Below are 115,178 nucleotides of genomic sequence, written 5' to 3'. Positions count from 1 at the left end.
CATTGCAAGAACTATTTCACCTGGCTTTTAATAAACAGTTATGTGGGGGGTGATATGTGGAGTGGTATGGGCATGTGAGTGCAGTGCCCACAGGGGCCAGAAGAGGGCATTAGAGCCCCCTGGAAGATGAAGTTACAGGTAGTTGTGAGCTACCATGTAGGTGCTGGGAACTGAACCCAGTCTCTTGGGAAAGCAGCAAGAGCTCTCAACCCCCTAAACTGTTCTCTAGCCCCTGCATGGCAAATTCAGATGGGTTTTGAGGATCAAACTCTGGTCATCATGCTTGTAGGTCAAGAACATCATCTGTGCCGAGCTGCCCTCCCCCAATTAACCTGGCACATTGTTATACATTGTTATTAAGTCTCCATACCTTACAAGAGTGTCTGTTTCCTAAGCCTAACGTATCCTCCAAACCATGTTTGAACTTGTAACCGTAGGAAGTATGCGGATCTCTTTTGTCTTGCCAAACTCCTGAACCTCTGCTATATGACTACCCTTTTGCCTAAAGAAAATGTGTCTTCCCTGATACCTTCACAACTCCCCTAACACATGATGGATTCTTACACTTATCTACCCCACAGGCAACCTTGAGCCCTGAGTCCCAACTCTTCTGTCCAGGTGCTAACAGCCAATTATCTCAATAATGTTTTCTATCAACCCTAACCCCTCCCCAAACAGGAACGATAGAAACCAGTGAGGGACTGCTTTTCCCAAAAAATGCCAGTTTTGGGAGAAGCAGTCGGCTGGCCAGTTCTACATACAGCTTGCTTTAATCAGACAGTAGTGGAACTGGGTGGTGTCCCCCCCCCCCCCCCCCCCCCGGTTCTAATAGCGCCTTTATCTTAGCTGTTAATCCAGTTTCTGATTTTGGAGCATTTTGGATTTCAGGTCTTCATATAAAGGATGTGCTGTGGACGTGCTTGAGTATTTCACTCAAATTGGTTTAATAAAACATTGACTGGCCAGTCCAAGAAGGAAGTACAGGCAGGGCAACCAAACTAAGGATGCTGGGAGGAAAAACGGTAGAGTGGAGAAAAATGCCAGTCAGCCACCAAGGAAGCAGGATGTGTAAGAAATGAGAAAACAAGCCATGAGCCACATGGCATAGCATAAATAAGAAATATGGGTTAATTTAAATATAAGAGTTAGGTAGTAATAGCCTGAGCTATTTGAACATTTGTAATTTATATTAAGTCTTTAAGTCCGTTTTTGGAAAGCAGTTCCCAGTTATTTGGGAGCAGGAGGTCGGGACAGGAAAATCCCACCTACAAATAGCACCCATTGTCAGAGTAGATTCACATAAGACCTAAAGGAAGCTTAAATAAAAACAGTTGTTATCATTTAAAGAGGATTGGTTACAAATTGTTATTGGTCATAGTCAGGAAAAAAGCTAAACAAAGGAGTTAAATCAAAAACTTCCTTCTAAAAGAAAAAAAGGGGATATGATATAGAAGTGATAGAATAAAAGTTTAGATTATTGAAACTACTTTAATCCAAACAACTATTAATCTAAAATATTTTACAGTGGTATAGATTTTGATTTGTTGATACAAATTTAAAGTTAATTTTATTATAATGTATGCATATTTCCTTTCTTTCTTCTTTCTTTCTTTCTTTCTTTCTTTCTTTCTTTCTTTCTTTCTTTCTTCTTTTTCTTTCGTTTTTTGAGACAGTGTTTCTCTCTTGCATTGGGGCCTGTCCTGGAACTAGCTTTTGTAGACCAGGCTGGCCTCAAACTCAGAGATCCACTTGCCTCCCGAGTGCTGGAATTAAAGGCATACACCACCACCACCTGGTATACTGTATGCATATTTCTACTCTTGTTTAAGGTATTGTGTTTATGCAGCTCACTTAAAAATGTAGTATATAATTTAAAAAAAACCAGATTACTAGTTAGCTATAATAGTCAAACTTACAGTCATGTTAGGTATGTTTTCAAGGTCATATATAGATATATTTAGATAGTTGGTCTTCAAACACTTTAAAGACCTACAAAATATGGATTTAATATGTTTAATATTAAGGCTTTTCATGACAGTGAGACATGTCTGCTCCTGGCAGTACCAATCTACTTCAGAGAAGATGATGGGTACTGAAGAAACTCTGTAGGGAGTTTGCTTTCTTTATTGTAAAAACTAGCCACTTGTGCAAGAAACTGCCCTTGCCTCAGTTACTGACATGTATTATCCAAACGACCAACAGGACGCAAAACAAAATGACTGCCAAACTTTGCTGAGACAAGGTGTGACAGTCCTTCAAAATTCCCTGCCTTTCAGGGAAGTCTGCCAGTTATTCTAGGCCTGCAGGCCAAAAATGGATGCCCCAGTGTTGCAGAGGAACCTTGGGTGACCGTCCAGATGTTTCTGTCATTTCTTATATTTTTTGAAGTTGCTTGCTTTGTGCTTTCTATTTACTCAAGCAATATTATTTCCTTCTCAGGTCTTTGATAGAGTTGAAGACTAGATAGTTATAGTTTTCTTTAGTTATGATAAAAGGTAAATTAGGTACAAAACTTTGGACTCACAAAGATAGATAATAGAGTATTTCTTTAATTTTGCCAAATACAAATGGACTAGATATTGTAGCTATAATTCTTACTTAGTAACTGTTTTTGTTGTATATAATTTTACTATGTTAAAATTAAAACCTTCTTTAGTTAGACAAAAGGGGGAAATGCTGTGGAATACACTGTAAAGAATTTGTTACTCAAATTGGTTTAATAAAACATTGATTGGCTGGTAGCCAGGCAGGAAGTATAGGTGGGACAACTAAACTAAGGATGCTGGGAGAAAGAAGGGAGGAGTCAAGAGAGATGCCAGTCAGCCTCTGGGAAAGCAGGATGTGCAGAAAATGAAGTAACAAGGCATGAGCCATGAGGCAAAACACAGATAAGAAATATGGGGTAATTTAAATGTAAGAGGTAGTAATAAGCCTGAGCTATTGACCGAGCATTTATAATTTATATTAAACCTCCAAGCCAGTCATTTGGGAAGCAGTTCCCAGTTATTTGGGAGCAGGAGGACAGAACAGGAAAATTTCACCTACAAGAATGTTCCCTGGATTAGCAGAGGTAAAAACTGCTGAGAGGAAGTTCACAGATTGGGTTTGCTCCAGAGTACATAGACTTCCCAGCCAGATCTTGGGCAGGTGGGGACTATGGGTCTGCTCTAACTGGTTTCATAGATGTGTCAGAATAAAGGATCAGCTCATCACCATGTTTCTGCTGCCTTTTTTGATGGCCTTTGTCCACCTCGCTCCCTCCATGTGTCTGAGTCAATTGGCTTGTGTTTGAATCCTGGCTACACCTGTACTACCTGTGTGCCTCTAAGCAAGTTAACCTTTCAGAGTTCTGGTCCCTCCTCTGTAATGTGTAGAGAGAGTCCTTTCCTGAAGGCTGCTAGGAGGATTTCACCTGTTCTTACAAAGTGCTCAGAGCTGTACTTGACATATAGGCTGTGTGAATGGTGGTGGCCCTCATTTCTACCTCCGTCCCTCCCCCCACCTCCCTAAGATAGTGAGCTCACTGACACCCTGAGGGACAGCTTCTCTCTGCCCATAGATCTGAAAGTTTTCCCACCTCATGGACCTGGGCCCTATGCTCTGAACCCCAGAGCCAGTGAGCTTACCTTGCCCCAGGTCCTCGAAACTTAGGAGCAACAGCCAGACCTTCAGGTTATCCACCTGGCACCTTCCTTCACCAATGCCCAAGATTCCTTGGCTACATAGACTAAGGCATGTCCCACCACACAATTTCCAGTGCCACCACCCCCTTGGGACCGTAAATCCTGCTAGACTCATTCATGGCACAGGTCCTTTGCACTTCCCCCCTACACACACACACAGGGACACTTCCTCCAGGTCTTAACTGGACTGGTTTCTGTCCTACAATTCTTATTGCGACTATACCTCCTTCAGAGGAGCCCTTCCTGGGTTGCAGATCTCGTTACCCTGTTCCAATAGGTAGTATTTTCTCCACTGTTCTTTATGCCTTCTACAAAGACTCTTTATGGCCAGTTCACTGTCTTCACTGTGATGTACAGCCAGCTGACTTTTTCTTTTAAGGATTTTTATTTATTGTGTGTGTATATGTGCATGTGAGTGCAGTGTTCATGTGAGGCCAGAAGAGGGCTTCAGTTGCCTGGAGCTGGAGTTAAAGGTGGTTGAGAGTTGTCTAATATGAATGCTGGGAACTGAACCCAGGTCTTCTGGAAGAGCAGTAAATGTTCTTAGCCACTAGATCATCATTTTATGTGTATGAATATTTTGCCTATGTGTATGTATGTACACCACATGTGTGCCTGAGGCCTGCAGAGGTCAGAAGAAGGTGTCAGATCCCCTGGAAGTGGAGTTACAAATGGTTGTAAGCTACCACGTAGGCTCTGGGGACCCAGGTCCTCTGCAAGAGAACTAAGAGCTCTTAACCACTTAGCCATCTCTTCGGGTCCATGGACCACTTTATGAATGAATGAAAAGAAGTTGAGGGGCTGCAAGATTCACACAGAAGCTGAACCTTACCAGCCTGTTATTTTTATAAAGTAAACATCCTACTGTGTGCATTTAATCAATTTTATTAAAAATTCATCCCAATATCACTCCCCCCCCCCAGTCACTGATACCTGGTGGGACAAAGATTTAGCCATAGGCCCCAGACAGATCAGACAGACCAGCCTGTGCAATGGAGCCATGGGTGTGCTGGGTGCTTCCTGGGAGCCCTAAGAAAACCCATATAGAAAAATACTTTACAAGGAATATGTTCTAATATTAGCCAGAGAAAAATACAGCTCTGGGGGTGGGGCAGGGGTGTCACAGGGGAGGTACCCAAAATGCATAGGCAGGCAGGTTGCTCACTGGGGAGGAAGCTAGGGATGTTGTGTGGGCAAACACCCCTGTGAGAAGCCGGGGGGGGGGGGGGGGTATTGCATATGAGAAGGCCTCAGGCCATGGCCAGGAGGTCCACCCACTTGGCCTAGTTGCATACGTCTGGGAAGATGGGAGAGCCTCAGCCCGAGGGGAGGTCAGGGGTCGAGTAGTTGTATTTTCAGAGCCTGGAGTCTTTGAGTGGAACACAGATTTCCCAAGCCAAGAGGCCCTTACAGTACAGTCAAGTTATGTCACATACCAGAAACCTGGAGAGACTGAGCCATCTGCCCAAAATCACACAGTATCGGGTGCTGGTGGCCAGGAGTCACCTCTCTGCTGTGTCATTCACCTGCCCTCGAATCTGAAGATCTAGACTTGTTTGTTGCCCATGGTAAGTGGGTGGTATCTTTGTACCCTGGGGCAGTGAGAGCAGCGGTGCTGGGTTACCTGGATCCAGGCCTGAGGGACCCGGGGAAGCAGTCACAAAGGGCAAGGTAGTGGGGAAGCCGTGGAAAAGCAGAGAGCCAACGGGTGTCAGTGAGTAGGTGGAGATGACCCAGCGTCTGCTCAGGTTCACCCAAGGTCACACAGCCACGAAGGGAACCAGGAGCAAAGAATGGCTTCTTGGGCCCCCATCTGTCCTCTTGAACAGGGAGTCTCTCTGGCAATGAGTTTCAAGGGCAGAGAAGGGGAGGTGGGGTAGGGTTGGAGGTCCCTGGATCCTTGAGATCTTGAACTGGGTAAACACAGAGCCAATCCCCAGACCAGCCCACACCACGGGGAGGTGGCTTATGTCCTGCTTGAAGCTGAAAGGGTTCTGCTTGGCAGAGATGGAGGAAGCCCGAGTTAAGGGAGATGCTGGTACGCCCAGCTGTGAAGTGGGGACCTCCTTGGATAGCCTCTTTGGACATTGCTCCCTCTTGCTACTCTCTTGTGCTTCAGTTGGTTTCCCTTCATCTCAGCTTCTCTTTCCTTTTCCTCCTTCTCCCCTCCGCTGGTAGGGCTGGTAGCAGAGATACAACTCAGCCTTGTTTCTATAACTGTTGGAATAGCAGGTGAGTGGACGCTCCTGGACTTTTCCACCCCGAGCAGTGACTTGCGCTAAGGTTTTGTGGAGCAGGAGGGGTTTACGGCCACAGCTCTACTCTGGGGTCCAGAGTCATCCACGAAGCTGAACAATTGAGCCACCAACCTGAAGGAAGGGGCTAGCATTCTCTGGCACCCCAGATGTTCCTAACTGGGGTTTCCCAGTGTGGTCATTAGACGCTGGAGGCTCTCGGAACACCAAGATTTGGGAGAAGGGAGAACACTATCCTTGTGCCACATCCTTCCTGGTGGCAGGGTCCCTGTGTGACCGGGTACCACCTGTACAGCTGGATCACGGAACATTTCCTGCCACAGTTCAGGACTGTCCTCCTGCTTCTTCCTCTCTCAGGATGGGAAACACTGGACACATGGAGCAGGGCTGTCCCCTCTCCTGACACTGCTCTGAGGTGACCGTGCAGGGGTCTGGAGGAATTCCAACTTTCTCTTGGCTGAGCAGCAGGGCTGACCACTTTTAGGTGGGGTTCACTGAACATCTTGAAGATCCGACTTGATGATTCCACTCTGCCGGGTGTGGACCCACAAGTGGATGAGTGGGGGCCACTCCTCCAGCTGAGCTACGTGATGACCTCAGAGCATCTGGGGACTGCTGGGGCCTGGTGCTCGTGGTGTCCGGCGACTCTGTGCCAGTGGGTTACGACTGACAACCAGCTCTAGGATGTCTCCAGCCTCCGCCAGGAGTGGAACCGCCAGGCAGCAGTCGAAGTCCCGAGTGCGAACGTGGTTGACCTGCACAGTGCACAGCCAAGGGACAGAGTCCCCGTAAACGAAAGTTCTAGAAAGAAGCTGCACCTGTAAGACTGACTAGAGCTGAAGAGAGGGTAGAACGTGGCAGGACCAAAGCTCAGAATTTATCTTAGTTCCCACTGAATAGCCATTCCTGTCCACCTGTGTCTGATCTAGCGTCCTTTTAACAATCAAGTGACCGGTAGTTTCCACCAACCCCCAAACTAAGAATAGCATCAGAGATCTAAAGCCTGGCTTTCTCATGAGCTGTAACCAGCCTACCTGATAGATCCACTAATGCTTTTACAAATCGTATTGATTTCAGTCATTCATGGCCCAGGGTAAAACCCCCTTTGAGGCAAGAACCGTGGTTTTTATCAAAATGGTGTGATTTTCCTGAAGTTCTGCCCCCACCCAGATTTAGGAGAACACATAAGTACATTTAGCGGAAATACAAGAAAATCAACAAGGGAACAAAAATAGCTGGAGCAAGGGAAGGGCAGTCTGGGAGGCTAAGTTAGGAACAGCTAACTTTGTTTCCCAGGCTCCCTTTCTGTTAGACCATGTGACTGGTTCTGGCCAGTAGACTAAAAAGGGACCTGTCATATAATGGTTTGGAGTGAAGGCAGGACAAAAAAGTGGAAGTGATTTCCTACACCATGAAGTCTAAGGGGGTCAGGTGTCCCAGGGAACGTTTCTAGACAGGCAGGCCCTCTGTCAGCCAGGTAGTCAACAGCGAGTGGAAACTCAGCTCTTGTGTGAGCAACCTCATCCGACTCAGCCCCCTGGCCTTCCCATGCGCTTTCACAGTGAGAATCGAGCTCTGTCCCTGGGGCCTCCCCGAGTTACCTGCAGGAGCCTGTCAAAGGGCTGTAGGCCTCCGTGCTGGGCTGGCCCATCAACACGCACAGTGTGGACATAGACACCCTTCTCCAAGAGGCCATCTGAGACGCTGAAGCCAAAGTCGTTCCGCACCGGGTCCTTGTGCAGGGTCACCTGGGAGGAAGAGGAGGTGGCCTTTGCTCCAGTCCCCATTACGTCTCTGGGATACAGGTCCAGCCTATTGACTGGCCCTACTCCAGGCTGCCCTCAGCAGCCTATTGAGCCTGTGTCCTATGATATTGGCCTCGCTATGTACAGCCCACATGTCCCAGTGCTCAGGAGTCCCTTAGAAAGGACAGTAGGAGATCATAGCATTTTCATCACCCTGGGAAAACCCCTGGATTTGGCATGTGCTCTGATGTCTTGGTTCTTACATAGATACCCACAGGTGCAAGAGATGCAGCTGGTGGCAGGAAGGTGATGTCAGTCATCTGCCTACGGTGGCATGCAAAGTGGTCTCTTGGGACCTGCAGGGTACCAGCTCCTGGACTCTGTGAGGATTCCCAAATCTGCAGATGCTCAATGATGTTGGATCTGCAGAGAACTTGTGCCTGCCTGCCCACATGTTCAAGTCTTCTCCAGAGGATTTCTAAGACCTCCTAGCTCATGGTTGGTGCTACGTAGATGATTTACCTGCACTGCTCCAGGAATGAGGTCCAAAGTCAGCCTATGCACAGTACAGATTTTTTTCTGTTATTATTATTATAGATAGGGTCTTGTTATGTAGTTCTGGCTAGCCTGGAACTTGCTTTGTAGACCAGGCTGGCCTTGAACTCTCAGAGGTCTGAGGGCCTCTGTCTCCAAAGTGCTAGGATTAAAGACCTATACCATCATGCCCAGCTTTTCCCTGAATACTTTTGATCCATGGTTGGTGGTCTGAATTCAGAGCCTGTAGGTAGGGAGGACTAACTGTATATACACACATATATACCTATATGTAATGTAACCTTATTGTGTATATACATGTATGTATATAGCATACATATTTGTATATGTGTATGTGCATACAGGGATAACGATTGCTGAAAAATGGATCACAAAAGTGTATCACAGGTGTGTCTATACGTAGGTGTGGGGTGTAGCTCTCCAGATAGTGAGAGTTATAGAAAGCCTAATAAAAAACCCCTGGGTGTTTTTGTTGTTGTTGTTTGGTTGGTTTGGGTTCTTAAAGTTTTTATTATTTTATGTATTTGATGTTTTGCCTGCATGAATGTCTGCATACCCCTTGTGTGCCTGGTGCCCTTGGAGGCCAGAAGAGGGTATCAGATTCCACAAAACTAGAGTTACCGATGCTTTCTAACTGCGGTGTGTGTTGGGAATCAAACCTGGGTCCCCCAAAGAGCAGCCAGTGCTCTTAGCTGCTAAGTCCCCTTTCCAGTCCCTAAGTCCCTATTTTTCAGTGGGGGAGAAAAAGCTCAACAAGGGGGGGGGCTCAGTATCCCAAGCACGTAAACTCCTCCTGCTACCAGCCCCCCTCCCCGGCCACACTCTGTGCCTACTTGCATCTTCCAACCCCAGTGCCCACCCTGTGCATCTCCAGGGGCGTTGGTAACAGCAGCTCCTGCAGGTCTTCAGAGGATGTTCGGATCTCCCGGCTCCGGCGCCAGGGTCGATGGCCAGGCCTGCCATCCACGGCCACAGTCTGCACAGTGCCTGTCATGATGGAAGCCTGTAGGAACACGACCGTCATTCAGATACCATAGACTTACTCCAACCGACTCTGTCAGGCAGGTGTGCTTGGTCACAGGGGGACCACAGTGCAGGCGGGTCATCAGCCAATCACAGGATCAGAACAAGAGCCTCTGGGGATTAACAGCAGACTAACATCTGCTCTGTGCCAGGCTCAGTTTTCAGCAATTACAAGTTTGACTCATGTCACGTTCTTTGGTACCGAGCTGTTTTCCCTGTTTTACAGACAAGCAGGTTTAGAGAGAGAATCTGAATTCAGAATCTGACTCCACAGTTAGGGTTCTGAGCCTCAGCTCTTATCATCAAGGCACAGGGGAGGGGAGAGGTAGGACAGAGGGAGGGATCAGCAATGCCGCGATCAGCAATGCCGCCAGAGTTAATATCTCAAACAGGAAGGAGAGAGAAGAGCGCCCCTGGCAGAGGCGACACAGCAGAGCTGGGGTGTAGGAAAGCCTGGAGAGGAAGGGTCTTCCAGAACCCTGCAGCCTACAGTAAGTCCCATGGTGACAACAGGGTGACTCGGGAGCAAGTAACTGGTGAAGAATGTAACATGAAGAGATGTGTGTCTTCAGGAGGGGATGGTGGCCAGAAAGGACATGGTGGGTCCATGGCAAGGAGCACAGGCTACTCTTGCAGAGACCCTGGATTCAGTTCCCAGCCCCTACCTGGCACTCACAGCCTATGGAACCAGTGGCAGGAGTTTTGATGCCCTTTTCTAGCCTCAGTGGGAGCTGCACACATGTAGGGCACATATACATGCAGGCAAAACCCGGTTTGGGACTAGTGAAGCTCAAGGACTTGAGACCTCAGAGATACTCCACACCACAGAGTGTACGGGCAACTGCAGCTGAAGCAGCCGCAACAATGAAGTTGAAAAGCCTACCTGATCACAGACACAACAGATGGTGAACCTACACTCTGACCACAGACGCAACAGATAGGTGAACCTACACTCTGACCACAGACGCAACAGATAGTCAAACTAGAACCATGACCATATGAGACACAACAGACAGGCAAACCTGAACCCTGGTGGTTGGAACTAATAGAAAATACAAGAGAAAATGTAAGTCTATATAAAACATACAGAAAAATAAGAAGCTAAAAAGTAAAAGATGTTAAGAAAGAAAATCTCAAGACATGAAAAGCAGAGATGTTAGCTGGGTGGTGGTGGTGCATGCCCTTAATCCCAGCACTTGGGAGACAGAGGCAAGTGGATCTCTGTGAGTTTGAGTCCAGCCTGGTCTACAGGAGCTAGTTCCAGGACAGGCTCCAAAGCTACAGAGAAACCCTGTCTCAAAAAACCAAGAAACAAACAAACAAAGAAAGAAAAAAAGAAAAGTAGAGGTGTTAGGGAAATTAAAAATGCAGAAATTGAAACAATTTCTAGGAATTGGGTTAAATATTTTGATAAATACAATCAAGGAGAGGCTTGGTGAGTTGGGAGGGAGATTAAAGAAGGCACTTAGCAGTTAGAACCCCTGTGGTGGCTACTTTTATGTCAACCTGACACAAGCTAGAGTCGTGTGGGAAGATGGACCCTCAGTTGAGAAAATGTTTCCATCAGATTGGCCGGTAGGCAGGCCATTTTCCTGTTTGAAGACTGATGGGGGAGAGCCCAGTTCACTGTGGAAGGTGCCACCCCTGGGAGATGGTGCTGGGCTGTGTAAGAAAGCAAGCTGAGCAAGTCATGAGGAGCAAGTCAGTAAACAGCCCCCCTCCACAGCCTCTGCATCTATTGTTGCCCCCAGGATAGAAACCTTGAGTTCCTATCCTGACTCCCCTGGATGATGTACTATGGTGTGGAAGAAACCCTTTTCTCCTCAAGTTGCTTTTGGTCCTAGTGTTTATCCCATCAATAGAAACTCTGACTAAGACAACATGCATTTCTGTAGATTTCAAGGGTTTCACGTGACAGTGGAAACCATTAAAATATTTGATACAGAGTAGACAATGAGAGTCCACAAACAAAGCCTGTAGGGTCACAGCAACTCGGTGCCTACAGGTCAGCTCATAGCTTTGCAAATATATTGTATGAAGAAAGAAGAGTGGAGATTAAATAGCTAAGAAACCAGGACACACACACACACATCTAAGAAAACGAATATCAAAATGAGCAAGACAGAAAACAAACAAGAAAAACTGAAAAACCAAAACAGGGTTGTTGTTGTTTTTAATTTGGTAATTGGCAAGGCTGATGAATAGGGAGTGCCCCCAGTCAACAATACTAGAATAAAATGGGGGTGATGGCGGCAGCAGATGAAACAGAGATTTCAATTGCTCCGCAAACTGAGCTCAGAATGGCTTTGTCACTCTGAATGTGAGTGGCTCCGACCCAGGGGCTGGAGCTCTGGAATGAATAAAAGGGACAACAGAGCCAAGCACAGCATTCAAGCCTCTGCTGCCTCACTGCAGACACAGTGACCAGCACCCCCAGGCTCCTGTTGCCAAGGCTTCCTGTACTGCCATGACGGACTGTGTCCTGGAAGTGTGGACCAGAACAAATCCTTTCCCCCTTCCCATTCCTCACATGTGTAGATGTGATATGAATATGTGGGTAATCATATTTGCATAGGTATACTTGCACATGTGTGGGAGTGCACAGGCATGTGTGTCTGAGTGCATGTGGAGGTCAGAAGTTGATGTCCAGAATCACCACCCCCCACCAGAATTGCTCTTTTATTTTATTCATTGCAGCAGGGTCTCTTAATCAAACCCAGAGCTCATCAATAATAGCTGAGCTTGCTAACTAGCTTGGCTTGGGGGATCCCCTGGCTTCTCCTTCTAGAGGCTGGGATTTGCAGGCAGGCTGCCGTGCCCACTCTGCATTTACATGGGTTTTGGGGGATCTGAATAAGGGCCTTAACTACTGAGCCACTTCCAGCCCAACCTTTCCTTTTTAAAGTGGCTTTTGTCACAGCCACAAGACATATAGGTATTACACATTCCCAGGTGACACAGAAACCTGACTCCATTGATGTGCAGCCTCCCCCAGCCCTACAGTGGATCCAGACATGGTGCCCCACAGGCCTCTGGTCAGGTGACAGTACCTCCAGCTCCCTTAGCAGTTCCGACTGACCACAGGACTCCAGGTCTTCAAGGGCCTCTCCAAACACTCTCCAGAAGCCCTCCTCTCGGGCGGGGCCAGGGGTTGGGCTGCAACAGGAACCACAGCGTCAACTCCTGGCAGGCAGGAGGGTGGGCGGGCTGGGCCTGAGGAGTCTTCGTGGCCCAGGGCCCAGTGTTGGGCTCCCGGGGCCATAGGGCGGGCAGGCAGGCAGGCGGGTGTCCTCGGTGGCAGTGCTGGGGCCCCAGGGCAGTGGTTGGTGACACAGAATGTGGGGGGAATCGCAGTTAGGGGCGACCAAGACTGTTGGTGGCCAATTATAACAGGGGCAGATGAGACGGGGTGGAGAGCGATGACACAGGACGCCTGGGAAGAAAGACAGACGGACAGACAGAAGACAGAGACAGACAGAAAGATCCATGGGATAGCCCCAGAAGACAGTCCGATCCCACCCAGACACATGGCACCACGGGACAGTGACAGGACAGAGCCAGAACTAGCCAGGACACAGATGAATGGAGAAAATGGGTTATTTGGGCCGGGGAAGGGGTGGGAGGCCCCCATCCTGCCCAGCCCACATTGGGTGGCCCATTTGCAGCTAACACCTAGCTTGCAGGACCCCTGACAGCTCTCAGAGCCCTTTGCCATTCACCACACAGAAATTCGCAAAGTCCTCATTTCTTAAAGGCCTGGCTTTGCTTTTAAGGAGGACAATGCAGAAGAGATAGAGAGATGAGTCCAGGTAGAGGAGGAGGCATGGGTGTTTCCTGTGGGGACCCACTCTGTGGGAGCTGGCTGCTGTAGGAGCCCAGTCATACACCTGTACCACGCACGGCCCAGGCAGCTGTGAACTGAGAGGCATGCCTCTTGCAACCTTATCTGAGGAGGAGTCTGGGTTCAAATTCTGAGTCTGTGTTGCAATTTCGAGCACAGACTCAGGAGGAACGAGTCGAGCTGCTGTCTCAACAGGACGTGTCTGCTGCCATCTTCCCACAGATACCCTCTCCACCCCAGGTCTGCTCCTTAGGATCTTCTTCTGTCTTCCTAGCTGCCCCGTCCTGGCATTGCCACCCTCTGGCAACCCCCCTCTTAGCGTCCCCACCACAGACCTCATGGGCGGCTCCCAGTCCCCCTCCTCCTCCTCTGGGAAGCTCTCATCAGCGGGGCCAGGTGTGTAGCTTGTCTTCCGGGGCTCAAGGGGTGGGGGGCTGCTCTTCAGTCTGCTGGGATGCCACTCCTGGGGAGTCACACTCCGGACTGCCGCCTGTGGAGTGTAGGAGCCTGGCGGGTGGAGAGAGGGGTGTGGGCCTTCTCTCTCTCCTTGCCGTGCCCCCGCCCCTTGTTCCCAGAAATTGGATACCAGTGGGCAGATATGTGCCCTTCTTGGGCCCAAGTGACCACTGAGAGACCCAGGAGTCCTTGTCTCTCCAGCAAGCGCCTGAACATCCATCCATCCAGCAGTTAACACTGAAGTTCCAGCACCACGGTCAGCTCCACGGGCATGGCCTGTACAAGGGCCTCCTTGAAATGGATTTTCAGATCCGACCACACCCAGACAGACCTACAGGAACCCTGAGGATGAGCTCCCTGGAGCATGGGATGGGGGCACTCAGGGAGAGCCAAAGGCCCTACCTGAAGCCAAGAACCTGGAGATGTTTCTCTGCTAATTGTCTTAACCACATAGGCCAGAGGGCTTGAGCCATATGGGCAAGGAGGACATTGTCTGCCTTCTCATCTTCAACTGGACACAATGAACAGGAATTGACACCTACTGTGTGTTAGGCATGGGGATAAGGAGAGAGAGATAGGAATAAAAGCTGCTCTGTCCCTAGCTCATGGCAAGGAAAGACAGGACTGCGGATCCCTCTCAGGGGCGGGTGAAGGGCAGAGTTAATCAGGTTACCCTTGGGAGCTCCCTCTGAAGGAAAAGGCCAGCTGGGATAGAAGGTGCCAAGAAGACCAGGCAGTGGGATCACCTTCACAGAAACCTGTTCAAGGTCCCGGGCTCATTACCTGAGCCCCCAAAGCCACCCTCCGTGGCAGAGCTGGCCCAGGACTCCACAGCACTGTCCACACTGGGTACGGCAGGTGAGAAGCGGGCTGTCAGCAAGCCTCCCTTGAGGGCCTCGGGGGGGTCCTCGTCCACATCACTGGCCTCACTGAGGCTGCCTGACTGGCGGGGAAGGAGGGGACCTGGGAAGAGACGGAGCATCATCAGTGACCTCAGAAAAAGGTGTTCTGTGAGTCTTGGTTTCCCTACTTCTGGGAATTCTCAGACACTTGACACCCTGGCTGCTGCTGCTGAGGGGGGGCATACTAGTAAGTAAACCCATCACACAGATGGGAAAACAGAGGTGTGTGAGGTTGAACAATAGGTCAAAGGTCGTATGATGAACAACGATGGAGGCCAGATTAATAGAAGACCCCATGATTCAGGTAAACTGTGGCATACATAGCACATAGAAACATAGGATAGGAACATGTAGGAACCTGAAGAGATAGGAAGCAACAAGGAACATGGTTTAGACCAAGAATTTACCCCACCATGGCACAGGGCCTCTCTCTCTTAGCCTCCTCATCAGCTGGTCCGGTGACTCCCACCCCCTCTCCAGATTGGTGACATATAGCCTGACCCAGGACCGCCCTTCCTGTGTAGGCCAGGAAGTCCCCAGGAAGGGGCAAGGCTCACGGTCCAGCTGCTTCTTGATCTTCAGTGTGACAGTCTCCCCTGCCACCTGCAGAAGGTGGATGGCCTCGCTCAGGGGCCGGCCCTTGAGGCTCACGCTGTTGATGGCCAAGATGCGGTCCCCCACGTGGATGGCGCCAGTCCTGAGGAGGGAACACAGAGCGCAAATGAGGCCCAGATGCTAGAGTCTCAGAGTGTGTCGGTCTCCAGATACCCTGCAGAGGCCCCAAGGTACAGGCCTGACCGACCCCAGCGGTGCAGGAGGAAGGCCAGTCAGGCAAAGCAGCACACTCTGGTAGTTTCAGTGTTCCAGAGGCAGAGTGGGATCCTGGGGCCCTGTCTCAGAGATGTGGGAAGTAAGAGAATGAGGGAGGGGTGAAGGAGAAAGAGAGGGGTGAGGGATCCAAGTCATCCTCAGAACTTCGGCTGAACAACTCTCCCCCGGATTCCAGGCTTTCCACCTCTATTGGTTCAACTTAAAGTCAAAGTCACCTTCTTCTTCTCTTTTGTTCTGAGACAGGTCTTGCTATGTAGCACAGGCTGGCCTATGTAGCACAGGCTGGCCTGGAGCTCTCTAGGGAAGGCAATGTTGAGGCTTCTCAAAAAACTGAGAGTAGCTGCCTGACATAGTCGCGCACGCCTTTAACCCCAGGACGTGGGAGACGACGGCGCATCTCTATGAGTTCAAGGTAACGCTGCTTGAAGAGGAAAAACAATGAGCAAAATCAGTCAGACTCAGAGAGACAAGTGATATGTCTTCTCCCATATGTGGAAGCCAGAGTTAAAATTATAGATGAGGAGGGGTTATAAAGATTGTAAGAGGACCGTGATGGGAGCAGGGATACAGGGAAATACAGAGGCTAATGGGCGGACACTTGGGACCTGAACAGGAGGGGAGCTATGTAAGAGAGGGAAGGGGATCAGGAAGAGGGGGGCAGAGGGATAGATGTTTGGCAGTGGGGGAGGGGAGGAATAAGAACAAAGTGTAACGATGGCATATTCATATGAAAATGTCATGATGAAACCCGTGACTTTGCACGGTAGCTTTAAAAAATGCATATTGGTTACATGTCAAAGTGCATATTTATTTAAGATTAATTCTTCCCGCTTAGCTTTTTGAATGTGACAGCTAGGAAGCCGGTTTGGAGAGCAAGTCGGGTTGTACTGCAGCTTCTCTGGGCTATGCTGCCCTGGGTAGAAGGCTGTGAACCACCCTCCGGAGTCAGCGTGGTCCACTAGGCCCCTGCAGTCTCTCTAGAGTCCAGTAGAGGGCGCTCCAGGAGCAGTCCAGCCTGAGTCTGGACCCTGGCTAGGCAGCTGGGCTGGGTGCTTGGACCCTATGAAGTTCGCCCTCCAAGCCCTGCTGTGCAGGAGAGCTCACACTTCCTGGTGCCCCTGACTCACCCCTTGCAAAGCTGAGGTAGAAAGCTGGGACTCACTCACCTGGGGCCCACTTCATCTCCGCCCACCCCACTGAGGGGCAGTCAGGACACCTTCCTCTCAAGGCTCCTTCCCTGGCACAGCCCGAGACACACAGAGTAGCAGGCAGACCAGCAACCTCAGGGACTCAGGATAAACCTCATGTGGGGCTCTATCAACGGGGCCCTACTCCAGATATTCAGACACACAAAGACCCCAGAGTGCTGGCTGTTAAGGGGATACACTCTGGGAGGCAGCTGAAGGTGAGCCCAGCCCTGCCCTGACTGGACCCTTCAGCTCTGGTCCCCTCGGTCCTTCTGTCCTCATTTCCTCTGTCCTGGCCGCTAGGTTGGACCAAAATTCTTGTGCAGGATTGGGAGTACGTGTTCAGAGAGGAAGTGATTGCCCTTGAGTTTGACGCTGAACCGGAAGTAAAAATCAGATTGGCTGGTTCCAAAGCCCACCTTCTGCTCCCTGAGGGTCCCCAGGTCCTCCATGTCACCCCAGAGTTTACCTTTCAGCCAGGCCACGCTTTGTGAGGCCAGAGATGATGATGGGATCAAAAGGTTCTTCGGTGCCGGAGATGGTGATGCCCAGGGGTCCACCATAGCGCTTCAGCTCCACTGTGTAGCTGACCGCGCCTGTGCTCTCCTGCTCATCTAAGAGTGGACAGGCTCCTGAGGGTGAGGCCCAGGAGGGGGCAGGGCTGGGACCCACCCTGGGACCCACCCCTCCCCAGTCTTAGCACTCTCCAACCGCCTAGGACTTCATCAACCCCTCACACACCTGCTCAGGCACCTCAGGCCCCCAGCCTGCTGCCCAGAAGCCATGAAGGGAAGGAAAAAAAAAACCTACAGGAACATGGAACCAAGATTTGAAAACAGATTCACATGCCACCCAGAGCAGCTCAAGATTTATAGCAAGGAGAAGTGAGAGAAAAGGGAGGGAAAGAGGGAGGAAGGAGGAAATAAGGAAGAAGGAGGGAAGGGTAAAGAAGGGAGGAAGAGGAGGGAAGGAGGAAGGAAGGGTGAAGACAGAGGAAAGAGAGGAAAGAGGGAAGAAATGAAAGGAGGGGCCGAAGAGATGATTCAGGGGTTAAGAACACTTGCTGCTCTTCCAGAGGACTGGGGTCAACGCCCAATACCCACATATCTGCTCACAACCACCTGTAATTCCAGTGGTGCACTGACATTACATGCAGACAAGACACCCATACACATAGAAACAAGATGAACAAAAACAATAAATAAAAAGACAAAATAATTTTTTTTTTAAAAGCAGGAAGGAATAAGGACAGGAGACAAGGAGGAAGGAAAACAAAACTGACCACCAGTGGCTTCTCCGGGGTGAGGGTCCCACACTGCCTCTCGGACACCCCATTTACAGCACTCCTCATCACCCACTTCCGCCTCTCCCTCTTTCCTCTCCCTTCCCACCAGTTCAGGCTGCCTCTGCTACACTAAAGTCAACCCTGTAATCGGCAAGCCGCTCAGATATCAGCCCTACACATCTCCCAATCTGGAGAGCCGCACGGTGGCTCCTGAGGGCCCTGGAGCAGGGAAAAGGATGCCTACAGAAGTCCTCCCAGCGCCCCTCCCGCCCCAGCAGCTGGCCATCAGCCATGGCTCCTAGGCACATACCTGAGTTGTCCTCATCTTTCCGGATCTTCAGCTTTACCACGTCCTCACACTGGCGCAGGATCTGCACGGCATCTTCCATGGGACAGTGGTCCAGGCGGATATTGTCAATGGCCAGCAGCTTGTCGCCTGGCTCGAGGGTGCCAGTCCTGCATGAGTGGGGTGGGGATGGGAGGAGCCTGGTGCAGATGGGCGGTGCCCCACCCCCGCGGTCACACCCCTGCCCGTGTGGCGCCCCACCTGTGCGCCACGCTGCCCTTCTTGATGTCAGAGATGATCAGGGGTTCCCCTCGCTTTCTGCTGGCTGCTGTGGAGCAGGGGAGACAGGCTGTGAATTTAATCTCGAAGGGCCCCTGTTTAAGGTGGGGTCGGGAGAGGACACTGTTGGCTCCTGGTCCCATTACTTCCTGGCTGGGTGGCTGTGAGCAAATCAGCTCACCTCTACGTGACTCAGTTTCCTTTCTATAGAACGGGGCTGCAGCCCATTGTGGCGATGTCGTGAGATAAACCAGGTAAGGTGGCAAGAGGACTCACAGCTGATGGTAATGCCCAGCTCCACGCCACGCCTCTTGGGTAACTTCACGTGGAAGGTCCCACTGCTTGGGATGACAGATTCTGTGAACCAACAGCCATGGGTGACGCGAGACTCCCGGAGAACTCAGAGACCTGCGTCTTGCACCCACTCTGGATTCTCATGGGTCGGGAGGGGGTGATCTCAGAGAGTGACCGTTCCAACTCCACCCTGCTGCTTCCACCTGATGTAGGAGGAAGCTGAGGCCTACAGAGCTTGGTTCCAAACAGCTGGGTGCTGTCTTCCGAACAGAGACAGGGTGGAGGCCAGAGATGGGGCCTGCTGGCCAGTGTGGAACCCAACCTCGCCCACTTGGACCCAGGCATTTTCACAACCCACACCTCTGTCTTCTGCTGTTTGACAGAAGGGGAAACAGAGATCAGAGGGAGGCAGTGTCCTGTCCACATAGTGTAGAAATCCCAGGACCAGAGGCCTGACTTGCGTTGCCTGGAGTCCTTCATCCCCACTCTACGTCCCTGCTGCATGCAATCCACTCTAGGTCCTCCCGGCTCCTGACTCCATGTGGCACGCCCTCCTCCCTTGGCAGGGCTTAGGCATGCACTGTGCGTGGTCCCAGGGAGTATAAAAGGGGGAGGGGCAGGGACCCAGAGTGAGTGTGTGCAGCTGGGTGACCTACTCACCTGCCACATCAAACTCGATCTCCAAAACAACTTTGCGGGCCAGTGCAGCATCCCGCAACAGTTGGTTGGCTTCTTCCATGGTCCCATCCTCAGTGGCAATGCCATTGATGGCCAGGACACGGTCCCCCACCTGCAGCAGACCACACCTAACCCCCAGAGCCCAGTGGAAAGAAGAAGCCAGTGACTAGAACCCCAGATGTGGTGCAAAGTGGGGGCCCACTCTTAGCTCCCGGTCTCAGTGACTCAGCCCTGTCCCCAGCTAAGGGCTTGAGCTTGCTGGGCCTCAGTTTCTCTGTCTGTCCACTGGGAATGATACCATTGCCCTTACAATATACACAGAGTCCCAGAGGCAGACAGGTAGGCAGGGCTTACATACTGTGTGACTCTAGACAAGTGCACCAACCTCTCTGAGCCTCAGTTTCCTTAGCTGTAAAATGAGGCTGCTCATGGGGCCAGTACAGTGATTAAGAAAAGTATATTTGTGAAGCTTGGGCCCATAGTTGTGGCTCAGTTTCCCCAATGAACTAGAGCTCCCCAAATTGCAGGCCCACAGAGGCAATAGACTCACCTCTCAGCGGGGCTGTCAGGTTCAATAAAGCGCACCAGTGGTGGAGAGGACAGGGTCTCGGTGGCAAAGATGCCTCCCTGGAGCTGGAGGCCAAAGCCACTGAGGGGATCTCCACAGAGCACAACTTCTGTGGTCTCTGTATGAACGATCTGCCCGCCTGGCCCTACCGTGCTGGAGGCCAGTGACACTGTGGGACGGGGGCAGGAGGGAGGTTTAGATGAACACTGGTGAGCCCTCCTGGAGCTGCCCACTGAGAGTCCTCAAGAGATCTGGGAGCCAGAGTGGCAGGTAAGCAGGAGTCCTGGGGCCACCTGGAATGGGCCTGGGTTTCTTTGCCTGTGCAGGGACATTATGGCATCTACCCTGCATGACCAGTGGCTAAGAGACAGCATTAGGGACTATGATTTTGTAAGACAGAGGTTCTAGATGCCTGTATTATTTATTATATTACAGAACCCTCTTTATCCATAGGATATGTGTTCCAAGACCCCAGGAAATGCCTGAAACCATGGGTAGTACCAAAATCTACAGACACCCTGGACACACTCCACTATTATGAAGATTTACTTACAAACAAGTCTCAGGAAGAGACAGATTAACTATAGATAATAATAAAATATAATTATTATACCAGTATGTTCTCAAAAAATTACCAGAATCACTACTATAGCGCCTTTTGTTTTATTCTGAAAGAGTCTCAGCGCTCAGACTGGTGGTGATCTTTCTGTGTAGCATGACCTTGAACTTCTGACCTTCCCACCTCCCCATCCTGGATGCTGGGATTGCAGGCATGTACCACTGTGTCCATTTATTCAGTACTGAGGGTAAAATTGAGGACTTCATACGTGCTAGGAAGGCAGTCCACTGTCTGAGCTACACCCGAGTCCCATGATCATTGCTCTCTGGGTATTATCCAGTACAGTAAGAGTCACCTGAGAAGTGGACACCAGCCCATCTGACCACAGAGATGAGAAAGGGTGGCTGACAGTTGAGTAGTGTATCCATGAGAGATGTGCCGGGCAGCTCACATCTCAGGATGGACCAAGCGGTGCGGACGTAAGCTTTTCCTTTCTGTGTTACTCAGAACAGTGTACGATTTAAAACATACGGTCTTTTTCCAGATTTGCCTATTTAATATTTTTAGATTGTGGTTGACTGTGAGTAACTAAGACTTGGAGAGAAAAACCGGATTCGGGGCGGTGCTGTATTTTGTGCTCTATATTCTACATGCCTCTTTGCTTTTATTTATGCATCTGTGTGTGAGTGAGTGAGTGAGTGAGTGAAGGTGTCTGTAGATGCCAGAAGAGGGTGTAAACTCCCCCTGGAAGAAGAGTTACATGTGGTTGTGAGCTGCCTGTCATGGGTGCTAGAAACTGAACAAGAGCAGGAAATATTCTTAACCACCGAGACATCTCTCCAGCTCATGGCAACAGTTTTATTGATACACGATCCCCACACAAAAGCTGTCACGCATTCAGTGTATAATTTGATGGCTTAAAGCATTGTCATCTCCTCCTGAGAGACACCCCCTAGCCAGGTCTAGTGGTGCATGGCTGAAACCCAGCACTTGGGAGGTTGAGGCAGGAAGACTGTGCATTCTAGCCCAGATTGGGCCACGGAGTGAGACTTTGTCTCAAACCAGGAAAAGAAAGGAGTCACCATCTCCTCACCCATTGCCCCAGGACCTGCATCTTGCCCCAAGCAATCTATCCTCAATCTATTTCTGTCCCTCTGAATTTCCCTGGACATATCACAGAAATGATCTTATGTGACCCTTGGTGACAGGCATCAGACACCGAACACAGTGCTTCAGAGGCTCCTTTCTGTCATAAGTGGGACTCTCCAATGGGTGGCATCATTTTTGTTTAACTCCGTCCCTCACTGTACTTGGCTCGCTACCCCGAGTCTCACTCCCAGCCCCATCCTCAGCCACACTGGTGCCCTATGGGGACGGCCTCCAGCTTACAAGAGCTCCTGTGTTCTTTCCTTCGCTGCCTCCTCCGCCCGGCTGTGGTCCTGGGGCTCATGGGTCCTCGGGGCAGGGTGCTGGCGTTGGCACAGGGAAAGGCAGGGTTCACGGTTGGTGAGGAGAAGGGAGTTGAGGACAAGGCTGGGAAGACCAGAACACAGCCCTGTGAGCTCCAGCAGGACCCTATTCCCTTGCACAGGGGTGGGGTTGGAGAACCACACAGCCACATGGACAGAGACAGGCATCCTGTCTCCCCTTCGCCAAAGCCCCGTACTGTGTGGCCTTGGACAGTTCTCTTTCCTACTCTGGTTCTCCCTGACTAGGATTTCCACGGGCCTCTGGGGACAGGCTGAATGACGCGGGCAGCCCCTGCTCCAGTGTCTGTTCCCTCCCTGTGCATCAGACACCGCCCACTGGAAAGGGGTACCAGGACGGCAGCATTGCTGCAGCAGCGGGTACGTTACATCGGCTCTGGTTCTGGCCTCCAGGTGCCCAGGTGGGGGCCCTGCAGTGGCTTGGCCTCGGGCTGTGGCAAGAGGGGCTGCAGGAATCCCAGCGGTGCAGCTGCTCGCTCCTCTGTACTCTCACTGCAGCAGAGGGGAGAGGGAAGGATCGCGGATGTCTGGAGCCGTCTGGCAAACTAGTCCCCGCACACCAACGGTGAGATCCAAAACCTGTTTACTGCCCAAGCCAGCGTGGCACAGAACAGCCTGCTCACATGCATTGCCACCCACCATGCGCTGAGCACGGCACCCAGGCATCAGCCGCAGCAACAGGCAAGAAGGCCAGGCCATGGGCTCAGAGATTCCCCGCTGAGTGCTACCCACAGAAGCCTCTTCGGGGAGACTGAAGAGGCACAGCAGGCTGGTGATGTTCACAAGGCCCCTTAAACTTTTGCAACAGCGTAGAACCCCATGGGGTGCCAGAGATTGGCTGCCCCTTTTCCCTGATCCGGGTTCCTCTCTCGGCTATGTATAATGAGACGTGGAGAGTGGCTGCCTCCTCAGAAAGAGTCTCCAGGGCTCCCAGCCAGGCCCTTTGCAGACTTTAAGTTAACAAAGTTCGTCATGGGCCCCCACATAGTCCTTCCCACAGCCGAGTTTCCCTGCCAAGTGTGGCAGGCAGTTAGTGTACTAGCGTCACACAGTCCTCCTGTCAGCTCGAGGTTTCCATCCTGGAACTCTGGTGCCTCAGTTTTTTCTCCCTGCCCCATGCCAGGTTTAGGTCCCCAGACTTGTTGAGTTGCCTACCTGCCTCTGGGGGCTTGAGGGGCCGACGACTCTGGGGTGCAGGCAAGATCTCCAGCCGTACTTTCTCGGTCACACTGGCCAGGAGCTTGGTGGCCTCCACCAGTGAGCAGTGTTCCGTGCTAGTGCCATCGATGGCTAGGATATGGTCTCCAGCATGCAGGGCACCACTCCTGCAGGACAGGGGCCCAGAGGGGCTGGTCCAGCGGACAGAGCCACAGGTTGCCTCTGCCCTGCACACCCCTGCCTCACCTCACCTGTCCACCACGCTGGCTGGCTTGATTCGGTCAATGGTGATAGCTGGCTTGTTCCGGTGGGAGCCGGTGGTGAGAGAGATCCCCAGGGCAGAACCTGGGGTCTTGGCTATTTCTACCACCAGTGGGCCTGAAGCATTGGCCACCGTGTCTGGAATGATGGGAAGGGGGAAAAAAGAGAAAGAAGAGCTGTAGAAAGTAAATGTGTTCAGTGTCCCACCTGAACTAGCTCGGCCGTCCTTAACCCTCACTGCCGAGGAAGGGGAAGTTACATACAGCCACTAGCAAATCGGGTCAGGCCTCCATGGTAGTTCAGAAACACCCCCTATCTGCGGCACCCCAAGCATCCTGGTCTCATCAGCTCTCACTGACAGCTAGTCACTTTCTGGAGCCCTGTGGCTTCTACCTCCGCTTCTGTCCTGGTCTCTCCCCACTCCGCCATCTGTTGCAGGGAGGCTGGCCCCTCACTCTCAGGCCAAATATTCTCCCCCATCACCTCTGCACCTCCAGTTCATCCTGCCTGGAGCATGCGCAAAGGGTCACTCCTTCACTTCAAACCCTAGTTAGGGCCTATGCCCCAGGCTGCTTGTCTGTGTGCGTGTGTGTGTGTGTGGGGGGGGGGATTGTGTGTGTGTGCTCGTGCGCATGCGTGTGCGTACTCGTGTGCATGTGTGTGTGCATATACATGCACTGGCACTTCCCCTCTCTCTCTTTGCTCTTTTCTCTGCCATCTAACACACATTAACTTACTTAGTATGCTAACAGACATCCCTTCCCCAGAAGACCACAGAGTTCACCTGTATTGTTCCTGCATGATCCCCAGTGAGATCAGGAAATGCCTGGCACAGTCAAGAGGCTCAGAGAAGCTAAGATACTGGCCTAAGATCACACAGTACGAAGTAGTACTGAGCCTCTGGGACCTCTTCCTGCCCCGGCCCTTATGCTCAGACTCCAGCGCACCTGGGGTGGCCACGTCGTACTCCACCTGGAAAAGGGCCTCATGACTGCACTGCTGCAGGGTGGCGATGGCAGTGGCATGGCTGGCCCCATGCAGTGGGATCCCATCTATGCTGAGCAGTCTGTCACCCACCTTCAAGGAGCCTTCCCTGCGGGGGAGGTGAAAGCCCAGTCAGCTGAAGGGCACAGGGATGGGGCAGTGTGGGGAGGGAAGCCTGAAGGAGTCGGGGCTGAACAGACAGAAAGGGCACCTAAAATGTGCCAAGCTAGCTTTGATGCCCTCTACTACACAGCATGTCTGAGCTGCGGGTGTTCTTCAAGGCTACTCACTCACCTCCTGTACGACAGCCCAGAGAGGGTGCTGGGGACACACAGCATTAGAGAAGGGGTGGGTGGCATATAAATACCACGTTGCCCACTGTAGAGTCCCCTCCCATTGTCCCCACCCCTATTTTCTAGTAATGACTCCAGCCTAGTGACACATGAGCTTGGGAAAGAACTCAGCAGGGCTCCAGTCTGGGCCTAATCCCTGCCCTGGAATGTCACCCCTGACAGGTGCCAAAGCTATTCCAGGAGGTTCTATGAATAGCGACTCATGCAGGGCCTCAGACCAAGGACAAATTTAGATCTACAACAAGCCGGGTCCAGTCTTCTCTTAAAATGGTCAGGAGTCTCCTGCTCAGAGATGAAGGGTGAGAGGTCAGGGAACAGAGGCCGGGACATATTCCTATCCCACACCCTGTCCTCCCGGCCCTGATGGTCTGAGCTGGGCAGTCCTGGGTCATAAGAGGTTATACAGACGGTCCCAGCAACTGCCAGTCACAGGGGCCAGAGCACTTTGTCATAGGCTGAGTCAGGAGGACCCTGGGAAGAGGCAAGCTGGGGTCTCCCCTAGCCACCTCCACTGAATCTCTGAGTGACTCTGGGTAGGCTGTCCCCTCCTGGGAAGTGATGTGAAAATCAGGGCCTCAGATGACCAGTGTCCACATGGCTCACCTGTCTGCTGGGCCACCAGGTCGCACGTAAGTCAGGACCAATGGGCGGGACTTGTGCCGGTCCTCGTGGGCACCTCCTGGACAGAATTCAACAGGAAGCAGGAATCGCTTACCCACTGTTCCCCTGGTAAACAAAGTCCTTGACACCAGCCTGGGCTGCCTCCCTCTCCACAAGTGGGATGAGGGATAAGAAACACAATCCAAATCCTCTCAAATAGTGTGTGTCTCCTGTGAGCTCATCCACTCTTCCTTTTTCCTCGGTTCCTTGGTAACTCCAAACTCTGTTATGAGTCTGGCTCAGCTTTCCCCATCTCTGTTGTTGGGCTCTCATCAGTCATGCATACTTCGTTGCTTCTTATGATTTTCCACTTAATGTTTGACTCAGTGGTCCAGGGTCCTTTAAAGTCCTAAGCAAGGGCTACTGAGATACAGTTCAGGTAAGATCCTTGCTGCCAGGCCTCATGACCCGAGTTTGATACACTGGACCCATACATGCTGTGAAATGAGAGAACCAACTCCTACAAGTTGTCCTCTGACCTTTACATGTGTCATGCTGCGCACGCACACACACACACACACACACACACAGATATAAAGTTAAACAAACGGGTAATCTTTAAGCAAAATGTATGTCACATTAATGTGACAGAGAGCATGCACGGCTTCTCAATGACCTTGTTCTTGTCGTCTCAGCTCCAAGAAAGACTGTCACACTGACCTCTGAGAACAAAGCCAAAGCTATTGCCTTCCTTGTAGAGGGAGACATCCACTGTCTTAGAGATGATCCTCGGATTGTTTTCTGGAGCTATGGAGAAATCGAGGCCTCCTTTGAGTTTCTCTGCCACATCTCTATGCTGGTAGAAGTGCCCAAGGCTCGCTCCAGGAGAACCAAGCGACCAGTCATAGAGTCACAGCAACAGCTGACCTCTCTCTACTTTACAGGCCGAGGAGGGGGAGGCGCTAGGAGGTCCTCGTCTCTACCCACACCTGGTCCACCACGGACAGTGGAGAGGACTTGCCCATGCTCTTCAGGGCCATAGCAGAGCACAGGATGCAGTCAGACTGGGGGCCGGGCCAGGCTTGCGTCCAGTTACTCCAGTTAACATTTTAGGCCAACTTTGAAAATTCAGAACTGGGAGAAGTCCTAGGCCGCTGTGCTCAGTGCAGGTCAGTGGGATCGGGAGCCATGGGGCGGGGAGCAGGTCATTCAGTCCATGTCACCAGACCTTCCCTTCTACCCAACTATGCAAAATGACAAGTTTTGAGCAGGGTTCCACCACTAGGTGACAACCTACTTTATGCATGCCCTAGCCTGTGTGGCCAGCCTCCAGACATCACCCACCCTGTCTAGGTGATCCCCCAACCCCACCTAGGCCTGGACAGGGAGGCAGCTGTGTCCCCCTACGCCTGAGGCAGTGGACAGAGTTCCCCGTCCAAGGGCACCCACCGGGCGGGGGCAGCTCATACTCCACCTCCAGCACCACGCGCTCGCCCACGTTCTTCAGCAGGGTGATGATCTCGTCGTGCCGGAGCCGGGTCAGATGGATCCCATTCACTGAGCGGATGTAGTCGCCCACGTTCAGTAGGTCACTCCTAAAGCAGGAAAGCCAGAGTCCACGTTGGACCAATGCTAGCCTCTGGGTACCAACATTCACCCCACCCTCCCCTGGATCCTCAGAGTGGTCCTTCCTTTGCCCAAGGCCCACACAGCAAGGGGGTGGGACAGCACCTGTATAACCAAGGCCGGGTGTGACACCCAGAACTCCCCAGTCTGTCCCACTGTGCTGGCCTGGTGACAGCATCGTGGTGACATCTCTGACCATTCTGCATAAACCCAAAGAACAGCTATAGCGTCCCATCCACCACTCTTCTCTCATTTTCTTCCCGTGGACCTCTGCAGCCCTCTGATTGGTTCATCTGGACACTGGGGCCAACTTCCAGCCCTTGTTGTCTAAGGGAACATCCAGGACCGTGTTTACAGGGTGCTACCTTAGTTGGAAGCCTGGAGGGCTTCCTGGAAGCAGTGACTTCTGTGTTGCATATGGAGGGATGAATGGGAGCCAGGAGCATACTTTGTGGGGAAGGTCTTGCCTTGGTGGGGTGCTGTGGCCACAGGGACAGTGAAGGAAAGAGGCTGGGTCTTGAATCAGCCTCTTAAAGGCACCTTGTGGCAGACATCAAGCTCCTCACTTATCTGCCCCCCCCATACCCTGTCTACTGCCCCACACCTCTCACCTGGCTGCCAGGCCCCCAGGTCTCAGATTGGAGACTCTGGGCTTCCCATCCTTGTCAGTGCCTCCCGAGATAGTCAGGCCCAGAGTGCTGCCCTCACGCTTGATCAGCTCCACCATGGTGATGCCCCGGAACTCCTCTGTAGACAGACAGGAGGATGAGCAAGGAGTGCCTGCTCTGGGACCAAGGCTGGGGAGGTTAGGGCAGGGAGGTAAGCATTCAGCCACTTTATTCTGAGTGACATCTCCCTCCTCCACCAGGGAGGACCAGGCAGGGTGAGCGACCATACTGGGGGGGGAGCACAGTGCCAGCTCGTGTCAGTGCCCACACTTCATGAGTCACTGGAGTCCCCAGGGCAGAGCTCAAGGCAGAGTATAATCCACGGTACCTGGGATGCTCTGGCGGCGGCACACCAGGGCCCCGTCAGCCCCTGTTCCATCCTTCCCCGCTTTTGAGTAAGGCCCATCATCTGTGGGAGAAAGGAGGAAATGGGAATCAGAGACTGGCCCAGGCCCCATGTTCATCTTCTTTCCACTTGGGGAACTCTCGTACCTCATGTCGTTCCCCCGTTATACCTGGTATCCTGTAAAGGAGTGCTGGGGTTTTCTTCGGGGTCAGGAATGCTTGGATAAGGATCACACATCGGGAGCTTCTGGGCCCATCTAAGGCTGAGCATCTGACATGCCCATGTCACAGTGCATATTGTTATCATGGCTCATATTACCCAACTATCCAGAAAGGCAGCTAAGGCTCAGAGAGGGAGACTGTGTTCAGGATCACAAAGCTGAGCTTTATAATGTAGTTTAGAACCCAGGCCTGTTGGCCCTGTCCCAGGATCTAGATGCACACCTGGTGGGGCAGGCAGTTACCATAGTCTTTGTGAGCAGACCTGGCCAGTGCTTCTGTGTGCGTGTGTGTTCATATGTGCTTACATGCATGTATGTATATATATTAACGTTTTACAGATTATAAACCCCACTTATATGTAAGCCCACCAACCTCAGTTTTACTGGATGAAAAAAATCTCTCCCATTGCATCATCAAGTGTTGTTTCTCAGCCTCTCTCTCAGAATGCTTAGAAGACTGGGGCCTGCCACTCTCCCCAGATCCTTACCAGCCCTCTCATTTCCTGTCTCCTTATCTTCCTGGGACATGTCTCATCTGCACTGACAGTCATCTTTGGGAATTTTTTTTTTTAAAAGAGAGTTATTAGAGCATAGTGTGGTGGCCCAGGCTGTCACCCTACACCCCAGAGGTAGGAGCTCAAGGTCACCTTCAACTATATAGTGACTCCAAGGCCAGGCTATGCTACGAGGCTCTCACCAAAACAAAACAAAAACACCACGTCCTGATATTTCAGATATAAAGAAAATACAGTCAGCCCTCTGTCCTCACACCTGCAGATGCGACTATGAAAAAATGCTCAGAAAAAAAAAATGCTCCTATGCTGAACATGCCCAGGCTTTTTCTTCTTCTTCCATGAATTCCTAAGTAATGCAGGGCAGCAGCTAAAACCAGCGTGGACATTGTGCTGGGCATTTTAGGAAATCTAAAAATGAGGTAGCTTAGTTGTCCCTCAGCATCCGCAGGGATCAGGTCGATTCCCCAGTCCATTCGTAAAACAGTATGTTATCTAGACAGCAAGTACCTTCCGACCCAGATGACTGGGTAACACAATATGTAAGACAGTGGTGAAAAGAAACGGAATATGTTCAGGACAAATTTCTCCTGATAAATTTAAGTGCGGTTGGTTGGCCCACGGGCAGAGGGACAGTCACTGACTGCCCTTGGAATGCACACAGGTGGCACATTAAAAATAGCATTGTTTTAGGACGTGACCTAAGCCGTGTGACTTTTGCTATTCACAGGCTTTAGAAGCATCTCATGGTTTAGACTAAAGAAGGTGAAGGTTTCCATAGGTCTCAGTTGAGCTGTGGCCCTGGCCCATTTACTCTGCTGAGTGGCCAGGCTCCCTTTGCTTCCCCAAAAGCTGGCAAATAACCAGTTAAACAGCAGTTAAAGTAGTAACATTGTTAGGGCTCCTGGAGTGGGGTCCCCAGCTCTCTGTGTTCACCCTCCTCCCCTTGTTCACAGACGCCGCTGATGCAAGAGACACACCATTTGGTATTATGCCTCCCCATTACTGCTCCCTTGTACGTCCTTCATTATCTCCAACAAGACGTTTCTGAGCTAATAAAATTAGAAAGGCTGGGTCCCATCAGCGACGTGGCGTGCAGATGTCTCTAGTATTTCACCAGGACGATTCTGAAATTGAAATGCCTTATTCCAGGCAAATCAGATCCAGCCTCATAGGCTCCCTTCCCTCCTGAGCCGTGCAGGGGAGATGAGAGATAAGAGTCAAGGTTTATGTGTCTGTGGGGAAGGGTATGGCGGAAGGGTATGGTGTTTCAAGGAAGCTGAGGACCAAGTTTATCCAAACCAGAGCAGTAACTCCTTTGAAATGCATCTCTGAATATCTGTCGGTTAAAGGTAGAGATTTGAACCCTGAAGATAAAATAGAAGGAACTGAGAACTGAAGACCAGGCATCCCCAAGGCTGCTCTCAGCAGTCAGGGTTGTGCAAGCTAGCTGCTGAAGGAGGGGACTCTGTTCCTAGAGTGTCCCCGTGGTGTCCTCACAATCCATCTTTAAAGATAACTTCCCCTGCTTTCTTCATCCCAATATTCAGATCTTGTTCAGTGCTGAACTTGGTCATGGTAACTTCCATGGGGCAGCTAAATCACGTGGGTCCTCTAGTTCTAACAGTGAGAGGCCCCGACTTTATCCTTCATCCTGCTAGCCTTGGGCTCTGGCTGCCAGCTGAGAAGCTCCAGGTTTTGATGGGATGAGGTTACAAAACAGACAAATAGTATTGTGCACAGAGTCAGTAAACAGGGACGGGGAGACGGGTGGTTTAGAGGATCAAATGCTTGCCACGCAAGCATGAGAACCCGAGTTCAGGTCTCCCAGAATGCACATAAAAAGTCAGGGATGTGAGTGCGTGCGTGCGTGTGTGTGTGTGTGTGTGTGTCTGTGTGGAGAGAGAAAGAGAGAGAGAGAGAGCAGTTAGCAGAGGTCAGAGCAAGGCCATGCATTTCAGGTTGAGCCAGGGGCCTCCATTGGAGGTCAAGAGGTCACACTGGCTAGGAGATAGAGGCTTTTGAATCTAAGACCCTCCACCTTCAGCCATATTCAGAGTAACCCATAGGAATGGATATTATCTACTGATGTATTTTGGGGGGAACATCATGCCTCTTCCCATCCAGGACAACCTTGGGATGGGAGAGACTGAGGCAGAATTCAAACCAAGAATCAAAGCAGGGTCAGAACTGCCAACTGGCTGCATGCCTGATGCATTATTCTCTGTAGTGGGGGAGGTGTCTCCCTCACCGAGAACAGTAAGAAATTAAGGGACCACTTTATTTATAAATGGCTCCATGGGGTTTGGCCCCAAGCATCCTCCTTCATGGAATATGTTCACATTCTCCTGTCCTCTTGAATTTTTGAGACGGAGGAGGGGGAACTCCTGGACCTGGTAATTACATGCTTAGAGATGAAGGCTTTTCAAAAAACATCTTTCCCACCAATTTCGGCTGGAAACATGCATAAGAAACAGGGATATTTTTATCTGCATTTTTCTAGTCTCCTCCTTCCAGCAATGGGCAATTATAAGCACTACTTCAGTCAATCGGTGCTGCAGAAATTGCTTCAAAGGGAAATTCACTTCCGGGGCTCATGGGGAGCCAGGGCACAGGCCTGGACACCTGGTACTGGTTGCGGCAGTGAGGGGGGTGGAAGTGGAGTGGGGGGAGTCCTTTTTCTTTTTTCTCAGGCAAATTTTGCTGATCCTGCCTTACATCTCCCTCCCTCTGCAGCCCCGGGGAGCTACTGAACTCTGACAAAGGGAAAAGGAAGTCTGTCCCTTGCCAGGCTGCTGTGCCAGGGTGCCGCCTAAGTGGAGTGCCAGAAAGGGGGCACGAGGCCGGGGGTGCTATAAACTTAGCTGAGGCCTGGCATGTGCATCAGAGGCAGCTGAGCAAGCTGAAGTGAAGACCCCTTAGTGGGGCCCATGTGTTCCCATGACAGCTAGATCAAGGTTCCCCACTCCCAACTCTTAGATCATACTTTCCCAATGGTTCGTGAAGACTGAGCGAACAATTCCTGGAGAGTGGTTGCTTGGCATCACATCCCTGTCCAACCTTGAGTTGACTGCCAGGATGTGGAAGGCATCGTTGGTATACAGAGGGAAGGGTGAACTTTCGAGTCAGGCAAGCTTGGCATACTGATACACAGGGGGAGAAACTGAGGCAAAGAGAGAGTGAATACTGCCTCAAGGCAAAAGATGGGACAAGCTTTGTCCCAGGCCTGATTCTAAAAACTTCAAAGTCATTGCCGCTCTGTCTTGAAGATAAGGCTGAGTCCGAAGTGCCACCATCACTGTCATGTGAAAGACGGAGAATCCGAGGCACACAGAAGTTAATAAGGACACCTCAGCTCCTAGCTGCATTCAGGCCCAGGTCACATGGCTTCCCAGGGCATCTGGTCCTGCCTGCTGTCTCCCCTTCCTCTGGCCTCTCTGTTCCAAGAGACATAGTCCCACAGTGACACCCCTATCCCTGAAGGACTGCATCAACAGACGGTTGAGATGTGGGCTTTGGTCTCCACAGCCAATAGACCTCCAGGAAGCCAGCTTTCCACAGGCAGAGGCATGGGATGACAGATGAGACAGCCACGGTACATTTCAGTGGCACCAGCCCAGTAGCCACACATCAAACAGGAAGCCTCATTGTGCAATGCCAAGGTGACCAGAGAGAACGAGGATTGACAACCCTGCTGAGCTCTTCCTCGGCCAGCCCGCTGCAAGCATCCACACAAGCTTCTCAGTGAACTGAGAAGCAAGGGGGCGGTCTCACTGGGGGTTGTGTAGTGGGGAGACTGAAGCCACAGTTGGGGTGCTGCAGAACACCCTGGAACCAGGTGTCCCTGACCCAAGGGGAGTTCATCCTTCTCTCCTAGCTCTAGTCCCTAGCAAGAGCACCAAAGACCTCAAGTGAGGATCCAGGAAGTGCTGGCTAGGTAGGGCAAGGCTCCTTGGAGCCATGACTAGAATCACTCCTCCCTGTGCCTAAAAGACTTCCCAGACATCCCCAAACCGCTTCTTCCCTCCTGCAGTAACCTGATGAAATGTCCTCCGTTCAGGGAGGTCATGCTCGTGAGTCTGCAGTACAGACTCATCCCAACACTTCATGATGTCCCTACCAGCTCTTGCCATGGTTTCCTCAGCACTCGACATTATCAGAAAGGCCTCACTGTGCTTCAAGTAGGGGTGGCGGTGGGAGTGGGGGTAGGGCTTTCTAGCATTCTGCAAGCACCTAGCTTTGGAACTCAACCCCCATTTGTGAGTGAGGAGAACGGCCATCAAAGACGCATAATGCGTGGCCAGAGGCCAGGAATAGGAAGGGGTTCAGCCTGGGTGGAACCCACCTCTCCCTGGCTCCAGGCTCCTGGCTGTCCCCCAAGTGGGTGGCCTCTAAGGTTCCCCCATGGCTATAGCCAGATCTAGAAGTGGTTCCGATGAAGCCCCCGAGGAGGAGGGTGCCAGCAGGGATTGTGCGTACACTCTGCCTGGCAGCCCCTGGTGACAAAGACATCTTTGTGGTCAGGAGTCAGAGGACCGTGCCTGTCCTTCAGGCAGGAGTTCGAAGGCAGTGTGTATGTGCTGGGATGGGCGGGAGGTGGGGCTCTCAGCCAGTTTAGTATATGTTATCATCCATTCTTTAGATACCCTGGAGGCTCCCAGGAGAGAGCCTGGACAGTCCCAGGATAGACAGAGGAAAGATCCACTCGGGTAGAGTCCATCCAGTCCAGTCCACAAACCCCAATCCCAATCCCACTCTCACAGAGGCCTCAGCCCCAACCACCCCACATCTGCAGTGTGGACATCTAGGCAGTGACCACCTGTGGGCTGCCTTCCCTTGCTTAGAAGAGGCTTGGTCAGCGAGAGGCCCTGCGGTTGGTTTAGCGATGGGAATGGAACCCATGTCGGGCCCTGAGACTTTTGAGGCAACTATTGGAAATAGGCTCTCTGACATGAAGCCCAGTGATTAAGAAGAAGGAACAGGAAAAAAGGCTGACCTATAGAGGAACAGGGAGGGGATAGGGAAACAGAGAACACCTAGATTCTGCTGTTCCCCCATGTCAACTAATACTGATGCACGTGTGATTGTGAGGTCCTATGACCTACGGAGGAGATTCTCAGGGGCTGCAGTGGGAAGCAGAAGCATCAGAGTTGAAACTAGAGAGCCTAGGAGGGGTCCTGAGAACTCAGGAGCTAAAAGCAGACTTCAGGCTTAGCCGCTCCCTCCTGGGAACTCAGTGTTTGAGGCAAATCAGGAGAACGCCAGAACAGAGCCCCTATTAGAGGTGGAGGCCCAGAAGCCAGAAGACCAGGGCACGGGCTCTGCCAGGGGTGGAAGCCTAAAAGAAGAGAGTGGGGTGAAAACCCAGCAGGCTTGGCTTTAAACCAAGCACAGAAGTTCCCCCGTCCCCAAAGCCAACTGTTATAACTGAGATGTCCCTTGAAGGAGACCTGTGGTGCCCAGTGGCACAGGCCCTTGAGGGGTGTGTAGACTGTGGAAGGAGCTGGGAGCACTGGAGGGTGCTGACCCTAAGGCACAGAGAGCAGGGTGGCGCACACTATGGGGGGGGGGGTCAGGCAGGCTCAACAGGCTAAAGTTAGGAAACAGACAGCTGGACAGAGACAGGGATCACTGTACTCACCCCACATCTCCTCCCCACTCCACCACCACCACCATCACCACTGAGGAATGTGGCTGCTGGGCCCCACCCCTCTTCTGAGCTCCAGAGCCCAGGGCCCCCAGAAATCTTGACAAACCCTTGCCTTGGGAAAGGCTCAGTCCAGTGGACAGCCCCATACTCCCAACAGCTGGCAGCACTACTCGTTCCCCTGAGGAAAGAGGGGCAGCCTCCCTGGGTTTCCGGCTGAACACCCTGTAACCTGTGCCCCAGGGACAGCCCTGGGAGGCAGCGTTCCAGTGACAGGACAGCTCCAGAGCAGACAGCCCTCAGCACCTGCCTGGCTAGGGATCCCATGCCCTCTTTCCCACCCAACTTCCCAAGTCCCTATCCCCTAGAGTGATAGTCCCATTCCCACCATCCAGACTCCCCTCTGCAGTGCTCAGCTGGCGTGGTGTCTGCATGCTCCACCTACCTGCCTCGGCAGGGCTGTCCCGGTTGAGCCCACACAGCATGTCTGCAGTCTCTGCACTGCCCACAGCTCCTAGCCACACACCAGGTCCCTCCCTCACCCTCCCAAGGAGGGGCCCAGGAGCTCCCTCCCACTGGCTGGGCATAGTCCACCCACTGCAGCCCGCTCTCTACTTAAAGGGGACAAGGCTTTCAAGACGGTGGCTCCAAGATGAGTCTCCGAGGTCCCTTTAGCCCCGGGGCATATGGCAGCACCCAGGCTCTCAGAAGAGCGTGACCCTGGGTCCTCCCACAGTATACGGGACAGAGGGTTCTACTCCTAAAATGTCCCAGAGCTTTGGTCAATGATTGTCCTCGCAGAGGCTCAGGTTTTACATCTGGAAAAAAGGACAGGACTTTCTAAACTTTATCCTTGTGAGGAACAGATTTCATCAGGACTGGCATGGAATTCCAGTCATAAGTCGTAAAGTACAGCCTCTCTGGCCATGTCACCCCTGGGCACCTCTGCAGGTGTTCATAGTCCTCAGGACCCTGGCACTGATGCCCTCACTTTTCTCTCTGGCATGTGGGATTTAGGGACCATGAACTTAACAGCCTACTATACACAGTGTCCACAAGCTTTACTTGAAGACTGAGCATGCCAGGCCGAGGATCTTCCACCTCTGAGCTTGATGGACAGAGGCAGCTGGACATGAGCTGCAGTTGCAGCTGGCTGGCTTCCCCTTGCCTATCCCAGCTGGGCCCCAGTCCTGCACACTGATATGTCTCCTTCATTCAGGGATTGGGATCAAGCAGGAAGATCCTAATGTAGCCTCAGGAACCCCCCCTCAGGTGTGGCAGCGGTACCTACTCATTGTTCCTGCCTCATTCCACTCTCCCAGGGCTACGCATGGGTACTGAGAAGTTCAGAGTATTCGTGACACAAGGCACCAAACGGGCTATCTACAACCTGTTCAGCTGCACAGTACATCCAGCTGAATGCAGCGGAGATTTAGATACAGGGTCCTTGCTCCCAGGGAACTCTTAGCTGCTCAGTTACTATGGAAGTCACAGGTTACCCCAGACCAACTCTGGTGGCACTTTCAGATGAATCCACATTCGCTACCTACAGGCCCAAGTCTACCCTGTTCTCACTTCCAAGAAGGCCTTCCTCATCAGGTAAACTTGAGTAGAGAGGAGGATGGAGGGTCTCATGGGGAGGGGGAATGGGAGGGCACGGGCACTGAGAAAGTTCCCTGGACCAGCTCTGAGGCCAAGGTCAAAGATCTAGGAGCATTGGGAGAGTTGGTAAGAATGGAAAAGATGGGCCTGAATCCCATGTAAGTGAGTCGTACCAAGCAGAGAGCGCTCAGGCTCCATGTGGCCTCTGCCTGGAAATGACAAGGAGGGACTGGCCATGAAGACATGAGCCTTCACCAGGACACAGAGGACTGCCTGGGCATCTGAACTCCACGCTAGTGTGAAGGAAGCAACCATAGGTCCTCTAGCAGAGCCCCCCCCATTTGCAGCCCCACGAGGATAGAATGGCAAAAGATACACAGGCGTCTGGCATGCCGTCTGCCCTTTCTTTAAGAAAACATTTATTTTCTTGACAGATGCATTTCAAGAGTGATTCTGATTGGCAGTGGAAGCTCAGCTGGAGCTCTTCGGCTCTTTGCTGCTCCTTTGGAATTTACCTTTGTGGCTGAGAAGCCCTTGGAAAGGTCACCCCATGGATTAACAGGAGACTGTTGTGCTGGGCACCGGGGGGAGGGGGGGCAGACAAAACTAGACAGGAAGGGAAACAGGTTGGGCCTCTGCCCTGCCCCCCTGGACCCACCATATATTTTTATTTCCTTTTATCTGTGCCTATGTGAGGAAGTGACGGTGGGTCAAAGGGGGTCCAAATGTGAACTCGGACACAGAAAGGCTAAGCAACTTTCTCGAGGTCACCCAGACGATCTGGGCGGAGCTGAGTCTCCACCCTAAGAGTCTGAGGTCTGGGACTGCTCAGGATTTCAAGGGCTGGTAAAGAGGTTTGGGGATGTAGATTGTGAGCATGTAGCTATCTGAAGCAACTCTGAGGAGGTATTTGAGCCTGAATTAGAAGTAGATGTGGAAATGAGAAAGCAGCTACCTTGTGAACCTGTGAACAAAGTCCTCCTGAAAGATGAGGGAGAAACAGCAGATGGAGCCAGAGGAGGTCACATCCTTCCAAGTAAGGTCTGAGGATGTCATTCACACCACCACTGGGGACTTGCTAGAAAGAGTGGCCTCTCTGGCCAAACCTATTTGTTAACAAATGCCTCTGAAGTCTCAGTTTGCTTTCTTCCTGCAGGCAATGGGGGAGTCACAGATGGTTGCAGGGAAAGAGGGCGAAGAGCCTTTTCCAGGAGCTCAGGCATCTTGGAATGCTGCTGAACCATCCCACCTGGGAGCCAAGTGCAGACCAAACTGCTTCTGGGACCTGCTCCAGCGACCACCCCTCTAGCCCAATTCTGCCAGCCCCAGGGAGGCAGAGGAGAAGGGGACAGATTGTAGGGTGGATACAGTGGCCAGGAGCCAGGCCTCCTGCAGTTCCCAGAGATAGCATCTGACACACGGGGACAGCACGTATGGGTAACCCTGGAGGGTGGCTCAACCACTGAGCGGGCAGGAGACTCAGCGTCTCCAAACCCAGAGGCTGTGTGTGATGATCAAGGGATGGTTTGCTTACTCAACTTCTCTAGTCTCAGCTTCCCAAGCTGTAGAATGGTAGCATAAGCACTTATCCCAGAGTCTGGGAATACCACTGAGACAGGAGCAGGGCTCCTCACAGGCACCCTGGCCCTGCAGGTGGGATGATCCCTGGTGTCCTCATGCTGATGGACTCCCAGAGTGCCCAGAGACCCAGGGCATGACCACAGTCACCAACAGTGTATGGGTTCTGGGACAGAAGTCCAGGGACTTCTCCACTCTTAAGACTGCACTGTTACCCCACCAGATGCTGCCCTACCTTGGACTCTGGGGTCCAGCACAGTGAGGCCAAAGCAGGCTCCTTCTTTTGCACAAACCCCCAACTCAGGCATTTCATTCCATTGCTGACAACTGAGATACCTGTACTAAGGGCCAGGGAAAGCATCCATCCATCACCCACCGAGCACCTCACAGCAAGGCTGTGACATGGACTAGCTGCTCTGCCTCTGGATGGTCAAGCTTCATCACTCATGAGCTGCAAGTGGCCCCAGATGTCACACCTGCAAGGGAGGAAGGTGGGGACCCTGGTTGAGCTGTTCAGACTATGATAGTTCTGCTGTGACTGGCTCTCCCCGTGGGGCTGGTCCCAGACCCTCCCTCCTCACAGGCCTCCTGTGCCTGCAGGTGGAATGTTCCCTGGTGTCCTCAACTGATTGACTCGCAGGGTCCCCGGAGATCCAGGTGTTGTGACCACAACAGCCAGCAGACTTTACAATGGGAACCTGAGACCCAGAGGGGCCTTAGAGGCCCCTCAGCACCGAGCTATGCCTGGCCCTTTACCCTTTCTCTCACAGTCCAGGGCTGAGCCCACTGTGACACAAGCAAGCTATGTCCCCAAAGCCATCCAGCCCCTCAAGTGACAGGCGGAAATTAAGTCTGGCAGGGAGGAAGGCTGAGATGGCAATAGAGGACAGTGAGATAAACCCTTTATTGCTGTGGGCTTGAGTGGCTTCCTTCCCCCCCCCCCGCCCTCAAAACGGGGGCAGCAGTCCCTTGTCTGGAGCCTTTGCATCACTCCTGCTAAACAGTTCCAGAAAGCGGGGCTCTGGGGAAAGCAAAGGCCTGCCTGCCATTCTGCCGGCCACAGGGCAAGGGAATTGGATGCAATCTGGCTATGTCACACCTATTCAAGGTGTCCACGTCCTGCCAATCTCTGTGGTCCCCCAAGGTCAGTGTTACTTATAGACTCACCTGCTACTTGTGCTACAGGCAGCAGAACATGAAGGATCTCATGGGCTCAGGGTCTCATGAGGGCAAAAAGCAAGACATAATAGCCAGTGAAGAAGGACCAGGAAGAAGAAGGTTCCAGAAGATTCAGAAGAGCCACAGCTGACCCAGGCAGAATGGGAGCCACCCATACCAACCCCATCCAGTGCCTTCTGTGGAAGTCCCATGTGGGGACAGGAGACCAAGGTCACAGTGAATCCTACATCTCCCCTTCCCCAGGACTAAGGGGTGAGCCGAGGCTGGAAGCCAGACCATCTCTCAGCAGCACTAACCTGCCCAGAGTGCCTGGAAGCACACAGAGGTGTTCCCATTGGTTCATGTTCTGTGTACTCAGTACTGTGAACAGAAGGATCTCATGTTCAAACGGCTGGCACCCTCGCTGCACCTAAGGAGTCTCTGGAGACCAGGAAGGGTCAGAGCACCGTAAGCCGGAGCCTGGCTATGGTAGAGGCAACTTCCACAGGTTCCCTCTCCCATAGGCTCCCTGCCTCCCTTGAAGTCAGTAATTATCTCCCTCCTGGAGGGAGAAGGAAGGCAAGAGGGTCTGAAGACCCTCAAGTAAGAGCTTCTCTAAACCCCAGACCCCTCCTTTAAAATGTGGATGATGAGGTGTGTGCTCCTGTGGGGTTTGGTTGAGGGGTTCGAGTGTGTGGTATATAAAGATGGCTGGCATAGGTTTGCACATCCGCAGTCCTACCCCCACTGCAGTTTGGTCGTCCACTCAGGACTTCACTAAGCACATTGCACCCCACTCATCATATTCACTAAACACATTGCACCCCACTCACTCATCACATTCACTAAACACCTCGTATTTCATTCGGAGGACATTTACATTTAGTACCTGTCAGAAACTAAGCTGGATTTGCTGTTTCTGTAGTGAGTGAAGCAGGCATACTTCCAAAGCTCCCCAATGAAGAGAGACCAGAGAGGAATCAAGAAAAAAGCACTTTTGATGTTGTAACAGACACAGGAATGATGCTGAGCGGGGAACTCAGGGCAAGTGGTCGAGAAGAGCCCCTTGGAGCGGGTGATCTTTAGGCTGAGACACAGATGAGAAGAAGGTTCTGGGCAGGCAGGAGGATCATGCTTCTGGTGGCTCAGGGCAAACGAGATCTAGGACCTCAGGGGAGCTGGACTGTGCCTTAGTTTGAAGGGAGCCATAAGGGGGTATGCATATTTCCAATGACAGCCACATATGGTACAAGAGATTGGATGGCTTGGGGATTGGGTGGTGGACCAGAGGGGAAAATGAGTCAGATGCCTCAGAGGCCAGGGACTTGGAATCCAGGCCCCTTCTTGCTCCATGCCTCATTCTTCTCTTTGGGTACATTAAAGTCTTTCTCATGAATGCCAGTAACATAGATTTGGAGACCTGCCAGACAGGAGAGGTTAGAAAGTGGGACCAGATGTAGGGGGGCATACATTTATAATCCCCGCCCTTAGGAGACTGGAGAGGGATTGCCATGAATGCAAAGGCAGCCTGGGCTAGACAGCAAGACCTGGTCTCCGATGAAAAGAAAGGAGGGGCTGGGGGAGACTGGGAGTGTTGCAAAGAAGGAAGAAAGAGGAAGACAGGGCAGAGACAAAGGCTCCGTCCACTGGAAGATAGAACCCGAGCTCCTGCTTGACTCTCCTGCACAGCAAAGGTTATGATGGTGGGGGATGGGAGGAAAGCAGGAGCCCTAATGGGTGTTTACAGGAATCACCTGTCACCCTGTGTTCCAGCGCCTGGACAGACCCCTGGATTGTACAACATCTACATCCTCCTCAAACCTGGCCCTGGGAGTCTCCACTGATGAGGACGCAGAGTGAGGTTCTGCCTTCCCTGAAGGGACCCAACAAGGCCACAGAGCCTGGCAGCCTGCAGCTCCCTGTACAGACACAGAGCACCTGTGTTCTGAATGGAGGGACCTTGTGCCCTCAGAACCTGGGGAGTAAGAAATAAATAGCCTTCTCCAGTGGCATGTTAAGAACTTTCCTCTGTGGACACTGGGCAGCCATAGAAAAGTGTAGAGGGAAAGAGGTCAGCTAAGGGTCTTAGATAATAACTAGATGGAGAGAGTCCTGGGAGCAGGTGAAGACATTAGCTGACCTTAGTCAATGATCCCCATCCCCGCCCATTCTCCGGTCCTTGGGGACCACTTTGTCCGTGTAGAGGAACTTGGGACCATCAGCCTCCCTCCATACCTGCCCTTTTACTACCCTTCAAAAAACATCAAAACTCGGATCATGTCAACATGGAAAAGATATTAGGCCAGGAGTCGAGAGATCTAGGTTGGAGGTCCAGCCAAAGCTCACCAATGGCCTACTGTGTGCTAAAAGTGGAACACACACTACAGCATCAGCATCTTTCTCGTGAATCACATTCAGGGGTGCACAGAGGACATAAGCCCACAGAGGGGAGGTGGGAAGGGCATTCTGAGTGGAGGGGATGGCCAGTATAGAATGTGGGAGGTGACCAGAATGTCTAAGGGAAGCCCTCACCAGCATGACTGGGTCTGAGGTCAGGAGCAGGCAGGTGTGCTGGGAAGATGGGTGTAGGGTAAAGGGCACTGAGAGTGTCATCTCTGGCACCATGATTACTATGTAGGTAGCATAGGGGAGCCAGACTCCAGAGACCACTTCACTGCACTCGGAAGGACAGGAGCAGCTGCTTTGCGGGGGAGCACTTGGACATCTGCATTTCACATCTGGCTGCTGGGGGCAGAGAGCAAAGCCTGAGAACAAGATGCTTGTGGAGGAAGCATGCACATCTGGATCAGCCAGGGTCCTGCCTCTCACCCCTGCATCTGTCCAAGAGTAAATGCCCAGAATTGGGACCAGAGGTCAACATTTATTGAGCACCTACTGGATATGCCATACTACATGTATGGTGCCTCATGGATTCTTTTAAGAGCCTCATGAGGTGGGTACTGCTGCTTCTATTTTATTAAAGAGGAGAAACTGGGTCCCAGAGAGGGGAAAGGTGGGACGCAGCATGAACAGCTTGGGTGTTTGAGGATCAGAATCAGATGCTTCCTTCTTGGGTCCTCTATGAAGATACATTCCTCTGCCTAAAATGTTCTCATTCCCATCCTCACTCCAGCGTCCACCTGTTCCTCTCAATAGCCAGCCCACCGCACTAGCAGGTTCTCCCTGCCTTCTTCCAGTCTTCCTTCCCTTCACTGGCCCTGCTTTGTCCTCTTAGTGGGAGATCCTTCACTTCTTCGCGCCCAGAGGCTCCACCTGCAGAAGTGCCAGACCAGCGTGGTTGAGTGACTAAGACATAAATAATTAAGATGCAGAATCTCAGAACCACTGTCATTCTAGAATTTCCATCCTATGAGGGACACCTCCACAGACAGCTCACTTCCTTCTGGATGGCCGGCCTTGCACTGGAGCATCTAGTGAGTGAGAAACACTTTATTCCTCACTGGAGATAAAGCAGCCTCTGGCCTGGCAGTAAGAGCCACAGTTTTCAGTTGGATGTGGATTCACTAGCCCCTCTGTATGGCTGGACCAGGTGGTAACCATTCACCTGCCAGTCTGAGACCTCCTCAAGGGAGATTCCTCACCATCAGGGAGGAAGAAGCAAGCAGAAGCATTGGCCATGCCAGACAGACATCTATGCCCTGTGGCTAGTGGTAGAAACAAGGGGAAACCGAGGCTGTGAAGGAATGAAAACACAAGCTTGCTCACCAGCTACACCAGCTGGCTTTTCCCAGCCCCTCCATATTCCAGACTGTACCTCGCCTTCTGTGGCATTACCTCTCCCTCCATGAGGTTGGGATAACAGCTCCATTTGACAGGTGAGAAAATGGGCCTGGGAAGACCATGAACTAAGTCACACTTTGATGTACACGTGAGCCTCAAAGGGCTTCGCTGGGCTGGCATGGCCCCACCTGGTTTTGTGGACTTTGGGTGGATTTGAACATGGAAAGAGAGCTCTGTAGTTGATGATAGCTTATGGCTGCCGTGTGAGGATGTGGGGCCCTCGCACCTATGTGAAGGAGTATCTAAACCTGGAGAGGTTAGAAGGTCTTGTAGGAACCATTGTCTGAGGCAGGGGCTGGAGTCTGGGATTTCTGGATCATTCCTGATGCCGATAGGTGAGGGTCTCATACTCCAGTTATGGCTCTCCAGGAGTGTTCTGAGTGGAGGGGTTCGAACTTGGGCAAGCCCCCCCACCCCGCACTCTCTCTCTCTCTTCTGGCACAAACATTTTGAGAGAGTCCAGCTCCCAGCCGGAGCAGCATAGTCTCCCAGGCATGCCTGTCCCTCATACTCTCTGCCCTCTGGGTTTTTCCACACCTCTGCTGTCCTGTCCCCCAGGAAGCTTACCTACTCCCCAAGGTCTTCCTGGTGACTGGATGCCCACCTTCCTTCTGGCCTAACTAACTCCAAAAGAGCTTGGGGTCAAGGCAAATGGCAAGGAGTAAAGAGCATTGTGGGGCCGTCCAGGAACTCTGAATTCAACCTGGACACCCTTGCCTCTGACTGGTTGGATGTCTTTGAGTAGACATGTGTAAAATGGGGTTCACATGTGGAGGACCCGTGGTCTGCGACACAGCCTCAGCTCCTTTCAGCCCCATCCCCAAATTATAATCCCCAAGTGACCTGCAGCTGCCTCCCTGCCTCTGAAAAGGGCCCCTCCTAGGTTTTGTGAAGGACAAGGACCTTGTTCAAGGTCATCCCTTAGGGACTCCAGCTGCCCCAGTTGTGCAGCAATCGAAGCTGGCTCTGCGCTGCCATGTCCGCCCACCTGCCCACATCTGCTCTGAGTCACTGATATCTCGGCCAAAACAGGAATGCGGGGGCTGCAGAGACAAGGTTAGCCCAAGGACAGTATGTGGGTAAATGGGGGTTGTGGCGAGGAGCTTTTATTTCTAAGAGGGCAGGACCAGGACACAGAAGGGAAACTGAGGCCAGAGAGAGCGGGATTGCCCAAGGACCTGCAGGGTTTGGGGGCTGGGTCTGTCCAGGCCTCCTGACTGATAGATGTTCTTTCCGCCCCGTCAGACCAGCAGTGAAAGAGGCAGGGCCAGCAGCCTTCACAATTATCTGGGCAATTAAAGTAGGCAGATGGTCCTGCTGGACTGAGCATTCAAGCTGACAAACGGAGACAGCACGGGGCATTAGCTGATGAGATCAGCACAGGTTCCGGTGGCAGCAATGTGAGCAAGGTGGGGAGGCTGGAGCACACTTCACCCAGTGTGTGAGAGCTATGGCTGACTCTGCCCCCTCTATGCCTCTCATGCACTGCAGGCCCTGAGGTCCAGCTAAGTCTGTACTCCGCAACAGTGGCCAGGCATGGGCAATACTAGTTAGCTGAAGCACCCCGAAGTTTTAGGGCTCATCAAGGATGCCAAGGTCCCTTAGGCAGAGAACCTCAGTGACGCTGGAAAAGCCAGGTCAGCAGCTCATACGAGGACACGAGTGGTGACATCAAAGAAAGGACACCACTCCCAGCAGATGCATGAGCTAACTGACCACTGAGAAACAAGATGCCCTAGCAAGATGCTTGGGCTACATAGTTATCCTGCCTGAGGGGACTCAGATTCCATCATTTCCCACACATCTGGCTATTGGAAATCAATTCTTCCTTGAGCCTCAGTTTCCCTGGGTGCAATCAGGCAATTTAGATCCCCAAGCCCTCGAGGAGTACAAGGAAGCCCCTGTCAAGTCCCCAGTGCGATAGCTAACGAACAGCAAAGAACACAGAAGAAGGCAGAGCTTCACAGCAGCCTGCCAGCACCCTGCGATTCTGGAACCATCCCAGGACGAATTTATCCCTGGCACAATCTCTAAGACACCTGGTGTCCCAGACCGGGAGGAGGGCAGAAGCCCAGGAAAGAGGGACCGGTGGATGAGCATTGGAAGGAAGGAACATGCTTGAGTTGGGGGCCAGAGCTGAGCCTCATGCTTCTGTGGGGAGTGAGAGGGGCTGTATCAGAAATCCAGGAGCCAGCTGTGGTGACCAGGGTCGATCCTGGGAGCCTCCTTCCCCGAGGGGGTGAGGGGTGCAGGAAGGAGGAAGAAGTCACCACAATGTGTGGACACATCCATAGATGAGGATGTCTATCCTGCCCCGTGTCCCCTTAAGATTTAGGGCAGTTCTTGGTATACAAATGGTGCTCAGCTAATGTTGCAGGAGGCAGGGGCAGTATGCCCTATGTCAGCATCTGTTGATTCTGTACTCTACGGCCTTGTTTATAAAAGCCATCTTCTCCGTTACTTACCTAGGAAATCTCTACTCTGAGAGTCCTCCCTAGCCACTCTCTTAAAACTATCATTTCCTTTTCCGGACACTAACTGGACCCTTGGATTTCAGCTGAGGAATATTGTTGTGGGATATTCGTACACTATGAAGATGTATTGCTGCAATCGAGGTAATAGAAAGCTGAATGGCCAAGAGTTAGGCAGCAGGTGTAGGCAGGATTTCCAAGGAGCTAAAGGAAGAGGAGGAAGAATCTAGGCATGCAGAAGATGCCAGGAGACAGAGAGAGGAAACAGGAGGCACAAGACGGAAGAGAGGTAATACCATATAATAGAAAATAGATGAATATAAATGGGTTAATTTAAGTTATAAGGACTAGTTAGGAACAAATCTAAGCTATAGGCCCAGTTTTCATAATTAATAAGAAATCTCCGTGTCATTGTTTGGGAGCTGGTTGGCAGGACGTAGGAAGACTCAAGTTACAAAACATGCTATGCGTCTGCCATGGCCATGTAGCCCGTGACTCCCACCTTCAAGCACTCAGAGGAGAGGCCCTTGGAGGTCTCACTCGGAAAAGGTGAGAAACAGGATGACCACTGAAAACGTGGTTGGAGTGCCAGTGGGATGGCTCAGAGGGTAAACAGCCTCGCCAGTGACCCTGGCTAGAGTCAGATTCCTAAGACGCACGTGGTGAAAAGAGACAACCAGGTCCTGACGACTGAAAACAGCCTCCACATATGCACCATGGCATATATGAGCACACACACCAAAGAAAAGGTGAACAGATAACAGTAAAGCAATAAGATCATGGGCTGAAGGTAAGGAAACATGCCCCAGACATTAAAATAAAACCTTGAAAGACTGGAGAGATGGATCCGTGGTTAAGAGGAGCCAGGTTTGGGTCCCAGAACCCACTCCAGGTGGCTTACAATCACCTGTAATTCCAGTTCAGGGGATCCGACCTCCTCTTCTGTCCTCTCTGGGCACCTGCATGCACATGGTGCACATGCATGAACAAAATAAATAAATCTTAAAAATATAAAACCTTGAATAGGAAGCCAGGGCAACCTCTTGCTTCCCACCAAGGCCTCAGGAGTCCTCCCTCAAGTAATAGTCATGCAATAGTGTGCAGTTGTGTCTCCCAGAGAGCTCCTGTAATTGCAGAAGTCAGGCCATGCCTTCACACAGTAGATCCTCAGCCAACCAGGAAACCAGGCCATGCCCTCACACAGAAGGTCCTCAGCCAGCCAGGAAGCCAGGCCATGCCCTCACACAGAAAGTCCTCAGCCAGCCAGGAAGCCAGGCCGTGCCCTCACACAGTAGGTCCTCAGTCAGCCAGGAAGCCAGGCCATGCCCTCACACAGTAGGTCCTCAGCCAACCAGGAAACCAGGCCATGCCCTCACACAGAAGGTCCTCAGCCAGCCAGGAAGCCAGGCCGTGTCCTCACATAGTAGGTCCTCAGCCAGCCAGGAAGCCAGGCCATGCCCTCACACAGAAGGTCCTCAGCCAGCCAGGAAGCCAGGCCATGCCCTCACACAGTAGGTCCTCAGTCAGCCAGGAAGCCAGGCCATGCCCTCACACAGTAGGTCCTCAGTCAGCCAGGAAGCCAGGCCATGCCCTCACACAGTAGGTCCTCAGCCAACCAGGAAACCAGGCCATGCCCTCACACAGTAGGTCCTCAGTCAGCCAGGAAGCCAGGCCATGCCCTCACACAGTAGGTCCTCAACCAGTCAGGATGCATGGTTTTTGTTTTGTTTTGTTTGTTTGTTTTATATTCTTTGCCTTTTTCCCCATGAGGAGCTTAACATTCAAGGGCATGACCACTGTGGGGTGGAGGTGTAATGTGGAAGTGGTGGGAGGGTAAATTGCACTTTTCAAGAGACTACTATGTGCTAGGCCCTGCTCCAAGTACATAATCTGAAAAGGGTGACCTTTCTCGGTCCCCTCTTACAGATGATGAAACTGAGGTCTGACAGCTGTCCATAGCCACCCAGAGAGAGATTTAAACCCAGGTCAGATACAAGCACTTCTTTGATGTCCGAAAAGTACAAGCAATCCTCCCTCCAGATCTCAGGGTCTTCCACAGACAGCAGCCCTGAGATGTGGTCACCTGTCACATCTACAGGCTCCTCAGGACCCATGGGCCTGAGCAACAGCCTTGAAGAGAGGGGCTTCTGGGTGCCCAGCAGAGAGTTCCTGGGTAACCCTGTTCCTGATGCTTCTGTCTCTGCAGGGAACTCTAGAGGACTCCAGCTGCCCACAGGTCAGAACAGGTCCTGGAACCCATCTGCTACCCCATGAACCCACTACCCCTTGGACACTTCCAGGGAAGCAACCCCAGTTCACATTGGTCCTTCAACTGCTAGTAAAACGTTCACCCACAGTGCATCTGTGGGCCAGCTCTGTGACCTCAGGGCAAGGTCCTGTCTGAACCTCAGCTTTCTGCTATACAACCAAGGTAGGAGTGGACTGGCATTGAGAAGGGTGGTGGGGACTAAATGAGGAAAGGCCTTTGACACACAGTGGCGTTGATAAGGTCTGAACTTGTTTTTAATAGTCCTGGTCATTCTTAGTTCTCAGCCTGATGCACAGAACCATGAATTCCTACCATCCTCATCCCCTGTGTTATAGGTAGAAAACGGAAGGGCAGTCACAAGCGATGTCAAGACACAGACTCTGGGACTTCACACCCAGCTCCATACTGTCTTCCCCAGCCCGCTGCAATCTTGTCCTCACCTGAGGTCCCTCTTCTTCTCCAAGGGGTTATACCTGTGTCAGAGATGGGACCAGTGGAAGCCAGGGCTCAGTGTTGACTTAGCTTGGACCAGAGCCAGGCCCAGGCTTTGCCTTCAGCCCTCAGCCGCAGCCTGCAGCAGAGGTGTGAATGCACATGTGTATACACACACACACACACACACACACACACACTACACTACAGCACAGTCCCCTAGTATGACCAGGGAGGAAAGAAAAGCTCTGTACTGTAATATGACATCCCACGAGGGGTGGGGACGAGAAGCTCAGAAAAGTGAAGACACAGAAAGACACTTTAAAAGGGACTCTTGAACAAAGACGGTGAGGGTAGCAGAGAGCAGGTGTGGGCAAACAGGACAGAGATAATGGGAGAGACACGAGGACAGCCATCAGGGCAGGGAGGAGGACCAGGAAGAGGAAGAGACCCCCAGGGGACCAGACAAAGGGAGCTGGGGTGGAGAGAGAGGAAGGTATCCAGAAAGCAGGGCTATGGAGCTCCAGGGAAGGATGCAAAGAAATGCACTGACAAGTGCCTAGGGAAGAGACCCAGATTCTAGGACCCAGGGGGGGATGCCACGGAGACACCCCAAGCAACCAGACAAAAGCAAGCTAGGAGCCGGGCACCAAGGGTAGAGAGGAAACCTCCCTCAGTGGCTCCCTCAGCTCCCCACAGCAGCCTCCCTTCGGTACCTTTGGGCTTCCGCCTCACCACGCCCAGCCGCCACTTGAGTGACACCGCCAGCATCACTACTGCCCGCTGGTACGTCCCAGGCCCGGAGACCCGCGGCCACCCGCAGTCTCGGAGCCCAGAGCCCGCGCCTCTGCCTCTGCGTTGCGCCCCAGCCGCCTGACTGGTGGAGGCTGGGCGCTCCCGGGCCTCCTCCCTTCCCGAGTTGCTAAAATAGATAATCCTCCCCAGAGCCGGCAACAAGGCCCTTCCTCCACAGCAAGCAGGGCGCCAGAGCAAGATCTATCTTCCCAAGTTCTGGCATGGAGAATCTATATTCAGCAACCCCCATCCTCTACTTCCTCTTCCCGCCAAAAGTGCTGCCTCGCCCACTCCAGCTTCTGCTCAGCTCCACCAGCCTCCTCCCCTCTTCCTCTACCAGCTGTTGGATGGGTCCCTCCATCTAGGACTACACTGTGGAAGTTCTCTGCAGGAGATTACTTGCTTGGCCCTCAGCTACCCATCCTAACTAACTAGCTTCTGGAAGAGCTGGCCAGCTGTGCCATGGCACAGATCACTGGCAACGAGGGTGCCTTTCCATTGGCTGGGTAGGCAACAGTACCTACCCTTGGGGAGACTGAGGCAGAGGAGCAGCTTCCTTGCTTAGGATCAGAGCAGGCATGTGGAAGAAAGGGGTTCCTATCCGCTCCCCTAAGTTGGCTGTTTAGGCTCCCTCCCCAATTTTTAAACCTCGAAGCCCCCTAGGGTGGGTCAGAGCCCAGACCATACTCTCAGGAGGAGCCCAGAGGACTTGTTCTGGGGTCAGGGCTGCAGAAGAAATCTGCATTAGAGTCAGTATCAGAGCGGCCTTGGTCCAGGCAGCATGAGGTCTGCCCCATCGCTCTGCAAGAGTCTTCCCACCAGACCTGGATACCCAGTATGCCCAAGTGCTGCTGCATCCCTGCCAGCAGCCGACAGAGCAGATGGAGCGGAGGGCAATGTGGGGTAAACAGAGTGGGCGATGAGTGAAAAGCCCAGGGAGGAAGGGTCCTAGGGGTCTTCCAGATTCCTAGTGGGCTGCCTCGGTTCTTCCTGGCTGTCAAGACTGCCTGTGGCCATCTTTAATACTAGGTTTCAACTGGAAGCAGGCTCTGAGCTGATTCTTTCTGGGAGAGGATCCCTGTGGGTACAGGAAAGAGAATCACTGGCAAAGGGGCAGGACTGGGAGGCCTGAGGTCCCGGGTTCCTTATCTAACTCCATCTTTGGTTCTTCCAAAGATGTTCTTCCATCTTTGGGTTGTGCATGGCGGAGCCCTAGGCGGGGACAAGCCCAGGAAGTTAAAGGTTGGCACTTGGGCGAGACTGCTTGGCTCTTCCTGCCACTGCCCCTCTTATATGCCTCTGCCCACAGAAGAGAGAGGCCTTGACGCTTCCTAGACAACAAAGCTCCGATTTAGCCATCCAAACAGCAAGGGAGGACCCAAGCCTTCGGGGAGGAGCAGATCTGAGCGTGAATGAGCAGATCAGAGAGTATCCCTATCCCTCTGAGCCTGTGTTTCCATCTGACTGACAGGGCTACGACTGCCCCTGAAGTGGGCTGCAGGAACAGTGTGTGCAGTTGAGTCTGACATGCAGGAGCTCAATAGCCAATAAGTGGCAGCCAGTAGCCTGATTATTCTACATGGAACCCATCCCTATGTACAAACCACAGGGAAGTCACGGCAGGAAAATCAGTAGCCTGTTGCCTCCCATAACCTATCTCATTTAATCTTCACAGTGCACCAGGATGGTCTGAGTCGCATTCCCCTTTTACAAATGAGAAAACTGAGGCTCAGAGAGGTGCAGGACGTTACCAGGGTCACACAGCATGCAAGTGGTAGAACAAGGTCTCAGACCTTAGCTCTAAAGACTAGGTCAACTGCCACAACTGTGCCTTTGTAAAAAATCCTATTGTGGGGCTCAGAGGTTAAGAGCACTGACTGCTTTTCCAGAGGTCCTGAGTTCAGTTCCCAGCAACCACATCGTGGCTCACAGCCATCTGTAATAGGATCTGATGCCCTCTTCTGGCATGCACGTATACATGTAGAGAATACATATATATATATATATATATATATATATATATATATATATATATATATCATATAAAAAATTTAAAGCCCTGTTGTGTGCCATGTGTCCTGCCTGTTCAGTACAGGTACAAGAGGCTGCTTCACACTGGGATTATACAAACTATCAGGTAAAGGGCTGGGACCTGGCTAGGACCAAAGAAGTCTGGCCAAAGACCAGGCTACACCTACCCCGGCTGACTGTGTGCCGGCTGACAGTGACAATTAGAAACCACAGTGAACCATTAGGACTCAGAGAATACTGAGGGCTGAATTTGAACACAGGACTAACTGACGACCCTTAGCATACAACCGTTAACAGATCTCAAAAGACAGGTAGGAAGAAGGGAAAGATCATGGAAGGATCCAGGGCAGCCTCTGCCAGCCATTCTCCTTTCTCCAGCCCTGCTTCATCTTCACAAAGCCCCCAAGGCCCAGACCCCCCCACCCGCCACCCCCACCTGCTTCCAGAAACAAATTAGCATCTCATCAGAGATGCCTTTAATATTCTTGGCCTTTCCTTCCCCACGGGCCCAGTGGTGACATTTCTGCCTCTTAAGCTCTGCTGATATAAATAAGACCCAAGGCTGGGTCTGTGGAGGCAGCAAGGGGTGGGGTCCCTCTGTACAACTCCCGCAGGCTGGAGGAAGGTGAGCATGCAGGTCATCCATCAGTCCCATCCGCTTTCTCATTGAACAAATATTTATTAGGCATCATCTGTGTGCTGTCTCCGAGGCCCAGCAGTGAACAAAATCAAGGTTTCCTGGTGTTGAAGCTTTAGTGGGGAGAAAAAGTAACAACAATGTAATAAATAAGAAAATGATGTAACAAAAGGTAAAATAAATAGGGCAAAGAGAAGGGCATCCCCATACAGTTTGTGCCGTCTCCCTGAAACCAGACCGTGGATTCTCAATAGCTTTTTCAGGCTGAAAGGGCCCCCAGGGCTGACCTAAAGCTGAACTAGGGAGGACAAGCTGAATATGTCTCCTTGGTTCCAGCGATTAAGGAAGTGCACAAAGTTTGAGCGGGGAAGGTCAGAAGAACTCCAAAGCTTGGCACCAGGAATCCACTGGCCAAGTCTGGGACAGCTCAAACAACAAAGAAGAAGAAAGACTGGAACATTGTAAGATACCATGTATGCTTACTGATGTTCTAAGGAAGGGGAAAGAGAAATACACCTTCCCTGGTTGCTTGGGACAAAAGCTGGTATAGAATGAGATCGTAACCTTGACTTCTGTTCACAGCAAGATGTGTTTTAGGAGATGACACAGGGAAGAACCAGGGCAAGCAGGCGTGGCAAAGACTGATGGGGAGGATGGGAAGGCAGAGGAAATCTTGGGGATTGAGATGGGAACAAGAATCTCTTCACTCTGGATCTGGTTGAAGCCTCTGACAGCAGCAGAGCAAACATTCCAGCATAGCTAACAACTGCTTAAGGCTTTTCTCCTTTCTCGGCCATGAACCTGCAATTTTCTAAGAATCCCAGCAATTTACAGGGAAAAGACCAGTTCTGAACCCCTTGTGAGGCCCTAGTGGCTTGTGATTTTGTCATATTATAACTCTGTCCAAGGCATCTCCAGAGCCATCTCACCTTCGGAAATGTAACTTAAGAGGCACCAAAATGGTATGAATGGCTGATGCTGAGACGATTAATTGTTTTCAATCCCTTGAGGCATCCCTACACACCGGGTAAATCTTACTTCCCTCTCCTCCCCCTTGGGAAGCACATACTCCCACTTGAGTATATCTTCATTTCTTTTGAGTGCCTCTCTTATGAAGCCTTGCGCTTAAGTCTATATTAAAATATCTCCAATAACATTTCCAACTCTGTCTCGCTACACTGGTTAGCTCTGAAATTCTTTTCAGGCCAGAAGCCAAGGATCCTGGCTTGGCCTAAGCTGAGGTCCCTAAATGTCTCTGGGTGCTCCTTAGGCGTGTGAGGGCTGCAATTGGAGCTGTGTCTCTGTCTCCTTGCTCTAACAAGGACACTGTGAAATCACCCTCCTTCAATTCTAAGATGGAGTGGGGTCAGGCAGAGACTGGATTCCACACAGTGGTGGGAAGCTTTCAAATCCTGAGGACCAGTGGGCAGACTGCACACAACACATGGAGATGCATTAGAAAACACCCTGAGAATGTCTTGTGGGTAGATGACCTACCTGGTTTACCCCAATGAAAGAGGAAGGAGGAATTTTTCTAGAGAGACTGATCAACCAAGCGAGGTGCAGGGGCCTTGGCAGGATCCCAATGTGAATGAATCATGTGTAAAGACATTATGAAGACTACAGGATGTGTATGGGATTGGGGGTCACTTCACAAGGACCAAGTCTGAGATGACGTTAGGATTTTATCATTGATTTCTTTGGGTTGATGCCATTATTGTAATTATCATTATGGGAAACAAAACCCCTACTATCTGTTAGAAATATAGATGGGAAAACAAAAACAACCCAAACCAACCAACCAGCTCTGATTTGCCTGTAAAGTGTCTCAAAATGTTCTTGCCTTATAGGTGCGAATGGGAAGTAAATAAAAATTTAAAACCATGGAAATAAAAGAGGTGAGAGGAGGGTCATCAAAGCTGTGCTGAGAAGGTGACATTTGGAGAAAGGCTAGAAGAGGGAGGGAGCCATGGTGGTAGGGGTGTTCCCGGGGGATACAGGCTGAGTAGAGGGTGTGAGAGGGGCAGGGCAGTAGAAGTAGCTAAAGGCGAGGGAATTGGAGGTATGGCCGAGTCCTCTGAGGGAGGGTGGGAACAATGGTGTTTGGAGCAGAGGGGGCCCAAGTGCCCTGTGATTTGTCCCTGAAATAAGGCACGCGGAGGAGAACCTGTGGATCTTGGAAGACAGAGGGGTCAGAATGGCAGCTCCTTTCACTGGAGCAGGGTCCACGGAGTTTAACTGGCTGAGCCTCAGTTTCTGTCGTCGTTGTTGCTGTCAATTATCGCCCAGTCTCACTCTCATTGTTTTGTCCTGTGAGGTAGGTAGGGCTACATGTCACTCTGTGCCCATTTTACAGATGAAGAAATGGAGGTGGCTCAGTGAGGCGAGTGACCTGCACAGTCACACAGTATGCTAGTGGCTTCAAAGGTTCTATACTTGCTCTAAGGTCAAGCTGTTGAATTATGAAGCACCAAAAAGATTGAAAAATGGGGGGCAGTGTTGATTTCTGAGGGTTTTTCCCCCTTGTCTTATTTGGCCAGGATCACAGCTTCTGCTGTCTGGATTGGGTCCTCGGAAGAACCTTCTAGAATTCCACTGGTGCAGTGGTTTAACAGCCACAGAGAAACTCCTGACTCTTGCCAGCTTCCACTGGCTCCCACCGAAGGCAAGGAAAGGCCTTTGTTGCCTCAGGACCAGGTTTTGCCTCTATGAAAACTCCTCATGTACAAGGTGTAACTATGGAAGCCCTTTGCACTGTCCACCCCTGAACTCTGTTCCAGTCTTCCCTGGCTGTATCTGGAGCGTGTCTCCTGCAGGGAAGATTCCGGGACTCTCGAAGCTATAGTCACTGCAGGGATGGATCACAATGTGCAGATTGGAGGTCCATGGGACTCCTCACCTGTTGGGGAGTAGTCTGGTTTTTCTCCCCTTAATGTGTCCCCAGGAGGACCATAGGTAGTTATGACGAGGCAGGCTGCTTTCTTAAGAGAAGTGTTAGGGGCTGGAATTCACTCCTGGGCACTGTAGTGGTTTAGAGCACTCCTGTACTCCTTGCTGAACACTGTGTTCTAAAACCCCAGACCTCCTCAGTCAGGGGTCTTCTTCCAGCCAGAAATGATCAGGAGCATGCTGAGCCATGGCTGGTGGGGAAAGCTGATGAACTGGGGGCCATGAACAGGACAGAGTCATATAAAAGACGGTTGAGCCTCAGTTTCTCCCTCGACAATATAAACCACCATGAACTCAGTATTTATAGCTTATACCTGCAGAGTCTCTCAAATGCCATATCCTTGGAAACACTGAGAGGTTGTGTAATGTCAAGAGGTGAGGCCTTGGAGGAAGTAACAGCAGGTGGGTACATCCTCAGGTGATGTCAATCCCTGCCCTTTCCTGTCTCCCACTTCCTGCCCTGAGGGGAACAGCGCTATCTGTAGCCATGATGTTCCAAGTAGTCACAGGCCAGAATTGTGGGCCAGTCCTGAACCGCCAAACTGTGAATCAGAGGTCCTGCCCTTTCTGTTAGATGATTGGCAACTGACCCGGGGACAGTTAGGAAGCCATTGGACACAGGGCCATAAGAAGGCTCTGCCCTGGCAGAACTCTGGGCCTTGTGGGCCTCTGGAGTTATTACAGGTCATGGCTCTATGAGGTGACATCAGCTCAAAGGTGATGGCACCAAGGAAGTGATGTCACTTCAGGAGAAATGGCACCCTGAGTTGACATTACCTCACAGGTGATTGGAACCTGAGGTGATATCACTTCACTTATAATGACACCCACCAGAGGATGTCACCTTATAAGCTATCATTTGCCTCATAGGAAGTGACACCCCAAAAGTGACTTCACCTTACAGGCCACAGTACCCATGAAGTAATGTCGCCTGGGGTACCCTGGGGAATTGAGGCAGGGGTTTTGGTATGGGTGCTGGCCCAGGGCTGGAGAGCCTCCACCTTATCCCTGTCCTGTAGGAAGGACTGGACGCTGGACATCAGAAAGAGAAAATGAAGCTCCGACATTACACAGCATCCAGAGGAGAGGAATTCTCAAACCCTCTACCCTCACTAGAGCCCCTGAGGCCATAGCTAGGAAGCAGCCCCAGGGAGGCAGAGACCTCCCAGGAATTGGCCCAGCCGTCTGATGGCTTCTAGAAGGTCCCCAGTTCAGGATGAAAAAAGACACACTCATTTTCATTGGGGACCAAGACAGCTGGCTGACAGGTGCACCACAGGGCCACCTGCCAGGAAACAGGTGGCAAGCCTGTTAATATTCCTGGCATTGCCTTTATAGACAACAATTAGGAGCGAACATTTGGGCAGGCGCCGTTCGTGAAGATGCAGATTATGGCATGCGACACTTGGAAGAGGTGGCCTGAGTGTGGTAGTCGGGAACCCTAGGTGCCACAGGGAAAGAGGCTGGTCAGGCTGGGCTCCTCCTCCACCAGCTGCTCCTCCCTGCTCTGTCCTGGGCTCCCTGGAGCACCTGAGGGGTTATGAGGAGAGGACAGCCTGTTGCCTGAGGAGGACGTTAGGCCCCAGGCCCTTCCCCACAGGCCTGTCTATCTAATAACACAAGGGCTTCACGAACCTAGATCTGACAAGAAGATGGGTAGGCATTGGCTTTCAGAGTTTTCTCTGGAAAGAAAAGGAGGTTAGCAGTGTGTGACATCCCGACTTGGTGATATAAGTCAATACTAGATTTTTATACAGGCTTTTCCTCCTGACACCTGATGAGAAAGGGGACTGTGATTACCCTCATGTCCCAAATGTGGTAATCCAAGGCATCAGGGGCAGGCAAAGGGCCAGGGTCGCTGGGAGTTAGAGTGCAACTGGACAGCCTACCTCTCGTCCACCCTGTTGGTCTAGTGGAGGTGTCTCTTGTGGGCCGAGGAGTTTCAGAGGAGGAGAGGCCTGCAGACATTTGGGGAAAGGGTTGGGGGCAAGCTTTGTCTAGTCAGAGCTGCCTCCACCTTCCCTTGTTGCCTTCAGCATCAGGGCCTGTGCCTGCTCCTCATGGGTTCTCACCTCAGAGCCTGCCAGCAGTCAGAGTGACCATGGCCAGTAGAAGAGTGACTTCCCCAAGTTCTCCTGGCTGGAATGTGGCAAAGCAAGGACTGAGCCAGGACCTGCTCTATGCTTGTGAAATATCCTTACTGAGCCTTTTCCCAAAACCTTTGCCTCCGGGACTGTGATTCATCTCAACCTATAGCCAGGAAAGGGCATGTGACCATCCTGCCCCAGGTGGCTGCCGACATGATAAGAGCTGAGTTGGGATTAGTCCCCAGAATCTCTGACTCACAGCCTAATTAGGAGGGGAGAGCAGCAGTGGGCACAGCCGGGAGAGGAGAGCTAGAGAAAATGTCTGGCTGGGGAGATTGGCTGCAAATAGGTGTTAGCCTTTTCCATCAGCTACTTTCTGCCCGTGTCTTGCCTGAGTCACCCAAACCCTGAAGAATGTATCCCTATCTGACCCATCAGACAGACAGTCGCTCAAGATAGGGTATAGAAGTACTGTCCAGGGCAGGGGTGAGAGGAGGCTGAAGTGAATGACATCTAGTCAAGTGATATGGGGAGTGTGGCTGTTCCGGAGCAAAGCTGTAGAATTCACACTCGCACTATCATCCCTGACAGCAAGAGCCTGAGAGGGCGGGGCTAGAGCCTGTTGCTTTAGTCCGACCCTGCAGAGGCATTCACACCCCTGGCTTGTGTTTCCTGTGGCTTTATCTTTCCCTTTAAGAAACAACGGCCAGTTTAGGTTTCCAAATATATCAATGCTCAATGAATTGGAGATAGGAAACATTGGCCTTCCCTTGGCCTCAAGACACTGGCAGTCAGAGCGAGGCAGCACTAGCCCAAGCACAGACCACCTGCAACCTAGCTGTGAAGTCAGTGCTGTGACAGGACAGGACAGGACAGGACAGGACAGGACAGGACAGGACAGTCCTCAGCTCAGCACTGTCAGCATTTGAGGAGGGAGGGCTGTGCGTGAGGTTGATGGGACAGCAGAGTGCTGAGCTTTAGGCCTGGCCACCGGCAGGATGTTGCCAGCACCCCTTCTCCAGGGCTTCATCCACAAGGTACCTTAGATGCCCTCCAGGCCTTTTTACCAAAGGTGCCCCGGGGCAAGTCACCACCCAGCTGAGAAGTGCAGGTGTGCAGGTGTCTCTGTGTGTTTTATTCCCTGCCCACCTTCCTCGCATCCTTTGGATCTGCAGGCATCTGAGTTTGCCAGCAGGTGCTGTCAACTGTTACTTTTAGAGATCTGCCAGCCAGCTCTTCCTTCCGTAGAGCCAGGTCACAGAGCAGGCTCGCTGTCACTGAGTAGCAGTACATGCAAGTTGCCATGGAAGCCAAGGGACCCTCAGCACCGTGGTCCATTTTGGGATAAAGCTATCTTTGGTGCTCACCACCCCCTCTCTCAGACTCCCCCCCCCCCAAGCTCTGGGACACAGATGTGATACTCCAGCCAGAGAAAGACCTCAGACCTGGGAATCAGGCTGAGGACACAGAGTGTGAATGGACAAGAAGCCATCACACTTGTGGGGACCTAAGGGACACCAGGAGTGCAGCTCACGGCTCGACACACCTTCACAGCAGCTCTGACTCAGGGCTTGCCCTAGAATAACCCAAAAGGCCCCAGAGCTCACCCTATAATTCTGAGCCCCCCACCAAACACATCTGATCCCCTGGAAGCTTGGTTTATGTTTATAAATTCATGCCCAAAACTCAAATTAAAGTGCTAGGTGTGAAGATGAGGAGCAACTGGAAGCCCCGTCCACTGCCTGTGGGAATGTAAAGTGGTACAGCTACACTTTAAGACACTGGGCAGCAATTATCAAAACTCTGAAGTGTGCGCATCCTAAAATGCACCTCAGCAAAACTGTTAAATTATCTGCTAGAAAGTATAGAAATGTGTGTGTGTGTGTGTGTGTGTGTGTGTGTGTGTGTGTGTGTATCTGGCACATATAGGAATAGTCACAATGACACCAGGCATGAAAGTGAATGCCTGTAATCTCCAGTGCTTGAGAAACTGAGGCAGGAGGATCACATCAAGTTCTGTGTCTCCATTCTCTGCCCTGGCTTTGTGCATATCATTCTTCTGGTTTGCTTTATAATGTGAACTGTCCTGTATGCACCACTGCCTAGGGCTTGGTGTCTCCTCTCCTTGAGCCCCCTGTGTGTGCATTTATCCCCTGTGGGATAAATGGCAAGACCTTGCCTCAAAAAAGGAAGGGAAAAATTTCACAGCAGCATTTGCCTTAGAAGAAAAAAAAAAACCTGTAAACTATCTAGACCAATCATCAGAAGAAAAATGTAAAATGTGGTTCGGCCATGCAGTGGAATACTACACAGTGATGAAAAGGAAGGCACTGCTTTGCTCAAGAGCATGGATGAGTATCGGACACATGACACTCCGTGAAGAGCTTCACAGAGAAGCTGCATGCTGTGTTAGTGCACACACAGGGGGCTCAAGGGGAGGAGACACCAAGCCCTAGGCAGTGATGCATACAGGGCAGTTCACATTATAAAGCAAACCAAAAGAATGATATGCACAAAGCCAGGGCAGAGAATGGAGACACAGCAAACCCATAGGGTTCTCATAAGGGGTGAGCAGTGTTCCGACTGGCCTGGCCACCCTTTAAGGTAAAAAATAAATAATAAAGGCGGTGAGAAAACAATTAAGAAGCTGTCATCAGGGAGGCAGCTGGCGTCTGCTCAGACATCTGCCAAGCTCGTTCCATCTCCCTAGAGCCAGCGAAGCAGGTGGGAGACAAGGAATCTGCAGGCCCATACTCTGTGATAAGCTTTAGCTGACATGGCCTGCATGGAGCCCAAGTCTCTAGAAGCAAAGACAGTCCCCGTAATGTGGAGACGCAACCCCATGTAAACTGCACACCGCTACCATCAGAAGAGTAGCTACTGCCTAGTGACTCACAGCCTCGTTAGTTCTGGGGACAAAGAGGACGTGTTGTTTTAAACGTACATGTGCACACACACTCTCCTGTAAAGGCATCCTTTGTCTCTTGTTAGCCTGGCTCGCCAGTAAGGCTAGACTGGCTGTCTTCACCGTCCCAGCACCAGAATTGTGAGCACACGAGCCACCATGCCTGACGTGTAGGTGGATTCTGGGATTGCCTTCAGGTCCCCATACTTGCAAGGCAATCACCTTTCTTACATACAAACATCCCAGTCCACTGAGCGGCTCTTTTTGGAGGGGTGGAATATATATGTGTTCATTTGTCTCTGTCATTTCTAGAGTTTGAAGTTTCTTAGTTCTTGTTTACTTAGGTAATATTATATCCTTCTGGAGTCTTTGATGGAGTTGAAGAATAAATAGTTATAGTTTTCCTTAGTTATGATAAGAAATAAAATAGATATAAATATTGTAGCTGTAATTCTTGCTTGATAACCATTTTGTTATATGTAATTTTACCACGTTAAAGTTAAAGCCTTTCTTTTTTGTTTAAACAAAAAAAGGGGAAATGATGGACGAGTTACTTTCATTTAATAAAGAAACTGCCTTGGCCCATTTATAGGCCAGCCCTTAGGTGGGTGGAGTAAACAGAGAGAATGCTGGGAGAAAGAAGCCGAGTCAGGGAGTCGCCATGATTCTCCCACTCCAGACAGACGCAGGTTAAGATCCTCCCTGGTAAGCCAGCTCGTGGGGCTACACAGAATATTAGAAATGGGTTAGATCAATATGTAAGAGCTAACCAATAAGAGGCTGGAACTAATGGGCCAGGCAGTGTTCAAAAGAATAAAGTTTCTGTGTAATTATTTCGGGGCATAAGCTAGCCGTGTGGGCGGCTGGGTGCTGGGGACGCAGCCCTGCCGCCCCTATTACTACAGAGTGGCGCCCAACGTGCTAATGAACTCCACGTAAAACCTGAGAGGGCTTAAAAAGGACACAGAGAGAATTTAAGACAGCTTTTTGCTGTTTATGGGTTGCGTGCGGCAAAGAAATTGTCCTGACTCAGCAACAGGAAAAAACTGGCTGTTTTAAAATGCCGGCTTTCTGGGCTGTGCCGCCATCGCGATCTCTGTCTGGCTCCTGCAGGAGAAAGAGTCTTTGAATGGAGCATTTGGAATAAATTGCTATGATTTGTTTGATGGCAACTAGACTTGCTGTGTGCCTAAAAGGAAGTCATTGTGTGCTGTGGCTCAGGGGCACCAAATGGGTCTGATGCAGGAGCGCTCAGCTCCACCATGCTGAACTCTGCTGGTCTCAGGCAGGAGCTACCGTAATTACCATAATAACAGCGCAGTTAAGGTTTGAACTGAGCAAGGCACAGGCGGTACCGTATTATCTGTACATGGTGCAACTTAAGTTTTTAAGAAGTGCTTAACATTTTAAAAAATGCTCCTGGATATTAAAAAAAATTACAGATTCACAATAGAACTGATTCAGACACTGTTGGATAAATGTACGTAGGCTTGAGAGAGAAAAAAAAATATAAAAAATAAAGTTAATGTCTAAAAAAAAGGGTAAAGTCTTTAAAGAGACAAAGTACAGATAGGTTAAAAGAAATAAAGAAAAATAAGCCACGTAAAAATGGAAAATTCACAGAGAGTCTGGATTCTTTCTATTACTGTGTTTTCTTTAAAATTTTTGACTGTAAAGGAGCTAAGTGCAAAGGGACATTTCATTATATGGGCTGCCAAGCTAAACCAGAATGGATATAAGGGTATTATGATTTCAGAATATGGGTCTAAGGATATGATGCTTTGGAGAGGGTCTTCTTTTGTTTTCACAGAGGATGCGACCCTGTGGATTTCTTCTATCCCAATATGGTATGATAGACCACGCCCTCCTGAAAGGTTACTGTGAACACCCTCAAAAAATTACTTCACTCAACTGCCAACTGAGATGACCCTGGCACAGAGATTATACCATGAAAGATCTGAATACAGCGCCCCCATTCAGCAGGAAGCAGTTTGGAGAGAAAAACTGCGCCCATGTTCCCAAATATGGTTTATAAATGTTCTTTTACATTTAAAGGGGGATATGATATAGATATAAATAATTTGCATTGGTGTGGATTTTAAGGTCAATTTATTACATGTATATGTATTTCTGATATTAATTAAGGTATTGTATAGTTCATTAAAAAATGTAATGTATATAGGTTGTTAATGGATAATCATCGATAATTGTCAAGCTTTTAGTCATGTTAGTTAGATTTTCTAGATATGCATAGATATATTTCAGCTAGATAGGCATTCTTCATATCTTTCAAAGACTGCAGAATATGGCATTTAATGTTTTAATAACTTAGGGCTTTTCATGATAATGAGACACGTCTGCTCCTGGCAGCACCAATCTACTTCAAGAGGAAGATGGGCATCGAAGAGGCTCCTTATGGAGTTTGATAGCCATTTGGGCAAGAAACTGCTCTTGCCTGGACTGTTGCATAAACCAGACACAGAGAACCCTCAGAAAAAGGACTGCTGAACTTGCCTAAAGGTGAGATGATCTTTCAGGGTTCCTGATTCATAAAAGAGTCTATGAGACATTCTGCAGGACACAGCAGAAAGTGACTGAACTGTCTTTGAATTTTCCTACTTCATGGAAATGTCTGCTGGATACTATGGGCCTGTAGGCTGAAGATGGATGCCCCAACGGTACAGAGGAACTTTGAGTGACTGTCCAGACAGCGAGATGTCTCTGTCATTTCTAGAGTTTGAAGTTTCTTAGTTCTTGTTTACTTAGGTAATATTATATCCTTCTGGAGTCTTTGATGGAGTTGAAGAATAAATAGTTATAGTTTTCCTTAGTTATGATAAGAGATAAAATAGATATAAATATTGTAGCTGTAATTCTTGCTTGATAACCATTTTGTTATATGTAATTTTACCACGTTAAAGTTAAAGCCTTTCTTTTTTGTTTAAACAAAAAAGGGGAAATGATGGACGAGTTACTTTCATTTAATAAAGAAACTGCCTTGGCCCATTTATAGGCCAGCCCTTAGGTGGGTGGAGTAAACAGAGAGAATGCTGGGAGAAAGAAGCCGAGTCAGGGAGTCGCCATGATTCTCCCACTCCAGACAGACGCAGGTTAAGATCTTCCCTGGTAAGCCAGCTCGTGGGGCTACACAGAATATTAGAAATGGGTTAGATCAATATGTAAGAGCTAACCAATAAGAGGCTGGAACTAATGGGCCAGGCAGTGTTCAAAAGAATAAAGTTTCTGTGTAATTATTTCGGGGCATAAGCTAGCCATGTGGGCGGCTGGGTGCTGGGGACGCAGCCCTGCCGCCCCTATTACTACATTCATTCAGGAATATATGCATGTTTATATGTGTGGGCATGTAACATTACAGCTATACATGTGTGTGTGTGTGTGTGTGTGTGTGTGTGTGTGTGCGTGCGTGCGTGCGTGCGTGTGGGGGGACCAGAGGCTGATGCTGAGCGTCTTCCTCAATTGCTCTCCACTAAAAACATGGAGACCCTCACTGAACTCTTCTCTCGCCATAGTTTAGTCTAGTCTGGCAAGTGGGCTTGCCCTGCCTCTGCCTCCCACGTGAGGGGATTATAGGCAGATCACCACACCAGCCAACTTTTTAGATGGGTTTTGGATGTAGGAAGTCTTACCCTTAAGCTTGCACAGCAAATGCCTTACCCACCAGCTATCTTCCAGCCACCCACCTCTCAGAGGCACCTTTTAAAGGCCTGTCTGGCCAGTGTCCAGTCACACCGCCTGGTGACACTGGCTGCTGAGAGATGCCTGCTTATTGTCTCAGCCTCTACACAAACACTTCTCAGCACCAGCATCTTCCCTCCAGACGGGGGGTCCCTGTGACCCCACTGTTAGAAGGGAAGTTTGAATTTGCGTAGCCATGAAGCCCACCACAGCTGACATGAGCCTCGCTCCATCCTCCAGAGAACGCAATTCGACTGCCCCACATTTTCCCTCTCTCAGTTTTTGCTTTACCGAGATCAATTACATCGAGATCAGGTCTTGTCTAATTAACATTTGTCATAAAGATTTGATTCATCAGTCACTACTGATTGCAGACCACTTCCACCCCTGAGTTTCCCCATAGGGCCATTATTTCTGTCAGCTCTAATTCTCATGTGTCAGATTTGTGCAGCTTTTAAAACTGGAATCGAGGTTTGACTCTTTTGTCGATTTTCAGTCGATGGCTATTTCTCCTGTGCGTGGTTTTAGCCGATGTCAGTTTTATTTCCTGTTGATTACTTCTGCTAGCAATGAGCATCATGGATTGGACACAAGACAAATGGCCCAAGTTTACTCACCAGAAATTGACACATGTTTATGAGTCAGAAAAAGAGACCAAAGAGAAAGATGGAGACAGAAGCGACAGCAAGAGAAGGGAAGACAGGGACCGCAAAAGCTATGCTGTGGCTGGGGAGTGGGTTGCCCCCCAAAGGGTTATGTGAGGAAGGTTAATCCTGAGTGTGATAGTATCAAGAAGTAGTGGGATGAATGTGGTGGCACGCGCCTTTAATCCCAGCACTCAGGAGGCAGAGGCAAGTAGATCTCGGTGACTTCAAGGCCATCCTGGTCTACATTATGAGTTCCAGGACAACCAGGGCTACATAGTCTAAAATTAACAGAAAGTAGTGGAACCTGTAAAGGCTTTTGGAAGGCATTTTAGTTCCCGCAGTATCAGGGAACTAGTTAGTTTCTGCAAGAGTAGTTTGTCAGAAAAGAGCAAACCTGACCCCAATCTGTCTAGCTTCCTGTCTCACACACTCGTATACACATGCCCACTCTATTAGGGTGCTGCCAGCTCTGAGACCCACAGGGGAGCAGGAGTTGGCTCTGGTGGTTTTGGACCTCCCCATTCTGAGATAAAACATTTTTTTCTTTACAAATTATCCAGCTCTGGGTATTTTATTTTAGTGGCAGAAATCAGACTAATATATACAAAGGTGGTTTAGGTTCTTGACTACTCAGCATTAAAAAACGGCAGTATTCCCATTATCCCAATTCCTCTCCAGGCATTTTGTGGCCATCCCTACCTCCAATAGCTGATCACACTGTGGTTCCAGCCTGGGAGGTCCCGCCCTGGCACTCATGGAGTTGCTGAGAAAAGCTGTAGCGAGGTTAGAAAAAAATATCACCTTGCCTGTGTTCCAGCAAATATGACCTAGGCAGCTAACAATCCTCCAGGCTCAAGTTAAACCCATGCCAGCTCTTTCCCAGACTACGGTTACAGGGTACCTGTGAGGTTGGGGGCCCAGGTAAGTAGGCACTTGGTGTACACAGCTGATGCCTCTGCCCTGATACCTCCTTGCCAGCCAAGAATGGTGCAACCACTTCGGCCCTGGCTGCATGTCCAACAAAACAATACCCTGATCCTTGCCCCAGCAGCCTATGGGCTAAGGGGATCTGTGCTTGTAGTCTCCCTAAAACCCCAGCTGTGGTTCCTCACTGGGAGACTGTATTCAGTCACTTTCTGTTGCTATGACAACACACCATGAGCAAGGCAACTTACAGAAAATTTTATTTGGGTTTACAGTTCTAGGAGACTAGGCATCCATCATGGCAGGGAGACATGGCAGTGGCAGGTATGGTAGCATGAAACCAAGAGCTCACATTCTTAGTCTAGAGCAGGAAGTGGAGAGATCAAACAGGAAATGCACAAGGATTTCAATCCCAAACCTGTCCCTACCGAAGTGCTTCCTTCAGTAACGTTGTACTACCTAAACCTCCCCAAACAGCACCACTGACTGGTGGCCAAGTGTACAAATGCCACCCTCTGTGGGGGACACTCTCACTTAAACCACTACATGGGAATGATGTCATGCATCTTCCAGGATTGCTGGCAGGATTGAGTGACAGGCTTAGGGAGGGTCTGGGAAGGATGGGGAGGGGATGTCTTCCTTCTGATCAGCTGCTTTGTAATTCTGCCCCTATACTTTGTCACCAGAAAGCCAGCCAAACCACCTCTTATCAATACCACACAACACATAGCACTCATGGGTGTTCAGAGCAGCCCAGACTAGAAGTCGCTTCTAACGTCGCCAGTGAGAGGACAGTGCCCCGGGGCACACCCACTGCAGGAGGCCAGGCCTGAATTGGAAGACTATACTATGTGATTCTATTCCAGGGAAATCTTAGAAAGACAGATCTAATGTACATTGCCACAGCATGGTTGATGATGCCCTGAGTCAGACTGAAAGGGCTCAGGAAAACCTTTGGGAGCAACTGGAAAGTTCTCAGTAATCTTAGAACGGGTTTGTGGCCATATATATGCTTTTGAACTATGAGTACATTTGTTTCATATAAATCAGATGTCAATAAGGCCAACTTCAAGAAATTTTCTAGGGGGCTGGAGAGATGGCTCAGCAGTTAATAGCACTGATTGCTCTTCCTTCCAGAGGACCCAGGTTCAATTCCCAGCACCCACATGCCAGCTCACAACTGTCTGTAACTCCAGTTCCAGGCGATCTGGCACCCTCACACAGACACACACGCAGGCAAAACACCGATGCACATAAAATAAATTAATTAGTTTTGAAAATAAAAAATTTTCTAGAAAGCCCCGTGTGATCTGAAAGGAAGGTGGGCATTGCTGGAGTTTAGGCCCATGTGCTAAAGGCTTGCTTTGATGGGTAGTAATGATACTATAGATGGGGCTTAGTGGGGAGAGATCTTTAGATCATGGGTGTGCACTCAAAAAGAAGTTGTGGGGCCTGGCGTCTTCCTTTTTACCTCCCTGGCGGGTGAAATTAGTGGCTTTGCCACATGCTTGGCTTGATCTGATGCCTCAGCACAGGGCCAACACCAGGGCCACAACTTCCAAGCCACAAGTGCCACAGGTATTTTCTAATGCCACAGGAAGTTGTTGGATACTAACTGGGAGCTTTGTCCAGCCAGGAAGCACTTCACAGATGGGAGGGGCTGCGGTGGTGGCTGTGGACTGATTTCCGTGGACTGCGGTGATGCCTGTGAATCGTGGTTTCTGTGGACTGTGGTGATCTCCGTGGACTATGATCTCTATAGACTAGGAGGATTTCTGCGAACTCTCGTGATTTCTCTGGACTGTGGTGATTTCTATGTTTGGTGTTGGAGACAGCCATAACTGAAGGCACAAGTTCTATGGAAATGATCGTGAAAATGAGGTCACTCTAGCTCTGGCATTGGACCCACAGGGCCATGAATCAGTCGTTCACTTTAGTAATTTGTTCTGCTTCTCACCTTAGCTCTAGGCTGGATACCAGGGCACAGCTGTCCTTTACTAGTTGCCTCTAGAACTCTACTAGCCTGCAGAGACAAGCACCTCCCTATGGCTTCTGGCTCCCCAGTGGCAGGAGTAGCTGGAACTCATGCTGTTGATAGGCAGGCCTCTGGGCTGTGCTCACTGCCAGGCAGGGGTGGAGGGAGTTTGGCTGCCACATTTAAGTGGTGGTCCTCCTGTCACTAATCACTGAGATTCTTGTCACCATCATAGCACTCTACCTTTTGTTGCAGTGGCTGACGGCTAAATTCTCCTGTGTCAGGATGCTCCCAGGGCTACTGACTTCAGCTTCTGCCCTGCAGCTGGATCAGGGCTTGCTTCTGAGGCCCTGTAGGGCCAGGCTGGGTGCAGCTGGTAATTCATTACCAACATTCACTTATGACTGATCTATGAACTCCAAGCCTGCCCCAATCCCACCCCTGAGGACCTCCAATGGCCAGGCTCCACACCCAGGATGCTCTAACAGCCTTAATGGCCAGATCCAGCTCCTTTAGACACATGCAGCCAATCTCATTCCTACAGAATGAAAAACCCAAGCTCAGGACTTGAAAACTCACCAATCCCTATCCTGAAAAGCTCCACCCTGGAAATCCTCCCACCAAAGAAACCCTATATAAACTTTGTGTTTTGCCCAGTTCTATGCTGCTTCTAGCCCAAACAGAGGCAGCCACCCTCCTGGATTTTTTCCTTTCTAATAAATCTCTTGTGTGAGGTTTATTGTGCGGTGTGACTCTGTGGTATTCCTCAGTCTAACTACCAAGATACCTTTCCCTTCAGCGCTGTATCACATGCATTATCAGAGAAACCTTCCCCACCCCAGCTTCCCAGAGCAGAGAATTGGGAAAAAAAACCTTTCTGCTTAGAGCTGTAACACTTCCACTGGTAGCTGGAGAACATTCTGCCCCCCCCCTTTCCTCTGCTGGGCCTCCTCTGTCCCTCATTGAACAGTGCCTCAATAGCCCCCGGAGGACAAGGACAGTATGCTTAAACTGCTTCAAGGTGTCAGGAAGCCTCTGCCTCCAATCCTCAAACTGCTGAGCCACAGTGCCCAGCAGGTTAGCCAGACATTAAACGTTATCTGAGAGCATGCATGGACACCAAGAAAACTCTGTCGCCTCTGTTCAGTTTGGAAATTATGGCCTTAATAGCAGAGCAAGGGGCCCTCAATAGACGAACAAGACTCCTCCAGAGAAACCTTCAGCCTAGCCTGGCCTCCACAGTCATGTGAGCCAGTTTAAAATGAAATGACACAGACAGATAGAGACAGACACCCAGGGGGTAGAGAGTGGGTGGGTGGGTAGATAGATAGACAGAGAGCTTACTGGTAGAGTTCTGCAGCATATCCAGGCTCCACCCTGCTCATTCAGATAAACAGCTGAGTGCCCACAAACCATCCAAACCTCCTTCTGGTACCCACCCCCTTAATTTGTCCTGGGGCAACCTCTTCTCTACCTCTCTGTCCACCTGGTGCAGTTAAAACAACTGAACACCTGAACACCCATGAAAGGTACTAGCTTAATCCATCCAATCCAAACAAGCAAGCAAGCAAGCAAGCAAGCAATTCTCCAAGCGAGGAACAGACAAGTGATTCCATACTGACCAATGGGAGATGGCCCTGGGACACTCCGCTAAAACCATCCAGGCATTTCCTCCCCCAATCAGAAAGACAGGAGTCTGATAGGGTGCTTGAGACTGAACCAGCAGTACAGGGAAGGAGTGGGTGCATGCTCTGTGAGTCTCTGGATACAGCCCTTCCTGAAGCTGCTGTGAACACGGGAGTTCTCTCTCTCTCTCTCTCTCTCTCTCTCTCTCTCTCTCTCCCCTCCCTCCCTCTCTCTCTCTCTCTCTTACACACACACACACACAGACAGACACACACACACCAGTTGGGACTGGATTTCTGCTACACTATCTAGCTGTCATTGCCTCCCCAGGAGGCATGAGGAGGAATAATGAGGTTCACTGACATGATAACCTGCCTTGTGCTTTAGGCATCTGCGTATGCAAGCTTGTAGACAGAGCTGAGTAACAAGGCAACAGGAGAGGCCAAGGAGAGAGAACTAGGAGAAGGACCTAGCGACAGGGCTGCTGGGAGGCAGGCTGTGCCATGAGAGCTCAGCTGGGCAAGCATGACCATGTCATTCTTGTCTGAGGGCTCTCCCACCTATCAGAGCTTCCCAGCCTCTTGACGTCATTCATGTCAGCCCTCTGGCAGGAGTTCTACTATGGGTTTCAGTGGTGATACTTTGTTTGTGCTATAACAAATAAAGCTTGCCTGAAGATCAGAGTGCAGAACTAGTCACTGGCCCTGCTTCTTGTTAGTTTATAGAAGTTCTTTATATATTCTGGTTGCAAACCCTTTGCAAGTCTAAATGGTATACAGCTGCAAAGGAGGTGGGACCACAGGCTACCCATGGGTCTCATCTAGAGGGGCTTTGCACGAGTATAAAATCCTTCCAGCTTGAGCGTTGTGGGAATCCCTGACTCTCAAACAGGATGCACGAAGGATTCAAGCATAGGCCAAGGGGAGCAAGAAAGCATGTGAGCAATGGGGAAGAGGAAAGGGGGACCAGCAAGTATTGGCCCCACACCAGGAGCCCTGCTAGAATGGCCTCTGGCCTCCCCTCACTGTGCTCATACTCCTCAAAGCCCTGTGGTTTCCTGTCTTCGGGGCTGATGGTTCCTCCCCACTCAGGAGATCTGCCCCAGAGACTGGGCAGTGATCTGCTCCCTGTCTGTCTCCTAACTCTGCCTCACTTCATTTTCTGGTGTTGGTTTTCATTAGCGTACACAGCATAAAGGGCTCTGTTGTGCACACGTAGCATGGTACATTGCCCACTCTCACCCCATGGCTCTCTCTGTCCCCTCCCCCTCCAACTGGTCTCTTCTCTCCTCCTAGAGTTCCTCTCCTGTTTCCACATCATACAGATTTAGAATCTGCAATGCCAGCATTTCCTAAAAATGATGTGATTTCATTCTTCCTTTAAAGATATCATCATCATCATCATCATCATCATCATCATCATCATCAAGACTATGTAGTCCTGGCTGGTCTGGAACTCTCTATTGTATAAGTTAACATGATTTGGGAAATAACCAGGCCAGCTTAAAGATAAACAATTATATTTTTAACTTATTATAAGGGGAAACTCACGCCACAAGAATGGGAAGTCCAAGTTCCACTGTGTCCTGTGCGGGAATCACCCAGAGAGAGCGAGCACCTGGTCCGTCCCAGTTTTTCTTCCTGGGCTCCAGGTAGCCACACCTTAACTAGGTTCTACTTCTTAAAGACGATTGGTTAACAAAGCTTCCCCCATCACTCCGTGTAGACCAGACTGTCATCAAACTCAGAGATCAACCTGACTATGCCTCCCTCCCAAATGCTAGGATTAAAGGCATGTACCACCATGCCTGGCCAAAAGTGTGTGTGTGTGTGTGTGTGTGTGTGTGTGTGTGTGTGTGTGTGTGTGTGGTGGTTTGAATGAGAATGGCTCTCATAAGTTCATATATTTGAATTCTTGATCCCCAGGTGGTGGAACTGTTTGGCAAGGATTAGGAAATTAGGCCTTATTGGAGATGGTGTGTCACTGGGAATGGGCACTGAAGTTTCAAAAGCTCATTCCATTCCCAGTTAGCACAAGTGTGCTCTCTCTCTCTTTGTCTCTCTCTCTCTCTCTCTCTCTCTCTCTCTCTCTTTCTGAAGCAAATATAAGCTCTCATGTCCCGTTTGCCCCATGCTTGCCTGCCTGCCACCATGTTCCCTGCCACAGTGGTCATGGACTCCAAGCCTATGGAACCTTGAGCCCCCAGTCAAATGCTTTCTTTTATAAGTTTCCTTGGTCATTGTGGTTTGTCACAGCAAAAGAAAAATGGCGAAGACCCTGTGGAAGCCAGAAGAGGGTGATGAATGTACTAGAGCTGGAGTTAGGGTAGTTGTGAGCTACCCCACAGGATGCTGGGAACGGAACTCCAGTCCCCCAAGGGGAAAGGACACACGGTTAACTGCGGAGCCATCTCTCCAGCCTGCATTTTTATTCTTTACTTGAACAAGACTCGGCTGCATATGCCAACCAGCCTTTCTTTAGCCTCTCCTCTGGAGATGCACACCTAGGCAGGCTGTGGATCTTGGTCGTTACGCACATGCTTCCATCATGGTCATCTCATGACCTCTCGTGTGTTTGCACATCTTTTTGTTAATGCACTGGGCAGAGTCCTAGTGTGTCCCATTCAGCACTGAACCACCGGGGTCTATGGCAGTGCCTGGTGTGGTTGCCACTCAGAGAGACAACCATAAGTATCACCAAACCCCTCTAGGCCAATAACACCCATTCACAGATGAAGACAGCAGTTACTCCAAGAAATCTCGTGACTTTTCTGAGGCAGAGGGAGAGTCAGGCCTCTAACTCATACTGTGCCTGCTCCCCACCCTTCCTGACTGCTTTGGGCTCTAGAGTAGCAGTTCTGGTTTTAGAGCTGGTTCTCAGCACCAAGATGAGAAGGCTAGAAAGAGCAGGGGAGAGCTATCTGGAGGAGGGAGCAGGCGGGGGAGGCGGGCAAACAGATCAATGCTTTCAGTCCTGGGCCCCTCATGGTCTGACCCTCTGGAATGGCTCCTACAGTCTTGTGTCCAGTCCAACCCAGCACAGGATGGCAGGGCTTCAATGGTAGTTGAGCCCTGAGGCTCATATATTAATACCTTGGTTACTGTTGATGAGGCTTTGGATGGTGAATTGTGAAGGCTCTGGCTCAATAGTGAATTCATCCATCAGTGGACTCCTGACACCATGGTGTTATGGAAACAAGGAGGGGAGGGCCTGGGTGGAGGAAGTGGGTCCCTGGAGGCACACTCTTGAGGATTATGCCTGGCCACCGTCCCTCCCATCTCTCCCCTCCCTGGCTCTCAGGAGGTGAGCAGTTTTGCTTCACCAGGTCCTTCAGCCAGGACATTGCCTCCTCTCAAGCACAAAATCAATGAGGCCAGCTGATCGGACTGAAGCCTCTGGACCTGTGTGAGTCAAACGAATTTGATCACAACAGCAAAAACCAGACTAACACAGACACTCACCACTTGACACTCACCACTTCCAGGACAGTCTGGTCAGGTCCTGCCCTCCTCCTCCAGGGGAAGCATGAGGCCCTGGTCTTCACTTAGTTGAGCTGGGGAAGGAAGGACCTGTGCCATGCCTGAGGAGTCTGAGCCAGGAAGGCGAGTCTAAAAGCAGAGTCCCCAGCTCCCACCTGGGCCACTCTCCAAAGGCAGAGGCAGCCTCTGTGCTGTGCGGCCGGCTGCCACCGCGCCTGGGTGCGGGTGGAGTGGGACAAGGGGATATTTTATTTATGTGTTGTGCATATTTATTAGGGAGAGGTAAATAAATTAGCTGCTTGCCATCTGCACCACAGCCCACGCTGAGTTCCTTCCCTCCTCTGCCCCGGCAGCTACGCAGGCTGCAACAGCAGAGCTGGCAACTGTGGCAAGAGGGGGTGGCTGTCGAGTGGGACCTCTTCCACGGTGCGCACAGCCCTGGCCAACACCTGATCCAGGTATCCATCCACATAACAGTGCTGAAAAAGCCGAGGACTGTCATCCTCTCCGCCGTAGCAGCTCAGAGAAGGCTACTCACACAGCAGGTAAGTGGAGGAGATGAGCCCCAGAAAATGGAGGCCCAAAGCCCTGGTCAGTATGCCAGAAGAAGGCGGGGCCCCAACACTACTGCTAGCACTACCCCAACACTACCGCTGTGAACCTATACTAGTTCCTTGGTTGTCCTGGCCATTTCTCTGTTGAGAGGAAAAATAAAACCTGATAGAGCAGACGCCAAGGCCGTGTGAAGAGCCAGAGTCCCCTCAAAACCCAGGTGACCTTCTAGCCCACTGTGTAGCTCTTCCCACCTCCAAGGGCCATTCAGTCCCAGCATTATACCAGGCTTGCCGGATGCTGAACTTCTCCAAGCCTCAGCTTCCCCCTCTGTGAAATGGAACGGCACCTTGGGAGAAACACGAAAGCTCTAAACAAGCAGGCCTCGTGCCTGTGAAACGCTTGAAAACACACATCAACCAAAGACAAGGGGGTAGGAGAGGAAGCAGATGCTGCAGAGCCCAGAGAGGGACTGCCACTGGTCCAGCGCCACACAGTGTTTGGAACCCTCAGGAGTGCAGACCGCCTGCCTTCCAGGCTGTAAGCACTGAGCCTAGCTGCAGCCAGAGCTGAATCTTTGATGAAGCACCATAAATCTCCCTGGAATCATGCCTGCCCTCAGCCCACAGGCCCTGCCTGGCTGCTTCTGCCTTCCTGCACGGCCTTTTCATTAAATTAAATGTGGGGAACCACGGCAATTGCTTTTGATTGTTCCCGAGGGGCCACTTTCCACCTCCATCCAGGGTACCTACAGGCAGGGGCTGAGGCAGGGCTCACTCACACCCTCCAGCCAACAAGACAAAGAGTTCAAGGTAAGAGCAGTTTTCAAGATATCTGACTCAACATTCTGGAGTGGACGCCCGAGAGCCCCGATAGGTGCCTGTCATCTTTACAGCTATGGGAGACAGGACTGGCTGTGTTTCACTGGGACAGGTCAACTCAGATGCAGTTCTGTGGGCATCCTCAGACTGAAGGAAATGGGGAAAGGGACCAAAAATGTATGAATTAACCCTGCCACAAGGCACCTGTTGGAGGAAGCCCTGTGAGTCAGTCACATCAAGGAGGCTGGTTAGACTTAAAGGACCATAAAGTAGCCTGGGGTAGCCATGTGCAGCACACAGACCCTGCCTTCCCTCATAGGCAGTTACGGCAACTGCTCTCAGGTACCAATGGCATGGGTGGCCCCACTGTCACCTTGGCTCACCCCCAGCCCTCAGTGCGTTCCTCCAGGATCGCACTGCTGTTCCCTTTGAGGAAGTGGACGGTCCATCAGTGAAGGGGCAACAGGTGGGAGGTGACAGTCAAGCCATCAGATCACATGGCAGTGCCTGTTAGAACCCTGCAGAAGTTTGTATCATGGAACTCAGCCCTGCCTTTAGATCGGGGGCCTCACCCCTGCTTCCTAGCTCACTCTGCAGCTCACTAGAACACATGGTGGCCTCAATTCCCCCATCCTGCAAATACCCAGCTATACATACTTGCTCCAGTACTGGGCCACCATTGCTCCTACCGCTGAAAATCATCCTCCCTCCAGTCTTCCCCAAGCTAGTGACAGCACAAATGTCACGCTTTCTGACGGACCACCTTCCCTGTCTTGGAGCAGCTCTTCTCCCTCTGAGAAGACATATTCATTGCCCCTGCCCAGCTCACTTGCCTTGTTCCACAAGGGCAGAGGCTCAGTTTATTCCTGCACCCAGGCCAGGCCAGCTGAGCAGTAAGAGGGTGGCCCAAATGCAGGATGGGGGCGGTAACAAGTGTCCTGGTGACAGATCTGCAACCTTCTCTCCCTGTTTAAGGTGCTAGGAGCGAGGGGTCCATTCCCACAGAGGAAGGGGAGGCCACATAGGAGGAGAGGGAGAGATGGCCTAGAACATGAGGAACAATGCTCTTGGCGGTTATGTGGCCATTAAAAATGACAAGTACAAGAATTAACATCTGTGGGAAAGTTGCGAGGAGCCACATGCCAGGCCGTTCTCACGGCTTTTATAAGCAGGGCTGTAAACAACCTCAGTGCCCAGCTGTAGGGAGGCTGGTAAATAAACCATGCCCGGTATGGTCACCCAATGGGGCACACTACAACAAGAAGGGTTTTTTAATAACCCAGGAACATGCTGACCTTGGGAAGCCTGTAAAGGCACAGCAAACATTAGAGGGCTGTGTGTGGTGTGACAGAGACACACACAGTACCCGCTAGAGTGCCCAGGGGGTGCTGGGTCTTTATTGTCACGAGGGTCTTCAGTAACAATAGCCACATCCCAAATCTGAAAGGCACCATGACAAAAGACTGATTTTTATTTTAATGTTAGCCAAAGGTCAGAGACTCAGGAACCTATCTGTCCTGTGGGAAATGGCCATGGCAGCCACTCTTGTTTGCTGACGTCTTTCATTATTTACAAGATTTAACTGCCCAGCAAGCCCCTTGCAAGATGATCTTTCCTTTTTCGTCAGAAAGAGAGGAAAAGAAAGAGCCGTGCTACTGGCCTGCAAGATGGAATCAGGCGAACCTCTTTGCTTCCAGAGTCTCCAGCTCCTCAGCTGTATACAGGCATTAATTTCTCTGACTATGATAAAATTCCCGAGGCTACTGCTCTTATAAAAAAGATCCATTTTAGCTCACAGTTCTGGGTGTAAAGCCTTAGGAGCCTCATCCTTTTGCTACAAAGTCCCAAAGCCGTAGAGATCATGTGACATATGGAGGTGGGTGTGGATGTTCCCTTTCTTGGAAAGTCACTAGGACTTAATCATGGACTCACTACCCAAACGATCTTTTTCTGTTTTTACATTTTGAAGGTTATCTTGTGTATGTACGTGTCTATGTGCGAGTATGTGCACGTGAGTGCAAATGCCCTCAGAACCAGAAGGTATCGGATCCCCTGGAGCTGTAGTGACATGAATCACATGGATGTATAAACTGAGAGTTTTGGCAGTAGGTGTGTAAACTGAGGACATGAATGCCCCAAGGTTCGGTTGCGGGGAAGGTTTTATCATAGATAGGAGGGAGAGAACTGTCAAAGGCATCTGGAATAGTAGGACAGTAGGACATGAACATGGCCAGCAGGCTGGCCTTAACCATGAGAGGGGGTAGGGGAGAGAGAAGAGATAAAGGTATGGGCAAAAGAGACCGAAAGAGAGGTGCAGGAGAAGAAGACAAAAGAGGAGAACCAAGAGAGTGCATGACTGAAATGGCAGGGGAGATGAGAAGCAGGGGAGGGGAAGCCCATGAGCTAGAGAAGTTCAGGGTAGGGGTGGGGTGAGGAGAACTAAGCAGTGCCAGGGTAGCTGTGATACTGAGAAAACCTGAAGGTCAGCAAGTGCTTTGTATGCTAAGAGGCACCACAGTTAGCCACTTGTCCTGTTTCTTTTGGACCCGACAATGGATGCTGGGACATCAATGTCCTGAGTCCTCTGCAAGAGCAGGATATGAACTTTACTACTGAGTCATCCCCTGCCAGCCCCATCCTCCACCTTCTAAGATCCCAGGTCCTGCAGGTAGGCAAGGAATGGTCCCCCAACGTTTTTGGCTTTAAATCCTCACCTGTAAAAGATATCTGTGATGCTTCCACCGTCCTATGTGTATGTTATGTTATTAATTAGCCACACACCCCTTCATAGTGTGTCATGTATAACACACAGAAGCAGACAAGAAAATAAAATGCCAATGGAAGCTTTTGATATCCTTTTTTGCCTTCCTTCCGTCACAGATGTGCCCCCCCCCCCCCGCAACCCCTAGTAGATTAGCTGAGCCTGTGTATTCCTATTGGCTGGGGATATCAATTTCTTCGTCACTGCTATGGTCCCAGCAAATCACTGGCTCTTGACTCAGAGTTGGCCGTGCATGGTGACCCGACCTTAATCCTAACATCTGGAAAACAGAAGCAGGCAGATCTCTGTGTTTGAGGCCAGCCTGGACTCCAAAGCAAGTTCCAGGGCAGCCAGTGCAATATAGTGAGACCCTGTCTCAAAACGTCAAAAACCAAAAACCAGTCGTTCCACGTGAGGTCTGTGGCTCCGCTGGTTTCGCTTAAAGGAAGAAAACAACTGAAGGACCCACTCAGAGGACCCCTGGCCATCGCTCCTTCCCCTCAGTACCGCACTTCCCCTTCTAGAACCCAGGAGAGTCAAAATGAGAGGCTTCTGAGGGTGGTCTTAAGTGCTGTCTGGTGTGGTCTTCCAGGATCCCTTTGCATCACTGGGGGAAGCGCCGCAGCCTGCTGATTTACAGCCTGGCCCAGCCTCCCAGTGAAATACTGTTGCCCCTGCCGCCTGCCACCCAAGACTCTACCAACCCCAAGCAGCTACTCTATACTCTGATATCAATCTGGAGTCCAGACCTCTGCACAGAAGGCTAGCTGTAAATCTCAAACTGCAGGGTCTCTGGCAGGGAGGCATCATGGGAGAATTCATTCCTCACCCTGGGATAAATTACCTCCAAGGACAGGAAGGCGGAAGCAATTCACAAGGATGGATATTTGGATGGCTCTCTGCCTGATAGGATTCCCCAGTTCTTGGGGTTAGAGAAATCCCAGCAGGAAGTCCCAGTGCCTTACACACGAGCCCATCTCACTGCCTGCATCCCCCTGCTCCCAGGCTGAGGTCCCTACCTTGCTGAGCAACTGGTCAAAGGGGATCCACGGTCACTTGCCAACCAGGGCCACTAAATGGCAGGAGAGTCCACTTCCTACCAAATAAGTCACTCTTAGGAGGCAGGACAACCTAATAGACTGTCACTGGGTGTATCAGCCACCATCCAGGGCAGCTCCCTGCCCAGGAACAGTTGGCCAACACAGAACAGACTCAAACTCCATGTTATTTTTGTGTCACATTTTGTTTTGGTTTATTTTTTTTGGTATTAACAGTTTTTAGTTTGTTTTGATTTTCATTTTTTGTTGTTTTTTTCTATTAATAGGTTATTTTAGTTTGTTTTGATTTTCATTTTTTGTTCTTTGTTTGTTTGGGCAAATAGGGAGAAGGGCCTGATCTAGGAGGAGATAGTGGATGGGAAAGAGTATAATCAAAATACAGCATATAAAAACAATTTTTAAATAAAAATTTAACACCCACATACTGAGACAATGGGGATGATCTTTCGGGAACTCACCAAGGCCAGCTGGACTGGATCTAAAAAAGCATGGAATAAAGCCGGACTCGCTGAACATAGCGGACAATGAGGACTGCTGAGAAGTCAAGAACAATGGCACTGGGTTTTGATCCTACTGCACATACTGGCTTTGTGGGAGCCTAGGCAGTTTGGATGCTCACCTTACTAGACCTGGAAGGAGGTGGGAGGTCCTTGGACTTCCCAAAGGGCAGGGAACCCTGACTGCTCTTCAGGCTGATGAGGGAGGGGGACTTGGTTAGGGGAGGGAGAGGGAAATGGGAGGCGGTGGCGGGGAGGAGGCAGAAATCTTTAATAAATAAATAAAAAATAAAAATTTAAAAAATGAAAAGAGGCAGTGTAAGGTTGAATAGCCTTTCAAGAACTGTGTGGTACTGGGTACTGGTGGTTCTGCTGCTTAAGCCAGGGAGGGATGCAGTTGGTCACCCATGGCCTCTCAAAGATGCACTCGCTCATGGGTTTTCTTTCTTTCTTTGTTTTGAGACAGGGTCTCTCTATGGAGCCCTGACTATCCTGGAACACACTCTGTAGACCAAGCTGATTTCATACTCACAGAGATCCACCTGCTTCCTCCTACCGAGTGCTGGGATTAAAGGCGTGCACCACCACGCCAATCCCAAAGGTGCACTCTCTTGCTTTAGCCAGTCTCTGGGCACAGCAGATCTTACAGCAGAGTATAGAAGCATGGGCTGGCATGGCAGCATTGATGGAAAAATGGGGCAAGAAAGTATCAGCAGTGGCTTACTGAGGTAAAGAGATGTCCTGAAAAGCATGCTAGAAATGGTTTACTGTGATTCCCCAGCATTGGAGAGGTAAGGACATGGTTCTGGACAGAGCATTATGTCACAGCAACTGGACAAGTAACTAAGACACATAGAAACAGATCTCCTCATCCCATCCCTTGTGCTAGATAGTTCTCTAGAATACTTAGGAAAGGAAGTGAGGACCAAAGGATATCAGTATTTTCTAGATTAGCAGGTAACTGTCCAATCCCCTCCAACATGGTTCTACTGACTGTGATGTCAATACCTGCTTCCCCCAGGGTGTTGCCAACACTAGGCACTGTGAATTTGTATGTTGATACTGTGCTGAGGCTATTAAGATGGTTCAGTGGGTAAAGGTCCTTGCCACCTAACAATGCAAGCCGGATGACCTATGTTCCTCTCCTGGAACCCATGCAAAGGCAGAAGGCAGGAACTGACTCCCCAAAGTCATCCTCTGGCCTACACATGTGCTTTGGCATGTGTACCTACACACACAATAATAAATAAAACTTCTAAATACTATTACGGAGTTAGAGATGGTTCCTTCAGTGGTGAAGAGCACTCACTGGCTGCTCTTGCAGAGGACCCAAGTTCAGTTCCAAAACTCACTCGGTGACTCACAACTGTAAGTAGTTCCAGTTCTGGGGGATCTGATGCCCTCTCCTGGTCTCTGAGGGCACTGTATGCACATGGTACACAGACATACCTGCAGTCGAAACCCTTACACACATAAATAAAAAGCCTCTAAGAAAGTTGTTGTTGTGCTATTGTTTCTGAGTGCCTCCCCCATGCTACCATAACAACTACCAAAGATGATGCAGTGCCCATCTTTCTTCTTTGCCCTGGCCATCTGCATTTCTCCATATTGCTGCTAATAACTCCCCCTACAGATTTCACTACTGCCTAGATTTCTCTTTCCACCAGAGGGATCTTTCTGCACTCAGGATATTATCTTCTCCTCTGCCAGTGTCCTGTTCCAAAAACACTTCTTCCTGGCCTAGGGGGCAGCCTGAACCTTGTGAGTGGCTTCTTGTGTCATAAAACGCCTTTAACCTTTGTTGGTTCCTTTTTTCCCCCAGTTTGTTTCCCTTGTGAAATTGGCCTTTGGGGGGGTCTCTATTTCTGATATGAGATGTCCTTCTGTACACTGAAAATATGTATTGCTTTTATTGGCTGATGAATAAATCCGCCTTGGCCAATGTCAGGGCAGAATATAGCTAGGTGGGAAGCCAAACTGAATACAGAGAGAAAGGAAGCAAAATCGAGAGAGGTGCCAAGAGACACCAAGCTGCAAGAAATGAGGTAACAAGCCAGGAGCCTCCAGTAAAATATAAACTAATAGAAATGGGTTAATTTAAACGTAAGAGCTAACCAGACATAAGCCTGAGCCATTGGCCAAACTTTTATCATTAATATAAGCCTCAGAGTGGTTATTTGGAAACTGGCAAGTGAGGGAGAAACCCCTGGTTATGTATTTCCTCAGCTGATAATAAGCTGACAACTCAGCCTGGCAAGGCTGTGGCAAGGCATAGAGAATGTGAATAAGGCCCCGCAAGTGCTGCTCTTAATTTGGCTCTTCAGTGTTCCCCCTAAGTCTGCTTGCCTCCCAGCCCTCCAGAAAACAATGGAAGCTTTCTGGCAATGCCACTCTCCCACCTGTACACCTGTCAAATGTCTGAGAAAGACGGAAGTCCAAATTCCTTTAGTGTGCTGTTGGCTGAGCTGGTGAGAGGTGGCTGATAGGGCTGGGTGGGGAGTGTGGTAAAATTTCTCCCTACAGACAGCAAGAGTGTAAGCTCAAAGACATGCACCATGTCTTTCAAGCGGTGTGAAATCTCTCCTCCCATTTGAAGTTAATAGATGATCTATCAAGCCACAGAGAGTCAAACAAGTCCCGCGTTACAGCCAGCATCACCGTTTTTGCTCTTCTGGCCTGGTGAATTAACCTCTGTTTACAGGGTCCAGCCAGAGGTGTGATTCCTTGTCCTGGGATCAAGTTCTACAGACCACAGTCCTGGAGAGGAAAACCTATCCCCAAGCTAGGAAAGGCCCTCTAGGACAGGATGCTCACATCCAAAGGACACCTTGGTGAAGGCAGTGTGGTGCAAAGCAAACCCTGGGCCCTGCAGCCTGGGTTCTGGCCCACATCCTCATTTTATGCACCCTTGCAAGTCACTCAACCCTTCTGTCTCAGTTTCCTCATCTGAAAAACAGGATTAAAAATAGTGCCTACCTCAGCCAGGTATGATGTTGCATGCTTGTAATCTCAGCACTTGGAAGGCAGAGGCAGGAGAATTGAGGGCCAGCTACACAATGAGACCCTGTCTCAGGAAACCAAAGCTGGAGGATGTTGCCAAATGGTGGTGCACTTGCCTGCCTCATACAAAGCCCTGGCTTCCATCCCAGCACTGCCAAAAACAACCAAAACAAGTTCTTGCTTCGTAGGGTTGCTGTGAAAACTAACAGTTAATCTGCAAAGCACACAGAGCGTGGCATGCAGCACACGCGGGAGCCACCTCTGCTTAGCCTCCCCTCACCTGGTCCCTGATCTGGGGTTGCCAGACATCACCTTCTCCTCCCACCACAAGATTGGTCTGTGACTTCCAAGCCATTTCTTCTTCTGCTTTATTTCTCTGCACCCACATGCCGCCTCCTTGTGGAAGGTTATCTGCCCATTTTTCCTGGGGAGGAAACTGAGGCCTGATGGGCAAACCAAGTAACCATAGGAGCTATGTGGCCCGAGGCATTCTTTTTTGTTTTTATTTCTTTCAGGATATTTTTATTCTTTTTTTGTTCATAAAAGACAAGGGGTTTCTGTCTAAGATTATTTTAATTAGCTTTTTAAAAAGTATCTGGGGCTGGAGAGATGGCTCAGCGGATAAGAGCATTGGCTGCTCTTGCAGAGGACTTGGGTTTGATTCACAGAACCTGTATCAGGCAGCTTACAACTGCCTGTAACTCCAGCTCCAGGGGTTCCCAGGCCTCTGACCTTCACGGGCACCAGCACTCATGTGTATACAGATGTGCACACACAGAGAAAGGGTTTTTTTAATTGATTATAAAATTTAAAGATGGTAGGACATGACTTTATCCCATTGCAATAGAGAAGAATGCATTGATTGGTCTCTGGCCCCCAATCTCGTGGTCCTGGGGAACGGGAGGATATTTGGTCCTCTACTCTGCTCTCCCGAGCTAGGCTCTGACTTCTCCCCCTCTCCCACCTTCACCTTTCTAGCTCCTCACCGCTCCTCTGCCTAGAGACTGTTCATACTCCCACTTTACAGAGAAGACAGGGCACTCAGAGGCAAAGCCATCAAATGTAGTCACACAGCTTAGGGACAACTGCTGGGACTGAAATCAGCCCCACAGGGTAGTCTAGAACAGAGGTTTGAGTAGGAGTAGGCCTGGGGAGGGAGCTGCACAAGGCTGTGAAGAGAACACTCAGCTAAACAGGGATGCCCAGACAGGTGGTCTCCCTCATCTGGCTTCACTGTCTGTCTGTCTTCCCTGGGGGCATCACGTCACAGGAAGAGTGTGAGAAAGCATTGCCCAGGCCCCGGCTCACAACAGGTGCTCCCTGGAGACAGTCCCTCTGTCTTCCATCTTGTGGGTTGTTATGGAGCAGCTGAGTATCTCACAAAATAGAGGACAGACGTGATAGTGGCTGGCATGATACATATATGATAGAGCAGAAGGTGGGTAACAGAAGTCGGCCCCTCTGGGAGCTGCAGGGAGACAGTTGCAAAGGTCTAGGGCTGCTGTGTTAGATGGGTGTTCGGGGAAGGGACAGTTGCACAGGTCAAGGAAGGGATGGGAGAAGAGTGGAAGGCCAGTCTGATGAAGGTGACAGAGAGTGCAGAAGCCCTAGACTCCCTTCGCTCCTCTATATGGACTCCTGTCTTGTCTCTGAGAACGTCCAGGCCCCAGGAGTTTAATCAGTGGGAGCTACCCAGATGTGCCATTTAAATGGAGCCCATCAGACAGCCTGAGGGGATGGCATGCGAAGCGAAGAACTGGGAGAAGGCGAGGACTGGAAGGTATCACTTGCTATATAATCTTAGCTGCCCTGGAGTTTCATACGTAGATCAGGCTGGCCTTAAAACCACAGAGATTTGCTTCCTTTTGCCTCCCAAGCACTGGGAATAAAGGCATGCACCACCATGCTGGCTCTACAGGAAGAAATTTTTTGTTATTGTTCTCATTAAACATAAGAAAGAGGCGGAGACATCTCATTATGGGCACATGAAAACTTGAGCTTAGGACAGAGGAGCCAGGAACATGAGAAGACTTTGTTGCCTTCCTTCATGGCCTCATCTCCTGCCGGGTCTGAAGCACACCCTGGGAGAAAAGATGGGCAGGGCAAACCTTCTGTGGCCTTACAGCTGACTTCCCTTTTGTTTTCTTTTGTCTGTTTGAGTTGTTTAAATGATTGCCCACCCCCACCCCTGACTGCTACGGAAAGATGGCCCACAGCTTTGTCCCCCTAACACCTTTCTAAGCAGAATATGGCTCTTATGCCCCTTCGCTCACAATGTACAAGAAAAAGAAATGTTCTAAAGACGGGGGAGCGGGGAAGAAAAGCCCAATCACAGCTTCACACCACCCAGCGGACCAGGTGGAGGCGGGGCAGCCACTCACTGACATCACCCGCCTCGTCATGGGAAATAACTTCCGCCGTTCAAAGCCTTATTTGCATTTTTGGAGGCCCAAGGAGGCATTTAAAATCAGCTTGTGTGTTGACATTGCAGTTATTAAAACCAAACAAAAGATCCCTTCCAGAGTCTGGCTAGTTCTTCTTAAATTTATCGGGTCCCTTCTACCTGATTTAAAGCCCTGAGCAGATGTTTCACAGCGGGACGTCCATCAGCTCCAGATGCCGCTTTGTTCAAGCTGAGTGCATGGCACGCACTGGCAGCCACACTCATGTGGAGGGCCTGGGGCTGTGAGCATCCGAGGCTCTCTCCGGCATTTGGCATGCCCACAAGGACCATTTGTAACCCCTGCCTGCAGGTCTGACAGAGAGATGAGCAGCAGGAGTGAGTAGCCAATCACATTCCGTCCTATCATCTTTCCCGTTGTCTCCTAGGTAACCGACACAGGGACACATCAGCTAGCTGGGTACCACAGGACACAGGCGTGTGCGTGTACACGCACTTGCATGCCATCCTAACAGCCTGTAACGCCAGACACTTGGCACGCTCCTGTCAGCACCCTGGACAGCTCCCGGAGCCGCCCTGGGCCTATTGTAGCCGCCTCTACTGCTTTCCCACATCTGCCCAGTACTGTGTCAAATCTCTGTTTGGGATGTTTCTCCCAGCTGCTATTCACACTACTGAGGATCCTACTTATCGGTGTAGCCAGTCCAAGCCCTGGGTTAAGTCTTCCCAAAGCTCTCACCAAAAAGTCCCTGCCATACGGACTAGATACTTGGCATCTCAAGATCTCTCCCTCTTGCCTCCTTTCCCGTCTTCAAGTCACACTGTCCAACATGCACGACCCCTGAACACCCATGCTTCTCTGTGCCTGCTGTTCCTGGCCAAACTCACTGCTGCTCTGCTCTGGGCCTGGCTGGACTTTCTTACTTTTTAGATAACTGAAGTTACCTTCCTTGATCACATGTGCCCTGCCTGAAGAAATCCCTTCCCTAGGACTTTGCAGTACATCTCCCTGACAAATCAACTCATTTCAAGGAAGATTCTGAAGCTGTCCCTTCCACTCTGACTTGAGCACTTCTTTATCTGTCCCTGTCTTTGTTCATGGTGGGACCTGTCACACAAAGAGCAGAGCTCTGGACAGACTGGCTGCTTCATTCCCCATCTATTTGGAGAAGGTGAAGTGTGATGACTTCTGATAACGCCCTGGCTAACATTTCAAAACTCTGTCAGAGAGCAGGAAGCCCCAGCAAAGGGGCAACCCAAATTAGGGCAACATGGGGAAGATGCTGGTGGCACACAGCTGAGCATCTCAATGGGTTGCACAGGGCTTCTTCTCATCTCTCAGTACCATCCTTCAAGCACTGGGAACCTTGCACATCTGCTGTCTAGCAAACTGGAGCAACTTTCAGCTAAAGACTAACTTTTATTTTTCTAAACACACAGTCACTGCCCCAGGTGTGTGTGTGTGTGTGTATGGGGGGTCTTTCATGAAGCATTTGTTGCAATGAATGGAAAAGAACATGCCATGTAGGAGCATGAAGGTCAGGGTGAAGGTTCACTGGAAGAGAGAGAGAGAGAGAGAGAGAGAGAGAGAGAGAGAGAGAGAGAGGAGCATCTTGAAGCAATAATCACAGAATGCTCCCTGCAACTGCATGGCCATGTATTTCCCTCTTCCAAGAACCTGGTTGCTACTCCAGGTTCAAAAAAACGGTGCTGAATAGTCCTGTCACTTTAAGTCAACCTCTGAGTGCAAGGCAGTGGATCAATTAGCCGTACCATAGATACGGCCCTGTGGATCCCCCCAAATAGTAGCAATGGAGAGCCTTGCACAAAATCCACACTGGGTCCCAAGCTCTCTACCGATTGTGTGTGTTTCCCCAAATCTAAGATCAGGTCAGCTGCATCCATCAGGAAGGAAGACCTATTCTGTGCTGGTTCCTACACTAGGACAAGACAGCAGGAATTCTTCATAATACCTGCAGGATGGGATGAGAAAACTTAAGTTCCAAAACAGGATGGAGAGCTTATGGAGCATGCAGGAGTTCAATGCTTAGCATTGCGAAAAAGAAAGGGGGTGATTAGCATGTCCAAGGTCACACAGTTGGCACTTAGAGAAGCTGTCATGGTTAGCTTCATCTGTCAATTTGACACAAGCCTAAAGTCACCTGGAAAAGGGAACCTCCATGAAGGAATTGCCTTTATGGGCATGTCTGTGGGGAAGTTCTTGACTCCTAATGGTGGAGGGCCCAGACACTGTGAGCAGTAGCATCCCTAGGCAGGTGGGCCTGGACTATATCGGCCAAGTAAACATGAGTCAGGGAACAAGCCAAGGAGTAGTCCATGGTCTCTGTCAGTTCCTGCCTCCAGATGCCTGCCTTGAGCTCCTGCCCAGGCTTCCCACTATAATGGACTCTAACCTATAAGTAAAATAAACCCTTTCCTCCTCTAGTTGCTTTTGGTTATTGTGTTTATCTCAGCAATAGCTCAGCAAACAAGGAGAGTGGTATTAGGCAGACTTGAGTCTGGTCCCCAAGCCTGCTCCTCTTCCCCAAGGCTTTACATTACCCAGCATGGTACCCAGAGGAGTCAGTCTCGTTCAGAACATCCTTTTGTCTGGATAAAGCTCTTCTCTGATAGATGCCAGGGGCCCTGTCTCTGTATTTCTCATGTTCTCAGTTTAGCTGACTGCCCACCACTCGGCCTTTTGTCCAGTGGGACTCACATTTCAGAGCCTCTCATCAGTGGCAGGCCCACAGGGACCAGTTTTCCTGCAGTCCAGAGAAAGCCAGAGATTTTTTCTGTAATAGTAATTTCCTGCCTGGAGATGGCTGCACCAGCCACCCTGTGTTGGAGCGCTGAGGTCAAGGATCAATCCCAGTGAAGATTTTCCAGGAAATACTCAAAGGCTGAGTTCTGCCTGTCACCAAGGGAATGGCCTTCGTCCATCAGATGGCCCCCAAAGCTATCACAGGTGTCCCTCTCTGGTGTCACAGGCCTCATCTGTACCCCATATCCTACTATCCACCTGTACATACATGCACATCCCTGTACTGTACCTGTGCACATGTGAGTCATGCCACAGGCCTGTGTGTGCACATAGACCAGAAGGGCTGAACAAGAGAGCATTGCTTTCCCCACCAGGACATTACAGCTGTGCACTTCAATGCTGGCTCTGGGGAATGTGTCTGGTCAGGACTGAGGCCTCAGAATGAGGGCAACCTAGTCAAAGTGGCTCTTGTTTCCAGAAAGCCCCTATCTGTCTAAAGGTGGGTGATGTGCACCCGATGAAGCTAGAATTTCTTCTTGGTTTGCTGACTCCCTGAGGGACTTTCATACTCCCAACTGACTTCCCTATGTGTGCCCTCCTCTGCCTTAGGAAGAAACTGCCCCTCTGCGTCCCGAAGGTGCCCAGGTCTGCAGTTCCGCTTCGGAGTGCTAGGCCCGTAAGTATCAAAGGTACCAACTCAGGCTTGATGTGGGGGTCTAAGCAGAACAGATAAGCAGTCCAGTTCCCCAGGCCTCCTCCTTCCACAAAACATCAGAAATTGATCCTTTCCAATGAGACTGTACAAGACTAAACTTGGGGGCCGAAAGCCACTTAAAGCTTTTGGGTCTCATAGATTTAAGTTCACATTCCAACTATCCTCACTTCCAGGCTGTGTGACCTTGGGAACGGGCTTCACCTCTCTGAGGCCATTCTCACCTGTAAAGTGGAAAGGATCGCAGCGCCCCCGAGAGGTGGTTGTGAAGGTTAAAGGTAGGGGCAGGTGTGAAGCTGTGCCCCTGTCACCCAGTGTCACCCAGTGAGCTATAGGGGGTGGGGGGTGGTAGCTGCCTTCTGCCTTTCTTGGTCCGGGACTCGCGGTCCTAGCAATTCCTAATTAGCATCAAACCCAAACTTTGCTTGGCGGTGACAACCCGGCGCGTGTCCTCCCACTGCCGCCTCACCCTCAGCCTCTACCCTGCGGGGCCCGTGCAGACAACAGGTAAGGGGAGGGGCAGTCTGGAGGTGCCGCGACGCAGTGCTGCGGCAGGGGAATCCCGGCAGGGACCCTCATCCGCGCCAGTCTTTTTGTAACTTGGGCGGCTGCGAGCTCCGGGTGCGCGCAGCGCCGCAGGCCGGGAGTGCACAGGAAAGTTGGGTGCCGAGCTCTGAGGGATCGGGGTCGCTGCGCTCCGGCCCCGTGGGCGGCGCGGAGGAGGAGGCACGTGGCGGCTAATGGCCCTGTTCCGCTGCGGCTGTGCGCACCGCGGTCCTGTCGCGCTCTGTGCAAAACGCGCGTCCCGCGGTGACCCTCCGGCCCCAGGGACGTCCTGCCTCTCCGCTCCCGCGTCCTACCTTCGTCCGGCAGCCGCTGCAGGCAGAACGCGAGGTTCCTGCGCCAGCCCCGCATCCCCGCAGCCACCGGGCGGCTCCACCCGGCCTTGCCCCTCCGGGCCGGGCGCAGCGCAGCGCTCCGGAGGCCGCGGGCCCAGCGCGCGGGGCATGGGCGGTCGGCTTCGTAGATGCCGCCGGCTTCGCTCCGGCTTCCGTGCCCGCCCGCGGCTGAGCAGCGGCTCCCCGAGAGCGCGCGCTTTCCCGGCGGGGGCGGGGTGGAGCGACGCGGCGCGGCGCGGGAGTCGGGCGGGAGGGGCACCTGGAGGAGGAGGGCCTCGCACCCGCAACCTGCCAGCACCAGCCTCCCGCCCCAGCACTCGGCACTCAAGAATTCATGAATGAACGAATGTGTGGGGGGATGTATGCATATGTGCATGCATGAATGAATGAATCAGTAAGTAAAGGAATGAAGAGATGAACGCAAGGATGAATGAATGATTGCATCATAAATAAATGGATGAAAGAGTAAACAAATGAATGCATGGGAGAATAAATGCATGCATGCATGAGGAATGAATGGCTTTGGTCAGAAATGAATGATGCTCGGTGGAATGAATGAATGAATAGACGGGTGAATGAATGAACTAGTGCATAAATAGACTGAAGGGGTGTGAATAAATGACGGAATAAATGAATGAGATCAAAAAATAATCAATGAGGAAATTAATGAAGGGAATAAATGGCTGACTGCTAAATGAATCAATGTCCTAAGACCTGGGTCTCTCCAGCTCTAGAAGGAAGCCTGAGACTTGCATCTTGTAAGGCCAGAGAGGTTCAGGAAGGGTAAGACATGTCTGAAGTTTGCCAAGGCTGGATGGGGCGTGGTGTGTGGAGGGGGAGGGTGTCTGCTGGGTTTGACTCTGTACCTAGGGATGGCTCTACTCAGTCACGTTGGCGGCTGTTGAGTTCTGCCCGTCTCAGCTCTGAGGAACAGCTTAGAATAGTCAGGTGTACATCCTCAGGGGAGCCGAAGGATACAGGAGGGTCTCTCTGGTCAGCAGAGAGGGGGCTTGCATAGAGCAGTCTATCCCAGCCAGTGATGGAAAGGTGAGCAGCCTCTGTCACCTGGAAACTGTGTGGCCTGTGGGGAAATCGCAAATCTGAGAACACCATAATGTCCCAGCAGTCAGGTCAGGCTGGTGCCAGGAGTTTGCATTCTAGAAGGCAACTGCATGGTAGAAGCAGGAGCTTTATCCTATCAGCCGAGCCATTTAAACTTTGGCCTTCAGAAGTCTTGCCTTCAGAAGAGTGTGATGCCTGATCCTCAACCTGCTGTAATTGGCCCCATTTAGCAAACGAAGATACCAGGGCTCAGAAAGGTTAAGCACACTGCCCAAGGCCACACAGCCAGGAGCTAACAGAACTGACATTTAAATCCAGGTCTGCCAAGCCCCAAGGTTCCCCAGTCGGCACAACCCACAAAGTCTGACACATATGTTTGTCATTTGTTTGTGCTCCTAATAACCCTTGACTGATCTCATCACAGACAGGTATTCATTTTGAACCATTAATCACTTCAGTCAGAAGGCCTGAGGCAGAGTCAGGGAGGAAGAGATCAGCCAGACTCAAGTTTGCAAAGTGAACTCCAGAACTAGGCCTAAGGGTTGTGCACCCAAAAAGGAAGTGAGTCTCCCTGTAGTGGGACAGCGGTTTCTCCCATCTGTACCCAGAATGGTGGTCCCTATGGCTAGTGTGCCAAAGTGCCACAGAGGATGGGGAGGATTTGTTGATGGGGGAGGTAAAGAGTCCCACAGTTGGACGGTCCCCAAAAGAGGCCAGGACACTCAGGGTGCTGCATGGTTGGCAGTGGCAGGGTGCAGAACAGCCTGTGTGGGAAGGGTCTTCAGGGACCTATTGGCTGAATGGGTCACTGCGTGTCATATCAAATAGCCATTTGGCCATGGCTATAAATTCTGTAGGCAGGAATGTGGGCACAAAGGACATTTAAGAATTCTACAAGGATATAATAGGTGGGGCAGGGTTCAGAGTCAGAGAGGAAGAGATGATAACTGGGGTCCTCTGGAGGCTTCCTTGCTGGTTCCTGGCATCTGCAACTTGAGCAGGAACGGGTCCTTTAAGGTGGCTTGAGGGGGCACTGCTCCCTCCCCAGTTTGGGAGATAGGCTAGTCAGCTTTCTGTTACTCCAACAAAAGTCTTCAACTTCTCAAGAGAACATGTTGGTTTTGACTCACAGGTTTGGAGGGTTCAGCCACGATCATCTGGCCAGGCTGTTTTGGGCCTGTGGTGACATGCATCTTAGCAGAAACTCTCAGGGTTAGGAAGGAAGAGAACGAAAAGCAGGAAGCAAGACCCAGATTAGCTCCTACAAGGTCATGCTTCTAATGACCTGAAGACCTCTGGACTCCACCCCTTTGAAGTCTTTCCACTTCCCATGAATGCCACTCTGGGGACCACGCCTTTAAAATGCAGGTCAAGAAGCAAATGACAGCAGGGTGGTAAGTCACGGATGGCCCCTGAGTTAGGATGGGCCGACTCGGGACTTCCTGACTTGGCAATGCTGTGAAAACAACATATATTACTCTGTTTAAAAAAAACTATTTTGCTCTTTGCTCTGGACAGCCATAAGTGGTAAGGTACCCAGTCTGTGTCAGTCCCAACCGTGAGGGAAGCGACCTGACAACTGCAGTAAGCTGCAGCTGAGCTATGATGGGCCACAGGCCAGTGGTGTTCCAGGTATTCTCATACTTTTGACTTAAAATGGGGTGCTGTGAATAGAACCCCACTGCAATACACATAGTAATGGGGGCAGAAAGAAGAGCAGCCCAGGATCCCTAGAAACATCTCAATCCTTGGGGTTATTGACATCAGTTGTACTCAGAGGAACAGAAATGGAAGGAAAAGTAAAGGGGCAAAGTGCCGCCTGTCCTTCAAACTGGGACGTGGCCTCTGGTGACTCTCTAATTGGCTTCAGTCGTTTCCTCTGTAAAAGAGGGTAAAGTCACCCCTGTCTACAGGGGTTGGCATGAGGGTTGAATGAGTTCACGTGAATAAAACATCTGCTGCCGGCCTTATAGAGAAGACACTATGGAAGTGTGAGGTACCTGGAAGAACAGTAGCCGCAGGGAGAAAGCTGTCGGGAGCCAGCTGATCAAAAAGCCTGTTTCCAGCCCATGCAGCTGGCATGCATGCTGCACAGTGCACATCTACATCCTACACAACCTAGGCTTCTGAGCAGGTAGGTCCCAGCATGTCCCTGCCGGAAGGTTGGTGACAGCCACATGACTTGCTGCAGACAGGAACTAGAACAAGGCCATTTCCAAGAGGGCACAGACCCTCGGCCCAGACTGGCTTCCAGGCCTTCCGGCCAGGGTTCCCTGGGCAGACAAGGGAGGGACATGGCTCTGGTGGCCAGGGGCAGTGCATTAGAGCTCTAAACTCTGACGGCAGTTTGGGGGATATGTCAGCCTTTGGTGTGGGTAGAGAGAATTGGGCCTGGGGACGGAGTTGGAGGGGGCTGAGGCAAAACACCAGGACAGAGAAAGATTAGTTATCTTTTTCTAATGTAAAAATCAAATGGGAAGTTTTTCTTGTATTTGACATGGATTGACAAAAGTGTATGTGTTCAGTTTATAGCCATGTGCATACTTTGGGGTGTGTACTCCCAAACCATTTTACCCACAAAAGACCCGGAAGTTCAGAGAACCCTGGGCAAAAGCAATCACCCAGCACAGGCCGGCCCTCTGGGTGAGTATACCTGCAGTCAGCACTAAGAGTTGCTCTGCAATTACTGCAGGACCCAGCAGGCTCCCAGCAGCCTTTGTGTTCTCACTGCAGTTCCTGTACAAGGCACCACATGGAACTGAGTGTGGCCCGGCTTTCCCATTGTTCCTAGCTGTTCTTCATTCTTTGCTGGCGATTGCCACCACACAGTTGGTAGTCTACATGCTTGTATGCCCTTGGCCTTCTGCAACATAATCCAGATCTTTGTGTTGGTCTAACCGGGGACAGTGCTGAGCATTCAAAAGAGCAAAGGCTCTGTAGTCACATAACCGAGACCCAGATCTCACATCATTGCTTCATAATTCACCATGTGGACGCTTATTGAACACCTACTAAGTGTGAGCCACCATCTTCCATACTAGAGTATATGGGTGACTGAACCAAAGCTTTTGGTCTCATGAACTAGCATGCCGACAGATCAGCTCATCTGCTACATAAACCCAGACTGCATCCATCTGAGCCTCAGTTTACCCACCTTGAAAGTAGAACTCATAGCTCCCCCTTTCCCAACCTTGCAGTATGGTTCTGACAAAAGTAGGTAAGAGGTTGGTTGGTAACATTTGAAGAGGCATTCCGTGTGCCCCGATCCAGAAAGAACTCTTGCAGGATATTTGATCACACTGTGTGAGGATGTGTTGTTGTTTTCTCTCACCTGTCTAAGGCACCTTCTGATTGGTTTAAGAAAGAGCTGAATGACCAATAGCTAGGCAGGAGAGAATAGGTGGGACTTCCAGGCATAGATAGGAACTCTGGGAAGAATCTGAGAGGTGGGGGATTCACCAACCAGACACAGAGGACAGTACTGAGGAAAGTCATTCATATGGTACTGGGGAGAGCTAAAGAGCCATGCGGCAAAATGTAGATTATATAAACAGGTTAACTTAAGTTTTCAGAGCTCACTGGGAGCAAGCTTAAGCTAAGGTCAAGTTTCCATAATTAATAAAAAGTCTCAGTGTCATTATTCAGGAGCTAGTGGTCCAAAGAAAAACCTCTTACGAAGAACCTCATTCTAACCCTGGTTTCTGCAGCTATTGGCAAGTACAGATGCTGAAGGGGCAAGGAGTTCATCCAAGGCCATATTGTGTAGTGTGCGGAGCAAGAACTAGGCCTTCAGTGAAAGGCTATCTTTACTATCCAGCCAGGGATAAAGAAGCCCATGATAGTCTAGCATGGAGGGGAAGTTCTCTGCTTTACCCTGTTAGCCAGAGAGACTAGAAGCTGACTTCTCTCCTTTCTCTTCATTATCACATGGTCACCAGGGGAAACAGACCACAGGTGCATGGTAAAAACAGCAGCCTTGGGGCCCCAGTCATCTCAGCACTTGAGATTACAGATTGTGTGTGTGTGTGTGTGTGTGTGTGTGTGTGTGTGTGTTTTCAAATACACTAGCATGTAATGTCAGAGGTCAACTTTGAGTATTGTTTCTGGAAAGCTGTCCACCTTGTTTTTGAAATAGAATCTCTCAGTGAGACTTGGGACCTCTATTTAGACTACACTGGTTGACCAGTGAGCTCAGGGAGCTGCTTCTTTCTGACTCCTCAATGCTGGAGTTATAAGCAAGCACTACCACATCCAACTTTACTATATGGTTGACTGGGAATTGAACTCAGGTCTTCATGCTTGTGCCATGATACTTTACTAACTGAGCCATCTTCCCAGTCCCAAGATGGCTGCAATTATCTAGAGCAGGCCTGATGCAGGGTGGAGTGAAGGGAAGAGAATAGAGGAAACTAGCTTCCCTATTCTGAGCCCTGTAGCTCAGTCCTCGCTATTGCTTGCCTACGTTCCTCAGCCAGACCACAGCCTGAACCCTCTCAGTATCCTAGAGACCATTTAGGGAACATGATCCTAGAGGGTTCCGGGTTCCAATCTTTTTAATGTGGTTTGGATAGTTTTGGGGGACTGGGAATATTGAAGCTGATGTCCAAAATCAAAGGCAGCAGAGCAAGAATCCAAGACAGAAGAAGGTATGCATGAATGAACTGTTGCTCCTTCTAGGTGTTTGCCAATTCTGAAGTCTTATAGGAGAATGGGACAAGGAAAAAAAAGCAGAAATCTCTTTTAAAAGCAGCAGGAATATCAGGCATGGTGATTTAAGACTCTAATCCTTGGAGATGATGAAGCAGGAGTATTGCACATTTGAGGCCAGCTTGAGCTAAACAATGAGACTCTGTCCAGAAAACCAAGGGTTGGGGGTGTGACTCAACAGTAGTGCAAGTTCCTAGCATATGAGGGCCTGAGTTTGATTGTACATCTGTCACCCCCTAAAAAGGAAGTAGGGAATGATCTCTAACCTTGTTACACTTGGGAGACTAAAGTGGAGGGCACAGCCCAGTTAGGAGGTAAGGCCTTACAAGTAAGTATTCTAGGCTTTCAATTGGGACCACTAGATGTTTATGACCCAGGAATCAGCAGGGAACTAAGGAAGGCCCAACTAATGGCATTTCATCACAGACTCAAGTCAGTTTGTTTTTTAACTAATCAACTAATTTATGTTTGACAGGATCTCCCTTTGTAGCTCTAGCTGGCTTTAACTTGGTAGGCAGAGCTACCTGGTCTTGAGCCACCCTGATTCTGCTGCCTGAGTACTGGGTTCAAAGACATACAGCACCTTGCTTTACTCAATGCATCTTTTTTTTAAAATTAGAATAGAGTCATATGTCCTTGGTGTGTCTACAGTCACGGAAAACTGCACCCTTTTCTTGAGAAAGGTAATAACCAGTTTCTTCAGGGTTTCATGCACAATATCCAATTTCCAATTTAAAAACAAGTTTTTGACAACTGTACTGGTCAACAGACAAGACTGAAAGAAAAAAATCCAAAAAAGCAGTAGAAATAGATGAGAAGGCTTAGTTTTATTGCTGTAGTCAGTGTTTCCAAGCATAGGTTGGGAAACGGACAAGAGCAATGCATTCTACAGACAGTGACATGATGAAGAATTTCATCAGAGAACCAGGATCTATGAGACGTCATCAATGCAAAACCAAAAAAATAAAATGTTCAAATCTTCTGCCATCAAGAACCTGATCCATGAGCATACAGGTTAATAAACATATCTTCAGAGGATTAGTAGATGGGAAGACAGTTTTTCACCAGCTATGCAGAGAACTGTTTCTGTATAAGGAACAAATGAAAAACAAACAAATTAAATCTGGGGACCAGGAAAAACATCTGCTATCCATGTAACTGATCCTAGGAGGGAAGAAATAAAATGGAGCAGAACTAATATTTTTCATAATGACTGAAAATTTTCCAAAATTAGTGAAGGAAATAGATATCAATTTTAAGCAGGATAATTTAAAGAGAAATCATATTTAAACATATAAGGATAAAGTTTGAAATCAAAGTAGGCACGAGAAACCAAAATAGCATTGTCTTAGTTGTCCGTAGGATCCTCAAAATGAACGTCACAAAAGCAGAGAACAGATGGTAAATGCCGTGGACTGGGATGTTGGGACTGGGGAATTCTGATTAAAAGAGACAAATTGGGAGCTGGAGAGGTGACATGGCAGCTAAGAGCACTGGATGCTCTTGCAGAGAACCTAGGTTCACTTCCCAAGACTCACATGGCAGATCACAACCATCTATAACTCCAGTTCCAGGGAGATCTGACGCCCTATTCTGACCTCTGGGATTGCATGCATGTGGGTGAACAGACATACATGCAGGCAAAATACTTATGCACACAAAAATAGTTTTTTTAAAAAAGAGACAAAATTTGAATCAAATAGAGAAATAAATTTAAGAATTCAGTTGCACAGCAAGGCGACTGCAGATAATATTGTATATTTAAAAAATTATGTCAAGCATGGTACACAACTTTAATCCCAGAACTCAGGAGGCAGAGGCAGACCAATCACTGTGAGTTTGAGGTCAGTCTGGTCTACACAACAAGTTCTAGGCCAGTCAGGGATACACAAAGTGACTCTGTCTCAAAACAGACAGAAAATGTTAAAATGTTTTCTCATGACAGCAATGGGAAAAGTTTAAATGAAACTAAAATAGTCTGGGACTCTAGCATTGTTGAAAATATGAGAAAGTACAAATTTGCATTGGATTCCAATGAATCAGAGGGAGACTGTAATATGAAGGTAACAGGTAAAGTAGCCAACGATGTGTAGTCGATATCCTAACACAGGACACATGCAGCAGTAACAGTTACTTCTTACTTCCTCTCCGATGAGGAGAGAAAAGAGAGGAAGCAAGCAGGACCAACAAATAGGAAACAGGTAAATGTAAGATGAAATTAGCTAAGTAAATATTTTAAGTACTTAGAGCAAAGAGTGGCCTTGGTAATAAAAGCAGAGTCTCTTCTGCCATGCAAAATAGTAAGAATGTCAAGACAAGAGAGGGTCGGGAGATGGCTCAATGGATAGAGAGCTTGCTGTGTGGGATCCCCAACACCCATATAAAACCTTGGCATGGCAACATGCACCTGTGACCCCAGCTCTGGCAGGGCTAGGGCAGGCATATGCTCTAGCCTAGGCTAGTGAGCTTTAGGTTTGGGGAGAGATCCTGCCTCAAAAACATAAGGTGGAAAGTGATTGAGGAAGATATTCTAGTGTTAACCCCTGGCCTCCCCTTGAACCTGCAGTGGCAAGCAGACCAGTACATACACATGCACAGATCAAATACATACAAAAACACGGAGAGAGAGAGAGAGAGAAAGAGAGAGAGAGAGAGAGAGAGAGAGAGAGAGAGAGTCAGTAATATGCTGCTGCCATTTGAGTGAGGCTTCCTGGTGAAAGTGGCATTTGAACTAAACTTTTAATGACAGGCAAGATTGTCACAAGAGGAAAAGCAGGTCCATAGGAAACATGGACTGGTAGGTAGTGTATGGTGGTTGGAATGGAATTGGCCCCCATTGGTTCATACGAAGTAGCACTACTAGTAGGTGTGGCCTTGTTGGAGTAGTTGTAGCATTGTTGGAGGAAGTGCATCTCAGTTCACTTCCTGTTGCCTGAGAGTCAAGATGTAGAACCTTCAGCTCCTTCTCCAGCACCATGTCTGCCTTCAAATGTCATGTCCCACCATGACAATAATGGCCTGAACCTCTGAAACTGTAAGCCAGTCCCAATTAAATGATTTTTTATAAGAGTTACCATGGTCATGGTATGTCTTCACAGCAATAGAAACCAAAACTAAGACATAGTGCCAGTGGGGGATGAAGAGTATAGTTAAACAATGAATTTATGATACAAATCACAAAAGAAAAGAATAATGGAGACTCTAGGATTATTAAGCTCCAAAATCATGAAAGCAAATGTTTAAGAGACATGGGAACTAGTTCATCTAGTTCATTAGCTCACAGTTTGAGGGTACAGCTAGAAAGCCATGGAAGTAGAAACTTGAGGTGGCTGGTCACACTGCACCCACAGTCAAGAAACAATGAAGATGAACACTGGTGCTCAGCTCACTTCCTTCTTTTTGATTCAGACCAGGATCCCAGCCCATGTCCTACCTCAGTCAAACCTTTTGATGTAGCAAGAAACAAGTTTCCCTAGTAACCCTAAATCCAGTCAAATTGATAATGAAGATTATCCATCACAGTGGGGAAGCCATGGTGACTGCAGGAGCTGGGTACAAGGCAACAAGAGTGGGAGGATGATTGCTCACTTCTTAGCAGAACCAGAAGCTGAAAACTGGGGAAGCAAAGTCAGACTATAATAAGCCTTGAGACCCAACCTCAAGGTGTTACACCCACCTCCTGAGCCCCATGTCCCAAAGATCCGCAGCCTCGCCAAACAGTGCCATTATCAACCCGGTATGGTGGAACACAACTATAATCCCAGAACTTGGGAGGTAGAAGCAAGCGGTAAAGGTCATCCCCAACTACATACTGTTTTTTGTTTGTTTGTTTGTTTGTTTTGGGTTTTTCGAAACAGAGTTTCTCTGTGTAATGGCCCTAGCTGTCCTGGAACTAGCTCTTGTAGACCAGGCTGGCCTTGAATTCACAGAGACCCTCCTGCCTCTGCCTCCTGAGTGCTGGGATTAAAGGTGTGCTCAACCATCACCCAGCTACACATTGGTTTTTGAGGCTAGCTTGAGCTATCTAAGACCCTGTCTCAAAGATCAAAAACGAAATACAAAAGCTTGGAACCAAGTGTTCCAACACATGAGTCTTTGAGGGACATGTCACCTTCAAACCCCAACAGACTATGACAGAATTGACATGGGGGTATGGAACCCTCATCCTGTGGCCTTTGGGAAGTTAGACTGGAAACAGGAGCTGCAGAAGATGGGACCCATCAGGGGCTGGTGTGGTGCCTGTGAAGACGGCCGGAGAGGAACAAGTGCAGGCAGGTGCCGCGTGTGATGTGGTTCTTTTACAGGATAGACAAGTGACTCCATGGGAGGACATGCTTTGTGACGGGGCGACCCTGGGAAGGGACCTGCTATGTAACACACTATGCCCCCTGCCGACATAGTATGGTAGTCACAGGACAGAAAAAGAGAAGGGGCAGAAAGTTTTCCCATTGGGGTCTCTAGTTAGGCATTGCTAGCTGTAGCTAAGGAAAGAAGGTGAATTGTAACTTAAATAATGTCAGGATGTCAGGTGGTAGGTAAGTGTCTCCTGTCACCAGCCATTATAGAGTGGTCGGTAGGGTGGTGAGGGCACGTGGGAGGGGCAGAGGCAATTGTATCTCTGCATTGAGGCCAGTCTGGTCTCCATAGTGTGTTCCAGGACAGTCAGAGCTACATAGTGAGACCCTGCCTCAAAGAGAGAGGGTGGGGGGAGGGGGGAGGGAGGAAGGAGAAGAGAGGGGAGAGAGGGAGAAAAGAAGGGAGGAGAAGGAAAGGGAAGGGAAGGGAAAGGAAGGGAAGAAAAAGAACCTATTTAAAAAAACAAACAATGACAAAACCAAGTTGCTTTATTTCTGGAAACCAAATTTCTTTTGTTTCAGGGGTGGGGGTTGTCATTGTTTAGCCAAAATGGAGGTGCTTTACAAAAGAGTATTCTAACATTGCCTAACAGTGGGAATAGCTGGCTGTTGTAGCAAACAGATGCTCAAATACGTAACGGCTAGACAGTGACAGAGGTTGGTTTCTACTCACGTGACACCTAAAGTCACCATCTCCATGCAGTCACTCAGGGCCCAAACCTCCTCCATGCTGGAGCCACCTTTTCTTCCTTCTTCTTTTTTTGAGACAGGGTTTCTCTGTGTAACAGTCCTTGGAGGGGAGTCAGAAGACAGGATGGCTTTGGGGGGTGTTTATGGGTCAGGCCTGGAAGTAGCAAACACCACCTAAAAGATCAATGCTTAAAAACTCACTGCCTTAGACCAGGAGCCCTTAGGGCCAAGCTTCAGGGTCCCTCTGTAAGCGCTTTTTAAAGGAGAGCTCTCAGAGAGAAAAAACAGGTAGAATCGAGCCTCTGCTCAGGCCACAGTCTCTGCAGCAGCCTCACAGGTACCCTACTGAGACATTTTGTGAGTCCCTAGTTAATAGACTATCTGGTGCCAGGATCACTTACCTAGGAAATGACTACATCAAAGCCATACTTCCTGCTTCTCAGCCCTTCCCTGCCTTCCTGGGAATCAGAGAGCTTGACCCGCAGTCTCCCGCAGTGAAGCCTTCCCATCCCCAGAAAGTATAAGAATGGGTTCCGTTTCTACCACACAGGCTGACTTCGCTCTTTAGATCCCATGATGCTGTCTGTCACGGGTGCTGGGGCCTGAACTATCCTCGGAGCCCCTGCCATGCTTTTGCTCCTTGGTCTATCTATTAATAACTATTCTAATGAACTCCTTACTCCCCAGGAATCTGTCCCAGGATCCTCCAATCAGCACCCCCTCCAAATCCAAGGCATGATATGGAAAACAGAAAGAAAAACAGAATTGAGCCAGGAGAAGTGCTTAAGAGAAGTCTGGTCTCATCTCGAGTCCCAAGGAGCTCTGGGACAGGAACAATGTTTTAAAAGGTCCCTCCTCCAGTGTCTCTTCCCTGACTTTCCCCAGTCTCCAGTGAAGTGCAGCTGGGAGCAGTGGGCAGCCCACACTCCCAGCAGATGGCATGGGTTGGGTTAAGGTTGTGTCCTCTGCAGCAGGAGAGAAAGGCAGTCTCCAATAAGGAGAATTTGGAGATGGGGCTCCTAGGAAGGTGTGGAGGTGTGAATGAAAAATGCCCTATTTCTCGAAAATCATTGAAATGTGCAAAGTCCAGACTTTGAGATTCCAGGGCTGGCAAGATGGCACAGTGGGTAAGGGTGCTTACTGTCAAACGTCATAACCCGAATTCAATCCCTAGAACACACATGATGGGAAGAAAGAATCAACTCCAGAAAATTGTTCTCTGACCTCCACATGCTGTGGTATATTCACACCCACACACATACACAAAATAAGTAATTCCAAAAACAAACAAAAACCCTCCAGACTTCCCCTACCGCCACCTACATTCCTGTTCTTTATTTTTCCCTGCCAAACACATGTTGGGATGAGTGTGACTCCAGAAAAGAGTAAGAGTAAAGGAGAAAAGGAGTTCTCTCTCTCTCTCTCTCTCTCTCTCTCTCTCTCTCTCTCTCTCGCTCGCTCGCACACACACACACACACACACACACACACACACACACACACACACACGGCTTGATTTAGGAGTTGACCAGATAGCTCAGTAGATAAAGGCTCAACTTGAACTGGGTCTGTTGAGTGGGAGCCTGGAGACCTTGTGCATGCAGTAAAAAACCTCAGACTCTCCCCTGAAATAGGCAGACCTAACTGTCCTTTGAGTATGATGAGACTGGAGTTTGCCCAGTTTTGAATGCCTAGCCTACAGTGTGGCAGAATTTATAAGCCCTGGTCCCATAGCCTATCTGCTGCTAGCCACCCCAGGGGCTGCTGTTTGGCAGCAGTTCCTAGTTGCTGTTGGTCATTAGACAGATGTTTCTGTCTGCAGGACAGCATGCTGTGGTGCAGATTGTTCTTGGGCATAGCTGGGCGGAGGCTCTGGCTGCATCCAGGGCATATCTGGTTCAGTATAGGAAGCCTGTTCACCAGCATTCCCAGCTCGCCTCAAACAAAGAGCTGCAGGGAAGGCAGTTGGAGAGAGCTCAATATTTGATGAACACCTACTGTTTGTTGGGCCGTAATCTGTGGGGACCCAGAATCTTTGTGCTAAGTTTTGGGCTAGCTAGGGAGACAGATGTTGCTAAAGTAACCACTTGAATTGATACACATCTTTCAAAGCCAGCCAACCTTACAAGGCATGCAGAGGGTGCTCCAAAGCCCAGAGCTGCTGTTGTCACCCATCTAGCTTCATGGTCTTACCTTTTGAATATTCCTCTGGGAACCGCTGATGTAGGAGAGTCGGTCATCTCTCTATGTGTTACTTTCATTGGTTAATAAAGAAACTGCCTTGGCCCTTTGATAGGACAGAAAATTAAGTAGGCGGAGTAAACAGAACAGTATGCTGGGTAGAAGGCAGTGAGGCAGACGCGATGAAGCTCCGACCCAAGATGGATGTAGGCTAGAATCCTTCCCGGTAAGCCACTACCTCGTGGTGCTATACAGATTATTAGAAATGGGTTAATCAAGATGTGAGAATTAGCCAGTAAGAGGCTAGAGCTAATGGGCCAGGCAGTGTTTAAATGAATACAATTTGTGTGTTGTTATTTTTGGGCATAAGCTAGCCAGGCGGCCATGAGCTGGGCAGCAGGAACGCAGCCCGCTGCTCCTTCTACAAACCCCTTTGCCTTCCATCATCCCACATGATTGCAGGATGAAGTTAGGGCCACTTTCAGGTAAGTACTGACTTCAACCAATCATAACATTCCACTCCTTGACCTCTCTGACGATTGGTTGGAGATCAAAAATCCGGAGCTGCTCTGAGACCCTAAGGGAGAGTTCACCAAAGCTTGGACTCAAGAGGGGAGGTGAGGGCTGGAGAGATGGCTCAGTGGTTAAGAGCATTGCCTGCTCTTCCAAAGGTCCTTAGTTCAATTCCCAGCAACCACATGGTGGCTCACAACCATCTGTAAAGAGGTCTGGTGCCCTCTTCTGTCCTGCAGACATGCACACAGACAGAATATTGTATACATAATAAATAAATAAATATTTTTTTTAAAAAAAAAGAGGGGAGGTGAGACACCTGACCTGTCATTAGCAGACTCTGGCAAAGCCATTTGAGATCCTAGATCCTAGATCCAGCGACACTCAAAGCCAGACATTCCCCGCCCCCCAGGCTTTTCTGTTATCTGAACCAGCAATCACCCTTTCTGGCTTAAGTCTATCTAAATTTGTTTTCCCATCATTTGCAATGAGAGCTTAGTCTGACGCTAAAGGACTAAAGGGTGAGGAAGGCTACCCTGAGAAGGGACATTCTTGCTGAGCACTGAAGGGCAAGGAAAAGAGAAGGAGATAAGAGACCACGTGTGAATTCAGCAGTTTGGGGATCTGAAAATCATTCAGGTATAGCTGAAGTCCTCCTTTCTGGGCAGTCACCATGGGGGTAGGCTAGTCACAATCACACCCACTGCTCATGTCAGGCTCTGCTTTCCGTCTCAGTAAACATGGAAACGGTCATCTGCATCCAGCGACGGTAAGACCTATGCCCTAATGTACTCCCTGTGTGGGTAGAAGATGGTCTTTCTGTTCTGACCAGCTTCAGGAGAGCAAGGCCCAAGCAATCTTCAAAACCGCCCAAGCAACCTTCAAAACCACCCAAGCTTCAGGCTGTGGAGGCAAACGGGAGGGAGGGAGGTAAGGAGGGAGGGAGGGATGGAAAAGGATGGGGGTGGGGATGGGGAAAGAACAATTAAAACAAAAAGCAATAACAAACTGTAAATGGACCTACTTTTTAAATACAAATAAGCTTTTCATAATTTACTAGCTTTATAACATCATATAATTTTGTGGTTTCAACTTTCTTCAATTTTAAGTGTTTGTTTTTTCATTATGAAAGTCGTAAAACTCCTTTGTGGAATGCACAGAAGAGAATTGTAACTCTTTATAATGTTCTCGTTCTAACCCCACCGCCGTCAGATTTGTGGTACTTTTCTGTTTGGCTGCTTCCAAGCAGTGTGGGCCCAATGCCACTTTTTGAACGTGTTCTGCACACAGGTCCCTGGGGATTTATTCAAATGCAACTCAAGGCTCAGTGGGTCTGGATGTCACTGGGGTTACTTATATCTGATATGTTTCAGGGTGCGCCAGGCAGTTTTAGACCTCAGAGTGAGCCAGGACCGGCCAGATCTATGCCAGGCTATGTGGCCTCAGGCGACCCATTCAAGCCTTTTGCCTCACTCTGTGAATCCTGGTTCTTAGGGATAGCCTGTTAATCTCTAGCTGAATTAAAGGGACAGAGTCAGGAGGTGTCTAAGCATCATTGCAGTACAACTGGGAGGAATGTGGCTATGGAAGGACAATCTCGCGAGGTCACTAAAGCAGGAGACCTGTGGGAGTCTGTTCCAGAGGGAGTTTCCTAAAAGTATGGTCCTAGGAACTGCTGAGGATTGAGACCCAAGCACCACAGGACTCAAGCTTGCCTCAGAGAATTGGTCAGGATGTTCACAGAAGCACACGCTGACCCCACACCTCCCTCACCCTCCCTCCTGCAGCACCCATGTGAACGCCCTGTATGTGCTTAATTAGGTTGGCTATGGCTTCAGTTTCCTTTCTTTTGCTGTGATAAAATGCTCTAACCAAAAGCAACTTGGGAAGGAAAGGGTTTATACTTCCAGGTCACAGTTCATCACTGAAGGAAGTCAGGGCAGGAACTAGAAGCAGAAATCATGGAGGAACACTGCTTTGCTGGCTCACTCACAGATTCACTAGCTTTCTTTACAGCTCATGAATACCTGCCCAGGGAATGGTGCTGCCTATAGTGGGCTGGGCCCTTCCACATCCGTTAACAATCAAGACAATGCCCCATAGACGTGCCAATCTGATCTAGTCACCTGTTTGGTAGAGGTTTTCCTCTCAGATGATTCTAGGCTGTGCCAAGTTGACTATCAGACTAACTAGGCTAGCAACTACGGTGGGCCGTATAACTATCTTAACCTTCAGCCTCAGTCTATGCTTACTGCCTATTTCCAGCTGACATCTTCTATTATAAGTCTGCAAAATATCTACCTGTGGGGGGCACCTATTCATTAATTCTGTAATCTCCCTCTCTCTTTCACTTATCATGAACAGGCACCTGCCTTTTGCCTACCCACGTAGCCTGGCATTTATCCTTCCAGAGTCTGGCCCCTTCTAACCCTTGCTTCATTTTCAGTGCTCCAACTTGATGTGGGATTTCCCCTCTGTATGCTGTGAATACCATTGGTTTGTAAAGAAATCTGCCTTGGCCTGTGATAGGATAGAGTAGAGCTAGGCGGGGAAAACTAAACTGAATGCTTGGAGAAAGAAGGCAGAGTTACGGAGAAGCCATATAGCCCCACTAGAGACAGACACCAAAACTTTACCAGATAAGCCACAGCCTTGTGGCAATATACAAATTAATGGAAATGGGTTAGTTTAAGATATGAGTTAGCCAGAAATATGCTTAAGCTATTGGCCAAAGAGTATTGTAAATAATATGGTTTCTGTGTGATTATTTCAGGGCTGAGCACCTGGGAACGAACTAGTGGCCTCCTACAACACCAGCTGAGCAGAACGACTTCCAGATTCCACCTCTAGGTTATCTGCCCAGTTATGTCTCTGTGTTGGTCAACTTTCTGTCACCATAACAAAATACCTGAGGAAGGGAAGATTTCTTTTGACCCATGGTTTGCGGCTGTAGTCTCTGGTTCCATTGCTTTGGGACTGAAGTAAAGCAGACTGTCATGGCAGAGAGGGTGGCCAGAGCAGAAGTAGCCCCCTCACTGTGGCCAGGAAGCAGAGAGCACAGAGGGTCTAGGCACAATATATATCTTTCACACTCCCCCAAGTACCCCACTTTCTCCAACAAGTCCCACCTCTCAGTTCCCCCTACCTCCCAGCAATGTTGCTGGTTACTGATCCATTGATTCGTTGATTGTGAGAACCTCTATGGTCCCACTACCTTTCAATGATTGGATCCACCATCTGGGGACCAAGCTTCCAGCACATGAGTCTCTTGGAGGGATGCTTCAGATGCAAAAGTGCTGATCCCTACCGTGACCCCTCAGAACCTGGATCAGAAACCTTGTACTTCACAAGCTTTTGAGTCACTTACCTACAAGGGCTCACCTTATCATGCTTGCCTCGTGTCACCATATGTAAGGCATGGTCTCTGGGGAGCAATCAGCTTAGGACCAACATGAGGGAGAACTGATATGCAACGGGAAGTCTAGGCTTCCAGAGTTGAGACAGAGGGTTAAGTTGTGCTGTTGGGACCCTATCCAAGAATAGACCTTTCCTCCTTGTCTCTCAGAAACTCACAGAAACTATCTCAGGTTCCATATGTTGCCTCCCTGACCCAAGTTCAGAAGTCATCACTTCCCAGATGGCCCAGCAAAACTCCAGAATTGAGTACCTTAGGTCCACTCTGGGCCATGTGCTGATGCTTATGACAACTATTGGGACTAGGGGAATCAACAGCCCTGATTGGCCCAGCTGGGCTCACATGGCTGCTACTGGAGCCAGAGGGATTCCAAGTGGAGGTCGAGTTCTGGAAGTCAAGGCCCACAGGTGCCACCAGGGAAGTTACTTAGAGAACTTTCCCATGATGATGGCTTGTGTCTGTCTCTCCTCTAGCTGTGCAGGGACCATGTGTCTTTCTAGTTTGTCATTCCAAAACATCATTCCAGATGAGAGGATGAACAGTTTCATAAATGACCATTAAACTATTTTTGATACAAAATGGCTTGCTATGTAGGTCACCAAGGGAGTAAATCAGAGCAGAATGTGACAAGATCTTTTTGTTTGACAACGTGTATTAAGGAATGTGTTATGACATTTGGAGGGTCACAGTCTGAGGCTGGCTCAGTGTCTGTGTCAGGACAAGAGCATCTGTGTGTCTCATAGACTCTGCACATCTTGTGGGGGAGGGCGAGTGGGGCTGAATAGGACTCCTTTCTAGATGAGTGAGAAAAACAATGTCCAGGAACTTCAAGGCTCTCTTCCCGGGTGACATAGCCAGCAGAATCTTAATCCCTTCTCTGAAGCCCTGTGTTGGATAGAGAGGTTGGTGTTCTGAGATTTTCTGATGGCTTTCTAAGGGTGGTTCTCAATGCCAAAGGACAAGGAGGAAGGATCTAGAATCCCTTGTATTGGTTGTTTTTTTCTATTGCTGTGATAAAACACCATGACCAAGGTAATTTATAGAAGGAAGGTTTACTTGGCTCCAGTTCCAGAGGGATGAGAGTCCAGCAAGAGCACGCCTCCTAAACATACCCAGACAGTGTCACCAACTGGAAACCAAGTACTCAAACAGCTCAGCCTATGAGGGACATTCTCATTTATACTACCACAGCCCCTTCGGAGCCTTGTAGAAACATACCTCTCAGTTTGGCTCTCCCCAGAGGTGAACCCTGAGAGGTGAGAGATCCAGCTGTGGTTTGAAGGGGACAGTGTACTGAGAGGCCTTGCGAACAGAGAGCAAGCAGCTGGTTCAGAGCCCTGGACCCACATGCTGTCTGAACCACTGGACCAGAAGGCCAGGGACTTGAGAGACACAGGGCAGAGGCACTCAGGAGCTGTCCTACTTGAATGCTGCGGGAGCTGGCATGCATGTACCTTAACTGCTGTCAGCCATTGGCTGGAGCTGCTCCACAGGGGTGGTAATTTGCCAGCAAGTCTAGCAGTGAGAAGGAAGCCTCAGGCGCTGCCAGATGGACAGGCCTCTGTGGCCTGCCGAGGGTGAGGGGTCTAAGGGTGAGGGGGCAGAGGCTTGGGAGACCTTTCCTCCCAAGCTTCAGGCAAATCATTCTCTGTAGGAAAGGAGAGGCATGATTCTGAAAATCAGGCTATCACAACTGCTTAGTATTGATGGATTCCAGGGGCAGAGACCATGAGGCTTATGGTAGCTTCAAGGCCCGAGGAGGCCACATGGCCCATGAGGCTGCCAGGTCCAGGACCAACTATGTCTTTTCCTTTGTTATTTTTCTCTGTCTTTTATGAATGTGCCTGGGGCTGGAGCCAGAACCTCTTGGAGTTAGGAGACAGCACAGGTTAGCTAATTCTCGCTGCTCTTAACAGAATCAAGGTACAATGTTTAGAATCACAAAGAGAAGAAACAGTGGTTCCATGGACGTTCATAGGAACTACTTCAAGTGTATGGTGCTGGCCCAGGCTGGAGAGAGAGCTCGGCTGTTGCAAGCTGAACCTACCTCTTCAGGATGTGAGTAGGGCTCCCTGGGCTCTTCCCAACAGCCCCTAACAGGCAAGGCCGTGGAAGGTGAGAGGAAGTATTGGACTGTCCTTTAGAACTGGACACTGTCATTTTCACCAAAGTAAATCATGAGGTCAGGTCACATTCGGGTGGAGAAAAATGTTCCCTCTTCCAACAGGAAGAGCCATGAAGTCACATTGCACAGAGTGGTGGCTTAGGGAAGCCACAGATGCAGTGGCTCTAGCACAGTGAGGACATAGAGAAGGGGTCAGCCAGTCTCTGACGCCGCTACTCTTAGCTGATTGTCAAACTGATTCTGAACAGAGAGAAGAAGGGGAAGAATTTGAGGAAGATCAGTGTGCCAGTGCCGGTATTTCTTCACTTTCCAAATATGCTGTATGGATGTCCCATGCAGAAGGGACGTGGACAGTAACTTCCAGGTGCTGCTCCATGGACTCACACAGGGATGCTACACCAGCCTGTGGTAATATGAATATGAACCAATTGTTTGACTAACTAGATAGTCCTTGACATTGTTTCAGACCCCAAACTCAAAACTGATGTGAGTTACTTGGAACCTGAGAGCCAAGTAGGCTATGATGAGGAGGTGCCGCAGGCATTGTGACATGGAGGATGCTCCCTTTTCTGGGTTTGTGTGGCACATTGCATGTGTGCCAAGAAACAGACACTCTGGTTGCATGTCTCCATGCCCAGGATGGTCCCAGTAAGAGTGCTGGGAGTGCACAAGTGAACACTGTAGCTTGTAGGAGCTGTGAGAGGTCAGGGGTGGTCATCTGTCCCATTCTTATTTGTGGGGTGTCTGAGTTAGGGTTTCTGTTGCTATGAAGAGACACCACAACCACGGCAACTCTTATAAAGGAAAACATTTAACTGGGGTGGCTTGCTTTTCAGAGGTTTAGTCCATTGTCAACACGATGGGACATGGCGGGATGCAGGCAGTCGTGGTGCCAGAGAAGGAACTGAGAATTTTTCATCTTGATCTGTAGGCAAAAGGAAGTGGTCTGAGACTGGGCGTGGCTTGAGCATATATGAGGCCTCAAAGTCCACCTCCACAGACACACACTTCTTCCAACAAGGCCTTATCTACTCCCACAAAGCCACACCTCCTAATAGCGCCACTCCCTTTAGGAGCCATTTCCTTTCAAACCACCACACAGGAACCTCACTTATTCGGCCTGCTGAAGGGTGTGTGCCACATTGCAACTGGCTGTAAGAAGCTGCTATGTCAAAATACCAATGAAGTCTCATTCTAAAGGTAAAACTAGGAGCAATCTAGATCTTCTTCCCTCTGGATTCCCCCAGTCCATGAGCACAGATGCATTTTAAGAAGAGGAACAAAGGTGGTACCCTGATCTCAGCAGGTAGGTAGAGCTGCACTGTAGCCACATGGTGGCTCCACACCCAAATGTCTCTGCCTGTCCACGTTGGCTTTGAGAGGTGAGAGGTTCTGTCTGAGGCATTCGATGACGAATCTAGGGCCTCCTCATGCGTGCTGGGCAGGCTCTCTGCCACTAAGCTTTGAGTAATCCAGGGTCTACCACAGTAACCTTCTGCACGCGCTCCCCCTCCCTCATGTGTTGGATTGTGCGGTGAAGTGTTCCTGAAGCTGGAGAAACACAAACAGGCAGAGCCAGAGTTTTCCAGGGAGGGCCAGACAGTGGCAGCTGTGGGTGTGTTTCCTGTGTTCAGTGCACAGCACACGTAGAGGCGATCCCTACAGCACAATCTCTAGGGAGCTAGAAAGTGGCAGGACCCTTCTTCAGTCCACAAATCTTGGCGCTCCTTTTCTCTTTCAGTTCCTGACCTCGGCTTTCATAATGCAAGTTTTCTCTTCCCTAGCCTTATAATCTAAGGAGGAAGTGATGGCTCCCCATAATAAAGCAGGGCACTGTGACCAGAAAGGAGAATGTAAACTTCCTCATAATCCCTTCACGTGGTCATCAGGAACTTGTCCCTAGCTCTGTTCCCAGAGGACATTCATTAGCGTGTCTCACTTCAGGACAACTAGGTGGATGGGTAGCTGAGAACCTCCAATGAAGGCATCAGAGCTGCCTCTTCCAGAGGGCGGGAGGAGGAAGACATAGGGTCCTATGCTAGGTCTTTTGGGCTTCTGTAGAACAATACCATAAACATTGTGGCTTAGAAACTAATTCTTGCAAAGGAGTGATTAGAACTGCCACACAGAGGGTAAGAATTTCAGTATATGAATTTGAGGAACATAGGTTTTGGGACTGTAACAGTTGTCCAGGATTAATGGTGTGAATTAGTTCTCTATGTTGATTCCACGCAGAGAATGTCCATTTTCTTTAATGAAGTAACTTCTCGTACTAATGAGTCTCCCTATAGCATGGAAGAGGCGGAGTTTGATTTGGTTTTGGTTTTCTTCTCTAAATTACCAAAAGGACTTTTTCTTTAAGGAACGGGAAGCAGCATCTCATCTGAAGGAAAGTCATTAGTCTACCAATGTCACCATTATGCTTCTTACTCATGACTCACCCCTCAGCTCCGCCAGGCGAGGCCCCCACGTTCTCACAGGGAGTCAGTACAGATCAGTGTGCCATCACAGCCACAGACGACACAGTCACACAGGGTTCAGCATGGTCTCATGGTTCCCCAGGCCTGCTGCATAGACAACAGTTGCCTGAAGGAGGCCCGTCTGCCCCTCACACTTCCGCAAAGCTTGCTGATTCTTAGACAGTTGGGTGCGAATAGCGCATCGGCATTTAGAGTGTCTCTGCCACACTGTCTCACCCACTCAGAACTACGCACCTGCGGAGGGAAGGCGAGCATACAGCAGCAGATGTTGTGTGCTCTGGGAATGCTTAAATGTGTGCTTGCCGTAGAAGGCGTGTGTTACCCAACACAGACCTGGGGGAAGGAGGAAAAGGGTGGGTTTTCAACTTTATTTTTTCTTTCTTCCTTTTTCCTTCCCCTTTCCTTTTCTTTGATTTCAGGCGGCACAAGCTGGCCTTGGACTCTCTGTAGCTGAGGATGACCTTAAACTCCTAATCCTCATGCCTAATTTATGTGGTGCCAGTCTTTTGTTCACGCTAAGAAGGCTTTCTGTCAATCAAACTGTATCTCTGACTCCCTTTTTCTTTTAGAGCAGGGTCTTGCTATGTTGTCTAGGGTAGAGTGTGGTGGCTACTCCCAGTCACTGTCCCACTGCTGACGCTTAGTGTAGACACCCCTTGCTTATAGCACACAATAGTGGAAAACTCACTCAGATAATCCTCCTGCCTCAGCCTCTGAAGGATGGGAAACAGGTGCTAGAATGATAGGTGCCTGCCACTGCACCTAACAAGCTTTATCTTTGTGTGTGTGTGTGTGTGCGAATGAATTGTGTGTGGTGCTGTGTACACATGCATGTTGATGCATGTGGGTGCACATACATGTAGAGGCCCAAGTTTGATGGGTTTCTTCCCCTGATCACTTTCCACTTCCATTTATTTATTTTGAAGACAGGGTCTGTCAATGGACCTAAAGCCCATCGGTTTGGCTAGCTAACATCAGTTAACATCAGTGTCTCTGCCCTCCAACCTCCAGTCCTGGTGGTACAGAAGCACAGTGACACCCTGGCTGTTTACATGAATGGTGGGTGGATCTAACCTGAGGTTCTCATTCTTTCATGCCAGGCACTGTACCAGTAAGCTTTCTCCCCAGGCCCAAGCTCTACAAAAAAAAAAAAAAAAAAAAAAAAAAAAAAACCTCAGGAAGATGTTAGAACTTATACAGAAAAACAAACAGAACAAGCCCAGGCTGTGGAGTCACACACTCCTGGTTGTAAGTCCCAACTCTACACTTGAGTAAGTTGTGGGATGCCATGTTACTCACATGGGTTCTCTGAGCCTCCTCATCTGTCAAATGGAGCTCTCTGAGGGATTTCCCTGTTAGAGTTGTGCTGAAGATGAGTTTAATCAATCCCCAAGCTGGACCATAAAAAAGATGAGCATTTCGGGGCTGTGGAGATGCACAGATGCTCAGTGCTTGCTTTGCAAACAGTAAGTCCTGAGATGGATCCCCGGAACCCATGTATAGATATCTATCAAGAAAATTTTGAAGCTGGAGAGAGGACTCAGCTGCAAAAAGCCCTAGCTACTCTTACAGAGGACCTGAGTTCAGATCCCAGCACCCACAGGGTGGCTCACAACCATACTTAATTTCCATTTTCAAGAGATCCAGTGTCCTCTTTTGACCTTCATGGGCATCAGACATGTACATGGTATACACAACACACATGTAAACATAACTTTTTAAAAAATCTAAAAACTTTTAAGAAATAAACTCAATCATGGTGGAGTCCTGGAGGGTCAGAGATGGGCAGATCCCTGGGTCTCATTGGTGGCCAGCCTGACTAATTGATGAGTTTCAAGCTAGTGGGAGATCTTGTCTCAAACAAACAAACAGCAAAAACAACCCAAAAGGTGAAGCCCAATGAGATGACACATGCCTTCAATCCTAGCATTTGGGAGACAGAGACAGGGAGCTCTCTCTGAGGTCTAAAAACAAACAAACCCAACTAACCAACCCAAAACAACAAAACCAAACTGGGTAGTTCTTGAGGAATGATGTCTGAGCCGAGGTTGATCTCTTGACCTGTGGCCTCCAAACACATGTGCACATGGGTACATGAAAGTGCATGTGCATGCATACATGCAAAGAAATAAACACCTCTTTATTAAAGCATCTTAGTTAAGGGTGGCATGCTTTAGTCTTTTTTTTAAAGTCTTTTTTTGGATGTTGGCTCCATACCCCCAGGTAACATATCACACATTCCAGAGACAGTTCTACACAAACAGGTGCAGGAGCAATGCATCCACAGGCACCAGCCTGCCACGAACTCTGATATGGGGACCCTCAGCTAGAGTAAGTGTGTAGGAGATTGGCTCCCTGTCTTAACCTGTTTTCCATTGTTACAATAAAATATCCAACATCAGAAGTTTACTCTGATCATGGTTCTGAGGACTGGGAAACCCAAGAGCACAGTTCCAGAATCAAGTGAGGGCCTTGTGCTGAAGACCAACATATGGGCATTGGGCCTGAGTTCCAGGATGGACACTGCCACTCACGTAGTGAGCACTAGGCAGATGATGTCATCCATGCAGGGGTTCCAGTGGTGCTGTCTCTTTTGAGGGTGCCAGACCTGGCGGTCTCCCTCTCATAATACCATGGGATTAGCAAGTCCCCAGTCTTCAACACTGTGGCCCTGGCTGCCTTCCTGCCTAAGTCATGGTCCCAGGCATGGATGCCCTCTCTGCTGTGGATGGTTTCTCTCAGAAAGAATCCAGGAGAGAGGCAGTTGTTCTTATGGTTCTTGTGACAACTACAGTCCTTCCTACCCCCTTCCCAGTGATGCCTCCCAGCCTGCTGTCTCTATCTGTATCCATCTAGACCAGGCAGGAAATTAAAGTGGGCACAAGGACCTTGGCAATAAATAGCTCAGCCCTGAGGCTCCTGTCTGCAAAAAGGAATGTGATCTGAGACCTCTTTTCAAGTCAGCCTCATGTCAGGTACTGGGGCCACAGGGGAACTCACATTTCTGTCTCTGGATATGAGAGAATGGTTCATCAGGGAGGATGCAGAGAAAGGGAAGAGAGGAAAGAGATTTGCCCAGGAGCCCAGGCCTTTAGGAGCATCAGCAGAGCATGGGTGAACAGCTCTCCCATGGCCTTCAGTGGGGCTCCAGGCCTCCTTGAGCCTCAGCTCCCTAATCTGTAAAGGAAGGACAGTGACAAGCTTGCCAGGTGGCTCTTGTTAAAATTAATTGAGTCAATCCAGGCACGATGGAACACCCCTTTAATACCAGCACTCAGGAGGGGAGGCAAAGGCAGGCAGATCTCTGCAAGTACAAGGGTAGTCTGGCCTACACAGAAAGGTCCAAGACACCCAGGGCTCCATAGGGAGATCCTGTTTCAAAAAACAAAAAGTAAACTGGGCAGTGGTGGCACAGGCCTTTAATCCCAGCACTTGGGAGGCAGAAGTAGAGGCAGGTGGATCTCTGTGAGTTTTAGGTCAGCCTGGTCTACAGAGTGAGCTCTAGGGCAGCCAGGGTCACACAGAGAAAGCCTTATTCAAAAACAAATAAACAAACATACAATAAACAGCCAAAATGCACTAAAGAAAAGAAAAAAAGAAATTTAAATAAATCAAATTTATCAGTGCTCTGATCTTTCTTTACTGATTTGGGCTTTATTTTGCTTTTATATTTTTTCCTAGTTCCTTGAGATAGAATGCATTTTATTTTATTTTTGAGACAAGGTCCTGACTGGCCTGAAACTTGCTTTGTAGTCCAGGACAGCTTTGAACTCACAGAGATCAGCCTGCCTCTGCCTCCTGAGTGTTGGGATTAAAGACATTTGCTACCATGTCTGGACCAGAATATCGTTTATTTAAGACCTTCATTCCCACATCCTGTTTTTTTTTTTGTTTGTTTGTTTTGTTTTGTTTTTCAAGACAGGGTTTCTCTGTAGCTTCAGAGCCTGTCCTGAACTCATAGAGATCTACCTGCCTCTGCCTCCCAAGTGCTGGGATTAAAGGCGTACGCCACCACCGCCTGACTTCCCACATCCTATTTTGCTGTAGATGTGTCTAGTGGTAAACTTCCCTCTTGTTCATTGCTGAGCTTCTCACATTAGCTAAGAGATGTAAGGAGCCTAGACATATGTTAGCCAATACATAGACAGAGAGTATCATTACAAGGAGTGGTGGTATATGCCTGCAATCCCAGAACTTGGGAAGTACAGTCAAGAAGACTACAACTTTAAAGCCAGCATGAGCTACCTCACAGGACCTTGTCTAAAATATCAAATAAACAATGTTGTGCAGATATACAATGCAGCCTCTAAAAGGATGCTGTTTGTGATATCATGGGCAAGCCTAGGGGACATTACACTGAGGAAAACAAACAAGGCACAGAAAGGCAAGGACCACACGCTCTCACTCTTAGGTGGAATCTAGAGCTTAAGCCATAAAATCGAAGAGGAGGAAGAGTGATGGTTACTACAGATGGGGTGGTAGGTGGGATGGAGAGGTATTTATCAAAGGTCACAAAGTTTAAACTGGGCAAGATGGACACAGTCCTGCACTGTATTGCAGAGTGGTGACCAAACTAAAAATAATGCAAATTTGCTGAAAGAGATTTTAAACATCCCAGTCATAAAAGAGCAACAAGCAAGGTGACAGATTTGTTAATGAGTCCAATAAAATCATCACACATTGTACAAAATAAATCAAAATATCACATATCCTATAAATATGTGACTATTTGTCAATTTAAAATTAAAAATTTCGGCTAGAGGGATGACTTAACCATTAACTGTTGACTGAGGTTTCTGTCCTACCCGGTCCCACAGCCATTTGTCCCAGAGAAACATACAGAGGTCTACATTAATCATAAACTGGTTGGCCTTTTAGCTCAGGCTTCTTATTAATTTAATTTTTACATCTTAAATTATCCAATAATTCTTGTCTGTATTCACCATGTAGTTTGGTACCTTCATCAGCAAGGCATTCTCATCTTGTTTCTTCTGTGGCTGGGTCGCAACTGCAAACTGACTCTTTCCTCTTCCCAGAATTCTCCTGTTCTCATTGCCCCACCTCTACTTCCTGCCTGACTACTGGTCAATCAGCATTTTATTAAACAAGCACAAGAAACAAATGTTTACAAGGTAAAACCATTGTCCCACAGCAATTACCAGTACTTACTATTGTTGCAGAGGACTCTGGTCTAATTCCCCAAATCCACAACTCCTTGGAACTTCAGTTCTAGGAAATTTGGCACCCTCTTGTGGCTTCCAGGGGCTTCTGCATGCACACAATATACATACTGATATACAGTTAAGCAATATGCATAAACAAAAATAAATACATAAGGAAAAATAATTACCTGGAGCACCACTTGACAGTGGGCTGCTGTTAGGTAAGCTGCTTCTGAAGAAAGAGCAGGTGTGGAAGTAGCTTTCAATGGAGCAACTTGGCAAAGAGCACTTTATGCCTGGGGACTGAGGCTCCCACTTCTAAGTCATCTTAACAGCATGTACTTTATCAGGTGAATGTCCTATGATGCCCTCCCTTCAACTCATCCCATTCAGGCTCTGAGAAATTCAGGCAAACTCAAATTGAAGAGTCTGCTATTAAACCAACCAACCAACAAAACAAACAAACAAGCAAGGAAGGAAACAAACAGAAAACACCCAAACAACAACAAAAGAAAAATACCAAGGGCTGAAAAAAGGGCTGAGCATTTTAGATCACTTGTTCTTGCAGGGAGCCCAGATTTAATTCCCAGCACATATATGGCAGTTTATAACTGTCTGTAATCACACTCACCTGTAACTCCAGTTCCAGGGAATCCAATGCCCTCTTCTGGCCTCCCTGAGTACTGCAGACATATGCTTCATATACATAAAAGCAGGAGTGTACATGCACACAAAACCTGACCAGGATTGTTGAAAACTGTGAAGGTCACCAGAAACAAGGATGATCAGTGCTGTGGTTTGAACTTTGAATGCCCCCAAAGTTCCAGTGTCTGAAAAGTGGTGGAACCTTTATGGGGATGGGCACAAAGGGAGAAGTTAGGTCGTTGAAGCTATGCTCTAGAAGAGGGTATTGGATTAGGGTGAAGTTGAGTTTCCCTCTTGCTCATCCTTCCCTCTCTATCTTCCTCTGCTTTGCAGCCATGAGGTGATGACATAAGTCACAAAACAATCCCACACCAGCTCAGAATTACAGATAATAAAAGGGTTGTTTATTTAAGGGTAAAACTTACAGATCTTTGTCCCAGACAACAGTCCTCTGAGTGAACAGGAACAGAGTCTAGTAGCCATAAGCGAGAGCCGGAAGAAAGAGAGCAGGCACATGGTTACCACTGCTTTTTGCAGTATAAGAGACCATGCCAAAGTGATCTTGTATCTTGAAGGCTATTGACTGAAGGAGCAGAATGTGTTCCCACAGCACCTCCCCCTTTTGTTTAAATAAGAGAGTTCCAAACCCAATACAAAACTATATACACTAGGAACAGATATCAAGTATAATTAGAATTACAGCCAGCATAAACAATATTAAGCAAGAAACATATGCTAAATGTTTTAATAAACATTCTATTCTATGGAGTCTAAGTCTTGTATAGGAAATGGCTTGGCTGGATCATAAGAGTACAGTAACTATGACTATCTAATCTTCAACCCCATTGAAGACCTGAGAAGGGAGATAATATTACTTGAGCAGGCAGGAAGTACAATAAAGTAGCTTCCAAACTAGCAATATATGATGGAGACAATTAGCTACCCGAGCAATCACCCAAAGTCTCATTATTCAAAGTCGAAGCAACCAACTTTGGCTAAGGCCTAGTATAACTGACAGATCATTTTC

The 115,178-nt window shown here is 49.7% G+C and overlaps 1 protein-coding gene across 3 annotated transcripts; it reads right to left on the bottom strand.

Moving 5' to 3' along the window:
* Positions 1 to 4,603: 4,603 nt before the first annotated feature.
* Positions 4,604 to 86,983, bottom strand: Grip2 (glutamate receptor interacting protein 2). 3 transcript variants are annotated; one of them, XM_057774403.1, is made up of 24 exons: positions 86,778 to 86,983; positions 27,893 to 27,973; positions 27,508 to 27,643; positions 26,720 to 26,865; positions 25,991 to 26,077; positions 25,274 to 25,349; positions 24,281 to 24,426; positions 23,324 to 23,471; positions 23,070 to 23,263; positions 22,284 to 22,406; positions 21,817 to 21,960; positions 19,851 to 20,037; positions 19,283 to 19,428; positions 18,605 to 18,685; positions 18,311 to 18,377; positions 18,074 to 18,219; positions 16,948 to 17,092; positions 15,018 to 15,157; positions 14,342 to 14,521; positions 13,438 to 13,609; positions 12,312 to 12,417; positions 9,098 to 9,241; positions 7,540 to 7,686; positions 4,604 to 6,693 (listed from the first exon to the last, which is right to left on the bottom strand). In XM_057774403.1, exons 1-24 carry the CDS (start codon positions 86,830 to 86,832, stop codon positions 6,535 to 6,537), a joined length of 3,156 nt encoding a protein of 1,051 aa, XP_057630386.1. In that variant the 5' UTR covers positions 86,833 to 86,983; the 3' UTR covers positions 4,604 to 6,534. The 3 variants fall into 3 exon arrangements, with proteins under 3 accessions (XP_057630386.1, XP_057630394.1, XP_057630403.1); XM_057774411.1 differs by having other exon boundaries at positions 16,948 to 17,110; positions 23,070 to 23,239; XM_057774420.1 differs by having other exon boundaries at positions 23,070 to 23,239.
* Between the last annotated feature and the right edge of the window lie 28,195 nt (positions 86,984 to 115,178).

The sequence above is a fragment of the Chionomys nivalis genome, chromosome 1, assembly GCF_950005125.1.
Source record: "Chionomys nivalis chromosome 1, mChiNiv1.1, whole genome shotgun sequence".
Lineage (NCBI taxonomy): Eukaryota > Metazoa > Chordata > Mammalia > Rodentia > Cricetidae > Chionomys > Chionomys nivalis.
The sequence above is the reverse complement of the archived record's forward strand: the minus strand, read 5'-3'. Positions and strand labels throughout refer to the sequence as shown.

What these genes read in the sequence shown, in the direction of transcription:
- Grip2 (XM_057774403.1), bottom strand. Translation starts at nt 86,832, where the DNA reads ATGCGGGGCTGGCGCAGGAACCTCGCGTTCTGCCTGCAGCGGCTGCCG. An exon ending in GTATGAGCTGCCCCCGCCCG is followed by an intron (nt 26,078 to 26,719) that starts GTGGGTGCCCTT and finishes ATTTCTCCATAG; the next exon opens with CTCCAGAAAACAATCCGAGG. An exon ending in GAAAGATGAGGACAACTCAG is followed by an intron (nt 17,093 to 18,073) that starts GTATGTGCCTAG and finishes GTCCACTCTTAG; the next exon opens with ATGAGCAGGAGAGCACAGGC.